General features: G+C 37.2%; 15 protein-coding genes across 26 annotated transcripts; 10 read left to right on the forward strand and 5 right to left on the reverse strand.

Moving 5' to 3' along the window:
• The first annotated feature begins 5,385 nt into the window (after positions 1–5,385).
• Positions 5,386–9,969, forward strand: noxo1b (NADPH oxidase organizer 1b). Its single transcript, XM_053511948.1, has 8 exons — positions 5,386–5,509; positions 5,591–5,671; positions 6,440–6,494; positions 6,578–6,761; positions 7,050–7,255; positions 7,352–7,468; positions 7,580–7,697; positions 8,757–9,969. Exons 1-8 carry the CDS (start codon positions 5,444–5,446, stop codon positions 9,307–9,309), a joined length of 1,380 nt encoding a protein of 459 aa, XP_053367923.1. The 5' UTR covers positions 5,386–5,443; the 3' UTR covers positions 9,310–9,969.
• A 2,092-nt stretch (positions 9,970–12,061) lies between these two features.
• Positions 12,062–13,601, forward strand: rnf151 (ring finger protein 151). The gene is made up of 4 exons (XM_053511653.1): positions 12,062–12,102; positions 12,417–12,590; positions 12,674–12,770; positions 13,107–13,601. The coding sequence occupies exons 1-4, from the start codon at positions 12,062–12,064 to the stop codon at positions 13,599–13,601; spliced, it is 807 nt and encodes a 268-aa protein (XP_053367628.1).
• A 7,289-nt stretch (positions 13,602–20,890) lies between these two features.
• Positions 20,891–22,464, forward strand: neurl2 (neuralized E3 ubiquitin protein ligase 2). The gene is made up of 2 exons (XM_053512107.1): positions 20,891–21,806; positions 21,927–22,464. Exons 1-2 carry the CDS (start codon positions 21,086–21,088, stop codon positions 22,040–22,042), a joined length of 837 nt encoding a protein of 278 aa, XP_053368082.1. The 5' UTR covers positions 20,891–21,085; the 3' UTR covers positions 22,043–22,464.
• Positions 22,465–22,744: 280 nt separating this feature from the next.
• On the forward strand, positions 22,745–24,896 carry msrb1b (methionine sulfoxide reductase B1b). The gene is made up of 4 exons (XM_053511851.1): positions 22,745–22,898; positions 23,137–23,279; positions 23,380–23,494; positions 23,611–24,896. The coding sequence occupies exons 1-4, from the start codon at positions 22,844–22,846 to the stop codon at positions 23,628–23,630; spliced, it is 333 nt and encodes a 110-aa protein (XP_053367826.1). The 5' UTR covers positions 22,745–22,843; the 3' UTR covers positions 23,631–24,896.
• A 1,955-nt stretch (positions 24,897–26,851) lies between these two features.
• meiob (meiosis specific with OB-fold) lies at positions 26,852–31,833 on the forward strand. 2 transcript variants are annotated; one of them, XM_053512164.1, is made up of 14 exons: positions 26,852–27,029; positions 27,144–27,205; positions 27,411–27,468; positions 28,313–28,444; positions 28,600–28,672; positions 28,773–28,968; positions 29,062–29,162; positions 29,237–29,289; positions 29,399–29,494; positions 29,609–29,707; positions 29,806–29,950; positions 30,038–30,224; positions 31,078–31,164; positions 31,600–31,833. In XM_053512164.1, exons 2-14 carry the CDS (start codon positions 27,158–27,160, stop codon positions 31,705–31,707), a joined length of 1,383 nt encoding a protein of 460 aa, XP_053368139.1. In that variant the 5' UTR covers positions 26,852–27,029; positions 27,144–27,157; the 3' UTR covers positions 31,708–31,833. The 2 variants fall into 2 exon arrangements, with proteins under 2 accessions (XP_053368139.1, XP_053368140.1); XM_053512165.1 differs by having other exon boundaries at positions 26,852–27,004.
• Positions 31,834–31,993: 160 nt separating this feature from the next.
• mlst8 (MTOR associated protein, LST8 homolog (S. cerevisiae)) lies at positions 31,994–36,093 on the forward strand. Of its 2 annotated transcripts, none has more exons than XM_053512166.1 (9): positions 31,994–32,134; positions 32,365–32,538; positions 33,418–33,469; positions 33,549–33,711; positions 33,793–33,868; positions 33,967–34,119; positions 34,245–34,369; positions 34,485–34,648; positions 35,304–36,093. In XM_053512166.1, the coding sequence occupies exons 2-9, from the start codon at positions 32,410–32,412 to the stop codon at positions 35,420–35,422; spliced, it is 981 nt and encodes a 326-aa protein (XP_053368141.1). In that variant the 5' UTR covers positions 31,994–32,134; positions 32,365–32,409; the 3' UTR covers positions 35,423–36,093. The 2 variants fall into 2 exon arrangements, with proteins under 2 accessions (XP_053368141.1, XP_053368143.1); XM_053512168.1 differs by having other exon boundaries at positions 32,010–32,134; positions 32,402–32,538.
• Positions 36,094–36,162: 69 nt separating this feature from the next.
• Positions 36,163–39,161, reverse strand: bricd5 (BRICHOS domain containing 5). The gene is made up of 6 exons (XM_053512169.1): positions 39,060–39,161; positions 38,663–38,800; positions 38,404–38,556; positions 38,212–38,319; positions 37,105–37,258; positions 36,163–36,767 (listed from the first exon to the last, which is right to left on the reverse strand). Exons 1-6 carry the CDS (start codon positions 39,108–39,110, stop codon positions 36,676–36,678), a joined length of 696 nt encoding a protein of 231 aa, XP_053368144.1. The 5' UTR covers positions 39,111–39,161; the 3' UTR covers positions 36,163–36,675.
• A 1,108-nt stretch (positions 39,162–40,269) lies between these two features.
• On the reverse strand, positions 40,270–43,109 carry pgp (phosphoglycolate phosphatase). The gene is made up of 2 exons (XM_053510882.1): positions 41,904–43,109; positions 40,270–40,930 (listed from the first exon to the last, which is right to left on the reverse strand). The coding sequence occupies exons 1-2, from the start codon at positions 42,496–42,498 to the stop codon at positions 40,605–40,607; spliced, it is 921 nt and encodes a 306-aa protein (XP_053366857.1). The 5' UTR covers positions 42,499–43,109; the 3' UTR covers positions 40,270–40,604.
• Positions 43,110–43,860: 751 nt separating this feature from the next.
• On the reverse strand, positions 43,861–48,314 carry zdhhc4 (zinc finger DHHC-type palmitoyltransferase 4). 2 transcript variants are annotated; one of them, XM_053511794.1, is made up of 7 exons: positions 48,238–48,314; positions 47,833–47,962; positions 46,310–46,383; positions 45,691–45,869; positions 45,485–45,610; positions 45,110–45,354; positions 43,862–44,789 (listed from the first exon to the last, which is right to left on the reverse strand). In XM_053511794.1, exons 2-7 carry the CDS (start codon positions 47,953–47,955, stop codon positions 44,499–44,501), a joined length of 1,038 nt encoding a protein of 345 aa, XP_053367769.1. In that variant the 5' UTR covers positions 47,956–47,962; positions 48,238–48,314; the 3' UTR covers positions 43,862–44,498. The 2 variants fall into 2 exon arrangements, with proteins under 2 accessions (XP_053367770.1, XP_053367769.1); XM_053511795.1 differs by lacking the exon at positions 48,238–48,314 and having other exon boundaries at positions 43,861–44,789; positions 46,310–46,379; positions 47,833–47,914.
• A 144-nt stretch (positions 48,315–48,458) lies between these two features.
• Positions 48,459–76,897, forward strand: grid2ipb (glutamate receptor, ionotropic, delta 2 (Grid2) interacting protein, b). Of its 5 annotated transcripts, XM_053511708.1 has the most exons (24): positions 48,459–48,556; positions 50,333–50,511; positions 52,636–52,889; positions 53,267–53,596; positions 53,728–53,882; positions 61,547–61,810; positions 63,728–63,813; positions 65,404–65,473; positions 66,769–67,062; positions 67,689–67,840; positions 68,000–68,125; positions 68,475–68,557; positions 68,652–68,796; positions 69,614–69,930; positions 70,015–71,097; positions 71,181–71,268; positions 71,600–71,689; positions 72,809–73,005; positions 73,096–73,251; positions 73,341–73,427; positions 73,543–73,672; positions 74,338–74,456; positions 75,423–75,587; positions 75,709–76,897. In XM_053511708.1, the coding sequence occupies exons 2-24, from the start codon at positions 50,430–50,432 to the stop codon at positions 75,778–75,780; spliced, it is 4,545 nt and encodes a 1,514-aa protein (XP_053367683.1). In that variant the 5' UTR covers positions 48,459–48,556; positions 50,333–50,429; the 3' UTR covers positions 75,781–76,897. The 5 variants fall into 5 exon arrangements, 4 of the variants coding, with proteins under 4 accessions (XP_053367683.1, XP_053367681.1, XP_053367682.1 ...); XM_053511706.1 differs by lacking the exons at positions 48,459–48,556; positions 50,333–50,511 and adding an exon at positions 51,762–51,997; XM_053511707.1 differs by lacking the exons at positions 48,459–48,556; positions 50,333–50,511 and adding an exon at positions 51,762–51,997 and having other exon boundaries at positions 71,612–71,689.
• Positions 76,898–81,548: 4,651 nt separating this feature from the next.
• On the reverse strand, positions 81,549–103,872 carry arhgap17a (Rho GTPase activating protein 17a). Of its 2 annotated transcripts, XM_053511469.1 has the most exons (20): positions 103,406–103,872; positions 95,646–95,685; positions 93,393–93,470; positions 93,210–93,286; positions 92,865–92,976; positions 92,658–92,734; positions 92,415–92,532; positions 91,828–91,896; positions 91,638–91,719; positions 89,904–90,031; positions 88,755–88,866; positions 88,583–88,664; positions 88,375–88,455; positions 88,177–88,290; positions 88,004–88,095; positions 87,702–87,858; positions 87,156–87,419; positions 86,286–86,404; positions 85,616–86,200; positions 81,549–84,138 (listed from the first exon to the last, which is right to left on the reverse strand). In XM_053511469.1, exons 1-20 carry the CDS (start codon positions 103,456–103,458, stop codon positions 84,020–84,022), a joined length of 2,559 nt encoding a protein of 852 aa, XP_053367444.1. In that variant the 5' UTR covers positions 103,459–103,872; the 3' UTR covers positions 81,549–84,019. The 2 variants fall into 2 exon arrangements, with proteins under 2 accessions (XP_053367444.1, XP_053367445.1); XM_053511470.1 differs by lacking the exon at positions 87,156–87,419 and having other exon boundaries at positions 103,406–103,871.
• Positions 103,873–105,082: 1,210 nt separating this feature from the next.
• On the forward strand, positions 105,083–113,541 carry lcmt1 (leucine carboxyl methyltransferase 1). 3 transcript variants are annotated; one of them, XM_053510907.1, is made up of 12 exons: positions 105,083–105,151; positions 105,433–105,527; positions 107,305–107,396; positions 108,221–108,342; positions 108,544–108,620; positions 110,128–110,189; positions 110,279–110,381; positions 111,739–111,859; positions 112,018–112,119; positions 112,871–112,962; positions 113,154–113,251; positions 113,382–113,541. In XM_053510907.1, the coding sequence occupies exons 2-12, from the start codon at positions 105,442–105,444 to the stop codon at positions 113,402–113,404; spliced, it is 978 nt and encodes a 325-aa protein (XP_053366882.1). In that variant the 5' UTR covers positions 105,083–105,151; positions 105,433–105,441; the 3' UTR covers positions 113,405–113,541. The 3 variants fall into 3 exon arrangements, with proteins under 3 accessions (XP_053366882.1, XP_053366883.1, XP_053366881.1); XM_053510908.1 differs by having other exon boundaries at positions 105,127–105,344; XM_053510906.1 differs by having other exon boundaries at positions 105,127–105,267.
• Positions 113,542–114,995: 1,454 nt separating this feature from the next.
• Positions 114,996–117,514, forward strand: aqp8a.1 (aquaporin 8a, tandem duplicate 1). Its single transcript, XM_053511711.1, has 5 exons — positions 114,996–115,287; positions 115,937–116,063; positions 116,302–116,516; positions 116,847–116,981; positions 117,105–117,514. Exons 1-5 carry the CDS (start codon positions 115,031–115,033, stop codon positions 117,145–117,147), a joined length of 777 nt encoding a protein of 258 aa, XP_053367686.1. The 5' UTR covers positions 114,996–115,030; the 3' UTR covers positions 117,148–117,514.
• A 2,424-nt stretch (positions 117,515–119,938) lies between these two features.
• On the forward strand, positions 119,939–122,459 carry aqp8a.2 (aquaporin 8a, tandem duplicate 2). Its single transcript, XM_053511648.1, has 5 exons — positions 119,939–120,254; positions 120,361–120,487; positions 120,776–120,990; positions 121,084–121,218; positions 121,337–122,459. The coding sequence occupies exons 1-5, from the start codon at positions 120,007–120,009 to the stop codon at positions 121,377–121,379; spliced, it is 768 nt and encodes a 255-aa protein (XP_053367623.1). The 5' UTR covers positions 119,939–120,006; the 3' UTR covers positions 121,380–122,459.
• A 1,479-nt stretch (positions 122,460–123,938) lies between these two features.
• Positions 123,939–126,543, reverse strand: zgc:163057 (Hemoglobin subunit alpha-D-like). Of its 2 annotated transcripts, XR_008365629.1 has the most exons (4): positions 126,408–126,543; positions 126,091–126,301; positions 125,747–125,936; positions 123,946–124,484 (listed from the first exon to the last, which is right to left on the reverse strand). XR_008365629.1 is itself a non-coding variant. In XM_053511788.1 (3 exons), the coding sequence occupies exons 1-3, from the start codon at positions 126,497–126,499 to the stop codon at positions 125,808–125,810; spliced, it is 432 nt and encodes a 143-aa protein (XP_053367763.1). In that variant the 5' UTR covers positions 126,500–126,543; the 3' UTR covers positions 123,939–125,807. The 2 variants fall into 2 exon arrangements, 1 of the variants encoding a protein (XP_053367763.1); XM_053511788.1 differs by having other exon boundaries at positions 123,939–125,936.
• Positions 126,544–139,668: the final 13,125 nt, after the last annotated feature.

Raw genomic sequence — 139,668 nt, forward strand, 5'->3', positions numbered from 1 at the left:
TTATGTTAGCAGCATAACCCAGTTAAACTTTTAAAAACCCATTTCCAAATTGTAAGTAACAAAAGGCTTAATCTCATTATATTGTAAATGTTGCCTTTAATTAATCTATAGTAATTCCCAGTAATACTACATTTATACACTGGTGACCACCTTCAGTGATGAAATTAAAAACATCTGTATAATGTAGTAGGTCGTTATAATGTAATAAAGCTGTAATTTGTTTATTTTTTAATATTTTAACCATTATTTTTAGGGCCATTTTTTTTTACCGCTGCAAACATTCCAATGTCTTATACAGAACAGAAAATTCCATCTTTTGGCATTTTAACCTTTTTTTATTAATTGTCTTTATACCTGCTAGATATTAAAAGAAAGTCATGATGGGATATTGGATGAGGAAACGTTTCCACTCTGTTTAATATACTTAAGCTGAATAAATCTCAGTGTAGGACTGTACTAGGATTCAGGTAATCTAGTGACTAGATTTATGATAGATTTAATGAACAAAGACCTTCCTTTGATTACAAAACTTGTGCTAGAACATGCATTGCCATTGTAACAGGAAATTGTCGGTCAATTATTATTTTTTTATCGCAAGTGCATATACTGTTATTTGATTAGTTACACTTAATCACAAGTCCAAAGTTCAGTCAAACAATATTTGTTTATGCAAATATCGTTCTCCACTGTTTGGGGTTACAGCTGGCCGTAGTTAGGGTAAAAGGGTTTATTGTAGCATTAAGAACTACTAATAGTCTTTTAAGATGTTAACAAGCACAGTAAATGTGTTGATGTCTTATTTTACCTGTCACCTGGGGCTAAAATTTGTTTTAGCACAAACCCAGACATGGACTCTCCCATACGCGTGAGAAAGGGCTGCTGTTGATACCGTATGTATGCCTTGGCTGGTCCTAAGGTAACCACTGCATTAGCAAACAGAAATGTATCAAATCAATTCCCCTAAATGATAATCCTATCTTGGGATTTACTGTAAATTTACTGAGAGTTTTGTTTCCTTGTTTGACCAGGCTTTTCAATCTGAACCAACCAACTCCTCCCTTTGCCTTTCACTTATGCAAAGCTGCATATAGTATTTTACATATACAATATAGTGATTAAACAGCTAAAATTAGGACTCTAAATGACTCTTAACAGATCTGCTTATGGAAATCCATGTATATATTAATCCTTATTTGATGTGGAATTCTACATACACGTCGTCATCTCTTAAAGTTCTGCAAACAAAAAATGGTGATTTATGTGAGAAGGTCCATACTAAAAATCACTGGGAAAAAGAACAAACTAGAGTATTATGGACAGGTTATATGCTGGATGCCCTTTCAGTGTTGGTTGTGTTGTATGGAGCGCATATGGTGACCTGGTGGGGGCTTGAACCCTGACCCTCCAATATGCAATCTAATGTCTCAACTTTCTAAACATTCTCTCATGATAGTAATATGAACATTCATTTTTAAATCAAAAGTGTGCCTAAAATAATTCCCTGGGTTACTGAGATATACACAATTTACAAAAACCATAGATTAGATAATTAAACAGTTCGTATGCAAAATAGAACTAAAGCCATTTTTTACAAGCAAAATGCCTTGGAACTACAGTGGCAAAAACAAATTATGTAAATCTTTTGTTATTTCATGGTTTTCTGCATAAATTTGTCATAAAATGTGATTTGATCTTCATCTAAGTAAAGTGTGTTTCCAAATATAACGTACCTAAAATAACAACACAAAATATCCTGATCTTTTAAATCTTTTTTGAGAGAGCTATAAAAACCTCAGTGCATTTAGTTAAAAAAGCTTACTAAAGTAAGTTGTTAGCATGCCTGGAGTCTTGTTAAGAAAAGGAGTTTGGAGGTGTGGACTAGAGCTACTTTGATTAATAAAAACCACTTAAACTTTTTGAGTTTGCTTTACACAAGAAGAATACGCTTATGTGAGTTAAGCCGCTACTAAAATGAGCTTTCAGAGGATCTATGATCAACAATTGTTGATTTACATAAAGCTGTAAAGGGTTACAAAGTGATTCCAAAGAAATGTATCAGTCTACAGCAAATGGAGACCCTTTGGGACCGTGGCTACTCTACCAAAAACTGGGTACCCAGTAAATTGACCCAAAGAGCACAACAAAGACTCATAAAGCAGGTAAAGTACCAATCCACAGTCAAAGATTTAAGGGGCGTCATATGACCGGCTTTAAAACAATATCCGCTTTTTGGAGTGTCCAAGTCAGAGTCCAGACCTCAACCCAATAGAAATGCTATGGAATAACTTGAAAAGATACATACTTAAGAGACGTCCAAAGAATATGACAAAGCTGAAGCAGTTTTGCCAGTAAAAATGGGTTAAAATTCATCTGGAGTGATGTGCAGGTCTGATCCACAGCTACAGAAAGCACCTGGTTGAGGTTATTGCTGAGGTTCACTTACTTTTTCAACTACCAATTTTGAATGTTGAATGAGTGTCTTCAATAAAGACATGAAAGATGAGACTTTTGTGGTATTATTTTAGGCACATTATAGTTGTCAATACTCTAGACTTAGAAAATCATTTCATTACAACCTAAAGCAGAAAAACAGGAAAGTAGCTTCTCATTTCTCAAAACAACCTTGTCATACCTAAGACATATATCAAATTATTTATTGGCCTCCATCAAGAAAACAACTTAGATTGCTAAAACAACAAACATTTGTGAAGAACTGTCAAACACATTGGTAGAGCCTGAAAGGATGGTAGTAAGCCATCATCCTCAAGGAAGGAAATTTTTTAATGATTGTGAAAATAAGAGCATTTTTAAATGCACAATGTGAAGAGAAAGGGGTTGGGACCAAACTTTTTTTTTAATCATTTGAAATCCACACATCAGTGGGAATAATGAGAAAAATGACCTGACTGTACTTGACACAGAGCATATTGTAATGAAGAAATCACTGTTATAAATCACACTTGCCAGTGGTTTTAATGTTATGGCTGATGGGTGTATATTTGTACAAAATAACATAATATAATCATTTCATGCATCTTGCAGCATTGCACTTACTGATCAATCAGATTCTAGAATGTATTTGTGGCATTGTTTATTCCCTACGAGCATTATGTATCAGGTCCACATTGAATTTTACATTGCAGAAGACAACAACATGCAGATGGAGTTTCTTTCCCAGGTGATGATGTCGTTACTGACAGATTGGACTGGAGATCTGATCTTGAGCAGCCCTCTATGGAATGAGTCTTGGCAGTCCTTCACAGGCCTTAATGATGCTAGTGACCTCAGATCAGCTGCCTTCTTATCTGAATAGCCAGCTTCCTCTCACCACCCCAGGTTTGAAGAGACACCTGCACCATCTTTCCTCTGAACTGCTTCCATAAGACACTATGGTATTGTGGAGAAATTACAAATAGATGATAGCTCGGATTGGTTGTTGTGCTGGCTTATTTTGATTAAATGTCATGATAGTGCCAGTGAGGTCTCTGATTTAAATGTCAACTGTCTCAGTAGCAGATTACCTCTTGCTGGGAATTTGGGCTTTTAATATTATAAAACTTATGGAATTATTATGGAAAACAAATAGATAGCATGCATTATCCATGTGAACTTAGATATAATGGGCATATTACTGAGACTACAGTATTACTGTCTCACAGTATTAATTTGATGAGAGTGATAGACAAACAGACAAAAACAGGGGTTATTACACTGTGAGGGTTTTTTCTTTGTGTTTGTTTGGAGTGACCTCTATACAGAGACAGTTTTGGCTTAAAGAGACACACCTTTCAGCCCTCCTATTCTTGGGCTCTGTGTAATTAGAAAAACAAGCTGAAAAAAGAACAGGGTGTGCTTTCAATTTAAAACAACAGTCAGGGTTACCATGGCACATTTCTGATAACAGCACAAAATGTACTATTTTTCATCTATATAGCAATTTGACAATGCTAACAAATATTTTATTTGTTAATATTGTTCCTGCATGCTGGCCAGGAAGGCAAAGCAAAACCCCCATATGAACTTAAAGGATGTTCAGCTAACACAGAAGCGGTGATGCACTATTCTGCTGTGCATGTTTGCTTACACAATCTGAATAGAAGAGGCAGCAGAAGGAAACCTTACGAGTGATTTTATGACAGAAGTGAATGTCTGGTATGTGCTGCAAATAGGGTTGTGTGGCAGCATGGTGCAGGAAATATAACTTTATTTCAGTAAATATCTATTAATATTTATGTTAGTATGCGGTATTTAGTTCACCACAGAGATTTCTTTTCAGTAAAAAAAAATCTGCAAAATATGTAATTTGGCTAAGTGTGTCAATACTTTGCATACAACTGACATAAACAGCTTAGATTCAGATATTCAGGGTTATAAGAAAACTTTTATTTTATTATTATTAAATATTTAAAATATATTTTAGTTAACCTAAATGTTAGTATTATTAGTAAACAACTTGAGTTTTTTTTGTTTGTTTGGTCGTTTAGGCATATATATATATATATATATATATATATATGCCTAGGGTAAAATAAACAAAAACAAATAAATATTAAAGTGATACCAAACTTTTGAGTGGTATATATATATATATATATACCACTCAAAAGTTTGGTATCACTTTAATATTTATTTGTTTTTGTTTATTTTGTTTATATAAAACATAATGTTGCTCTTTTTATTTATGCAGGTGCATTTAATATACAGTCAGTAACTGTTGTAGTTAATACCTAATAAAGTGTAATAGATATAGCCAAACATGCACAAAATAAACAGACACCAATTCCTGTTCTTTATAGTAGTAATACTGATTATGAGAAATTATTTCTTCTGGCTGCACCCTTATCATTATCATTATTATTGCCGCTCTGCCACTTCTGAAACTTTTCAGCTTTTAAATTAATTGCTTTCATCAGATCACAACACAAACACAAAGATGTCACAACCAAATTGTGACTCTATTGATGCTTGTTTTAAATTGAAGTATAATTCTGTTCATGGTAGAAAGGACTATTTTAAAATTTTACCTATTTGTCTTTGGGACAGTCTAGTCCTCAAACTGACTATCAATCTAGGCTCAGAAATATGAGTATTTTTACAGTTGTTGTTGTTGTTTTTTTTACTTTTAAATGCCTTAAAACATTTGTAAATTACAGTTTAAAAAGAAAGAAAGAAATAGTAGTCATAATTATGCAACACATTTTATTACAAAGTTATGGGTGTGTACTTTTTGCATGAGCATATGTACTGCTGATATTTTTTAATGAAGCGTAGAGGAATTATGTAATTCAAAGAGCCCCGCCCACTGTGAGGTGATTGGCTGGCGCGTAGGTGTATTAATATGAAAATCACTGGAGCAGGTGAAGATAATTTAGAGCTGCACGCGCACCTCGCGTCTGTGGAAAATCAGCATTAAGCCTTAAACCAGCACTCTGCTCACATCACGATGGATGATCAACGCTATCCCCTGCGCGTCCGTATTCTGGGCATCATGTACAAAAACAACAGTAAAGTAAGAATGCATTGTGATAAGTATATCAGAATAACTAGAACCCGTCGAATGGGAATTGTAACAGTCTGTTTTGTGTTTCAGCTGTACACGGCATCTGTACTGTGGTCGGATCAGACCGATGTGATTGTATACAGGACGCTCCGAGAATTCAAGCACCTTCACGTAAGAACCAGAATATGTTTACTTGGAAAATGTATTAATGTTGCAAGATGTTCCAAAACAATGAATGATCAAGACAATAATGATTCCTCTGAGTTGCTTATTAGGGAGACATCTTCCACTGGTCTATATTCTATACAAAAGTCTACTGAATTAGTTTGCATTCATGTGGTAATGTTAATCAACAAAATGCATTTTTTCCAGAGCTTTTCATTTTCCTATAATCTGTTTATAACATTGAAAAACTCTCTTCTTTATATTTGCATTATAATATAATTCTGGTAATTTTTTGACAAATAGAGTGTGAGTGTGTCAGCTGTGGTTCAGCTGTTTCTATACAAAACGATCCTGTATATGGAAAGTAAAATTATTTTTCAAGGGCATTTATGTACTTTGGACAGCATCTAATTTGCCTGTTAGCAGAGATTTGTTATATCTTGATCTTGTCATAAAGGAAGAACATATTAAACACTTCACTTATAACTTAACCATGCACAAAATAACAATACCAATCAGGGTATTTTAAACCCCTGTGTCACTATCCGTGGTATTATCTTTACTCGTTACTGTCTATTACTGTGCTGTTGATTACTTGATAAAGGTTATGTTTCATTTTGCTGTTGCTGGAACTACTAAAACTGGCTCGAATAAAAATCTCTCTCTCTTTCTGTCTCCCTAAAAAATTGTTTCTCCCCATGTTTTAGAAATATCTGCTAGTTTAGTAAGGCAAGCTCACATTTTCCCTTTTTATTTTTATTTATTTTTTAACAGAAGCAGCTAAAGAAGAAATTTTGCCATCAGGATAAAGTTCTGCCCAGATTTGGAGGTACAATAATGATCAAAGCATTTTATTTATACAAATCCAAAGTAGTATTGATAATTAAAAGATGCTGATTCTTTTTTAATCAGGTTTAATGTTGAAGCTGAACCTCCAGAGGAAAACTCCAGCTCAGTGTTTGCAGCAAGTAAAATCTCTGGAGCGCTACTGGACTGAGCTGCTGCGCTGTGAACCGAACATCTCTCAGTCCTCTGACCTCATTAATTTCTTTATTCCAAAGGAAGAAGAGCTGCAGCCTGAGTTTGCACAAAACAGGTACCCTACTGTCTACCCTGACTTTAACAAGTGTCTTGAGTTAGGATGAAAGCAAGAGGAAATATTGTGTGAACAGGACTATACTCTTAGGAAAAGCATGCTTAGGGCTTGATTGTGTGGCCAGACCTGAAGTTTCCTTGTTTATTAATCAGTTTTTCTATTTTGAAATGAACAAATCTAATTAAAATAGTATAATATGATAACAAAATGTTATTTTCTTATTTAACAATAAAATAAAGCAATTAACAAATGCTTAGTTTGAAGGAATACTTTGGATTTATTTTTCAGCATAATGATTTTTCAACCAGAAGATGCCAATGGGCAACCAAAAGTTGACCTGAGTAGTAAGCGCTACAGTGTTGGGAACATATCTCAGCCATATGTCTGCAAAGTGTATCGGTGTTTAGCTCCATATGAGACCAAGGACACCAAGAACAGAGCATTTAGGGTGACTGTGGATGAAACTCTAGAAGTACTCATTAAAGAGCCATCTGGTATGTTCTGCCCAGTTTCTATGCATTAAGGGAGGGAATAGTTATGTTGTTGATTGTTGATTTACTTGTGCTTATGTTTCTGTTTAAAATCATTAGGATGGTGGCTGGTAGAGAATGAAGAGAAGCGCTTAGCGTGGTTCCCTGCTCCCTACTTGGAGTTGTGCGTGGATGAAGAAAAGGAGAAAGATGGACTTGACAGTACAAGAAGTCAAAGTAAGTTGTTGGTATAGTGAGGTGACAATTATAAATTTGGACTTTTGAAAGACCATTTGAAAGTGTTTTTGTTTTTTCAAAGACTTTAAATCTTAATTTTTGTTCCCCTAGTGCCTTTGTACTGTGCTATAAGAAACTACACCTCTACCATGAAGGACGAGCTTTCCGTGAATATCGGAGCCATCGTGGAGGTTATTCAGAAGTCTGATGATGGCTGGTGGCTAGCTAGGTAACACATTCTAGCTGTTTTTGGTACCATTATACCACTGGAATAAGGAATCTGTTATAGCACAGTGTTAAGGATTTTACTAGTACACAGTTTGTGAGGAAAACCTAGGGTTCTTAGCGTTTTGTTTACTGAAGAAATTTTACTTGGAACCCTCTTTTACAGGACCCTCTCTTTAATTGGCCATTAAATCTCCTCAGTTCCAGTCTTGTATTCCTCGCATATCTACAATACCAGTCAAAAGTTTGGACACACCATCTAATTCCATGGTCTTTCCTGATTTTAATTTTTTTAACATTGTAAAACAATACTGAATGCATACTACAGTAAATACGCAGTAATCTCCTTTTAACACTTGATATCGAGATGTGTCTGCTACTAATGTTTTGTAAAGACATCATAATGGTTCTAATCTAAGGGTGCATTTAATTGGTGATTTTTAAGGGTTTAAACACTGCTTCTGCAGCAGAGGTAGGTTTTAGTCTTGCTTTCTTTAGATGATCTTCATTAGAGCCAGTTTCATCATGGTGCTTGATGGGTTTTGCAAATGCACTTGACAATACTTTTCTTGCAAAAACAGTAGCTGTTATTACTTAATTACCTAATGCCATATGTGTCATTTAACAGTGTCGAAAAATATAGTATTGTTGTAGAATGTAGAAAATAAATCCAAATTTCTGTCCAAACTTTTGACTGGTCTGACCAACAAATTAACTTCCCCAAACAACAAAACTTTTCAAATAATTTCTTTGAGTTATTAAATAATTCTCAATATTTTACTCATATGTTTTTTTTGTAACTCTGTGCAGCAACTGTTGTTTATTATTTAATACAGACATGACACTCCAGGTTTCTTTGGAGGAATATTAGTCCATAGCTCTCTTAGAATGTATGCAATTGTAATCTATATATTACAAATGTGTTGTTATTCATTTTGTACAGTACATGACACTTTTCTTGATGACACTTTTTATTTAAATGCCCTTTAATTTTATGTGGTGTTTTTTATTTACTTAAGAGACATGATATTTAAATATAAATGACGTTACTTTCTTTTTACAGATATAATGGAAAAGAAGGGTATTTGCCCTCTATATACATGCAGCCATACTCCAACCCTATGTTTAGCATGCAGAGAAAGTTGCATAGCTCCAACCTAAATCTGACCACTCTGTCATCTGTGTTCTCTCATTCAACCCACAAATCTCACTTCCACAAGTCCCACTCTCTCGAAGTGCTCTCTGAGCCTCTGGATGACAGTGCTTCGGGTCAACACAGTGATTTCGGCAGCCGCAAGAGCAGCTTCAGTGATGACACTGACTTCTGCTCCAGTTCCTCTGATTCTCTGGGACAGAGCCTGTGTGGCTCTGAGTGGGAAGAAATCCGGAGACCATCAGAAATTGATGCAAAACCAGACAGTCCTAACAGTGCTTTTTGTATGGAGTTTCAAAGCTCTACAAATAAGGAAACCAGAAGCCCTTCCAAACTGTACCCAGAAGTGCCCCCTCGACCAAAAACCCAAGAGATCCTCAACCGCTGTACCACCTATACTCGCAAAGCAGCCCTCGAAACCCAGGCACGCCTGTTTAATAGGACTGAGATTCAGGCCTTGTAAAAGTAAAAGTAATTTACTGAGATGTTTTGTATTTCTAGACTGCTCCCATGCTGATATATGGTTCTAATGTTGTAAATACTATTATTTCTGTCTGGTACAGTCACAGTGGGCGTATTCCTGATTGAAGTAATGAAACTAAGTGCTTAACCAATTATTTTTAAGCATATAATTTACTTCCGCAATGTTGTTTAACAGAGCTTTTTCCATTAAATGACTGCATGATTACTAATATAGCTAGTGAACAACAGTAGAACCATTCAGTTACTTCTACTGGATGAACTGGTTCTATTCTAAAGTTAGGTCCAATTATAATATGTTCATGTTTCCTTGTTACATTCGTATGGTGTGTATAATAGGCCCTGTCAATAGGCGTTAGTATCAGACAGGAAACAGGCTGGGAAATAGTCTAAATATATTTCATAGATTGTCTTTGCCCTTTACCAGTTTGTCTTACACATGTTAAATTCCTATACTCTGGCTCTCAGTAAAATTATAAACTGTAAAGCTACTACTTGACTCAATCACTTAGAACTGTTGATGGTAGAGTATCAGGATACTAATTTTTTCAAAGTAGCCTTATATTTTTGTTATACTGTATATACTGTAATTGTTTACAATTTCACTATCCCACTATTATATATAAATTATTCATAAAATAAACCTTCCTTTTGGTTCCTCTTAAAGTTTCTTTCTCATTTTTTTCTTGCCATCTTTAACTCTGTCTTGATCGTTAGGGATCTAATTGGATTCCTACTGCTACTGTATTCCTACAGTATATAATGTACAGTATGTGAATTAAATATCATTACCATCTTAAAGCTTGTAATTGTTTCTCAGGCTTTCTGGCTAATCAAAGTTAGAATGCAAAGGAATCAGTAAAACTTTCTCCATTAGTACATGACTGCACCTTCGAAGTTCAGTAATTTTAAACAGGAATGAAACAAACAAAAATGCATGAATTCCTGAAATCCTAGATTATTAGAGTTATGTAAGTATTTCATACAGAATATATGATTGCAGCTTTTATGTGGCACTCGTTACACAACATTATGGGAATATAATAAAAGGATGTAATTTGACCGAAACTAAATAAGGGCGTTGTCAGCTTGAGCCAGCTTAAGCCAGTCTATGACTGGAAAACTGGATTTACTGTACAGTTATAGACAGTTATATGGTACAGCTCACAGATTAAAATCTGTCCACTAGTATATGAACGTTATCCTGTTTTTCTGTGAATGTAAACTATTTCCTCCAACCTCTTTTACATACAATCCCTTCTTAACATGTACATACTGTACATATACTATCTAAAATTAGGTTTTTAAAAAGGATTTTCAATGTTATGGTCTCATCTCTCAGCAAAACACAGCTAAACTCAACTGCTGTTTATATCAGGAGATGCAGTGCCTACATTTTCCCACGTGCTCTTCTACCTACAGTAGGTGGTGGAATGAACTTCCCCTAGATGCCTGTACAGTTGAGTCACTGGGTGTCTTCAAATGAAGACTAAAGATCTAACTCATGAATTATGCTTTTGTTACTGTATAAGCTACTTCCCCTACAGGGTTTTTATATTGAGTGTATGCTTAATCCCTGACCTAATGAACCAGTATGAGGCTATATAAAGAGAGTCTGTCAAATGCGGCATGGTGGTGTAGTGGTTAGCACTATCACCTTGCACCTCTATGAGCCGGGTTTGATTCCCAACCAGGCTTGATTTCCGTCTCTGTGTGCATGGTTTGCATGTTCTCCCCGTGTTTGGTCGATTTCCTCCCACAGTCCAAAGACATGTTGGTTATAAGCTAATTGGCATTCTCAAATTTCCCGTAGTATGTGAGTGTGTGTACAGGATGTATGTGTGCCCTGCAACTGATTGGTACCAGGGTGTACCCCACCTTGTGCCGTAAGTCTCCTGGGATGGTCTCCAGGATCCTGCGACCCTGAATACAGGATAAAGCAGTATAGACGATGATGATGATGATTTACAGGTTCTTTGATTTGATTTAAATTATTTGTTCAAATATAATTTTAAACATTTAAATAAACAAACTGTTTATGAAAATCAGAATGGTCATCCAGGCAAATCCTATCACTAAAACTATAGGTCAAATAAGGAAATTTTCAACAATGTTATCTGTTAACCACAGTATGTTATTCAGTAGTGTAAAAAAAATACTAACTTAAACCACTATTTGTTCTATTAAGAAATACCATTGTAATTGTACTTTTTTCTGATGTAAAATATCCCCCAAATTACAAAATGACTCTAGGACCTGAACCCTGCTGTGATCACTCCTGCCTGCCACAACCTTATTTTTGGTTGAAACATAGTGGTCAGATATTATGTTGATGTTATGGAACTTTTTATATAATAGCCAGGTGAAAGAGTATTACTATTAAATATCCAGATAAGTCAACCTGCAGAAAACACTACTGTGTTCCACTGCCCAATCAGAGGCACAGTGTCAAGACAATAGTTTGTAGTCTGTAGAGAACACAAGCCATTGAAAGCTCATTGGTTTTCACAGCGTTGCCTTTGTCCAGTAAGTAAAACCTGGATGGTACTAAAATAGGCCTTTGCTGGTTGGGTGTCTGACACCTTCTAGACATGTGTGGTTAGCACATAACAATATTTACAACACCCTGTGCTAGAATGTAAGAGAAAAGAAAAAATGGAAACAGGTTATACATTTCTGAATCAGTCTCATGTTTCAGCTGTGTTTCGTTGGATGGCAGCATCTGTTTGGACTTCATGGAGCAAACACCTGGGTCTTTCTACCAAAGTGAAATATGGTGAGTTCTGATGTATTCGTTCACTAAATTTACTAATTGTAATCAGCCTAGAAAAAAATGACTTTGTTGCAATTATTTTGTTTTTTCGTGTAAATATCAACCGAGGCTTTCATAGAATCCAAATCAGGGTTAGTAATATTTATATTATTATTAGAAATGTTAATTTATGACATCTGCTGTTAAAATAAAACTGAACTGAAATAATATTTCAGTCAGATTTAGTTTTTATGCAACAGACATAATTTTTCTAACGTGAATAACACTGGGATTAAATCTTTCCATGATTGCGAATTACATTCCTTAAACTAATGGAGTGTGATTGCTTACTATGTTTCATGTCAGAATGGTGGTTATGAAGTGGAACTTTTTGTGGACCCACCAGATCATGACCTTATCTGCATCATATGCAAAGGGGTTCTACGTTGCCCTGTGCGTGTGGCATGTAAACATGTCTTTTGCAAGAAGTGCATTTTGCAGTGGATGAGGAGGTATGAAAACTACAATTTACATTTATTTTAAATGTATTTTATTGTTTTAAATTTGAATATGCAAAACAATTCATCTCATCCAGACAGGAAACGTGTCCGTGCTGCAGGAAGCCAGTCAGCCAGCGGCTTATATTTGTTATGTTCAAGCTTAGTAAATCCATTGGCCGATTACAAATTAAGGTAAGAAGAACTTTAGTAAAAGTAGGGGGAAAGTTATACAATGGTTAATAATAAAAGTAATAAGAAGAATTTTTCCATATGGCCATTGGTAGCTCATGGATAAGACATTGGATACTGAGTTTAAATGCCTTTGAACAGGTCCCTTATCTGTCAACTACTCAGATGTATTAATGAAATAAACCTATGTATAAAATAGGTTTATATTTTTATGTTAGGATAAAAAGTACCTCTGTATAAAAACATCTGCTAAATGCCATAAATGTAAATGTACATATAAATCCAGAATATCAACCAAAATTATTAATCATATCATGCTATTATCATTATTATTCTCAGTGCCGAAATGAGCAACAGGGCTGTACGGCCACCTTTCCTCTCTCAGAGGAGTACCTCCACAGCTCCACATGCCCCTTTGAGTGGCTGCTGTGCCCACAACAGGGCTGCGGGTCTAGAATTCTGAGGAAGGACGCCCAGACACATGCTCAGGTCTGCAGCCACTGGAGGCAGCTGTGCCCGATGGGTTGTGGTACACTGCTGAGCCGCACTACCCAATTCAAGCACAACTGCTACAGAGAGCTGCAGGAGCGCTATGAGGCCCAGCGACAGGTCCAGCGAACCATCGCTTCTGCATTGCGCAGGAAGATGCAGCGCATGCAAAGCCGCATGTCCAACATGACTCGGCAGATCAGCCTTATATGCGAAAGCCTAGAGCTTAGTGAAGACCAGGAGGAAGAGGAGGAGAGTCCTGGTGAGGGAACCAGCACAAGGAGAAGCTCCAGGGTCGACCACAGCTCCAGCACACACACCAGCTCCAGCAGCAGCAGCTCCTAAAACATGTCCTTTATGTTTTTATAAGATGTGTGTGAATTTATACATAAAAACAATGCTTACTTGCACGTCAATTGCTTGTTTGTTTTTTTTTGTTTTTTTTTTAGCTGTGTGTGTTTAGTTAATGAAACCCTAAGTTGCATATACTAACCAAAACTACTATGTGACCGAAGGTAAAGAAATATTTGCTGATAATTAAAAGTTTTTTCATACTTGAAATTTGCAAAAAATATACAGCATACCAAACCGCAAGGGTTTGATTCGGGGCCTGTCCTCCCACAGCCCAGAAACATGCAGATTAGGTAAATTGGCATTCCCAAATTGCCTGTTGTGTGTCTCATGGCCCCTGCAACCCTGTACAGGATAAGCAGTATAGAAGATGAATGAATGAATGTGAATTTTGTGAATACTTTTATCAATTTATTTTATGGTATACAATCCAGTATTGGTGCAGAAAGATATAAAAAATCATAGTACAGTATGTAGTTTATATAGGAATTACATTACAAAGTAAATGCATTTTCTGCTTGCAGTGAGTTTGTAACAGTTTAAAATGAAATGTAACAATTTATTTTTGTAAGTGAAAAAAACAACCAAATGAATTTTTTTCATAGATGGCCACAGGGGGGCGATACTCTAAAGGCAAAGAATGGGTCAGGACCGATGGATAAAGTGTCTGAGAAGTGTCTGAGAATCTGTAAAATAAAACAATTTACAATAAAATGTTACAATAAATTTTTCAAAAGATATTAAGAACTCTTGTAAAAGAATATTTATGGACATGAGTACACTGGTCAAAGATAATCATATTTATGCTGATGAAGAAAAAGTGAGGTAGGAAAGAAGAAAAGTAGAGGAATATAATTAATATTTTACTTGAAAATCCATTCAGTGACATGACAGATGGTTACTTCCCGTCCCCAAGTTTGGGTTGAACACGCAGGTCAAGTTTTGGCTGCACACTGAAACTGCACCTGAAACCAAAAAATGTAAAACTAAAATTTGAGGGTAGAAGAGCCGTAGTACAGAAATATTTTAAGTCATAGATTCTCTACAGAATATTTACAATTCTGTAACTTTTACAAATCTACATTATTGCACAAACTTTTGGTGCTTCTTTCTTGCCCAGTTTTGACAGGTTAATCTTTGTCTCTCCTGTTTACTCAATACACCGAGCTGGCTCCACAGGTGCACACTAAGCTTAGAATCTGACTTGGATTGGGACAATTTAGGACTACTGCAAGGAAGCTCAGTGAAGATTGATTTTACTAAGTTGATGAGAGGCCTAGGCTTCAGTGATGAGGTATCTCGCAGTTCCAGCTCTGTGGACAGAGACTTCACCAGGTTTGACAGAGGCTGGTGGGAGGGGGACAAAAAGGCCAAACTGGAAGATGAGCAGTCCCCAAGGGAGCCTGGTGAAGATAGGGACAGGGGAACGTGAAAGACTGAAGAGTGAAAATCCTACTCTGTGTGTTTATCTGTCTGGATGTCATTAGTGGATGGCTTGGGATTTTAGAATTTCCGGTTAATTCTTTCAGTTGTGACTGTAAGGTCACTGTCATCAAACCTGTCCTTTATGTCTGTAAGCTGAATGACTGTCACTCCTGATAGATTCGTTATGCTCAGGCTACTCTACATAGTTAGGTGTTCAAGCTCTCTGGATGTCTTGAGGCCTGGTGAAGTCTCTGTCCACAGAGCTGGAGCTGCCAGATACCTCATCACTGAAGCCTAGGCATCTCATCAACTTAGTGAAATCAATATCCACTGAGCTTTCTCGCAGTAGTCCTGAGGGTTCAGAACAGGCTTTTTTAAAGTGGAACTTGAAGACACCCTTTGGAAGCTTACTGAGACCATGCACAAACCTCTCAGTGTGTGTTTAATTCCCTGCCAAGCTTCTTACAGTATCTCTGTGTCCCACACCTTTAAGTCAGAAGGAAAGACAAAAAAAAAATGACTCAGCTTATTTGTCTTAAAAATATAGTAGTATGATTTGCTTCCATTTATTATACACCAGGATTTTTAAAGATAAGATAAAGCACTAAAAAAGACCGTCTGGCACTAGTTTATTACTTTACTTTAATATTAAGCAATTAAAGTACTGTATTACTTTACAGTACTTTAATATTAAGCACTGAATAGATAAACTTGTGATATAATGCAGCTGTCTGCTACTAAATACATTATGATGACATTGCCAGTAGTAGGTTAGTGGTTAAGACGTTGGATTTTGGACATTGGAGCAGAAAGTTTAAATCAAGGCCCTTAACAATTGCTCAGTTGACTGTATATCACTCTGGATAAGAGTTTTGCTAAATGACAAAAATTCTGGGTGCGCACAAACATAAAATACAGAGTTTTTAAGTGGAGTTAAAAAGGAGTGCAGAACCCTTTGGTGCATGATTATATAAAAATATAACCTATTATATGATTTTTTTTTATTTATAATATTTTATATTTAATTTAATGTCTAATCAAAGGTCTAATAAACAGGTATTAAGCTGCTAAATAAATGTAATAGGATTTAATACATCCTGAGTAGTCAAATTTACTTAAAATTTTCTGCCTTATGCTTGATAGGGATGTGTTTCTCATAAAGTAGTCTATTAAATAAATAGGTTATTTGATGCATGACAGTGCCATTGTGTTATCTAGTGCAGAAGGGGGAAAAGGGTATGTAATACTTTAGATGTATGTACCATTCATGAGTCATGCTAATTGAATGATGTATTATTACTAATAACTACATGGTTCTTAGCTATATTATAGCTTTGGGACATTTCTTAACACAGATTTAAGGAGCAAAAAAAAAAAAAAAAATCACACAAACAGTACTATTAGGAAAAGGTGAACATGTAATAAAATAAGTGAACGTCCACATTCTATACAGTAGGTGTCAATTAACATTTTAAAAGAATGCAAGTAAAGAAACAATATTTTGACCTTAAACAAGATGGAATAACTTACAAACAGATGCACAGACCCACACACCTGCCACATACATTTCTCTGCTGCATTAAACAATCCATTGCATTCCTTAAAACATATGCCCATCCATCCATCTAGAAACCTCTGTAGTCCAATAGGGACCATGGATGCCAATGGTGAGCATTGTATTTATTACCATTTTATGACTGTGGTAAGACCTCCATTCAACATTCACACATTACGGGAAATTTGTAAACGCAGTTTAGCCCAATCTGCATATTTTTGAACTGTGGGAGGAAAACATGGAGAAAGCATGCAAACTCCATGCGCACAGACCCAAGGCAGGAATCAAACCACTATGCCACGGTGCCACCCTAACACATATGTAAGCCTTGCTTATTTGCATATGTGCGAACCCTTGCCGGGAGCAGTCAAAAGACCAACATCATATCATACACTATATGGACATTTGACCAAATCTGTTAATTATTGAATTCGATTGTTTTAATCAGACCCCTTATCCTCAGTAAAGGGGGATAATCTTAATGCTTCACCATATCAACACGTCTTAGACAATGCTATGCTACCAAATTTGTGGCAACAGTTTGGTGAAGGCCCTTTTCTATTCCAACATGACTGTGCCCCGGTGCACAAAGCAAGGACTATAAAGAAATGCTTTGATGAAGTTGGTGTTGAAGAACGTGACTGGCCCGCACTGAGCCCTGACATCACCCCCATCGAGCACCTTTGGGATGAACTGGAATGGAAATTGCGAATCAGGCCTTCTCGTCTAACATCAGTGCCTGACCTTATAAATGCTCTACAGAATGAATGGGCAAGAATTCCCACAGAAACAATCCAAAGTCTTGTGGACAGCCTTCCCAGAAAAGTGGAGGCTGTTATAGCTGCAAAAGGGAAGCCAACTACACATTGGATGTCATTGCAGGTTTGTTCAAAAATCTTTGTCCATAAATTATATATTATATTATATTATATTATATTATATTATATTATATTATATTATATTATATTATATTATATTATATTATATTATTAAGGTTGTAATGTAAAGTTTATTTTGAAGAGAGGTAATGTTGAGTGATTACTTTTTACACAAACCACTGACCTCATCATTATATTTTTATAAAACAGTGCTTAGTGCATCCATAAATGCAGGAGGAAACCCCATGTGTCTTTCTGAATATTTCAGTATCACAGCGTGCCCTCCCTATAATCATAACTATTCATGTAATTCCAAATAATTGGAAAATAGTGCGGGTGGGCTTGTCTTTATTATAACCATAAAAGGAAAGCAATTAGGCATGATGTTTTAAATTATAATTATCTTTGAAGAAAAATACCAGTCAAATATATCAGTATTTAGTAAGAGTTAATCATATGTATGATTTCGCCTTATTTACTTACTGTACCCAGTTGTAGCTGTTCTGTAACTTCAGCACTGAGCTTGGTGTCTTCTGAACTCTCCTCATCTTCCTCTCAACACCATCAGAAACAACAGAAAGAAGCAGTACCTCCTTGTTGCTTCCACAGGATTTAATAGGGTAAGTTGCAGCCAGGTGCTACTAGTCATCAGCCCTTAAATAACCATTCATCAGCAGGTGTACAGACCTCCATAAAAGCTAAAGTTTTGGCTGGTCTGGAGCATTTAGATGTCTTTCCAAGAAGGTGATGATTTGGGCTTGTCTGGCAGCCACAGGACCTGGACACATTGCAGTGAATAAATTGACCAGAGTCTCTATACCAATGTATTCTAGAGGCAATTGTGAGGCCATCTGTCTGACAGCTAAAGTTTGGGTAAATCATGGGAGCACTTAGTATTCCCTCCATTTTTTGGCTCTATTTTTGTTAACTTGACTGTATATACTGTGGCGTGGGCGGGGCGGCGGCTGACGACCAGCATGCCTTGCGGGGATTTCGGTGTGTTCACCATGATGGGGAAAGGTGTTTGGGTTAGTGGCTTCGGCCCTGTTGTGTGTGTTTTGTGTGTGTGTTGGGTGTGTGACGTGTGAAATGTGCTCCAGTTCAGGCTGACACTGAATTGGATGTAGGCTCCTTAGTGAAGGGGCTGCTCATGCCATACCTGCTGTGTGCCTAATAAAGTACTCCCAGCCATTGCATTGGGCAGCAAATAAGCTCACTCGTCTCTCCAGCATTCTTTACGGCGTAAAAATGCTACAATACTGTATAGGCCTGGAAATCCAAAACTAATGAGAATTCATTTACAAAATGAAATGTCTCATTGCGAAAGATGCAGAAAAAGCTGATTTTAACTACTACTCAAGAAAGTACATGTTCTGTAGCCTGCTTATGTTTTACTTCGCAGAATAAAATTTGTTCTTACAAAAACATTGTTGCTTGCTTTTTTCAGTCACTTACTGTACAATTACTGTCTTTACAATAAATTGCATGTTATTTTCCATATGTTAGATGATGACAAAGTCATAAGGTCCTGATATACCTTTTACATTTTCTTTATTTAAATATTGCAGTACATTCTTATTGCCATGTAATAGTGTTAAGTTGCCTCAACGCTGCTTGAAGAACTTCAAATATGTCTTGGTGTCCTGCTCTTTGTATAACATTTAAGGCAATTACTGCAGTGTTCCTTCGGGATATGAAATTCATATAATGTGGTACTAGAGATAAGTCCCAACAAATTTGTGTCTATTCATAGAGCTTATCAGGACTTATTCAGAGTCACGCATTGCTGTAGCTCTTTGGTTTTAGTGCTGGTTTGCTGAACGCTTTTATTTTATTACAATTCTAAACAAACTAAACACACAGGATGCTGTGCTGCCTGTCAATGTGTGAATTGTTTAGAGCACCGCATGTAGGATCGCAGAGAAACTGTACAATTTTACATCATTAGATGCAAACGCATATAAGTTTAAAATGCATTTTAAAAATATTTTGTATTTTTGATTTTTATGTGATGTAAGCCTCATAGAAATTAAAACAACGACTGATTTAATAATTCCCTTTACATATAATAAATCTACCAGTATAGGAGAGGTGAACAGTTTAAACTGTTACTTTTTTCACTGTATTCAAAAGTTTCGAGATTCACTGTACATATTAATTCCAACAATCATTAGTCCATTTTTTTTAATATAAAAAGGATGAAAATAAACAGCGCCATCTAGCGCCTAAACAGCTAAACAGCGCCATCTAGCGCCTAAATATGGCCTGGAACATGAGGGTGACAGAGCCGTTCCAGATATTCTTCTTCTTCGTTATTGCTCGCTCTTCCTCTTCTATTTCGGCCGATAACGCAAAGATGTATTTATTGTGCGTTACCGCCACCTAGTAGTAGAGTTGTGTCGGTAACATTTCTTCTTGTAAATTACAAAAATTAAAGAGCAAATTTGAATTTCTGCAAATAAGCAAGTACAGTAATGAGACTTTAATAATAGGGTTCCCCGTAAAAAAAAAAAAAAGTACAAATATTCCTTAGCTACAAAGACTTTATTTTAAAGCAAATGATTAAAATTGTTGAGTTTGTTAAGCACAGAATCATTTATGTTGCAAGACAGCGTATAATGCAAGATTTAGAAAGCAATGTGCGATTTTACAATGAATGTTAGTACATCAGAAATGTAATAGTTCACATGCTAAGAAAGACTTTCATCTCATCTCATCTTCCGCTTTATCCTGTATTCAGGGTCGCAGGGACCTGGGGACTATCCTAGGAGGCTTAGGGCACGAGGCAGGGTACACTCTGGTAAGGGTGCCAATTCATCACAGGGCACACATACATACACTCTCACACACACAATTTGAAAATGCCAATTAGCCTAACCTGCATATCTTTGGACTGTGGGAGGAACCCGGAGTACCCGGAGGAAACCCACCAAGCGCGGGAAGAACATGCAAACTCCATGCACACAGAGACGGGAATCGAGGAATCGAACCTGGACCCTTGAGGTACAAGGTGATGGTGCTAATCACTACACCACTGTGCCGCAGAAAGACTTTTCCAGTGCTCAATTTCTGGGACAGTTTTAGGTGTTTGGTGCAGGATTTAAGAAATTGTGTTGATACCTGTAACCTCTGGTTAAATAACAGTGAAATAACACTGAGAACAGATCAGCCCAAACTGGGAATTTTAGAGTACAGTATTTCTATTATGTAAAATGTGTTGGAGTTACTTAATCATGGCATACTCTATACTGCAAAAATGATTAAATATACAATATGCCTGCAGATGGCACTAAAGGGGGATCCTTGTTTAGGAATTTTCAGGACTCCTCCCAGTCACCCATATCTCCCCTGCATACCTTTGACATCTATTTAAATTGCCAGTGACACATGCAGTGGGTCAAAAATAGCGAGCACTCAGAAGCTAGAACCTTCTACTGTGTCATTTATTGGAGTGTGTGTGTTGTAGAGGTTTGTCAACCACAAAACCGTGCATTCAGCAAGGATTTAAAATATGTAGAAGTAAGTAAAGAAGTTTAGAAGGCACATATTCTTAATTACTCTTTGATGTCGTTTGTGTAAAATTTTCATTTTTATACGATAAAAGTAGAGGTCTTTTTAAAATGGCTACAGTTTTGGGGCAGTTCATGGAGTTTCACCCAGTTCATGGTACTAATGTGCAGCTGGATTGCTGTGGGACTAAGGCCACCCGAGTTGAAAGTTTTGCTAATGGAATATGCTTCAGTAAACATCCTTTAAACCCTGGAGAGATTTTTCTGGTTGAAATTGAGGACAAGGAGATAGGCTGGTGTGGACACCTTAGAGTTGGACTAACCGCACATGATCCTAAAACGATGGAAAAGGTTCCAGAATATTCTCTGCCTGACCTGGTGGAACAAGGACAAAGCTGGGTGTTTGCCATAACCAGAAACCACAACAAGGTTGTTGAGAATGAAGTTGAGGAGCCCCAAGGAGCAAGTGGGAGTCATGCAGATGGGAATGAAGGCAGCAATCTTAAAAGTTTTTTAACTGAAAGTCACTTGTTTATAGAGAATGTACGCATACCAAAGGAAAAGTTGGTGGGACGGAGTCGACCTGGTTGGTTTAGTCACATCTTGGATGATTTGTACAAAATGAATACTTTGCCTCCTACTGCCAGGCGCAGTCGCATAGGAGTTTTGTATATTCCAAAAAGACAAGGTTTTGCTGATATGCATATTGTCATCAATGGTGAAGACATGGGTGCCTGTGCTAAAGGAATTCCCACGAGCCTCCCTCTGTATGCGGTCGTGGATGTATTTGCTGCTACTAAAAGTGTCAGAATTGTACAAGTGGAATATGGCCGTGAGTTCCCAATATTTTTTCCTTCTCTCTCTTTCATGCACACACACACAAACACACTTAAAAACCATACTAAACACTATAATTACTATTCTTTTTTTCTCTCTTCTCTTTTTGTTCTAGTTCCGTCACTGCAGACACTTTGTCGCCAGACGATTCAGAAGCACATCATTCACAGAATGGCTTTAAACTGGTTGGAACTTCCAGAGATTTTAAAACATTACTGTAAATTTGAGTAAAAGAATAATTGGAGAACTGCAAAGGCTCTTAAAACAAAATAGTTTACATACTCTAAAGATTAGACCAGCATTTCAACATGATAAATACAGGTACTGTATATACCAAATAGCAAACAATAAATCTACATAGCATTATTTTAATTAGCACTCTAATTCTTCTGTGTTCATCTTAAATAAACTGAACCTACTGTGACTATCCCTTTTATTATTTATTCATTTTAAATGGCATTAACGGATGTCAGAAAAATATGCCAATACATGCTCATCATTTCACGGGGAGCCTGGGGGCTATCCCAGGGCACTTGGCGAACAAGGTGGGATACACCCTGTTAAGTTTGCAGGGCACACACATACACACACTCGTTCTCAGACAACAAGCAATTTGGGAACGCACTGGGAAAACATACCATGCACACAGACCTGAGGTGCGAATCGAACCCTTAACCCTGAAGGTGCAAGGTGCCTGCAAAGAAGTTTACCACTATGCCACCGTGCCATCATGCCAATACATTTTTTAATAGTTTTTTTGTTTTCAAATTAAAAAACAAAAACAAATGTCTCTATTTAATCCCACTCGATGGACAATTGCTAAAGAAAATATATGATAGTTATGTCTTTAATTTATCTAGGAAAGCAAGAAAGAAGGGTTTATCACTGAGCATAGATAATCCATATACACACTGCCATCTGCTGGACATATAGGGTTGAGGTTTGTAACTATCACGTGGCCGGAATTTTTCAATGGCGCATGCGTACTGGAGTCGCACTGTGGCGTTTATGTTGTGCTATTAGATCTTCAGAATGTCGTTTTGTTCTTTTTTCGGGAAGGAAGTGTACAAAGACCACTTTAAACCAGGTAATTATCTAGAGGTTTCTTATCTACTGAACCATAGGTTGATACAGTTTACTATTCAGGTTACTGATACAGAAAACTACTTTTGTTACTTTGTTGTCTTGTGTTTGTATTTGCGAAAGATTCGATTTAGAAATAAAATGCCAAATAATTTTTATACAATTTACTTGACATTTTATAAATGATTTACTAATTGATTAGATAATTATTTATTTAACAATTTATTGATTCCCTTCTGCAGGAATATATGTTTGCTCTCAATGTGCAAACCCATTATTTTCAAGTAGATCCAAGTATGTCCACTCCTCACCTTGGCCAGCCTTCACAGAAACCCTGCATGAGGACAGTGTAACTAAAGTGATGGAGACACTCACAGCTTATAAGGTTAACCAAACTGTCATCTGTGAATATCGTTATTACACGAGCTTTAGTGTTAAAACAGCAGGCTTCATCTTTACTGGTTTATGTTTGGCTTCCTGTGCAGGTTCTGTGTGGCAAGTGTGGTAATGGACTAGGCCATGAGTTTCTAAATGATGGTCCAGAAAAAGGAATTTCAAGATTTTGAATTTTTAGTCACTCGTTGAAGTTTGTCCCAAAAGGTAAATAGACTAGTAAAGTAGTCATTACATTTTTATGTATTTTTTTAAACTATGGTACATATCTGATGGTCTATGATATACATTACTTTAACTTATGACTTGTTTTGTTTTTACAGACAAAGTTGATCAGCACTAAAATATGGATGTAAACAAAGAGCCATGAACAAGCTCTCAAGCTGTTCTTGCATGTACTTTAAGAGGACGCTCAGTTCATGAAGTTGACAGGGAAAAGTCCAACTGGAGACCCTGTTTACAGATGTATGTGGTTGTCCTCCTTATACCTCATTGTTAAAAAATATAAATATATTATAGAATGTAAAACGTGCTTCCATATGGGTCATAGTAATTAATATTCTTATATAATGGTTAGCACTGTTGCCTTGCACCTCCAGGGTCCAGGATCGATTTCTGTCACACATCGATTTCTGTCTCAGGTCTGTGTGCATGGTGTTTGCATGTTCTCCCTGTGCTTGGTGGGTTTCCTTTGGGTAATCTGTTTTCCTCTCACAGTCTAAAGACATGCATTATAGGCTAATTGGCATTTCTAAATTGGCCATAGTGTGTAAATGAGTGTGCCCTGCGATGGATTGGCACCTTGTCCAGGGTAAACACTGCCCCTTGCTCTAAGCCTTCTAGGATAGGCTCCAGGCCCTCCATGACCCTGTATACATGAAAAGGCGTTATAGTAAATGAGTTAGTGAGTAGTACTCTCCAGGTCTGTGCTTCTCAAACTGGATATTGTAATGTATAGATGTTTATTACTTTTTGTAAAAATATTATAATTTTGTTAAAACTAGAAGAAATATGGTGGATCCTTTAATGATGACATTTTATTTGGTTTAGATGAAATGTTCAGGTAAATTAAGGCTTTTGTCAATATGCATATTTGTACATATTTGCATACTGTACTGAAACAGTTAAACGTCTGGTAAAAATAAATCTGTTAAACTACGCAGTTAATTCAAAGAAGAACTTGTGATGAAATTTCTCATGAATGAACACATAAAACCAATCAGCATTTACAGAACACTTGTATTGTAGCACAGCATAGTGATGAGACACTCAGCTGCAGTAAAACATCCAAATAGAGCAAACGATTTTAAAAAGGCTGTATGTCCATAAATGCCAATCCTAGCAAAGTAGCTTGGAGCCCACTGCAGTCATATGCAAGCGGAGCCCTCGTGCCCTAGTTCTTCTGGGATAGGCTCCAGGTCCCCGCGACCCTGAATACAGGATAAATCGGTAAAGAACATGAGTAGTTGAGATGAGTTATTACCACATCCCCTGTGCAGACCTACCTCTCTCCCAACGATTTCCACTAGTAATTAAAGGTGTTCCTGGGAGGTAAGTGTTTCAGCAGTGATGATGGCATGAAACAGGCAGTCTGATTATGGCTTTCCTTTTTTTTTTCCAAGGTTTTTTTTTTATTGGTATTTTTTGATATACAACGTATTTCACTGCTACTTCTTCTTTGTTAACCTGGGCCCCGACCGATCTGGTATGGAAATGTAATTTCTGATTCGCATCATTGATTTGGCAAATGTTTTATGTCGGATGCCCTTCCTGACACAACCCTCTGTATTTATCCAGACTTGGGACTGGCACAAGAAGACACTGGATTGCCCCCCGCCCCCGGGTTGCATTTTCAGTAAAAAATTATACTTTGTGATTAAACCTACAATTAAATTACAGTCTTTCAATGAAAATCATTAAGACAATAAATGAAAATAAAATTGTACACAATGAGTTCTGTCAAGCCATGTAGTCAAATATATTTGACACATTTGAATAAGAGGCTTAATACTTGCACAGATTTGTTTTCATAAAACATACCCGACTGAATACATTTAGGATGAACTGTAATGCAGACTGCTCCCCAGGCCTTTTGATGATTGAATCTGGAATGGGACGTTCAAAAAGCACAGGTGGGAGTGATGGTCAGATGTACACAAACTTTGGTAAATGGTTGTTGTAGTATGAGTAATGGATCACCTAATGCATTCCTATGGGTCTAGTACTGGAACTAGTAATGACAATAATATTCTTGTACACATTTAAGCATTATCCATTTCTATTAAACTATCTGTGTATATCAAACAGATACAGCAATTATAAGTGTGTGTGTGTGTATATGTATATATATATATATATATATATATATATATATATATAATAAGACAACAAACTCATAAAACAAATCTGTTTGCATAAACCTATGTAGTTGAATGACTAGGACATGTGGTTGCCTCTGTTTAAATATAACTGGACTATAAATAAACAACTCGGTGCTGATGACAAACGTTTCCAACTTGTAATTGTATTTGAATAAATATCTATGCCCACACTTTTGTGGCCAGGGATGAGGTGTGTAATAATGTTTCTAAAAGACTTTCATCCATCTCACATGTCCTGATATGTAAAGTATGGTTCCCATAATAAACATAAAGCAGGTCAAAGGCATAAAATGTATTATAACAGCATTTGTACTGTACATTTAATATTGTATCTGAATAGATTTATTAATTAAAAAATGTTCCTAACACTGAGTAAAAGCTGTTACCCCTGCTAAAATTTTTAACACATTCTTTCTAAAAAATTCTATAATGTATTACCAGTGCTACAAGTATACAGTAATGTCTCTAAATGCTTTTCATTCAGCTCTGATACCTCTACAGTTATTTGGAGATTTTTCCAGTGCCTGGAAAAATTAATTTCCCTGCTTTAATTTGATTCTGCCAAATGCCTAAATGTAAATGTCTTTGAGTGCCTTTCTTGAGTGATATTTTTGAATGCTGTGCAATTAACGTTTTCAGTAAAGATATATATAAAAAAATGTAGGCTGCAAATTTGCAATATTTACAAACGTTAGACAAATAAAATAGATGTAAAATAGAAGGGTTTACAGACTGCACAAAAATTATTTGTAAACTCTCAGGTAAAAACGTTTAAGAATATTAAAGTATGAATATATGTTGTGTGAATATGACAACAGCAGTATGATTGAGTTCACATCATTGATGTACAGCAATTTGCTGAAGCTATGCCACGAAGTATAAAAGCAGTTCTGAAGCAAAAATAGGGTCCAGCCCAGTACTGGTAAGGTAAGATGTACCTATAAAGTGGCCACATATATTTTATTTCACAGGTTTGGTGTCTCATAATTGCTGTATCTGTGTGATTGATACACACAGTTTAATAGACCTGGATTTTGTGTAAATGAGTATAATGAGAAAAATGTCAGTAGTACTGTAGTCTACAAGTGCATTAGTTATTATAAACAATTATAAAGTATAAATATATATATATATATATATATTTTTTTTTTAATTGACCAATATACGTGAAGTCATACAAAGGTATAAACATTTTCTGTATTTGCTTTACAACGCTCCACATTTTCAACGTTTCTGAGTTGCTGAGGCGCCGTCAGCGTTGCGCGCGTGCTCAGCGCCACCGAACTGTCTTTCCCCTCAGCTCGAGACACCTGCAGATAGCACTTAGCTAACACTGGTTTGTTTGTCCTAACGGGTTTGTGGTAAGAAAAATATGATTAATAGTGTACAAGAGCACGTAAAGTATAAAAGTCTGCTAATTTGCCAGCGTCTGCAACATGGAGGTTAACTAAGTGTTTTACACCTGTTGATTTTAGTTTTAGGTCGAAAGATGGAATGTGTTTCAATATCTGACTTGAGCCCGAATATCACCCGGCCGGTGAGAATTTTATTTATAATGATTTATTTGTTTGTTTATGTAATTATTTGACTTAATGCAGACTAACACAGAATTGGTTTAGAAGATTTTATTTCATTTTATGACACTAATCTCGTAAATAACTGTTTTACACAAAGTGTCATTTTATGTTGACCTAATTTATATGCTGGTTTAATGTATAAATAAAACTGTATGTATATTTCAGAATGTGGTTGGGATTATCATTGGAAAAACTGATGCAAGAGGATTCCCTGACAGGAAAAGTTGGCCATCACATAAATTACTAACTCATTAATTCACGGCTTTATAACATATTGTATCCTGCCTGGACAAAAAAAAAGCCACATATTCTAAGATTTCCTTCCGTCATCTTTAGCTTTGAATACAGCACACAATGTGATAACCTGCTCATTCAGTAGATTCAGGTTATCAGCTGACATTTTATTGGCATTTTTACAGGCTTGTGGGCATCGCTTCATAAGCTTCTCTTCTTACCCTGATGCACCCTTGCTCTGGAATATGGTCAATCTGAGCTCATCAGACCATATGACCTATTTCCATGTCTCCAAAGTCCAATCTTTATTATCCCTATTTAATCCAAGATTTTTTATTATTATTATTATTCTAACTTATAGGTGGTTTTCTTATGGCCACACAGCTATTTAGTCCTATTCTTGTGTGTTCTGATCACATTGTGTATGTATGGAAATGCTTTTACCATACATACACAAGAATTAAACATAGCTATTGCTATACTATTAAACATAGCTATTGTTTTTACTGATTTTTTTTATTATGCAACTTTAACAAACGTTTAAGTGATCTTCATTCATAATTTTTTCTGACCACATTTCTTACACAAAGTTAATGGTTCAGCACTATTCTTCTAGGTTTTGATAATGTGTTACAAGGTTCTTAACCCAGTTCCAATCATTTCAAATGTCTTTAGTTGTTTTCTTTGCTTGATGCAGAGCAATAATTTGACCATTCTGAAATCACAACTTTTTTTGGGGGGCCAGGCAGTGTATATTCTATATTCAACACTACTAGTATTACTACTACTACTGCTAATAATAATAATGATAATTTTATTTTACTGAATTCTAGATATTGGTTCAGAGCGATTTACTTTCAGCTTTACAATTAAAGACTCACCAGAACATTTAATTAATGTGTCTTCATGGGGCACTGAAGGATACATTCAAGGGCTTTCCAGTCATATCAAAATAGGAGACTGTGGTAAGAGTTTTTGGGGTATCCCAAAATTTCCATACATAAAGGAAATTAAGAAATAAAATAAAATACAAGGGAAAAAAGAAAACTTTCCGGTTATTTAGTCTTGCATATTTCAAGCACTGTGTAATGTAACCTTAACTGCTTAACCTCTTTTTTAGTTGTCATTGAAAATCCTCTTGTTGCTACTAAAGATCCAGAAAAAGAGGACCGATTCTGTCCTTTAACCCCAAGGTTAATTTAAATATTTTTTGTAAGCCTTTTAAAAGGGATATGGCTGAAATTATTTATCCTTACTTCCTTTTTGATGTATAAAACAGTTTATTGTCCTCAGTTTATACAGATTGTTGGTGACCGAAGCGCACTCAGCCATAAGAATTTGTACAGATTTAGACACAGAGAGCAGATTACTTTCTCTGTTCCACATACCAGTGAAGGACTCAGGGGACTTCTACTCACTGGGAGACATTACTGCAAATGGACAAAGCCTAGATGGAAATTTCATTAATATTCTAGCTGCTGTCCGATTGGTATGAAACTATGAGATGTCCTTGCATTGAAACATTGGCAAAACAGTTTTAAAGATTTTTTTTGTATGACATGTTTTAATTTGTGCCGCAAAGATTGGAGAGCCAAAGTACTTCACTACTTCAGATGGACGAAAAGGGCAGAAGCTAGAGATTAAACTGTTTGATGAAACTTTGATGTCCTTCCCTTTTATATGGTACCTTTTTTTTTTGCCAGATTCACATTCTCATTTGTTATAATATTTGTTGTTTAAAATATTGTAATTCATAGCTGGGATCGAGAAACAATTCAGTTTGTGCAGACCTTGCCACCACGAGAGACAGGTATTCTAATTAACAAAAGAGCAACATATAAATGACTGTAAACTACATTTTATTACACTAAAAGTACAAAATTTATGTGGATTCATTTGTATATATTATTTAATCATAGTGCTTTTCATAGTTGATGCTCGAATCAGCTTTGATACTTTCCGTAACTGTATGGTGGCAACAGCTACCTCAAAAACAATCATTACTATTAACCCTGGTAAGTTATATACTGATACCCCTCATTAAAATATAATTCTTATTTTGTGTACATTTTTACAAAAACAAGGTTAACCTTTGACTAAAAATTCCATGTTATTTATTTTATATTTAGATACATTAGAAGCCAACCAGCTCTTTTCTTATGCCAAGGAATTATCAGAAAGTGAACAGCTAGAAGAGCCAGAGATAGAAGTGAATATTAATGTTCCCTGTAAGCATAAATGTTGTGTTTGTTAGTTGTTTATGCTTATGTAAAGGTTCAAATGATGAACTAGATACTGAATCTGTTTTTTCCCATGTATTTCTCAGTGGACTCCATTAATGATATATTGACAGTAAGTCAAGTTAAAGACAGAGCGAAGAAAAGCTCTGATGCCTTTTACGGTGTGATATATGGGTTCATCACCACTTTAGGATTAGATTCCTGCATTACTAAAGTAATTCGCAGCAGGTGGTAAGTCAGAAATACTTGGAAGCTGATGAACCCAGTATAATTGCATGTGTTTTCTCCACATAATTCATTTAATTTTTTATTTTATAGTGACAGATGCAAATATCTTGTCCGTGAGGAGATGGAGGTCTGCACTTATGTAGCCTGTCCAAAACAAGGACAAGCAGGTGAAGTTAGTGCTGCCTTTGATCTGCTGGTGGATGTTGCTGATCACACAGGAACTCTGCAGGGCTGCAACCTGTCAGGCATGGTTGCTGAACAAACTCTGGGATGTACTGTAAGTACAAACAGCTAAATCTCCTACCGCATTTGCATGACAACACTTATAGTCCAATACCCAGGATTAGTTGTTTTACTCCTAATAAGTCAACTAAAATAAACAAAACAAAACAACAGGTAATTGACAAACCTAGCATGACTTAGATAAATTTATTATATTAGTATTTTCAAAATAGCTATACATTTTTGGTAGAGTTCAGTATACAAGTTTACTGGTACAAACCTATCCACTTCTAAACATTTTGTATTTGTACACAATCATAATTCGGTCATTTGCAGCTTCAGTATTTTAGCTTTTTTAACCACAACCTATATAAGTTTGTGTGAAAAAACAAAAAAATTAGAGTTAAATCCAACAAATACTAACATTCGTATATACAAAAGGGGAAAGAACATCTTTAATAATATAGTATTAACACACATAAATTGACATACGAGCTGTTAAGTACCCGTCATTAAGAGTTTGTAGAATTAGTTAAAATGTTAAAGCTAAAAATAAGCTGATTACCAGTAATGTAATCAGTGATATTAGTGTATAGACACTGTATAGCCATGCCACCAGAAGGGAAAAGGTAAAAAAAAAAAAAAATGCTGATGCAGGTTTATGTACTGTTAAAGTTTCGTTAAATTTTGTATAGCTACCTTTGCGAGATTCTGTGACAAAATCTGGCTGGACAGACATGCATACAGACAGAATTTTCTGAGATTGGTTTTGGGTAAAATATAAAACATAAATGTATCATTGAAAAAACAAGTTCTGACTAATGTACACTCAAATTTTTTGGGGGGGAAAAATTTATTAATACTGGAAAAAGCTCTCTTTACAAATGAAAACTTTGCTTCTATTTTAGTCCAAGGAATTTGTATGTCTCTCTGAGTCTAACCGGACAGCCATGAAGTGGAGGTTTCTTCTGGAAAGATGCAAAATTTATGTTAAGGTAAAAAGACCTATCTATCTATTTATCTATCTGCTGATCCACCATATCAATAAAATCACTTAGAGGTGACATAAATAACATTAAATACCTCATTACAGTAGCACCTAGCAAAGAGGTGGGGTATATTAGGCAGCAAGTGAACACTTAGATTTCGGAGTTGCTGTGTCGGAAGCAAGAAAAAGGGGCAAGTGTAAAGATCTGAGCAAGTCTGACAAGCTCCGGACTGTGATGGGAAGGTGTCACAACACACTGCACATCAATGCTTTCTATGTGGAGTGCTTAGTACCTGTGCTGACTCCGCTTCTTAACCAAAAGCTCCTGCAATGGGCATATGAACATTAAAACTGGACTGTTTTGACAAACTGCTTGAGGAAACAATGGCACCAAGATGTTTGTGTCTGTCTGTCTGTGATGCTCTCCCTCTCTCTCTTTCAGGTGTTACCATCAGCAAAAAGCAAAAGTGGCATGAGAACAAGCATCCTTTCTTGCACCCTTGCCGATCCGGTGGAAGTCAAGCAAAACATGTCTACCCTGACTAGCTAAATGCTAGCTGGCTCAGCAGCTGTTACAATCAGTTCACACAGGATATTAGATATAATAGTGTTACCCTTAGATGAAGCAGTCATGCAAGCTTAATATATCAAACGTGTATTCTTGACGTTGGAAATTGCTTTTTTGTATTCTGTTTTGGCTTTATATATAACACCCGTCTGTTTGTTACATTTTCTAAAATAAACATGAAGTTATTTTTGTCCCTATTTGCTCGCCGCGTTGCCCTAAAGGTCCTTTCTCTAAGCCCGGAACTATTAAATTGCGTTTCGTGTTTCAGTGGGAATGTTTTCAGGTGGCCATTGGGCTTTGTTTTTGCCCTTCGTTTAAATAAATGTTTTAAATTTTACCGTGTATTTTTATTGTCACATCACTATTATTATTTTTATTTAGGACATCTTAACCGTCCATCTGCTAACAGGTAAAACCTTTATGTTTCCATTTGATGTTAGCCGATAACTTAGTCGACGAGGAAAAGCATCGTGTTGCTAAGTAGTTAGTTGTAAGTTACTAGTTTTTATTCTGCAGTCTATGTTAACAGCTTGTGATAAAACTTTTCAAAACAAGAAGCATTACTACAGATAGGATGCAGTGTTTTGACTGTCGCACACAGGCGCGCTGTTTGTTGTTTATGCATTGTTTATGTTTTAGCTTTCTGCAGTTTAGCACCGGTGTGTTACTACTACAGAGTTAATCATGAATGTAAACCAAGGCACAGTCGGGAGTGACCCAGTGATCCTGGCCACCGCTGGGTATGACCACACAGTGCGGTTCTGGCAGGCACACAGTGGGATCTGCACCAGAACAGTGCAGCACCAGGACTCTGTATCCTCTCTACATGCAAGCACGCTATATTACTTTTAAAATGCGACTTTTCGTTACTGAACGAAAATATGCAGACACTATATGGACAAAAGTATTTGGCCAAATTAGTTAATCATTGGATTTATGTGTTTCAGTCAGGCTCATTTTCCCCAGAGAAGAGTTCAAAGAATTAATGTGAGACATTATATTATTAGGTTATGATGCAGCTGTTTTGCATAAACTTTACCCTGAGATTATCTTATATTATATGACCTTACATTAAATTATATGGACAGATTATATTGGTATTTGGACAAATGTTCATTATTGAACTCGGTTCAATAACCTAAAAAAGGGATAATTTTAATGCTTCAGCATACCAAGACATCTTGGACAATGCTATGCTAATGCTCTCTAACTTTATGGCAACAGTTTGGGGAATGCCCTTTCTATTCCAACATGATTGTGCCCCGGTGCACGAAGCAAGGACTATAAAGAAATGGTTTGATAAGTTTGGTATGGAAGAGCTTGACTGGCCTGCACAGAGCCCTAATCTTACCCCCATCGAGCACCTTTGGGATGAACTGGAACAGAGATTGTGAGTCAGTCCTTCTCGCCTAACATCAGTGCCTGACCTCATAAATGAGTATGAATGAATGGGCACAAATTCTCAAAGAAACACTCCAAAATCTTGTGAACCGCCTTCCCAGAAGAGTGGAGGCTGTTATAGCTGCAAAAGGGAAACCAACTACTGTACATATTGAAGTACAGTATATTTATTTAGGTACAATGTCATTACAAAAAAACTTATGTCCATATAGTGTAGATGAGTACATAGGAAGATAGATAGATGAATGGACTTATCACATCATCCCAAAGATTGCTTAACTCCAACACCAGCAGGTGAATTCACTAGAAGTAACACCTGACAGGAGCATGATTGCAGCAGCTGGTAAGTTACAATTCACAGATTAGCAATAAAAAGCGAGTTTGGTGCAATGGGTATAATTAATATCAGCTTCTGTTTACAGGTTATCAGCACATACGTATGTATGACCTCAACTCAAACAATCCAAATCCTGTAATCAATTATGATGGCGTCAGCAAAAACATCACATCAGTCGGCTTCCATGAGGATGGCAGATGGATGTACACCGGAGGAGAAGACTGCATGGCTCGTATTTGGGATCTGAGGTGATTACCAATGGTAGCTTTTTTAGATAAGACATCAGTTTAAAATGTTAATGTTTATTTTACTGTTTTGTTTTCATTCAGATCAAGAAATTTACAGTGTCAAAGAATCTTCCAGGTCAACGCACCTATCAATTGTGTGTGCCTTCATCCCAACCAAGTAAGACATGTGCTTTATTTTCGTGTTAATAAAAGGATATTATTTAATATAGGCTCTTGCATAATTGCATTAATATTTTTATGTGTGTTAATGTTTAGGGCGAATTGTTTGTTGGAGATCAGAGTGGTGTGATCCATGTCTGGGATCTTAAAACAGACCATAACGAACAGCTTATCCCAGAGCCAGAGGTGTCCGTCAACTCTGTGCACATCGACCCTGATGCTAGCTACATGGCTGCCGTCAATAGCTCTGTCAGTATCTACATCCCACTTTCTATGTATCATGAGTGTTCTGTCCTTTTATACATGCATAAATATTCTGTACTAAATACTACAAAAATTCATTTTTTAAAATATTTGCTGGTGTTGACCCTTAGGGCAACTGTTACGTGTGGAATTTGGCTGGAGGAATAGGTGACGAGGTGACTCAGCTTATTCCCAAAACCAAAATTCCTGCTCACAAACGTTACTCTTTGCGCTGTAAATTTAGTCCTGACTCCACGTAAGTACATCCTGAATTATTGTTTATTTATTCATTTAAAACATTTAATGAATTTTGTAGCTTATTTTGCTAATCGTTCTTATACCTTTTAATGTATTTTTTTCATTTTATATAGATTACTCGCTACCTGCTCTGCAGACCAGACATGTAAGATCTGGAGGACCTCCAACTTCTCCCTGATGACTGAGCTAAGCATTAAAAGCAACAACCCTGGAGAGACGTCTCGTGGCTGGATGTGGGACTGTGCCTTCTCTGGAGACTCGCAGTATATTGTCACAGGTGAGCATGTAGTGGAGACACTGGAGGTCTAATGTGGAAAACTTTCCCCCTCTGTAAAACTGTTCAGTCCTTGTTTTATTTATTTTCTTCCCTTTCCTTATAATTGAGGAAAATTACAGTGTAACTGTAGTTTGGTATTTATGTCTGTCATCAAAGGATAACGAGAAAATTGTGATAAAGAATCTCTGTTAAACCACAGGCATTTCTTTGCTTATGTATAGCGATTAAAGCAGTTATCATTCTGTTTTAAGCATTTTAGCTTATTTTTGGCAGTCTATTTAAAAAGATGCAGTGGTTAGGTCATAAGGTGTCATGCAAACATGAGGATTTGAATAGGATGCATTGGGAGAAAACAAGGAAAGAAATTATAATTGAAATATTTTAATAAATGTATTTTTGTGGTAGGGTGATTATTAAAATATGCAGTCATATTCTGTAAAATCAACAGAATATAACTGTTTAATGTGCAGTCAAATTACAAAAATACAACTATTTCTTCTTTAAAGTTTTCTTTACACATTAATGAAACACTTTAGCATTTTAAGATGTTCTGCATTCACTCTACTTATGTCTGTGTCTTGTTACCTTTAACACACACACAATAATTTTTATTGGCCTGCACTTGATTTTGTACTTTTTCCACCTTGACTTTCAGCCTCTTCAGATAACCTGGCACGTCTGTGGTGTGTAGAGACAGGGGAAATCAAACGTGAGTACAGTGGGCATCAGAAGGCTGTGGTGTGTCTGGCCTTCAATGACAGTGTGCTTGGTTAAATCCGAAACTGTCATTATCTCCCATTCTGAGGAAGAAGGCAGCAGGACTCTTTACTGTCTCAAGGATTACAGCCTTGAGAACTACATCAAGACAAATAAGGTTCAAACTATGTTACGTTAGTGACAGAAATAGTGACTGTTATTTTGATTATTGTGAAATTGTAATGTATTATTGTTTGTGTATAACTACACAGTTTATGAAAAAAGAACATTAATCAGTTCACTCAAGGGAATCAAACCAGTCAAGGGAGCATCAAAGAACTTGCAAGACTGTATCTCGGATATGCGATTTTTGTTTCAGCAGGAATCCTGCTAAATAATGTATATTAATTAAGACCTTTAGAAATACAAAGCAGTATCAGGAAACATAGGGAAATATTTAATTGTAAAACCTTAATTTCACCTCAGAGTGTAGAAATTTAATAATAATAATGTTAAATAGGAATTGCATATGATTGTTCTTTTTTCTAAAAGGTACATGATTTTTAAATATTCAGGCAGTAGATAAAATTTAAAATCCCAGGTAAAATGTGTAAAAATAGCAATACATGGAAAACATATAACTATTGTAATATATATATTTGTGATATGCAAACGTGTGCTGCTGAAATAATGTCCTCTTCCGATATTTTGGCCTTTAATTTGACAAGTTAATAAAAACCATTCCACAACATGACCTAGAGGTATCCAGCCATTTAAATACTGGGTCACCATGGGGTGGCATGGGGTTAAATATTTTTTCCTTACAAGTATTTCTAGGTCCTGCATATGTACATACTGTATCAACATGTTTGTAAATACAATCTGTGTTAGTAAAACTCTGAATTAATAGACTGGTCACTGTAATCTCTGCCAGTGATATCATATTAAACACTGGTTAGCAGTATTGACCTGTCCCTTTTAGTGTACCACCAAGTTAAATCTGTGATTAAAATGTCCTATTGCAGTCATACAACATGTATGTGCTCCGGAATAAAAGACTCACTCAAAATCATGACACTTTATTAGCGCAACAGTGCTTTCAGTTACTCATCTGTATCAGGTTACACAAATATAAGCAGCAGCAAGTCTCTGAATTAAAAACTATTTTTTTTTAAAAAGGATAGGGACATAGTGGATAACATGACTGATGTCTGTTTGCCTTGTCAGAGGTGTGTGTGTGTGTCTTTCCCTCAGTTTTGCCTCATTGATAGTAACATGAATGTGCCTCCATAACTTATGTGCTTGTGTGCTTACATACTCTGGATTCAAGCTCATTCTGGCAGGTAGTAGAAACACACAGACACACAAATGTTGTTTGGGAAGCAGATGTCAATGCAGAAGTAAATTAGTCGTTCTTTGGGACCTGAAAGGAGAGCAGTGAGCCTTTGATCAGTAAGGGAGGTAGTATTCTTACATCAATCGCAAAATTACTTTCCTGGTTCTGCCACAGTTAGTCACTACAACTTTGAAAAGGTCACAGCTAAAGTGCTGGATAATGTTTCTCGGTCACACTTTGCTCTTAAAAGTGCTTCACGCTATGTGCCCCTGTACTTGGCTTGTTCGCCAACATTAGTCTTCAAAATGTTCCTTTGTTTGCCATCAGAATAACAAAGCAGTGTATTAAAAATGACAAAGGAGTTAACAGTTTTTAGATTTCTTTTATTCTTTTTTTAAAGTGGTGTTTGTATGGGAACTCTTACCACCAGTTCTTCTGGTCCAGTACACAGGTCTGTGCTGACAAAGGGCCTGCAGCGGTTGCTCTAGAATTGATGTATTCACACGATGGCCTGACAATACACCTAAAAACTCTGTGTGCCTCTGAGTCTCGTTTCCCACAAGCCAGATCTGATTCACCTGAAATAATGACTGCATTAAAGTTTATGATTGTTAGTAGATGTTAAATTACAAATGTGTTGGGTCCTATAAATACATATAGGACACTGTCATGTTGGAAAAATTGTATTAATGCATCTAAGTTTAATAAGCAATATTATACCATACTTAATTGCTACTATAGTGAAATGAAAGACATGTACATGGGATTTGATGTGTCTGTAAACTAGATATGAAGCAGTTAATATCTGTAATAAAATATGTCTATTTGCTAAAAATGCCTATTCAGTGGAATAAGTGTTCTCTTCTGGTGAGCGGATTGAATTACTCGTAGTTGTCTAATGGCCTTGATTAGGTGCAACACTAGGAAAAAAAAAATCTAATCTTACTCCAGACTTTTTACCTGGACATGGATACACACCAAGTCAAGTGGAACAACCCTTCTATTCTGTGCAGATCATAACCCACCACAGGAACAGCTTGTTAAGTGCTGAGAGAAGTGTGGCCAGCACAAGTCTCATGCCTGTTAACGGAAGAGTGCTCTTTCCTTGCAGTACAGACTTATAAGAGGGAAAAAGCAACAGAGCGGCCATTGTGCACTTAGTGGTCCTATCCTGTAATGGGATCTGTACGAGGCAGATCAAATGTGCTAAGGAATTCAGAGCCAGCTAGGCCTGAGTTCGTCTGGACCTGTGCGGTCTGGTGCTCCTTTTCTGGAGCTGGAAAGGAGATAGCAGCCAAAAGTACCCTTTAATCAGCTCAGGAGCACTGAGGGTGGCGCTGTGTTCAAGTGTCAGTCAAAGCAATGTCCATCACTATGCTAGCCAAGTAGCATAGTGACACAAGAATAAGTTTATGATGTGTTACCTATAAAAAGCCTAATGTATTTCAATGATGTCAGGGTACATTTTTACATTGTGACTCTTAGTTTACTAATTAGGAAATTTGAGCTGCTGTTGATTAGTCAGTATTACCTGTTTTTTGGACTCATTCAACAGAACATGCATGTTGTCATAATCAGTCATCTCCATTTGGCGAAGGAAGCAGCTGTCCTGGTTGTCAGGCTTGTAGCATACTAACCCCTAAACAGGAGAGATTATTTAAAAAAAAAATCCCTATTACATTTGGATATTTTGTTAAAGCCAATAAGGAAATAGAGCTCTTACATGTTTAATGTCAAAGAGCACTGTAGATGTGTGATTTGTGTGCGAGGTCACCGAGTACGTCACTACACTGTTGTGCTTGTCTACTAATGCAGACTGATTGATCAGAGCAGCAGGGTGGTCAGGAGCTATGATACGGACAACCTGCAATGAAGACTGTTTGGGAGAGCTTTAGGTTTTTATTCTTATTAAAAACAAAATGCCGGTCTATTGTTGATTTGTAAACACAAAAAAATGCCTTGAAGTAGACACCCTTTCTTACCTGCATGTCTGGATGGAGTGTAAACTTCCCAGTGATGATGAGAGCAATTAGGGCAATGATAACGATGAGCAAAGTGACAGTGAGGCTGCCCCATAACATACGCTGTGGAAACCTGGATGAGCCTAGGGAGCCACAGTGCTGAGACCAAAAGAAATTTGTCACCCTTTCATGACACTGCTTCCCCTTTGAATTTTTTTTATGAATTAGGGGGAACATTTTGCCCTAAATATTTTACCCACTTTATTTAAAATTCCTAAAGATTAATGCCAAACTGTAATATAAAATCACGTTTTCTCATGAAACTACTATAAATTTAAATACACTTCAATATGTTCTTCCACTTAATACACACTTGGACAACACTGTGGATGTAAATGAATGAGAGCGTCAAACTCACCACACACTGTGATTCATCCGCACTGGTTTCTGAGAATTTGCACCACCTCATCTTTCTGCATCTAGTTGCTTCTCCCCAGTCCCTGACTTTTGCTTGTCCTAATCAAGCTGTGTTCATGACTGCCTGAGACTGAGCAAGAGAGGTTCCTATATACCTGCTCAGGTTCTCACTGCTAGTCTTTAACTTTCCCAACACACACACTCCACACAAAACATAGTCCAACCCACTGGCTACTACCCCACACTGGACAATAGACAAAGGGGAGAGGTAGATTTTTTTTTTCTGTGGACAGGGCTTGTCATCGCTAAGAAGTAGTTATTTTAGAAATGCATTGCTTTTGCCCTGAATTAGCTACTGAGGCTGCTGACTGGCCAAGGTGACTTTTACTTCAAATACTGTAATTGATTATAAAACATAATTACACATAAAAGCTTGCAAACAGGACATTAGTCATATCTTTTAGACTGAAATGATGCTTATTTATTTGATCTTTGTGGTGAGTACTTTGTTCAAGGCAAGACAACAAAAGAAACCATTACAAGTGACCATAAATCTAAAGTTAATTACAATAGTTGTTGTTCTGAACTTTACAAGCAGGTCAATCTATAATAATAATAATAATTATTATTATTATTATTATAAAGAAAAACAAGCACCTCAAAAAAGAACATAGTGTATAAGTTATATGTAATAGTGCTCATCAGTGCAAATCATCACCTTGGTTGCGTTATCAACCAATAAACCATCTTGTATGTTGCAGGCCATTTTTTCAGTACCTGAGGTTTGAAATATACAGAACAGAAGCATCACATATGATCCTATATGAGAGTATATTTACTTAAAAGTGTGTACCTTTATGTGTCATTATCAGAACCTTTATAAAGGAAAACTACTCTAACATTATACTTGACAAAAAGCACAATGATATTCATAGACACTATTGTGGAATAACAGAGGTCGACCCTGTTGATGGAGCACATTATTAATATAAAATAATGTCTTTATAATAGGCAGTCTTTATAATAGGCAGTTTTAAAAAATTGTCAGTACAAAATGCTAGATATTACATATGAAATCCACTCATGGGAATCCACTTCTAGTTTTTCCTATCCTTAAAAATAAACAAGCTGCATATTAGGTGTGTTGGAGTCAGGGAAACTTGAAACTATTGGAGTCTGGGTCCTTAGTGCTAGAGATCAGAAACAAAAGATTAAAATCCTTCTTGAAAATATATAATTATTTTATAATCCTCTGTTGCAGTTGGTCTTTATCTAGTCCTCAAAACCTTCAAGACAGTTCATGTTTTATTCGTCTTAAGTTTCAAAGACATCTTAACCAAAGGTTTATGTAATGATTACCTGGGGAATGTGCTGACTGGAGGTCCCGAAGACCAAATTAAGAAACAGCACTTATGTTAACATTGACTACTGATCATGTTGGCTTAAATGAGTTCTGTTTTGTAAATAATAATAATAATAAAAATAATATTTTATATTTCTGCTAAACCTATGTGAAACACGCAATATCCTCATCAATACTGATGCACTATGCTTGCAGGGCTGGTAAAATCTCTGCAATGCTATCGACATAATAATCAGGCACCATGCCCAGACGCTTGGGGCATCCGCTTCTTTGGTGCTCCTCTGCTTCTGCCACTGTTGAGACACCAGTGAGGGTCAGCATAGTCTTCAGACCACAGGTCGAACCTAACATGATGTCTGTGTCCAGTCTGTCCCCAACCATAAGACATTTGCTTGGGTCAAGCCCAAACTGACTAGCCATGCATTTGAACATGAAGCTGCTGGGCTTCCCGACCACTTGGGCATTTCGGTGCGCCACTGTCTCCACGGCTCTCAACAGGCAGCCAGTACCTAAAGTAAAACAACAACAGTCCAGACCAATTAATACATCAGTCAACACTGATCAGCCATATTATGACCACCTGCCTAATTTTGAGTAGTAGCAGTATTTCCCAGATACAGTAGATACATTTCCAATATCTTTTTACAATGGTGACTGGAAGGGGGTGGGATATAGGATATATTAGGCAGCAAGTGAACCTTTTTTTTCCTGAAATTAATGTGTTGGAAGCAGAAAAAAAAAGGGCAAACTTTGACAAGCCAAAGTGTAATGGCTAGAGGACTGGGTCAAAGCAACCTCGAAACTGCAGCTCTTGTGGGAGGTTCCTTGTCTGCAGTGGTCAGGACCTACCAAAAGTAATCCAACTTTACCACAGTAAAGTGGTCGACAGGGTCCTACCAAGGTTATTTATTGTTATGACGGTTACCTGTGTGAGCGAATACTAACCGACAAGGGTGTGTTTAAAAGTGTTGCTGCAACACGAGACAGCTGGTGTTAAGTAATGCATTCACTTTCTAGGAGATGGCCAAGTGGCATGGGTGGCTAAGGCGTACTGATGCACATGGGTAGTGAAGACTGGCCCGCATAGTCTGATCCAATGCGTGTGCAAATCAAGATGATTGATTAGTCACATTTAAATCTAGACTTAAAACGCATCTGTTTAGCTGTGCATATATCAAATGAGCACTGTGCAACATCCAAACTGACTGCACTGTATTTTATGTTTCTTTTATTTTAAACTGTTTTATTTTGATTTTAAATCAAATTTTAAGTAGTTTTTAAAAGTGCCACTACAAATTTAAATAATTGTAAAATTCTTAGAGATTTCTTCTTATGATTTTTTTTTCTCTTTTATGTAAAGCACTTTGAATTACCATTGTGTTTTGGTGGCAAAAGGAGGGTGGGGACTACTCAATATTGGGCAGGTTATAGCTGATCAGTGTATTTGTTTAATTATTTTACCAGTGGAAAACTAAGTCTTACCTGGAACTGATTTGCCTCCTTCGAGAGGAAGCCTGGTGTCTGTGTTGGTGCCAACAAACTGACACTCGGCATTTTCCAGATACTTTAATGCTCTGTTCAGCTTCATGTAACTGAAATGCTCGTCAAAACCAACCAACACGGCCTTGACCTCTGGGTCCAGAGGAACACTGGCCCAGTCTTGCTGCCCTCCTGAGACAGGATCGGGTCCAACACCGACCGCTTCGAGGCCTATCGCCTCCAGCTCTTGCCTCATCGCATTGCTTCCGATCAAGTACACTTTGCCCTGGAGGTGGCACACGGTTTTGAGGTACACGGCTGAACAGTAAGCTGTTCCAAACACCTCGTCCTCACTGGCCTCGAAGCCCAGCTTACTCAACTTCTCCGCGTACATTCTGCGCGTCTTCGTGCTGTTATTGGTGACGAAGTACACGCGCTTCCCGGCTTTTTTCAGCGAGTTGATGACTTCAGGGGCGCCCGGTATGGCCTGATCTCCTCGCCAGATCACTCCGTCGCAGTCAAACAGCACACTGTCCACGGAGTCTAGGACCTGCTTAGTCAACTGGCCGGTCAGCCGGGTACATTTAGACACCGCCATTGAGAAATAAGCTGGTGTCACACACTGTTAGCTCGCCGGTTAAACACGCTGCTGCTGAGTCCTTCTCCGCTTCGCTATTTATTGTTACGACGGTTACCTGTGTGAGCGAATACTAACGAACAAGGGTGTGTTTAAAAAAAGTTGCTGCAACACGAGATAGCTTGGTGTTAAGTAATACATTCGCTTTCTAAGAGACTCTGACCTTATTGCATTAACTGCACATACAGCACTTCCGCACCGGCTTAAAGGGACAGTGACTGAAATGATCTAAACGGACTGAGAGTAACAGGATCGGAAATATAGTGTACACCAGACTGAAACTAACATGTACCAGACTCCAGTAACTGTAAACTGGTGTGTGCCCAAATCCAGTAACTATTAACTGGTGTGTTACAGACTCCGTAACTGTAAACTGGTGTGTGGCAGACTCTAGTGGCTGAAACCTGGTGTATACTCCAGTAACAGTAAAGTGGTTTGTGCCAGATTCCAGAAACTGAACTGTAAATTGGTGTTTGACTGACTCCAGTAATGGTAAACTGATGTGTGACAGAATCCAGTAACTGTAAACTGGTGTGTGGCAAAATCCAGTAACTGTAATCTGGTGTGTGGCAAAATCCAGTAACAATAAAGTATGTGCTAGTATCCAGTAAGTGTAAATTGCTGTGCAAAAGACACCAGTAACTGTAAAGTAGTGTGTGCCAGGTTCCAGTAAGTGTAAACTAGTGTGTGGCAGACTCCAGTAACTGTAAAGTAGTGTGTGCCAAGTTCCAGTAAGTGTAAACTGGTGTGTGGCAGACTCCAGTAACTGTAAAGTGGTGTGTGCCAAGTTCCAGTAGCCAAAAACAGTGGTGTGTGGGAGACTCCAGTAATTGAAAGGTACTGTGGCAGATTCCAGTAATTGAAATGTGTGTGCCAGGTTCCAGTAACAGTAAAGTATTGTGTACCAAAATCCAGTAACTGACAAGTAGTGTGTGCCAGCCTCTAGTAACTGTAAAGTGTTGTGTTGCAGACTCCAGTAAATGTAGGTTGCCAGGTTCCAGTAAATAAAGGAGACCATAACAAAAAACAAATACTAAATGTTAAAGTGAAAAACTAGTATAATGTATACCAGACACCTATTAGCACAACAGCCTGGAATCTTGGCCTTGGCCGAGTATATTTTTTTCTATATACCTCGTGTCCGTAACTTTGCATTAGTAGCAGTAATTCATAAAACATTAGCAAAGACTAAGTATCTGACTAGCTTAGCTGAAGGCTGAGCAGATTTTTAACAGGGAATATTGGAGACATACAGCCACTTTTTAACAAACATAAGATTATTATTATTAATAATAATAATAATAATAATAATAATAATAAATACATTTATTCTAAAAATTTCACCTGCCAAAAACAATGTATTTAGCAACAACAAAAAACTAGTAATAAAGCATTAAATTAAAATGAAAACACAAAGTGAAAATCACAGATAAAATAAGTCATATTTTGGGATAAAAATTTGCTTTTTCTTTTCTTTATACTGGGGCTATAGATGTAAAGTTGACAAAAGGTAAACAGAAAGCATTATGCAAACTGCATGTCATTTCTCACACATTGCAGTATGAAACATTTTAAATACCACATGTACAGTTTGTCAGCTTTTTCATGTGAAATAACAGGTCTGAAAACAATTATGTATAAACTCTTTAAAATGTTATCTAAATTACTTGTAACATGACATACTTCTACACAACTCTGATATTCCGCAGAATCATATAAAACTCTATATGCAAGGTGTGTCTGGTTTCAGGAGGCTTGCTGCTAGTGTTTTCACTTGTCAGCAATCACATAAGGAGGTGTGTTTGAGGAAGTACAACATAATGCAAATGTGCAGTAATGTAGTTTGCACAATGTTAAACTGATGGATTTAAAGCAACATGAGCCAACACTGTAGTTCATTATTACATATCGCTTCATTTGAGGTTAGAGAAGAAGGTTGTGTAATTTTTTTTCACCAGAAACTAATTGTCTTTCTTCTGAGTAGGACATGAAGGCCAAATTATTTCTCCAATATTTTTGAGGACTCCTCTGTGATAAAAACCACGCAAAGGGTTGTGGGAAGTATGACACTGACGTCCAGAGACAGGACTGCAGTACTGGCAGCCGTGGCCTTTCCGCTTGAACCATTCATTAGATGTCTGATTCACCAGAGCCAGGTAACAGTGGAACATAGTGTATCCCGCCACGAGGAAAAACACAAATACCACGAATCCAAGCATGAAGACTATCCTGGGGAAGGTTATGAAGAGATGCTGTGGAGACAGGTTTGAATCATTTAGCTTTGGAAATGTCAGCTTTATCTAAGCAAGTGTAATGTCAGGCAATACTTCCTGGACTGTGAAATTAGACCTTATTCCCCCCAGGTGTTACTGAATTAACAATAAGGCTATTATAAAAACAAGCATAAACAAAGACTCAATTTAGCATTACTGCAAAGTGATTACAAACATGAGTATGTGGGGTTGCCCTGTTCAAAGACTGTGAATACATTCTTGTACTTATTATCCATCTTTCTTTCCATAATTTAATTTATATTATTATTTAGGAAAGGATCCATTTTTTAGAGAGCTACCTGAACGACAAACAGTGGTCCAACAGGCTGACGCAGACCCTCTGCATCAATGTAATTTGCGTGCATGATTCCAGATCGTACAACAGTATGAAACAACATGTCTACTGTGAGAAGTGCAATATCACATGCCATGGCACATACACTCAGCAGGTAGAGCATGAAGAATCTAGTGTTCTGAGCACCAATACAGTTATTCACCCATATACAGTGGTGGTCAAATCTCTGGACACATCGGTCACATACACCTAAATATGACAAAAACAAAAAATCTATCAACAATTTTTACAGTTTAGAAATGTCAGTGAAACAGCAAGACTTCAAATCTGCAGGATAGTGCTTAGCTTTGTGTACTTCACTGGATGAATTAATACTCACTACAGTGTTTAGATCTGGCAGGTTTCAGAAACTGACACGTTTGGCAATTGATTCCTTTCTGATACAACTTCTCATCATACTGGTACACCTTCAATTGGACTGCATGGTTTTCCTTTGTCAGTGTACCTAAAAACAAATCAAATTTAGCAGGACTGTCTGAGGTTCCTCATCAACAAGCAATCATTTGACTAGCATATGCTACTTACCTGGATCTTTACTACAGCACAGGTAAAAGATGTATGACTTGATTGCCAGGAAGACATATGGAAGACATGCGTTAAACAATGTGGTGTCCATTTCTAAACAGAACCCGAAGATCTCGTAGGAAAATTCTCCATACACAACAGTCTCAAGAACAATGTGTAAGTAAATGAAGAACCTGTTTCTGTTGCATAAGTGTGGGGGGGGAAAAAGCACACATATTAAATATTATGCAATTAATCAACCAGTGCATTTTAGCGGAACAGACCAACACATGAAGCAAGTTGTATGCAATTTCCCTCAAAGTTGTCAGTGACCTTGCAAAAGACACAATTACACTTAAACAATACTTGTTGTTTATAAAACTAATATAACTTGTGAATAAAATATGGATTTTAAAGTAAAGCCCTATGTATATTAAATATTTTCAGCGTATAAAGACATTATATACAGTACGACGAAAATGAAGTATTAATATGTTTACCGTTAAATGAGGCTAACTACCCACAAAGGGACACTAAACAACAAATTTAGGTGCTCATACACAGTGAGCAAATGAAAAATATTCATTAATATTCTGTTCATACAGATTTAGGTAAAATTGGATTTGGTTAAATTTCTCACCTCTGGTGGAAGAGTCTGTGCATGCTCCTGTAACAAATATTTTGAAAGCATTGTGGAATCCAAGGAGAAACTACCTGGGTAGAAAAAAACGGGTAGTTCAGTCAATGCTCGGTTTCACCACATACACTTTAAAGTGATACACAAACTGCATTATACTAAAACTAAGCTCAATATAATTTAGCCTAACATCTCGTTTATTTGAAACAGATTGCTCATACTTCCTGATTTTGTCTTAAGGAAATTGGCTTCTGACAAGATTTAAATGTTTATGAAAAAAAATCACTCATGACTGTAAGCTAGCTTTGCTTGGTTACTCTGATACAACAAATGAATTACCTATGATACCTATCATTTTAACAGAGTGGAAGTCACCACTTCTCAGAGATCGCTGAACAAGATGCTTTCAAAATTTTTGTTAAAACTCTATATCAGACCCCAGCTCTTGTTCTGATTATGACAGCAATTTTTTTTATGTTTTGTAGTAGGTATTAGTTTTATTTTTATGCATTCTTTGTAAATTTATCATGGTTTTCAGTTTGTCTGGCTGAAATTTTTTGTTATTTTTTCCCCCCTTAAGGGTTCTTGCTATTGTTCTTTTACGTGGTGGTTGGGGGTGTTCTGGGTTGTGGTGTTTGTTTTCATCTTGTATTGTAAAATATATATATTAAAAAAAGAAAGGAAAAGCAGGTATACTTAAAAACACCCAGTAACGTAACGGTCACAATATGAAACTTTACTCTTTGCTTTTTTCATGTTCTTTTTCTTTTCTAATCATCATATATTGTTACAATGCATTTTCGACATATAGTAAGCAGACAATATATTTAGAGATTTGTATAAAGACATGAAGTAACTCTGGATCTAAATTAGCTTACAGAAATAAACTTTGCAACATGCTTTATTTATTTATTTATTTTTAAATTAACAATTTAATATAAGTTTATTATACAGACACGTCTATCTAAGCATATATCAGCTTTTTGTTTTTTCAAATTTTTAATCTTGTGTGTAGTGTATGTGTAATTAACCCAGATAAAGACTTTGACATGTTTTTGTTTCCCTGTAAGCAAAAGTTGGATAAACTTTTTTTTATTATTATTAAAATGCACTTGATGCATAATGGATTGTCTGGGGCAGTTGTCAAAATAAATGAATGAACATAAATCCTTCAGTCACAGATATTTGTAAATTATGTTCTAAATTTGTCTAATTGAAAAATATAATCTAAAAATCTTAAATTTTTCTAAAAAAGAAAAAAATGTCCTACTTCAGTCCTGAGCTTGGGTTGCAGACTGTCTATGCTAAATTGTACATAAATGTGATTGTGTGTGTTAATGATGTCCAGCAATGGCCTGGCCTCACCCCCCATGGTACAGGGATAGACTTTGGATACACTTTGATCCTGACAACCCTGAATATTCAGCAATGGAAGATGTTTGTGTTATTTGAGAGATTTAAGTTAACACAAATTAGAGTTTGAAACTTTTTCTCAGCTCCCTGTCTGTCTGTTGCAGGAGGTTTACCTCAGAGAGCTTGTTGTAGACTCGGCTTAAAGGAGTGTGCTGCTGGCCTGAGTATTTACACACCAGGGCGATGCAGGTGAGCACCACCACCACATAGATCCCGAAAAGAGTCAGGAAGTCCATTTACCTGCTGTACAAACAAAGCACACTGATTTATTCTCAATTGTAAGTCATTTCTAGTAAGTGTAAATTCTACGGTTTATATATATATATATATATATATATATAGTATGTATTTGTGTCCGTTCTAGGTTCATTGTACATTATTTCAGTTCACGTAACCAGCAAGCTACACAACTACACAAGTTACAGCTTGATACATAGCAACTGTGTAACGATTTCATTTTATCTCGCCATACGCAAACGCACTTTTACTAAAGGGAAAAAAAATACTGAAACCTTTACCTTTGTTCATTTACAAAACATTCTTCCACACTTCCAGTTTATTTCCTCATCTCTTTTCATTCGCCACAGGTAACAGCAGCGTGAAGCGAGTAAAAACAACAGCGTGATTTCAGTTAACGTCAATGTAAAAGTCCCCAGTAAGGCCGAACCTCATTTAGTAGTAACGCATTTATTTACTCATTTGATCGCCTAATTAATAAAGTAATTAAAAGTACTTTCATTTGTACTGTTTAACTTCTCTCCAACTTTTTGATTTGTTTGGTTATAAAAGAGATTAAAAAGTGTCCCTATAGATTGCCGATTTAGAGTTTTCGAACAGGTATGTTTGTTCTCTTCAGTACATTTTATTGTCCTCTGTGGCATGCACATGTTTAATTTATTTCATTTTGGCCATTAGGACTATAGGTTGAAGTGGGTGCTGTGAACTAATGCATGGACACTGCTGCTTTTGTTTCACTGCTGCTTTTGTGGTACATATGCTTTTGCTTCACCAGTGTTTTGTATTGCATATGTCTTGCTTTACTGACACTGGAGTTGTTTTCTCCCTTCCCTCTCTCTCTCTCCTATTTTTCTGGTTGTGTGTTTTTATCTAAATTATTATATCTTCTAATCTTGTAGAGCTGTGAGCTAAAGGTGGTGGCAGTGTGACATGCTGGGGGTGGTTTTCCTTCTTCGTGTTATTTTTCGCATTGTAAGCAAGCATCACTGTTATAAAACCTGATGCAGGCACCTAATGAAAGCAAATGGTGGGAGTGTATAATGGGAATCGTTGGTATAATGTGGGATATTATCTTGCGTGCAAACTAAAGCTGTCAATCGCTTAAAAATTTAATTTGATTAATCACAATTTTAAAATACTTTAAGACTTTTAAGTACTAGATTTACTTGTATTATAAAACGTGCAGTGTTGGAATAAAGAAATACATGACATGATTGTGCACTTTTATAATATCTCAAACATTAACATTTAACAAATGTTAAATAAAAACCTCCCCACCGACAGCAGAGTCCAAACCTGGATCCTCAGATTTGAAAATCAAAAACCTAGAGCCTTAACCACCTGAACCACCATTCCCATATCCTATAATCACTTTATTCTGGTAAAAATATTTCCCCCTGAAGAAGCTCGAGAACACAACTTTGGTTTTATCCAAACTTTCACCCAAAGGTTTTTTATAATCAAACTTGACATTCGGCACAACCGATGATGTTTCCTCAGTCCTCTTATTATATGCATTAACTGTATAATAAAAAATAGTAACACATTAAAATTTCTAGATTAATCACATGGATTAATAATGACAGACTTTGTGCAAACCCCTTCCATTTGTCTGGTGGTAATTGAAAAAATGTCCATGTTAGGATGAAGTGTTGTGAAGGTTATTTGGTCTGGAAACTTGAGATACTTGTCCAGAGCTATACTTATCTGTCAATCAGCAGCTGATACATAGAGACCTGTTGTTATTCTTGGCTGTGAGAAAGGCTTCTTAGACAAAAGCAATTTTTTTATAATTATGAAACTTAAAAAAACAATTTAAATATTCAATACAGTCTCTATTTTTTATATATAATGTTTCCCCCATAGTTACCATCATTAGGTCTTCAAATTAATGACTGAAAAACTGACATTTAAATAAATTAATGAATGAATGAATTATTGATTGATTAATTGATTACTTAATTGCCTCTGAGGATACCTTAATATATAACATTTTGGTATAAATACAAAAACATAGTATACATAAAATTCCTTAAGAATTGTACATTAAAAATGTCTGTCTTTACTTGCTCAATGGGGCAGGGGTAGCTTGGTGGTTAAAGTGTTGGCATGCTGATCAGGATGTCCCCAGTTTGAGCCCCAGCTGTGTGGTCACTGTTGGACCCTTAAGCATGGTCCATCACCCATAACTGCCAAACAACGGATATATTTCTAAAGTGGGAAGAATCCGTCGCCTGATGTGCCAGGTGAAACATAGACGGTCCCCCCCACCCGCCCACTCAATGTTTACTAAAGTACATATTGCAGATTTTTCTCTAATATTGTCTAATCTAAATGCTGCAGTGTTTATAATTGCCCTATTTTTTACTGTATTAGAACAGTTCTAGATGGATGTCTATAAGTCTCGGGTTGCTGTGGTTGAAACCTGGCTGGAGCTGCAAACAACTTCTCAGGTTACAGCGCAACACAGGTGATGGCTTCAGGACCTGGTAGTGAAGGAAAAAAAACTCTCAAGGTCTCAATGTCCAGCAACGAATACAACAATTATAAAAAAGGTATGTAAGCATCTCTATGATGTATTTTAGGCTATAAACTAGGGGTGTTTTGGGGTTTGTGGTTCTCTCAGAGTTGTTGCTGTACTGTTTATTTGTTGAAATTGGACAGAGTTTATTTTCTGTGTGCACATGTTTTGGAAGTAAAGCAGATTTTCACTTATAGTACTTAATTTACTCTCTTAAGGGGAAAAGGGGTTTATATTTTATTATAATTTCTTTTAAATTGAATGCATTCTTTAAAAGATGAATTAGAGGGGTGATTTTTCACCACTAAAGCATCTACTTAACCAGGTATTAAGTGGTAAGTTAAATCATTGTTTTTGTTCAGGGTAATCACCAAACTGTACTGCATCCTGTCTCTTAAGGAACACAGCTAATGACTATTTTAAGTTAGTACAACCAAAAGTGTTTTAATTGAGTGCACAGTCAAAGAACTGCACTTTCTTTGAAATCCCAAACCGTTTCTCTGCCTCATGGTCCAAAGCCTTTGAGCTGGTAAGATGAGACATTGATTGAGGAAGAGTGTGTATTTGGCACTGGTGCTAAATAATTCACAAACCCAGAGTCACTTGTCTTTGTACCTGGCAGTTACTTGTTTAATTAGATTAAATCAAAATGTGATTGTTACATCTGTTATGCTAGAGCTATTATTTTTGCATTTTGAGGATTGACTGAGTATTGCCTTAATGTTCTACTTGGGGAATAAGTACAGTATATGGTCACTGAATCCATATTTGTCATTGAGCCCATAGTTGAGCTTTCTGGGCAAATCAATCTCCCTTTCACAAGTCTTTTCCCAGGATGCACTGTCCAAGTGTGAGTTTCTATCATATGGTCAGGGGATCTTAACATGTATCGTTTAATCTGTGTAATCCAGAGCAAGGGATTTAATTGCACTGGCGTGACTGCGATCCTCTCACAGACGTTCTAATTAGCCTCAACCGTTCTGCTACATCCCCATGCTGATACTGGGCCACTTTCCATCCCTTGGAGAGGGAGCTAGCTGTCAGAGTATGGGAGGAAGATATTTATAGCAAAATGGGGCCTCACTTTACCCTTTTTGGAGAGAGAATTATTAAGGATCTGTGCTACACTGTCCCAGTTTCACAGTGTTAGCTCTGCAGGCAAGACTAGACAGACTTGCCAGAGATGCAGAGTCAATGTGACGAAGAAAAGGATTTCGGCACTGTGTGCCCCTCACCTTTTTATGTGTCAGTACTCGGCATTGTTGACTTTGATGATGGAGGGCATTGGGAAGGTTCTGCTCCTTGCCTGGTAATGCTCGATTACAGGATCTGAGGAATGCGTGTAGGAGTCACTTAGGTGGGAGAAGTGTACCGGATGTTTTTTTTTTTCTTTTTCTTTTCTAATTGTTATAACTACACTTGTTTGGGCAAAATGAGGAGATTCCTGCAAAATAAGAAAGGGAGGTCATCCTTACGCCAAAACCAGAAGTCTGGAACACGTTACCCACCTAAAGATTTCTGTAAGTTTATATTAGATTTTAAACTGCTTCTAAGGATACAGAAGAATGTGATTTTCTCATAAACTGAGCATAGATGCTAACAGGAGTGAAACATGTTGCTTTACAAATCTGAACATATATTATCATAGATTTATGTTTAAGCCTATATTGGTTTGTTAAACCAGTAAATTGCTAGATTTTGTTCAACATATGTGGATGTCACATATTTTTATACTGATTTTCTTTTATCCTCTGTTACATCCATCTTAAAGTAAACATTATGCTGTGAAGGGATTGGGAAATTTTATGGCATGCAGCTGAGCGAAAAATGGCTGTGTAATGGTCTGTCTTTTAGGCATGGGTGTTCTCAATGAGGTCAATGACAGCAGAAGGTTTGAGGAGTCAGCTGAGACTTCTCAGCTGTGAGCCTGCAACATAATCTCATACTTTGAAAGTTCTTCTACTTTGCATTAATACTGGGTATTATCATTTACTAAGCAATCTGAGCTGCTTGCATGGCTACTTGTCCAATTGCCAATTATCCTAAACGATTGCTTAGTAATTTGAGACCAGGATTGTGGTTTGGTAAAATGTTTGGCACAGATCCAGTCATGGCATCATTACTCAAGTGAACATGTGCTTTTCCTTCTCTCTTACAGTTCTTAGTATGCCAACATCTAACCAGGGCTGGCCAGAGGAGTTTGGCTTCCAGCTGGGGGGCACTGGGCCCAGCTATATCCTTACAGTAGAGGAGGGTAGCAGTGCTCACCTCTCTGGCCTCCAGGCTGGAGACCAGGTGCTGGAGATTGAAGGCCAAGATGTTTCCAATCTGGGAGCTCATGCTGTCATTGCCCTGGCACAGGCACAAAAAAACATCCCCCCCAGCATTGGCGTGGTCTCCAGAATACACCAGGTTTGCGAAATATCTTTCTTTAATATCTTCCTCATTAACTTCGTATTAATTCCCTTTTTTCGAATGTGCCTCATCATTACTGAGTTTTCCTGCCAAGTTCTTAAAGTCTTTACTAGACTGGTGTGCATTGGATGACCTCTATTTTGTTCTATTTTCTTTCTTTAAATAATCATGCACAGCAAGTCCTGATTATTGCATATTCTTCACCTTGCCTTTAGAGACCTAAAATATACATTACAATGTTTTTACATAAATAGCCACAATGCCTGACATTTAATTATTTATTTCGTATATTTACTTCTTACTTCTTTTCTTAGAAAAAAAATACTTATGTCAGTGACAGTTGTCAATTTTGCAGTTTCTCTTGGGCTCTGCAGATGGATATTATCCCAGGCCCTGATGGCCGTTTTGGCTTTACTATCGTGGGAGACTGCCCGCTGCTGGTGGAGGACTGCTCTCCCTGCTCCCCTGCTGGGCGCAGTGGTCTAAGGGCTGGAGATTACGTCATGGAAGTTAATGGAATCCCTGTGAAGCATCACGAGATGGCTGCTACCTTAATAAAGGCATCACAGGGTCGCACGCTGCGCCTTGGAGTGCTTTGCATGGGCAGCCGGCAGAAGCGTAGCAGCTCCATAGACGAGTGGCAGAGAAGCAACGAAAGCACAAGACTGGACCGCAAACATAAAGCCTTAGAATTCAATAAAAGGGTGAGTAGTTTTGTCTCTTTAACAGTAAACACAAACGTCACACATGAGTAAGGTGTTGTTTTTCTGTACATGTTTATCACGATTCAAGGTCATGACATTCATTGGCATGTTTTTGTGGAATTCTGTATCAGGTTGAGGAGGTGCTGGGGAAATCACCTGAGGTAAAAGAGAAGCTGTTTGCTGTACTAAAGCAGTTTGCTGCTGAGAGGAAGGTGGAGTGGCTGGCATCTGTTCTTCCTGACATCCTGACCACTGAGGAGCAGCAACAACTCATTTCTAATGTCAGGTATGCTTAAGACCTCTCGACAGTTTTCACTGTGTTCTAGTTTTTAACCTCTATTTTAGTGCTCCTCTGACCTACACCACTTTAAGTGTGTCCGCACTGTAAGGTGGCCACTAGAGGGCATCAGTGTTTCTTTTTTTTTCACCTACAGACTGTAAGATTCAAACTAATAATCACTTAAACAGGATGTAAGAAGAATTTTCTAATTTTGTTAGTATTAAAGTATAGAATTTGGTAGTAACTTGCAAGGGGACCTGAAGTGTCTGTGTTAAGTCTTGGAGTAAGATTAGTGAGTCTTAGTCAGTCTGGGTGAATAAAGCTCTTGATCAGCTGGATTTCATCTGTTGCTGTTGTTGCTCCACTTATTTTAATCCACTTATTTTGCTGTATTTAACGTGAGCATGTCCATATCTAAAATTCCTTTTATAGCAGTTCACTAGTTTTAAGGCATGATATTGCATGTGCAGCAGATCTGTTGCAGACACAGCTCCGTATCCCAACACAATCTGTCTGCTTGGCAAGCACAGAAAAATTAACTGGTTTTTAGAACCATGTTTGATTTTAGCTGTAAACAGTAAAGCAAAACCTTTTAAGGAAGTTGATCACCTGGTACAAAAATCTCACAAAACATCTGTTACTAGATACGTACTACAGTGTTTTTATCATTTCTTGGTTTAATAATGGGGTGTTACTGAGACAGAAAGATGCTAAAGCTATTACTCTATTTTTCTATGTAATAACAGCTTAAGACTGGAGTAACATTTAACATTTTATGCAAGTTAGTTTAACTTTAGAGGGAAGGGCAGTTCATTTGGACATCATCATCTGCGCAGCAGGTCTGGGGGTCCTAGTGCTGTAGTGATGTACAAGGGCTGTATTCAAAAAATGTCTAATGAGAATTGTGACGGATTGCAAATGTTTTACATGACTATTGGCTGATACATAATATAATGAATGTAAATGTGAATGTACTACTGTATTTGTACATCAGTCAGAAAACCAGTGTTTGCATTTGTGCTGAACAATAATCTGCCGGACATCTGAGCCGCAGCTGCATGGAGTGTATGTATAAGTAATGTTTCTCATAGGTCAATTCAAGTAGTCATAGAGTTATACTTGCAACTGATTTTTTGTGACATTAAGAGTGTTTTTGATTTCCATTTCTAACCTACTGAACACTATCTGGGTCAGTGTTTTAACACCATGAGTATAACACAGTTTGTGATGGCCTACTGGGATGCTACCCAGCATTTATTGCTAATAATACTAATGTTCACTGTTTGACTTGGTTGTCATGGTGGCAAGGCATAGAGACAGTGTTTCCATACAAGGGGAATATTAAAATATGTTAATCTGCGAGCCTGCAGACATTTTACATTTCTCTCTTTTCTTCTCTTTATTCAGCATTATGCTTTTGCAGCTCACTGCCAAGTGGGTGTATTCTTTTGACATGTCCTTGCTAATTTCTGAAAGTACAAAGACTATTCAAGTGCCTTTGCTCTGTTCCAACTGTGCCTTGCCTTGTTTTATTAATATAGGGTGAGTCAACTCCGGTTATATTAATACTTCTCTTAGCTGCACTGTCCTATCAGCGCTTTCTGTTCAAGGCTACTGTCTCCCCAGTCAGTGCTGTGCAGGTGTGAACTTGTTGCATCAGTTCATTTGTAACTGCAGACTGAGAAAGAATTGTTGCCCCACTTGCAATTTGCATGAAAGAAGAGCAGCATGCAGTGATTTGAATATCTGCAAACAAAATTTGGACCAATACTCTAAGGAAGGTGAAAGTTTCTTACAGAGAATCATTACTGATGAAGAGACACAGATACATTACTACAAGCCTGAGAATAAATAGCAAAGTGTGGAACAGAAGCATCTTCAAACACTGTCCAAGTAAAAGTTCAAAAGTCAACTATGGAAAATTGATGCTTACAGTTTTCTGGGATTCCTAAGGGCCAGTATTGAAACATTATCAGGAAAAAACATTCAACTATCAACAGTGCTTGTTACAGTGAGATGCTTATTAAAGAGCTGAAGCCTAAACTTCAATTTAAATGCAGAGAACTACTGCCAAGGGCGTTGTGATCTTGCATGACGATGCACTGCCACACACTTCTGCCAACACTGTCAACACTCAGCAAAACTTCATTTTGAGGTGGTAAAGCATCCTCCCTATAGTCCTGATCCTGCTTCATCTGACTTTCACCTGTTTGGTTCCCTGAAAGTAGCCCTATGACGATGAAGATTCACTTTTGATGAAAAAGTGAAGACAGTGGTGTATCCGTGGCTCGCAGCTCAGCCTAAAAACATTTAAATCCAAAAGCTTGTTGACAGATGGACCAAGTGTTTAGAAGAGGAGGACAAAGAGATTATGTCAAAAATTGTAAAATAAAATTATAGTAACATTTTTAATTATTATATTTAATATGAATGGAATTCTGACTAATGCATTTTAGTAATCAGCATGGAATTAGGTAATAGGCATTATGTAATTAAGTAAAGGGCAAGGGAAGTTTATTTGTATAGCACATTTTATACACAATGGTAATTTAAAGGGCTTTAAGTAATATGTAATAAGTAATAGGTATTTTTGGTACAGTTTGAACTGACAGATTTTTTTTCCATTTTTATATATAGCAGCATAAAAACTTTATTGTTTTCTTTTTAACATGTAAATCTTATTTTTAAAGTGGAATGAGCAACATGCTTGCATTATTTACTGCTGGAGTTGTGTACTGAAGTAATCCGATTATTATTATTCTTAGTAAAGCTATACATTATTTATATATACTGTACATACATATACAGTGGGACAAAAAAGTATTTAGTCAGCCACCAATTGTGCAAGTTCTCCCACTAAAAAAGATGAGAGAGGCCTGTAATTTTCATCATAGGTATACCTCAACCATACAAAATAAGAAAAAAAACAGAAAATCACATTGAAGGATTTTTAAAGAATTTATTTGCAAATTATGGTGTAAAATAAGTATTTGTTTACCTACAAACAAGCAAGATTTCTGGCTCCCACAAACCTGTAACCTCTTTAAATTAGCATGTCTGCAAGTATGCAGACATGCTTGACCAAATACTTATTTTCCACCATAATTTGCAAATAAACTCTTTAAAAATCCTACAATGTAATTTTCTGGATTTTTTTTTCTTATTTTGTCTCTCACAGTTGAGGTATACATATGATAAAAATTACAGGCCTCTCTCATCTTTTAAAGTGGGAGAACTTGAACAATAAGTGGCTGACTAAATACTTTTTTGTCCCACTGTATATCCTGAAAAAACAATTGCTTTCTTCTGCTCTGACTATGTTCACCAACCCTGCCGATTGCTTTTTCAACAAGACAATGCCCAATGCCAAACAGCCAGGTCAATTAAGACTGTGGATGTAGGACTGCCAGATCAAGACCCTGTCATGGCCAGCGCAATCTCCAGAGCTGAACCCCATTGGAAACTTCTGGAATTTAATGAGAATGAAGATGGATAGCCAAAAAAACCTGAGCTGCTTGGATTGTTGTACCAAGAATGGCATAAAATTACCCTAAAGCAATGTGAATGACTGGTGGAGAGCATGCCAGGACACCAAACTGTGACTGCAAATTCCACCAATACTGATTTCTGAAACGTTAGTGCCATAACTATGTTTCATTTTCTAACAAAAGCATTATTTTTACTTAAAATTTGGAATAAATGTTGTCAGAAGTTTATAAAATAAAACAAAACTGTTCAGTTTAAGAAAACAAGTCAAGTGGTCATTTATTGTCATTTTAACCATATACAGTTTAATACACAGTGAAACGAAACAGCATCCCTACTGGACCAAGGTGCTACACACAAACAACATAAATATAAATGTATGGCATAAATTAACAAAACTAACTAGTTAACCAAGACACCTGATCAGATGACTAGCAGATTCAAAACAGGTTAACACTATACATTTACAAAAAAACTAAGTATTATATAAAAAGACATAAAAGTGCATATGACACAAGAGCGGCAACATGACACAATTCAATACTTTGGTAATGAGGTTATGTGTTGAGGTAGTGAGATGAGAACAGTAAATATTTCTTGTACTAAGCAGCAAAGACATAAAAACATGTGGTACAGTGGAACCATTGGATCGCTAGTAACCCGGTTTATGAGTGTTCTGCAAGATGAGCTAAAATTTTTAAATACATTTTAAATTAATAAAAGTTTGAGTGTTGATATACGAGTACCAAGTATCCTCATGTATCGTGTGGCACGCATGCATATGCATGCACGTAAAGCATCTTTTATTTTGTGTCACACACATACACACACACACGCACACACACACACAGTGAGGGTAAGTCTCTATTCGGTAAACTGTGTGTGTGACACAAAATAAAAGATGCTTTACGTGCACACACATAGTCACAGTATTATAGCCGCCATCCCCCCTTCCTCAACTTCTCTTTCTGGTCTTAATCACTACTACCACGATTTTTTAGGTAAAGTGCAATTTAATTTGATTTATTTTTACTTTATATTTTTTAACTATTTTTATATGAATATTTTTGGGTTGTGGAACAAATCATCAAAGTTTCCATTTTTTCTTATGTGGAAATTCTTTGATATACGAGTGTTTTGATATACAAGCACACTTCCACGACAAATTATGCTCACAATCCAAGGTTCCACTGTAACAGGTAATAAATATTGTGCAAAAAGCTATTTTAGGTTGGTATGTGAGATTGCTGGATGGTTGTTGATCAGTTTGTTTGCAGATATCTGTAAAGCCCCATTGTTTTAAGGTGATTGAGTTTATCTGAGTGAATGTGTATGTGTGTCAGTTTCTTTTTGTTGAAGAGACAGATGGCTTGTGGAAGGAAGTTACACAGTCTGGATGTGAGGGCCCGAATACTTTGGTACCTTTTTCCAGATGGCAGGAGGGTGAAGAATAAGTGTTATGGGTGTGTCTGATCTGCCATAATGCTGTTGGCTTTGCGGATACAGTGTGTGTTGTAGAATTTTCCCACAGAGGGAAGAAAGACCCCAATGGTCTTCTTGGCTGTCCTAATTATCTACTCCGCTGTAGAGTCTTGCAGTGCGATAAGGTACAATTCCCAAACTAGACAGTAATGCAGCTGCTTAGGATGTTCTTGATAGTCCCTCCATACAAGATGGTAAAAATCTGTGATGAAAGAAAGCTAGGCCTTCCTCAACCTTTTCAGGAAGAAGAGACGTTGCTGGGCTTTCTTGTGCAAAGAGCTGGTGCTGAGGGACCAGGTAGGATTCTCATCCAGATGGACACCCAGAAATTTGGTGCTGTTGACGATCTCCACAGAGAAGCACTTGATGGTCTGCGGAGAGAGGTCGCTCCGTGTCCTCCTGAAGTCAACAACCGTTTTGTTTTTTTGTTTTTTTAAATCAATGTTCAGAGACAGTTTATTGTCTTCACTAACCTATCTGTATGCTAACTCGTCGTTCTTGGTAATGCTGTCCCTTATTTGCACTGATTGCTGACTGAGGCCTTCTGGTTAGGGAGTCTAGGATCCAGTTGCAGAGGGAGGTGTTCAGGCCCAACAGGCTCAGCTTTCCGATCAGGTATTTTTGGGGTAAGGGTATTGAATGCTAAGCTGAAATCTATAAACAGGTGTCCTTGTTGTAAACACAAATGTATTAAAAGTAAAAGCAGAAACACTGATCATTTTGTAATGGGCTTTTGTTTTTTATTCGGAGCTGTATATATAAAATACACTTATGCAGTCTCCACCATTTGATTATGAAAAAAAAAAAGTGGATTTGAGCACTCGCTCTCTTTTTTTTTTGGCTTTTTAAATAAAAAATATAAGGTATCTATGGTGAAATGTAAGACTCAAATCTGCTTCTGTTGACAATAATGACATTTGCAAAAATGTTCTTCATACATATTACATTTACAAAAGCAAATATATGATAAATGTAACAAATGTAATTTTTCCCCCCAATTTAATATTATTTTTTTCAGCTTCTATGTTTCCAGAAATATAACATTACATTATCATATGTACTGATTGTGCTGGTATCCTTATCTATTTAATAATCTCCATTTAGGTAGACTTCCCTCTCCTCAATAGACATCTCTTATCTAAGCTACTTCACTCAGCTCTGCATAGATAATGTGCACCTGGAGGCATCTGTGGATTGTCAGTGCAGCCTTCATCACATAATAGCATATTTAAATTTTCCCCCTGAAGTCTTTTAAGCATAGGTGATTGTAATTTTTAACTTAAAATGCATCGTTTTAAATGGAGCTGTTGTTGTTTTGTGATAAATGTATTTGCTTATTGTCCCTGGATGTGGACACCAAAAGGGACACCAGTCATGTATTCGGTGTTCAAGTCGAACTAGGACTTTTGATTGTGCAGAATAACTGAACACATTTCTCTATAGAATTTCCTACACTAATGAAGCAGGCAGTCCATCAATGGCCCTTGGATACCATAAGTACCAAGTATCCAAGGGCCATTGATGGACTGCCTGCTTCATGTTTAATACCATGGCCTCCCAGGAACTCCTTCAATGGCCCAAACATGTGGACATGGCATGGGTGAGGTCAGGACTGTACAGGGCATGTGGCAATAACTCACAGCCGAGTTCCTGTAATATGCAAGTGGTGTTGGTGAATGATGTTGTACAGTTCCCACAGACAGATCTGTCTCTTCTGCAAGTTATCCATCAGTTTTAAAGGGTCAGGCGTTCCACATGCTCAATATTTACGGGAACAAATGCAGTGGGCCCCAAGCTACCTCAGCTGGGATTGTCATTCTTAGACACCAAGAGTCTTATCACTGTACTCTGCTTAAAGTCTACTGTTAATATGCCTTCATTCACGAGAAATTTAATCAAGTCCTGGTTATACCTGCCAACGTAAACTTATATTTTGCGGTTAATTTATATATATTTTTCTATTGTCATTAGAGCAAACAAAGGGACATACCAAATAGGAAGAAACACTGCAATTCATGTAACTGTTTCAAAGACTGAATTTTTTTACAAAAGTTGTTGTCAGTAATACGCTTTGTAATGAATGACAGACTATTAAAGTAGACAAAAAAAAATAATAAAACAGAAGCAGTGGTCTCAGACTTTTGGACCCTACATTATGATACAATATGTCTGTATAGAGTACAGATACAGTACATCAGAATACTAAAATATTTGTGCATTATAAAAATAATTTTATAAAAGTGTGAGAGAAATAGAGTGCATGTGTATGTGCATGTGCATCTGTGTTTGTCTGTGAGAGAGAGAGAGAGAGAGAGAAGGAGAGAGAAAGAGAGGGAGAGAGCTGGGGAGTGAGAGGGTGTGAAATATACTCCCACACTTTTCAATTTGCTGTATGCCGCCTGCTATAGCGGTAGCTTGTCAGTAGGAAACCAGACATCTATTCTCATTTGAGAGGCTCAGTCATAATCTGCAGCACAAAAGGACACTCTGTACTGCTGTAGTGGATTTTTGAAAAGGACCATTTTTACAGCTACTTATTTTCATCAAAGAGAAAGGAATCTGTTGTAAGCTGTTGCTTGAACACGACTGACGTCTTCGGGTGGAGAGCACTGCAATCTGAACTGGTCTCAAATCTAAAACTTAATGGCTCTTTACAGCTGATTTTCATCTTTCTTCTGCCTCGCTGTTACCATGTTTGCTAGGATCTTCATCCCCAAGAAGCACCGGCAGAGGTTCGACGACGCCGTCTCCCAAAGTCTCCTCAACCGTGTGTGCCGCAGTAAAAGTGTGAGTGAGCCGGGCCAGAACCGACTGCGTCGCAGCCGCAGCCAGGAGCACCATGACAGACCCCATGCATCCAAAAGGGCCAGCTCAGTGCCCAGAGACACCGGAGAGAACCACGAACGTGGCCACAAGAAGAGCTCGGCTGGTGTCCCCAGCGCCCCCCCATCTGGGGCAAATCAGAGGTATATTTAAATATAAACACACATCACACCCGATAGACTATTTTCTGAGCATTTTAATTCTAATTCCATTGATGAATTACTGTGTGTTCTGGATATTCCTGGAGTTTACCTTAAATACAGGTATATACGTGTACATGGACTCCCTATGTGCATAACAGAGTCACAGTAGATTTTATTGATAAGAAAATGGTTGTGTATTGTGTATATTACAGTAGACGTTGCACTAGAACAGGTACTGCGTGTGACACAGAGATGGACAGGATGTACCTTGCTTTCGCATTGCTCTTTCCAAAGGGAAGAGTGTTCTCTGTTAATATGAATGTACGGTAAAATAAAGGACAAATCTGTATGAGGATGTCTTTTAATTAAAAGAAAAAAACATCAATGTTGACACTTCACAGCCTGTGGAATGTTGGACCTGCGTCATGTGTAGGAGTGTGTGTGTGGGTGGATGGGAACAGCATCATTGGCATATGCTTGTTTCAGGACTTCATATCAACTGCTTGATGAAACTGAATGAAGTAAAAGTGTAATATATTTAAGTAAAACTAACAGGTAGATATCTTTGTGCATACACACACACACACACACACACACACAGTGTTTACATCTCTGTTGAACCATTCTATTGCCCTGTAATGCTAAATACATACTTATCTCATAAAACAGCAAGTGCCTATTCATTAAGCATACATTATGTATCTCATCAGACGATGGCCATGAAGCCCACTTATAATGCCTCTGTGGTACTGCAGAAACCTTTATACTGTGACATTTATTATAAGACATTTATTATAAGAGCTATTACATAAATAAGTGGCCTTCAAATTGTCAAGATTTATTCTAGCATCACTGCTGCTGCCTTTTATAATCTTTGTAATTCTGTTTTTACCATATTTTAATTTTACATAGATTATAATCAGACTGCCTTTCTCTATCAGTATAAAAATATTATTAATTTAATTAATTAAAAATGCTTTGAAGGTTACTTCATTAAGACTGTAAAAACAAAAATGTCTTTCTTTCCACCATTAAAATGGTGTTATTTCAGTCAAAAGCACATTATGGCCACAAGGTTACATTTTTTAACTGTTGAATCTATAGATCAGACATAATTTACTCTCATGATAAAGATGTCTAATCTGCTCATCTCTTTCTTCTTGTGTTCAGCTCATCATTTATCAAGCATCACCGATTCCTGTCTTTTTATCTGTCTTATTCAATACATCCTCATTTACAGTAGCTGTATGAGTTTGCCTTGTATAAATGGTATGGCATTTTCCTGCTTATTCACCTCCGTCTTCGCCCAACATCTTCAGTATCTTTTCGAGGAGTTGCCACAGCAACCAGCAGCATGCTCTTCGATGTTCAAATGTCAAATGTTCTCAGTGAGAAGCAGAAAAATCAGGGCACCCTTCTGTATTGAAACATCAAAAGCTTGTGCTCCATGTTCTTTATGCAGTCATAGTGCAGAGCTCTCGACATTTCTATTCATTTTATTGCTTACTGTGTAAGCAGAAGCCAAAAATAGAATCTGAATTAGATCTGTAGGTGTGAGAATTTAATATTCGTTGCTAAACTTTTTAGAGATTTTAGTGTAAACATATCAGCGTGTACAGTATTTACAAATCTTTTAGGCATGTTTATTAAATTAGGTTTTAAATGATAGTATTGATCAAAGGACTATATACTGTATATGCCACAGGTAATGTTTAATCATTTATAATGTAATAAGGACCTGACCATTATAGTCTCTTTTTTTTTTTGGATTATTCTTAAAGGTTAATATTTCCTAACACACAAAAAAATCTAATCTAATCCACAAGAATCATGTTTATCCACATATATTTGTGTATCTAAAACAATATCTAAGAATTGACATGGACATCATCTCCAGCTTCGTTTTTTCCCCTATAGGACCATTCGTGTCTACAGAGGAAAGAAGAGCTTTGGGTTCACACTCAGAGGCCATGCACCTGTTTGGATTGACTCAGTTATCCCAGGTAGACTATTTACAGTTTTGTACCTATTTCTGAGTCAGACGACTATTAAAAATGATTAGATGTCACGGAAAGAATGAAAGTAGAATGACCTCATAGTGGTGTACCCAAGAAGTTATTTAATAATTTATTGTGATTGTGATTAGAATTGGGTAGGTCTACATTGTGTTTGAAAATCTGGATTTTTTGAGGGGCTGGAGAGTGGGAGGTGAATGTGTGAGTGTGTGCATGACGATATTCGCCCACTACAGGCCTGGTTAAAACCTAGTTAGCACTGACTCAGCTGAAGCACGTGGGGCAGCTTATGAAAATATTGTAGGCGTCCAGTATCGTGATGATCTGCAATCTTTCCCAGACTCAAAACAGAATGTTTTGTGTCAGTATCCATGTTGTTGAGTACGTATATAGAATAAGAAATGATATGTTACAATTTTAGATTTTCCTAACATCTAGATGTCTAGATGTAAAAATATGCAACTTTGCTTTGAGCCCAATCAATTTTAAAATGATCACATAGGAACTTTGCCTGACAGATGTTTTATGTTAAATTAATTATCTAAACGTTTACTTTCTCAGCATGACTACTCTCAGTTTGAGCCCTGGGTGTTCCCTGTGAAAACTAAATTTGTTCATAAAAAAGATAAACCAACACCAAGACAAGAAAGCTGTTCATATAGTACAGTATGAGAAAAGCAACTAATTTGGAGCTTAGGATAGAGGAAGAGGCGACCAAGCCCCAAGATAATAATTTGAAATGGGTAAGGGTAGGGGTCAAGGTATCACAATCTAAAAGACTTATGAACAGAAATATAGGGGTGATACCATAAGATACAAACCACACATCAGCAACAAGAGAAAGAAGACCAGATTAAAATTCACAAAGAAATAAAAAGATAAGCCCCAAAATTGTGAAAACAAGATTAACCACTACCAAAGTGATGCTATACCAAAAGTATGGATAGAAAAGAAATCTACTAATGATCCTGAAGATACAAGCTCTTCAGTGGAGGTAGCATCATGGCTTGGGCTTGTGTGGTTGCTTTTGGATCAGTCTCACTATTTTTTACTAATGATGTAATTCATGATGGTAGCAGCAGGATAAATTTAGAAGACTACAGAAACATTCTGTCTGCCTGTGTACAGAGAAATGCTTCCTAATTAATTCGGAACAAAGTCATCTTGCAACAATAACCCAAAACACTCTACCAACATAACAAAAGACTTTATCGGGGGGGAAGTGGAACGTTTTAGACTGGCCAAGTCAATCCCTAGACAATATTAGGAATTAAATTGTGAAATTCTGATGTATTTTCTCATATACATTTTTTGACCATAAAGCATTGTTGTGTTTTGACCAAGAATCAAACTGTTGTGAAATTTTAGAGGGCACTGTAGCAGCAACAGGCATGCTAAATACTTTATGACATACTGAAGAATACTGATTATACTAAAGCATGCTGCCCTTTAACAAAATCCACAGACATAAAACAAAAACTTAGTGGTACCAACACACAAATACATGGGGGTAAAGGATACAACTAGAACACAAGGAATTTATATATTACTAATCATTTGTCTCCACACCAACTACAGATAGCCCTGCCGAGGAGTGCGGCCTTAAACCAGGAGATCGCATTTTGTTTCTCAATGGGCTGGATATGAGGTAACCTCCATATGAGTTGTCATATTTTTACAAAACCCTGAATGCAACTTTTTTGTGCTCAAAATGTCTGATGGCAAAATACACTGCTTGGCCAAAAAGTTGCAGACTCTAAGATTTTATTCAATCACCTTTAGTTTTTGATTACAGCACACAGTGTGGTGACATTCATGTGTGAAAATAATGAATCCCAGAACCACTCTTTTACAATTCGAGTCCTGGAATATGGCTGTGACATATGTCATATGTCAGGGGGAAAAACTGATACCCTGGTCATTCAGTACATTCAGGTCATCAGTTGACTTTATTTTATTTCCATATAACGTTGCTGACCAACTGAAGCAATCCCTAATCAGAACACTACCAGAGGATTGTCCAGTGGCCACTCTGCATGATCACTCTGGAATAGGGTCAGTCTGAACCCATGAGATCACGTGACCTTTTTCCATTGTTCCAATTTAAGGATTTTTTTTTTATTAGCCTCACTAATCAGAAATCAGTGGTTTTCTTATGGTAAGCTGTTTAGTTCCAATCCTGAGTTCTCATTACATTGTGTGCATATAGAAATGCTCTCACTTTCCATATTAAACATAGCTGAGGTGTTTAATGTTGACCTTTTTTACCATGCAACTTTATCAAGTGTTTAAGTGATCTCACATCATGATTTTTTCTCCACAATGTTGACAGTTCAGCACTATCCTTCCAGGTTTTAATGATTTGTTGAAGGATTCTAGTAATTTCAAATCTCCTCAGTTGTTTTCTTTGCTTGATAAATCACAATAATTTGACCCTTCTGGAATGGTGACTTTTTTGGCCAAGCAGTGTATGTTTGTGCCCTGTGGGTAAAGACATTTACCCACAATGTAAAAACCTTTATTCAACTGATAATGAACTACTCCCATTTACAGTAAATATATTTTATACACATTTCTTTAATTTTTTCTGATAAATTTCCATATTTTTTAAATTCAGTAAACTGCTTTGCGCCAATATTGAATTGTTTGTGATACAGGAATGTGGAAATGCTGTTGATTAAGTAAGATAATTATGTTGAAATAGTGATATTAATAATTAACTAATAATTAATTATTAATAAGTTACACATTTTCTGTTGTGTAACTTGATACAAGTTTTATATAAAGTTTAACACGAAAGTAAGATGTTAATGCTTGCTTAATATTTATTATGATAATATTCACTATGGTAATAAATAACTCCCCACATCCTCCCAAATAATTGTAGTTTCATAAAGCAAACAAAGCCAAGTGTTCCTGAACATAGTTTTGGTTTTTGTTTAGGAATTGCTCCCACGAAAAGGTGGTATCAATGCTACAGGGCAGCGGTGCCAATCCCACTCTGGTGGTGGAGGAGGGACCAGTGCTATACTCTCCATCAGACTCTGAAACGGAAGAGACGCCCTCCCTTGGTTGCTCTCACTCACCTGCGCTCAGCTCCCTGCAGTGGGTAGCAGAGATCCTTCCTCCTAGCATTCGTGTGCACGGCCGCACCTTCAGTCAGCAGCTCGAGCACCTGCTCACCACACAAGAGAGATACACCATCTGCAAGGCTCTCGAGACCTTCTTTCAGCACAGGTTATTGTCTCCTGTCTCCTGCTAGCTGCTGTCATACATCAAATGCTATACAGCACAGATTTAGACAGTTATTCTGTTATTAATAAACTTTTCTATTCTTATCAATATGGTTAAAGCAGTATGTTTTCTCAAAATGTTGATTTGGAAATAGTTTTATATGGATTGGTACTTGTTAGTAGATAGAGTCTTTACCATTTGAGATCATTTCATCTTGCCTTTGAGATAATTTATAGGCTCAGACATGTCAAAATGTGGTTGCCTAGCTTCGCATGCTGGCTTCAGACAAATGTATTTATTAATTATAAATCCCCAGCAAAATTTGACAGCAACTTTTAAAGTCTGAAAACAACAAATTAACACTACCGGAGAATAACACGCTTTTCCTCTCAGATGTCAAAGCACAGTGTTCCCATAGCCTGGAACATTTCTTTCAGCTTCACGGTGGTAAAATCAGTGTGCAAAGCATTTAAAAATAGCTCCAGCTCCTGGCACAAATAGATGCATACAGAACATTCTGCGTGGGTTCTCTTGGATTTTCTATAGGACTTGCCATTACACTGGGACAGCATACAAGGAGTGGTACTTTACTGTCACTAAAATACCTCCCATGTCTGTCTGGGATCCAGGAATGTGGACACACTCATTGTGGATGTTTTTCCTGTGCTGGACACTCCTGCCAAGCAGCTGATCTGGCAGTTCATCTATCAGCTTTTGACCTGTGAGGAGCAGGAGCGCTGCAAGAGCAAGATCTCCCGCTTCCTGGGCTTCAAAGGAACAGGTGTGCAGTAAAGACCCTTGTGTAGCCTGTTTAGACTTGGCTGAGTAATGGGCATGAGTATTATTGCTTGTTTAAATGATAGAGAGTTATTTCATAGTTATTGTCTTGTTTAAACTGTAATTGTGTATTTTGTGTGTGTGTCTGTGTGCATGCTGGCAGAGCCTGAACTGGGCACTGAAAATCACAGACGGAGCAGCTCCATGAGGGTTACTGGAACATCCCACCGAAACAGTGTCAGAGAAAGAAGCTCAGATGACTGCATTATTGGCACTCATCTAGGAATGGGTATGTTTTACATGCATCAGTATGAAGGCTTCTGTAAATGTACATGTACGGTTTTACAGACACTGGCCTGTAATAGTTATGACTCCTCCACCTCCATTTTTACATCATGCTCTAGAATCATTCCTTCACACTTATGAGCCCTAAACAACTAGCCATGGCAGGTCTAATGTTTACGGTTCAATAAGACTGCTGCTGTGTGTCGAGTTTTGCAAGCAGATTTTTTTCTCAGTCTAACAACCTCACTGCTAAGGTGAATAAAAAAAAACTGCTCTTTGTGTCTGTGTTTTCACTGGGGGGCTGTCAGCTTGCTTTGGGGTACTGTGTACTGGAAAGTGATCTTTCTCCTCAGGGACTTTCACTGAGCCTGCAACCCCAGGAGAAAGACAATGTGGCGATGGGACCTCCTTTCCAGAGTCCCCAGATTTGAACAACGTGGGTAACATTCAGCCCTTTCCATGTACCTCTTGCATTTTAAATTGCTTTTACTCAGTCATGCCATTGTCATCTAACCACATACAACCTGTAGCTGTCAGGAGTGTACACAGAGCTGGAGAGTGCATTCACGGTGAAGAACAGCAAGCCTCTGCAGAGTAACTCTTCACCTGCGAATGAGGGCATGAGCCAGACTGATAGCCATTCACGTACTCTCTCCTTCACACATGCTAAAAAAGGTACACTCATAATACCACCCAGTGTTTCTGAAATCAAATGATTAACCGGTGCTTGATCAGGTGAAGTATGAAGCAAACATGACTGTAATAAATAATTTTTACTGGAGGAAAGGTAAATATTATTATATAAATGAATGAATTGGTAAAGAGGGTGCAGGAGGTGGAGAGGAAAGGCACCAGGAAAGGGTGGAAAGGAGGTAAAGAGGCGGGTACAGGCAGGTTGGAATGGGTGGAGAAAAGTGTCAGGGGTGTTATGTGACAAAAGAGTATCAGCGAGAATGAAAGGAAAGGTGTACAGGACAGTGGTGAGACCAGCGATGCTCTACGGCTTAGAGACAGTGGCGCTAAAGAAAAGACAGGAGGCAAAGTTGGAGGTAGCAGAGATGAAGATGTTGAGGTTCTCGTTGGAAGTGACAAGGATAGATAGGATCAAGAATGAGTTCATCAGAGGGACAACCCACGTTATATGTTTCGGAGATAAAGTCAGAGAGGCCAGATTGAGGTGGTTTGGACATGTTCAGAGAAGAGATTGTGACCATATTGGTAGAAGAATGCTAAGGGTTGAACTGCCGGACAGGTGGTCTAGAGGAAAACCAAAGAGGACATTTATGGATGTAGTGAGAGAGGACATGAAGTTAGTGGGTGTAAGAGAAGAGAATGCAGAGGATAGCGTTAGGTGGAGGCAGATAATTCGCTGAGAGGGAACAGCCAAAAGACAAAGAAGAAGATGAATGAATGAACTGATTGACACCGTCAATATATATAAACATTATTTTTTATCCATCATTGTCCTTTAAAAAGATTTTATCCCTTACAGGAAACCGTAAGTCAGGCCTGTCTCTGACATGGAAGGAGCCCTGCACCAGTCCTCAGTATGACCTCTACCAGCAGACCATCCCTTCTCCTGGAAGCATGGACTCCAACCCCTATGTCAGCCTGGACAGCTCTCCTACTTCTCCACAGCAATCAGATGAGGCTCCAAGCCCTCAGCCTCGTCGGAGAAAACTCTTCACTTTCTCCAGACCCCCACGCAGCCGAGACACAGACAAATTTCTGGACGCCTTAAGTGAACAGCTTGGCCACCGAGTTACCATTGTGGATAACTTTCTGGGAGGCGAGAATGACTACGAAGAGGTAGGTGGGGGCTGTGTGTTGTGCTTGACTAACATAAATAGTTTACATATAAAGAGATTTGACTTGTGAGTCTGTCTTTAACAGATGAGTTTCCAGGAGGAACAGGACAACATATTGTCTCGTCAAGCAAGCAGTGCAAGCAGTGAAGACCACAGCAGTGAGGATTCAAGTTCATTAACCTACTCTTCTGAATCAGAGCAAATCCCGCCCCCTCCCCGGAGCCCACCACCTCCGCCCCCTCCTATCCAGTTCACTGACACGCCCTCCCCCATCTGCCTCACCCCACAACACATGCCTCAACCTCCTCCTGCCTTCCAGAACCACCCAATCATACCCCCTCCACCGCCCCCTCCTCGGTTTATCCTCACCAAGCAGTCATCTCTTCACCAAGTGCTGCCTACATCTCAGGAGACAAGGTTCCATCCCACGCAGCCCCGAAAGCCCTTTTCTCAGCCTTCTGTTCATGCTAGCCAGCAGCTTCACCAACCCAAAGCCCACCCTATTCTGCATTCTTCCTCTCATACCTCTCCACAACCTCCTCACACATCCCAAAATCCTCCTCACACATCCCAAAATCCTCCTCACACATCCCAAAATGCTCCTCATACATCCCAAAAGCCTTCTCACACATCCCAAAAGCCTTCTCACACATCCCAAAAGCCTTCTCACACATCCCAAAAGCCTTCTCACACATCCCAAAATCTGCCTCACACATCCCAAAAGCCATCTCATGCATCGCAAAATCCTCCACACGCATCCCAAAAGCCTTCTCACGCATCCCAAAAGCCTTCCCTCGCATCCCAGAAGTCTTCTCATGCATCCACACAACCTCTCCAGTCTTCCCCACAACCCCCCTTTACATCCTCTCACCCTGCTCACACATCCTCACACCCTCCACTGAGACACCGCACCCAGTCCCTCTTTCAAATCCAGCAGAGCTCTGCCATGCTGCCGAAAACAAAGAGGGAATCCCCACAGTCTACCCATAAGACCTATGAGAGTAACATTTCAAAGGTGACACCACCACCTCCACCTCCATTACCCCCACCCTGTGAACCCCCACCGCTACCAAAACCAAGCCCTCAGGCTTCAGATACTAACCACATGAGTGTGAAGAGGCTCCGCTGGGAGCAGGTGGAGAATTCTGAGGGCACTATCTGGGGACAGGTTAGTTGATTATACAATAAGCAGAATTATATATATAATAATGCAAGTATGATGGTCTGATAATGTCTCTGCTTGTTTGCCAGCTTGGTGAAGACCCTGATTATGGAAAATTGAGTGACATGGTGAAATACCTCAATCTGGAGATGCACTTTGGAACCCAATCAGGTTCCAGTAAGTTCGTAATGTCATATGCATTCATTGTCAAAGTACCACCATCAAGAGAAAAATTACCAGAGCATCTTTTTTTTATTAGCATGTTGTGATACATTAAAACATCTGCATCAATATTTAATGTACAAATCTCATGCGTGTCTATGTTTGTGCTTTTTCAGCTCATCCCATTTATCATGTTTCATGGATCACTTACAGTCTGTCCATTCACAGTGTCCTCCCTTCTCTTACTGGCATCTCAGCATCTCTCTTTATTCTCACAACGTTTAATTTATTGTTCCACTGCTGGCTCCAGGAGAACCGATCCTTACAATGTAATTAAATATGTCAGTTTCTCTTCCAGAGCCCACCATTTTACCTGAGAGCTTTAAAAAGAAAGATGTGGTGGAGATTCTCTCTCATAAAAAAGCCTACAATGCTTGTGAGTATAACTGGGATTTCTCACAGAGGAATTATGCAGGTTGCACTGAAGACTGAGATACTCTAGCTTAATTTCTCAAAACAATATACTTACGGGTGTTTTGGAATAAATGTTTTATGTAAAAATTTATAAATTCTGCCTGGTCTCAATTTGTAGCCATACCTTTGCTTATATAATTATGATGTTTAGAATATCAACTGAAAAATGTTGAACTGTTAATTATCAGTATGTAATGGAAAAAGGCAAAAATAATTAGATTTGCTAGCTATATACATTCATGTAGTTATGCAGGCAGCTAATTTTATAACAACAGTGCAGTGTCAAGCCTTTCAGTTAATTTTCACATTTAATGACATAACGGGGAAAAACGTCAGGTTCGTTACTTAAACCATGGTATAGTTGTTGGTGCCAGAGAGACAAGTATGAATATTTTTGAAAATGATGGCCTCTTGGGATTGTCACACATGCAGCAATCTCTATTAAGAATGTAGCCTTGTGGTAAGCAAAAAACCTTGCAGATGACACAACACGTTAAAATTTGAGGTGGGTGGTCTACAACAACGGCCACATTAAGTTAGAACACAAATCTAAAGCTACAGTGAGAACAGGCACACATAAACTAGACAGCAAAAAACTGGAAAAACTTAACTTGGTTTGATAAGTTCATGATTAATTTCTGCTGCAACATAGAACATGCTACAAACAAAGTTAAGCAATGGACCAAACCATAGTGATGGATGTGGTGCAATAATGGTGTAGGGAATGATTCTTGGCCATCTATTTAAGTATTGATGATGACTTTGTGCATCTCTTTATGGCAACAGTTTACCTATCTTTTAAATTACAATAGTTTCTTCTAGCATGTTAAAAAAAAGGTGTCTCAAACTGGAATCCTATATTTAAAAACAAGTTCAATGGTGTTCCCCAGTAACCAGATCTAAATCCAGTAGAAACCTTCGGAATGTGATAGAAGGTTTAATAAACCCTCAACCTCAAAGTAATACTTCCAACACCTAGTGGAATCCAAGCCACAGAGATTTGAAGCTGTTCTAAGAAAGTTTTACTATGGTGAATGGTGGTGTGTGCTCACTCTTCCCTTGATTGTTCTTTCTACTGTAGCTATCCTCATAGCCCATCTGAAGCTGTCTCCGGCTGAGTTAAGACAGGTCCTCATGACTATGAGCACCGAGCGCCTGGAGCCCTCTCACATTAAGCAGCTATTGCTTTATGCCCCCGATGATGATGAGGTTAAACAGTTCCAGCAGTATAACCAGGACCCTGACAAGCTTAGTGAACCTGACAAGTTTGTCCTTCAGGTACACATTTTTTTTTTTACTCTGCAAAACAATTCCAGGAAGGTCTTTTAAAATACAGTATAAGGCATTTGATTTGTCTTTGTCTTGCAGATGTTACTTGTGCCCGAGTATAAAACCAGATTGCGGAGTCTCCTGTTTAAAACCACCCTGCAGGAGAAAACTGAAGAAATGAGAATTGGATATGAGTGCATCTACAAAGCCTCTCTAGAGCTCAAAAACAGCAAGAAACTGGCAAAGATCCTAGAGGTAAAATATGTTTGTAGCTGAAACTACATTTTGTACAGCTATTCTCTGTTTTTATATGCTTTAATAATCATTATAATGTTTTGTTTTAGTTTGTCTTAGCAATGGGAAACTATCTTAATAATGGCCAACCAAGGACAAATAAACCCACAGGCTTTAAAATTAACTTCCTTACTGAGGTACAGTGGTTATTAATCCAAAAAGATGATTTCAAAAATGTGTTGTTATATATATTTTTAAATTCTTTTGCTGTTTAAATATTACCATGCAATCTTGGTGCCTGTCTTTCCACAGCTGAGCACAACCAAAACCGTTGACGGGAAGTCCACCTTCCTCCATATTCTAGCCAAATCACTATGCCAACACTTTCCCGAACTTCTCAACTTTGCCGGAGAGCTTATAACAGTGCCACTTGCTGCCAAAGGTACAGTAAAATTAGCCAAGTGCAAATAATGAAACATATTTATATGATATACAGTACTGTGCAAAAGTCTTAGGTGTTGTATTATATGCTGTACCAATTTTGTTATATATGTTCATGTTTGCATAATTATGACCAAATTAATTCACTATTTTCATATATAGCTTAAAAATTTATAAATAAATAACATTACAGGAGAATATATGCATGGCTGTAAAGAAAAAAAAATAGTACAAGACAAACCAGTTTTCAGATGGAAATAAAGAACCTAATGTACGCTCCTGGGATTTGCATAAAAAAGAAAGATGCAAGTGTGACGAAGTTACCAGAAGAACTCATAATCTCCAGCAAGCTCAGTAAAACCTAACAGCTGTTTTACTTATAGTACTGTGCAAAAGTCTTGGGCACATACAAAAATATGGCATAAGCAAAATATGCTTTTGAAAACATTTTTGCATAAAAGAAACTTCTATGGAGCAATAAAAAGTAATAAAATAAACAGTTAATATTTGAAGTGAAAACTCATTTCTTAAAATCAGGAGTTTTAGACAGATTTGTGCAGTTTTTTAAGAAAACAGCTGTTAGGTTTGTTGACCATAAATGATCTTCTGTACATATTTTAAAAAATCATGATTGACAGAATGCTTTTCCCTCCTCTGTGTTCCCAGTAAATCAGAGAACCATTACATCAGACCTCAGTGATCTCCACTCCACCATCCAGGAAATCAGAACTGCCTGTCTAAAGATCGGAGCCACAGCAGAAGATCGATTTGCAGCAGTCATGAGTGTATCCTCTGCTAATGCACAGCTCTTAGCAACAAAAAGATTAAACTAGAGTTGTATGGCATTGAGAGTGGGGTTTGAAATACCTAGTACTGGTGCTTGGCTGCACCTACAATATGTAATTTTACCTCAGCAGAACATTTCTTTCTTCATCCTGTCTTTCACAGAAATACTCCTTGATAAGTGTGTTTATACCACTGGCGAAATCTTAGATGCAATTGCACAGAAGGTACTGAAGAATTTTCGTAACAAAACAGCTTCGAAAACATTATAAGGACATATTGTTATTTGAAAAATAATCATCTAAATATGCAAGGAGACATTTATTTAACATTATGGAAAGAGTCTCAGATGTTAGCACTTTGTAACAGTCCCCAATTATTTCACTAATTATACCTAAAGAGAGTCTCTGGGACACTAAAGTTGATGCTTTCTAGCTTTTCTGTAACCGAAAAGCTGCATTTTTATATAACTAACATTACGAGTGAGAAAAATAAAAACTGCTATACTGTTACATAAACATTTATGTGTAACTATAATGGGATAAAAAGCATGACAATGCCATTTATTAATAAATGAAAATTAATTGTTGACAGATTGCTGTAGTATAAGAGGCATAAAACATTGTGCCTCACAACAGAATACATGTTTTATAGCAAAAATATATATACCTTGTCAGTGGTAACAACTTCATGCTAGGGTGCAATGCTTCACCCCATTGTCTTTTTTCCTACAATATCAGCATGCCTTGTCATGTTTTATTCTTTGTGTGTATATATATGTACAGTATATATGTATTATATATACAGTATATGTATATATAATAAACATCAAGAATTTTACAGAACTCATAAGATCATTATTAATAAAAAAACAATTGATTTCATGTAATATCAGCATTAAGTGTAAACTATATGCCAAGACTGATGTAGAAGAATACGTGTTGATCTCTTAACGTACCTGGATTTAGAACTTCCTGGAAAACTCACATCCCGCTGTGCAGTCTCTGGACTCTCACCAGCAGAAAGCAATGGACGAGTTTGCCAAGGTGGCTTCTTACTTTGGAGAAGACAGCAAGACCACGACTACAGAAGCATTCTTTGGCATCTTTGCAGAATTTATCTCTAAGTTTGGGGTGAGCTGGGCATGAAAGTTAAGAAACAGTGCTCTAAGATTCAGAATATCATGCTGTAATGGGATGTGATGAAAATGAAGTTTTTTTTAATTTTGCTATATCATTTTTCTTTTTGTTGCAGAGAGCACTAAATGACACACGGGTCACAGAAAACCCCAGAAGCCCTCGCATTGCTTCACCTTTAGCCTGGTGAGAATATGCTTTAAAAGTGCCGCCCTCATAAACTAAGGTCATCCGTGTGCCAAGAACTCGACAAAACAACAGGGGAAAAATCATTTAATCTATGTTAAAGTTTATAACCTTAATGTTACAAGTATATCTTCATCATAAAGAATTTATATTTTATACAACTTTAAAGTAATCAAGGATATGGATATAGTTTCATTATTTTTAAAAGGATTCCAGTGGCAAGAGAATGTAACAAGAATGTGCGCACTTTATTATTCTTTCACCCACATTTGACGATACCGTAGTCAACTGTGTATTTATTTCTTCCCTGATAAATATTGACCAAAAAAAACCTAATGATAATGATGAATGAGTGTTAATCATATTCATCAGCCAACGTTGTAAACAAGCTATTCATTTCTGCCCAGCATTAGTGTTGCCCAGCACTTGCTGAGAATTGACCCTGCCACGCTCATAATGGCCACTTATTTTGTATGATCTGTCTGAACAGTGGCAAAGCTGTGCATGAAAAACTGTGCAGTGTAACAGTACTCATTATGAAACTGTCATCTATGAACTCTCTTGCTGTGACAATTGAAAATCTAAGTAAAAATTCATAGGTCTGATTTTAGTCACAATGAAATGGCCCTGTTTACACTGTTTGTTTCATGTTTACATGGTAGATTATTATGCAGCGTGGCAGATTTTCATTGAAATACTGTTTAAAATGTTCTTTCTGCCTGATTTTTTGTGTTCCCAACAATCTATTAGTAGCTTCCTTATTAAATCCAAATGCATGGACAACTAATTGCTTGTCTTTGTGTCAAAAACAAACACCAATTTTCCTTTTTTTCTTCTTCTTCTTTTTCAAACCTGTGACAGTATTTTGAGAGATTAATCTGCAATTTGCATGTAGCATTGTGTTTATTTTTGTTGGCAAAAAAATTATTATTCTTATTATTACTATTATTATTCTTTCCTTTAGGACTTGGTTGTATTAGTGTGTAGATTGTTTGTGAATAGGATAGTATTTATCCTGTGCAGTTCTCTTTCAGCTTCACTTTCTTTGGGCCACATTGGGCTGCGTTTTATTCTGCTGTCTAATTTATATCTTGTGAATAAAGAAAAACTTCTGACAAGCACTGATGAATATCTGACTCATGTGTGTATTGACCTGCTCTTCAGCACATTGTACTAAAGCGCATACTGTGTGTTCAGTAGGTTTGTCAGAACCTGATAGAAGCAGCTTAATGACCACTTCCACTTCAACTAAATGGTTATAAACTGTATGTCTTTGCCATTAAGGGTAGTACATCATTTTATACATCTTTAAACAAGTAAAACAGATTTATTAATAAACAATGAAAAACATAATTGGTTAACATTCTCTAACAAATTCGGTGCACACCGCCTCAATGTTGCTAGCGGTCTGTTTTGTATATGGGCAGAAAAAAATTGGGGAAAAAAAACAAATGGTGCGAATGTATGACACAGCACTATTCCAGCCAAACAGCAATAGTGCTTGATAATGTTCTATATTCATTTTGGTGAGGTAACTTCTGAAGAAGCACTGAAAGGAGGTGTACAATAGTCTGATGATGATGGGTAACTTCTGCCTATATGCACCTGAAGAGCCTGCCGGCCATATTGTTAGACTGAAAAACAAATCACTGATATCAGCTGTTATAATTTTTTTTTACTCTCCTTTACAAGTCATGAAATAATTACTTGATTATGTATGTTACTACAGTACTTTTATTGGATTAATTGTCGGCTATTTATAAGTCATATTTATAAACTTAGAAAAGGCATTTACAAACACAGAATTTGTAAATAAATTGTTTACTGTGGAAGCAGGGGACTACTGACTAAATCGAAAGGTCAAAGGTTCAAACCCCACCACCACCACCACAAAGTTGCCACTGTGGGTCCCTGAGAAAAACCCTTAACCATCAACCAACTGCTTAGATGTATAATAAGATAAACATTTAAAAAGTCAGTCTGGATAAGGGCTTTTGCCAAATGGCGTAAATGAAAAAAGCTAGCTCTAATATATACGTAGGGCGGCATGATGGTTAAGTGGTTAACACGGTCACCTTGCATCTCCAGGGTCCCCACCTCGGGACTGTGTGCATTGTGGGTTTACTCTGGGTACTCCGGTTTCCTCCCATGGTTCAAAGACATGCAAATGTGGCTAATTGGCGTTCCCAAATTGCCATATTGTGCGAAAGCACATGTAAATTTCAATCAGAGACCCCACAACGTGGAATGGGAATAAATACAAATGTAATCGCCACTGGCCTTCACGATCCCTAGATTTTTATTATGAAAAATCATTATGAATTTTTATATTACAGTTTTTTACAGACGCTAGGACACATTTCTCAATACTTTGCAAAACTCTTCACACAGTGAGCACAACAGAAGTCTATGTGGGCTAAACTAAGGATCAATTATCATTGTTTTGGCACAAAATGCATTTAATGACTACATCTCTCAAATTTTATGAATTCTTTTCTCACTCAGACACAACAACTGCCAAAAATCTTTGTACGTACAGGACACTTTGCATGTGCTTGCATACTGTTTTCAAAACTGTTAAACTATAGTTCAAAACAATAACATAATGCAAAACTGAATAAGGCAGCAAAATTCAATGGCAATATTTTATTGAAACATATTTAAATTTAAAAATGCAGTTTAACCAGCCACAGTGGATTCTTAGTGTAGATGAACATCTACACAGGTGTTACTCTTCCAATTTTATTACAAACGGAGACAACTGCTGAATAGGTTTGTATTGTGATGTGAACATGGACCCAGCCAGAAATAGAGAAGTGACTGAAAGAGGAAGAAGAGTGGCTGGGAGGGGGCGAGGAATATGTATGCATGGTGGAAGAAGAATAAGAGGAAGATCAAGAGCTGTAGTCTCAGCTGAGATCAGAGCTACTGTAATTGATCATGTAGTAAATCATGGCCTCTCAATGAGAGAGGCTGGTCAGAGAGTGCAGCCAAATCTGCAACGCTCTACAGTGGCATCTATTGTTAGAGTTTTCCCGGCAAACCAACAGATAACTTGTATTCTGCAAGGGCATTTGACTCAGTTGCACGTTTCAGAAGTAAAAAAAACGTTTGTGTAATTGTTTTTGCATTTCTGCTTAGGACTTAACGGTTACTTTACATAGGGGGAAGGGAAAGAATTTTAGTATTACTTAGTGCAAAAATAAATAAATAAATAAATAAATAAATAAACAAACAACATAAAATATTGACGAATTCTGCATAATGTCTGATTCATTCCAGTAACATATATTGCATTTCTAAACAATATTTATTGCAATTATAACAGAGATGTGTCATTGTTTTACACAAGAAAACACTGTGTGATGCTACATGTTGTTAGTGTTTATTAGGTCATTGTTTTGTGGGTGACAAAGTGTGTTTGTCGGCTGTCAACCTTTGCTAGTGTTCTGGAAGAATAAGTTTATTTGAGACCTGAATAAAGTGTTTTGGTAGTTGTAGTGCATTTTGAATGTGAAATTAACTGCTTTGCCAGTTAATTTCAGTTAGGAGAATTGTGTGAGAATTGTGTGAAGAGTTTTGCAAAAGTGACCTAAGTATTGAGAAATGTGTCCTAGCCTCTGTAAAAAACTGTAATATGAATTATTTCTTAGTACTCCTTGTCACAGGTTTGAGGTTTTCTGTCACCCTCTGCTGTTTTGTCGCTGTTATTAGCAGGGAGCTAAGAGCAGCAATGGTCGTCTTCAGGGCAGAAACATGGCAGGGCTTTTTACGCCTTAATGCATACAGAAATGTTCTATTTTTTAAAGCTGTAAGATCAAAACATTTTGTATAAACAACAAGTACTAAACATTTTAATAAGTTAAATGTTTAACAAGTCTTACTATTTTTACTTACTCACTTATTGAAAGTAGGTAGTTAGTTAAACTAATTGCGAAGTGGTCAAGTTTGCTGTTTAGCATTTTTATTTTTATTACATATTTTCTTTCTTTCTTTTGTTTTTCTTAAGGGGACTTTACTTTAACAGTACAGCAGTTACATTACTTTCCTCATGTTCTCCTCCTGGAGCTGCAGAAGGCTAAACCTGAGAGCCAGACAGAGGCAGCTGCGCATACACAGCCAATGCACCTGCTCATCCCACACAGCCTATATATATATATATATACATACACACACATACACACTACTACAAACTGTGATTCACATATCTGCTACAGGTACATAACCATCTGTTTATAGCCACAAATCTATCAGCTTTGCAATTTCTTTTGTATATTAAGAGAGATATTGCACCAAAAACAGACAAATTTACACACCTACATTTTGGTACATTGTAGTGTATAACGTGTTGCTCGCTGAGTTCTCCAGCACATGCCAAAGATTCTCAATGGGGTAACAGTGTGGACTCTGTGGTGGACAACCCATGTGTGAAAAGGATGTCTCATTCCCCTTGAACTACCCTTTCATAATTTAAGCTTGATGAATCCTTGTGTCGTTATCTCCGAATATGCCCATGCCATCAGGGAAGAAAAAAACAAATCCACCGATGGAAAAACCTGGTCATTCAGTAAACTCAGATCGTCAGCTGATGTCATCTTCTGGGTGCATAATGTTGCTGAACCTAGACCTAACCAACAGTGGCAACCCTAGATCAAAACACTGGCTTGTACGGTAGGCATGATGGGTATATCACTTTATCTGCCTCCCTTTTTACCCTGATGCACCCATTCTCTATGCTCCATAGCAAATTAAAATAATAATTATATATATTATATAAATAATTTTATATATAATTTTATGTATTTAAATATATATATATATATATATATATATATATATATATATATATATATTTCGTTTTAGGTTAAAATCTCCAATCAAGCTCATTTAGTATGCTTCCTTACACATAATGGTTCAACACATATCTGAACCTAATTCAAACAGTTTCAGCAATCTCTTTAGTTGTTTTCTTTGCATGATGCAAACTTTGGAAACAGTGTAACTACTTCAGGATGTGTGATGACATGGTTGTTTTAAAAAAATTTAAGCTACTTATAGCATCAGTTAGGGTTAGATAACCTGTTGCCAGCTGAACCATATTAATCACTGCAGTAATTATCTAATAGCAGGCTCCTTGCTTAGTTATTTCTAGGTCGTGATGACTGTTTCTCTTTACATTCACAGTGGTTTAAAAAATGTCTCATCACATGAATCACTGGCCTTTGACACTCCTTGTAAGATTTTTAAACCTAAAGCAAAGTAGATGACAGGATTCATGTTTTTGTATACACATACTGCTGTGCTTTATCAATTAGCAAATGTCTATAATGTTAATTTAAATGTATAATTTTAATAATTTTGCTATGGTAGTCGGGGGAACTGTAATAAAAATGCTGATAAGGCTTCCCCCAGCCAGACATGAGCAGCTCTGCTGACAGGTTTCTTAAAAAAAAAAAAAAAAGTTTGTCTAGTGTCCCAAAATTACTATTACTACCGGTAAAGATTACAAGCTCTCCCCTAAACATGTGTTGCAAAATACAAGAAAACCCTCAATCTGCCAGTCTCAGAGTGTATTACTTAGTATTACTTACATTATTTACTCCATTATTGAACTGAGGAGGAAGAAAAAAAAATTACAGACTGTGTAATATTTCTGCTGTCACTCTGCATGTTTTTTTTTTTGGTTTTGTAAAAGCCAACACACCCACTTGTCTTCTTGTGCTCAACAAAGAAATCGATATTCACCTTTGTAAAGACCAAGTGTTTTATTCTACTACTTTCACGTAGTTAAGAACTACATGAAACCTGTCATCAGCCTCATACACACAGGTACAGTACATCTGTTATCATTTACAGCGTTCTCTTTACAGTTCTCGTTCGTTAGATTTCTCTTGAAACCTGAGAAACGTTTTTGTGTTATTAGAAATTGTGCAGCTAACCAGTCATCAAATCTATTGGCAGAGAGATGGATAAAGAACAAACGACCCAGAAAATACAACAAGGAATATTTTATGAAGAAAGCAATCACTGAAGCATTATAAAAGCCTGCAGTCACAGAAACATAAAAGAAGTTGGTATTGTGCTTTATTAATGAATCTTAAAGCAGTAATAGCAAGCATGTTGTTTGTTCCCCCCCTAAAGTTGTCATTTCAATAGTGTCTTATTTGTACAGTACACCATCACATATACAGTGTATCTTGAAGTAAAAAAAAAAAAAAACACATCATGAAAAAGTAACTTTTTTAAATTTAAAGTATGATTTCATTAGATGAAATATTTTAAGCCTTTTTTGTTTAAATTTCGAAGATTATGGCTTACAGCTCAAGAAAATCAAAATGTTAGTTTATCAAAATATTGGAATAGTAGAGTTTAAGTAAATGAGCCATCTACGAGAAGATTTTAAAGCACTTGTCCACCATCAAGCTTAGCGGAGATGCTGATTTCCTTTTCCACCAGAACTTAGTACCTGCCCACAGTGCCAAAACTACAATGATCCATGGCTTGCTGACCATGATACTAATATGGTTAATTGGCCAACCAAATCATCTGTCCAAAACCATGCAGAGAAGCTCTGGGAAATTGTCAAGAAGATAGGTAATACTGGTAATAAGAAATATTCTAAACTGGATTTTTAAATTTCATGAGCTATAAGCCACAATTGTTAAAATTCAAATAAAAAGGTGTGATGTGCATGAAATATTTTATGTGACCTGTAATAAATCTATAATATACTAAAGTATCACTTTCTAAATTAAGAGGGGAATTTATTATTATTTTTTTTTACAATATTAAAAATTTTCAAGACACACTGTATCCCTTTGATTATTTTCCAAAGGTTATAATGGGTAAGGGGCGGCACGGTGGTGTAGTGGTTAGCACTGTCGCCTTGCATCTCCAGGGTTCGGGTTCGACTCCCGGCCAGGCTCGATTCCCGTCTCTGTGTGCATGGAGTTTGCATGTTCTCCCCGTGCTTGGTGGGTTTCCTCTGGATACTCCGGTTTCCTCCCACAGTCCAAAGATATGCAGGTTAGGCTATAATTGGCATTTCCAAATTGCCCGTAGTGTGTGAGTATGTGTGTGTGTGTGCCCTGCGATGGATTGGAACCCTGTCCAGGGTGTACCCTGCCTTGTGCCCCAAGCCTCCTGGGATAGGCTCCAGGTTCCCACTACCCTGAATACAGGATAAAGCGGTATAGAAGATGAGTGAGTGAGTATAATGGGTAAGGCATCATGTAAGGGCAAGGCCTGTGACCAAACACACTATAAAGATCCTCTCGTGTGTACAGTATATTAAATTTTGAGAGTGCAACAATTACGTATGTCACTTGCTATCACTCCATATTTAGTGTCATTTTTGTTTTTGAAACACATTCAGTAAACATTCATATAGCACACACAGTGTTCTCGTCCAACAAGCTACAGACAGGGGCTTGTCATTTGTCAGTTTGCTATCCATCTGTCAGTTTACCAAATAGTGAAACTAACACATTGCCAGTTAAATGTTTCATTCAATATTTTCTGACACAGAAAAAAAAGATTCTTAGACATAGACATAATGCTGTCAAATTAATAATGAGGGACTGATTCACATTAATGCCCTAGGTTTAGGAAAACATTAACAGTTGAAGACAGAATAATAACCCTGTGACATGTACATTTTTATACTGTAGGTAATAGAATATATTGAATTAAATTGCAAGAAATTCAGCTAAACATGAGACATATACTAAGACTTTCAAATAAAAACAGATTGATTGAGACTGACAAAAGCCTTAGGGAATGTGTTGATGGAAACTGATTTAAAACAGTTCCCATACATAAAATTAGAAGTGAAGTATATTAGCTGACTGGAAACCTGCAGTCACAAGGTCCACTCTAAAGCCACAGTATATGGTTTAATTTTATGCCAAGCTTAATATAGTTTATTCTCTTTCCTTTTTTTTTTTTTTTTTTTTTTTTTTAAACTAAGGCCACTTAAGAAACACCAACTAGTACCTCAACCTATTTCACATTCCTTACAATAAAATGAAATTTTAGAGTGGTAGATTTAAACCTGTTTGGTGCCATGCAATATCTCCATGCCGCTATTCCTCTACTGTAGGTGCTACTGATGGTCCAAATCTTTGGTGAAATGCAACCAAGCTGATGATCACTTGGTGAAAGAGAAGAAGCAGCAGCATTTCATAGAGTCCATGGGCTGTGAGAAACAGGTAGCAGGTTTATGGCATCCGTATCCTCAAAACTCACAGGACGGTACTCTCTGTGTCCAAGTCTGAGTCCTTTAGCTGAGTGACAGGCTGCTGGTCTGGGACAATGTCAGGAACAAGGACTCGACCCAGACCTTTGAACTGCATCCCTGGATCTAAACAAATACAAAACATTGTATTTTTTTAGGATATTTTACAAAGATTTCTTTGGTTGAAAAGCAGACTTGTTTATGCCGCCTGTTCAAACATTACAAATATATGATTGTGCATCTATGAAATCCCTGCGCTGACAGAACTCACCGATGACATCAGTGCCCTATGCATGCACAGAGGCAAAAATTCACATGAATTCTGATCTGCCTGTTCTTATTCAAGTTGCATGACCATGTATTGAAGATTATCTTTAATCTGGGGCCACAAACGAAAGTGACTAAGATCCAATCTGAAAAAGCATCTGATTTGAGTGTTCAGACATTACTTGAAAAAAAAGTAATGTGTCACATTAGAGTAAAAATACCATTGAAATTTAGTCACTTCATAATGGTTATATAAATGAAGATTAAAAGGCTACAAGCCAGTTTATAGAAGTTCCAGTCACGTTTAAGTGCCATTATTGTAAAACAGAAGTATCCAGGTGCTCAGCCACAAAGCGGTAGCCCACTCAAACTGACAGAGCGGGGCTGACAGCTGCTGAAACACATAGCACATAAACATCAACGACCCTCTGTTGCATTACTCACTGCAAACTTTCAGACTGCCTCACGAAACATCAGCACAAGAAGTTTGCTGTAGGAGCTTTACAAAATGGGTTTTAATGTCCATGTGGCTGCAGACAAGCGAACTTACGATCCACAGCAGATGCCAGGACAACATCTACTGCAATGCATATTGCATGAAATAAATTTTCAGTAAAAGAGGGAGGATAACAAGGGTTTAGGCCCCTTAGTTCCAGTTAAGAGCAATGCTACTATTAATGCTACACGATATGTTTTTCGATATTGTGGTAAGTAAGACCCTTTTCTTTAGCGGCCTGACTGTGCCCCTGTGCATAACACAACAGCTATAAAGAATTGATTTAGGTTTAGTGTGACCTGCACAGAGCTCTGACCACGACCTCACTGAACACTGACTGATTGCAATTGTGAAAAAGGGCTACTCTGATCTAACGTCAGTGCCTGTCATTTAACCGAGTATAAATCCTCACAGGCACGCTCCAAAATATTGTAAAAAGCCTTAAAGTCATAAAGGAAGGGCTCCATATTAATGCCCATGGTTTTGGAATGGATTTCCAAACAGATCATATAGAAGTGATGGTCAATTGTTTACATACATTTGACCACACATTCTGAACTTGCCAAAAGTATGTGAACAACTGACCATCATAGCTACATGAGGCCATTTTAAAGCTATTTGTGGCATAACATGGAGATGGCCCCTCTTTTCTTTTTGAAAAAAAAATTAGGAATATTCCTACATATTTTGTAGCTTTTGTATGAGGGCCTCTTAGTTTCATTAAAGGGAAACCTTAAAGCTACAAACAAAGTAAACATGCCTGCAGGTCAGCAATTGAGTCAAAAAAAAAAAAAAAACTAACAAAAGGAATTGACAATGTTGAAGAAGATTGTGACTAACCCATCATTTTGTAGGCTGCACTCCAGATGTCATTGGGGTCACTGGTGTCGCTGGCTACACTTTGAGGCTGTGGTGGCGGCGGAACTGTTGGTCTGTTGCGTGGTTTAGGGACTGGTCGAGGCCGAGGCAAAGAGCCAGACTGAAATGGGAAGGGAACGTTTGTGCCTGCATTTTCATATTGGACCACAGAAGGTGGAGGAGTTTTGGGGGGACTGGGACTACTGGGTGGAGATGGCTCCTCTCCCAGATCTCCGACGGCTGTGGGCTGGGAGGAGGGGGAGGAGGAGGAGTGACCTGGCTGGGGGGCTCCGGGGCTGGGAGGAGGAAGAGGAGTGACCTGGCTGGGGGGCTCCGGGGGTGGATGGTTGGGGGCCTGGAGAGGAGGCTGGTTGCTTGAATGTCGCCGAGGTAAGGTGCCAGACTGCATTACAAACTGATTGGGGGGAGAGTGAGTGGAGAGAGGTCTTGGAGATGGAGAGAGAGATTGAGGAGTCCCACATGAAGGCTGTGGAGACGACTGACTGCCCAGCTGACCTGAAGGTGGATTGGCTGGTTTAGGAGGAGCGGGAGCTGGCTTTTTTAAAGCTACGGTAAGCAGAATAAAAGTTTCAGATCGGAATTAGCCAGATGATTCTTTAGTGTGCATTAAATGATACTGAGGTATGTTTACCTCTGCGTGCCATGAGAGGGCTGTGTCCTGATGATCCTGTAGCTGGAGATGCTACAGCCAGCTGTGAACCTCCGCAGCCATTTCTTGGTGGTGTGAATGCTGCGTCACTCATCTTTAAACTGTTATATGCAAGTATATGTGTAAGTAAATATATGGTTCAATTAAATGAGAACAAAAAGAGTCTTTCATGCTATGAACTGTCTAGAAATGATTCAGACAATGAATAACGACTGGCAGATTTTGTCACATTACTGTACTGTCAGAACACTTGGCGTTTCCAAAAAAAAAAAAAAAGACAAATATTGTGATTCATAAAAATATCCAGAAGGTTCTTACATGAAACACCCACAGAAGTTATGTGTTCTCCAAAAGAACATGCAATGGAAATCATAAAACACTTTCCTTCCATGATGTGATGGATTTCAAAACAGGTTGTTGTTAGAAGGGAGGTGAAATACAGTATGGCATTATAGGTTAATGTTAATTTTTCCAGTGCCTGTTTATAACTCCAATTTTATTTTATTTTTCCCCTGTGCAGGTTTTCAAAATGACATGTATGGTGGGAAAGAACAGAGAAACAGGATTTTTTATGTAACAAAAACTGTTAACTGTAACCAATAAGGGTCACAAACTACCAAGGACCATATGGTCAGTTTTGACTTCAGGTAGTCTTTATCAAGTTGTAAGCCTGCACGAGTGTCCTGTGCATAACATTGTTCACTCGTAACAGACACCAGATGCCACATACAAATAATGAAAACAGCCCGGCTTATTCATTTAAAATGAACAAAAAACCATATAAGAACGCAAGCAGGGCTGTTTTCACACAAAAGTAAGCAAGGTCCTACAAAGCAATGCTACACATCTTACCTGATCTCCTCAGTTTGCTGTGCTAGAAGCTGCTGTGCTGCTGCTAGGGCTGCCATCCCCAGTGCTAAGCTAGGCTGGCAGGCCTCAATAACCAAGCCCTCTGGTGCAGGCTGCTGAAGCAGGAGCTCAGCTACAGGCTGGCTTCCTGCATTACTGACAGCCTCCACCGGGGGCAGAGGAGGCTGGAAAGCAGGGGAAGCATGCTGCTTTCTAGTTAGTGTGTTGCCTCTACGGGGATTGTGCTCCGTTAATTTGTTAGCAGAGCTAAAGGGAAGAAAGAAAATGAAGACTCGACAGGTGCTGAGATGAGCCCAAGTGAACAACACCATACGCAGAATAAAACAGGAAAAAAAAGCCATCTGCTATCCCTCTCACTACCCACAGTAAAGCAGAAAGCTATCAGTTATTCAGGAAATTAACTTCTGTATTAGCAGAGCATGGAGTCTGACCAGGGAATTGTTAAATCGGGATAAAAAGATTGGATTATTGGGACTGATGAGTCTGGTCACTGATATGTTTTGTGATATTTATTGTTAGTGAATGTACCCGTCTCGTCTGGTCATGTCACCATCAGGTCCCACCATACTGTTAGGTCTCTTCTTCTCTATTGTGCTCGAGTCATATTCCGGTATGGTCAGATGGTTCACATGGTTTGTCATGGGAGCAGGCATTGAAAACATGCCTGATACATTGAACTCCACATCTATAAATAAAGTTCATAGACAACATTAGAGAGAGAGAGAGAGAGAGAGAGAGAGAGAGAGAGGGGAATTAGCCTGAGGAGACTTTGCTTAATAATTTTAAATGCTTTTTTTAATTGGTGAAAAGTTCACTGTTATAGTCCTCACCTTCAGGGAAAAACCAGTCAGCATGCTGAATGATGGGCTCAATAATAGTAACAACATGAACTGAGGTAGCAGCTGCCATCTCTGCTAGGCTCCTGTGGTTAAAAGAATGAGGATTTAGGACCTTTACAGTTAATAACAAACATTATTTCTGAAATAAGAAAAACTATTCTCACCCCTCTGTTTTTGGCCATAATAAATTTGGTCCCAAAACAATTGCAATGTTGCTGGGGGTCATCTTGTTAATTTCACTATCTTGAGCAAGCTTAGCAAGGAACTTCACCAGATACCTTTTAAAATGGGATCTTAATCAGCAATCGTTCAAATTTTATGGTTGGATGACGGTTACATTTACGCATTCTTTATAAACTCACCTAAAGTTGGCTTTGTTGTTATTTGGTAACTGATCACAGGTCACCCACAAAGCTTGCAACCTTTTGTCTGGGTCGGAAATACTACAAAGATTTAAATGCAGTATGTCACAAATTCAAAGAAAAGAACCACATCAAAGTTATATGTCAAAATTACTAAATGAAACAATATTTGAATGATTTCTTCTTAAAGTGCAAAAAACTGACTTACTTGGATGCCTGAATCCACTCATCATAGAGTTCATAAGTCATAAGAGGCTCTGGAAGTTCCCTTAGGTAGGACTTGAGAGCCCCTAATCAGAAAATGAAAAAAGAGTAAATTCATAAATTAACTACTAGGACATTATTTCAGTTTTATAGGGGAAAAAAGCTTGTTTCCGTACCAGCAACTGCATGCGGGTCAGAGTAGAACTCCTCTAGCTGAGAGGTGGAGCAGTCCAGCGCTGCCTTAAGCTTTTTCAGTTTAGAGGCTCCTGCAGTTATTCGGAAAAGACCCTGTTCAAGAAAACAAAATAAGAGTCATATAGCCAACAAGCAAAAATAGTAAACCATAATTATATTATTTAGATACAAGCAATTTGAGATCATTAGGAATATAGACCAATCAACCATAACATTAAAACCACTGACAAATTAAGTGAATAACACGGATTTTCCCATTATAATGGCACCAGTCAGTTCTCCATGTTGATATGTTTAAAGCAAAAAAAAAAGTAATACAGAAGGGCTACTTTAGCATAAACAGCTAAAAAAAAGTCAATTTTGGTCATGATTGAAAGGCGTGAGAACACAGTACGTCTGCAGCTTGCTATGTATGGGGCGTCAGATCTGTCAGGGTGCCCATGCTGACTCACGTCCACTGCTTAGAATGCAGACAATGGGCATGTGACCATCAGAACTAAACACCAGCAAATGGAAAAATTCATGGCCTGATGAATGATGTTTTCTTTTATATCATGTGCTTGCCCAGTGTGTGCGTCATTTACCTAAGGGAGAAATGGCACCATGATGCGCTAAGGGATTAATAATATTCTATTAGGGCACCATTGGTCCTGGCATTCATATGGATGTTACTTTGACCTGTACCACCTGTCTAAACATTGTCGCAGACCAAATACACCCCTCTGTGGAAACAGTATTCTCTAATGGCAGTGGCCTCTTTTCAGCAGGACAATGTGGCCTGACACACTGAAAAAACTGTTAAGTAAGGTGTTGAGGAACATGACAATGTGTTCAAAGTGTTGTCTTGACCTCCAAATTTCCTGGATCTCAAACACCACAGCATACCTTGAGAGGTCTTGTAGTGTCTCAGACTCGATGATTCAGAGCTGTTTTAATGGCACAAGAGGGACCTACATAATATTAGGCAGGTGATTTTGATGTTACAGCTGATTGGCGTCCTCTCTATTTGCCACGTTTCAGTTAACTGCTGTTTTCCAAATTACAAGCAAGTTTAAAACATGCTGTTTTGTATATTGTTTTTCATTTGGTAATAGTTATGCCTTTGATTATTTTTTTTACGATTGTCATACCTCTTCCTTCATGCCCGTTTCCAACAGCATCATCACACAAGCTTCTATGGGCAGCGCTATCTCTCTGCTGCTTCGTTTCAGGTGCTCATCCAAGCCTGTTCCAAATGCTGGTTTCTCTGTCCACGAGTCTGATCAAACACACGGTAAGGCTGGGATTACACAGTTGAAAATTTACATTTTTTTAAGCCTTCTCTATTTTGTTGTAACCAATCAAGACCAAGGCATCCTAATTCCCCCCATTCTGTGCTGATGATTGATAAAGGAGGTGGCTGAGAAGCACTAGGTGTGACTCATAGTTCACATGCTGGGTTGTTGAGAAAACCACTCATCCTAGAGACGAAGCTCAAAATAACAGTTTAAAGCACACGAAGCTGAGATTTAAAAATAGGAAATAAAGAAAATAATGGCTGGAACAGAACATCTAATTATCGCAAATGGCTGCATATACTGATTGTTCAGATGAACTGGAGCGTGTGTAAAAATATTCAGCTGGGTAACAATTGCTCAAACTGTTCTTTTGTATTCTATTCTACAAGGTCTCCATATAAACAAAGAGATTAACACCTTTTAGCGTTCGTAGTTTTATATTATATATATTATAATATTTATAATAATAATAGAGACCAAAAGCAGAAAAACATAAAAGAAAATGGAAATCTACCATTCAAATGGATCAAAGAATAACAAAATTGGCAAAGACTCAGCCAATGATCAGTTCCAGCATGATAAAAGAACATTTAAAGTTACCTGTGAGTACTGTTACTATTAGAAGACGGCTATGTGAAGTCAAGCTATCAGCAAGAAGCCTCCGCAAAGTCCCATTGTTAAAAAAAAGACATGTGCTGAAGAGCTTATAGTTCGCCAAAGAACACGTTGATTGGCCAAAAAAGTAATGGCGGAATATTTTGTGGACTGATGAAAGCAAGATTTTCCTTTTTGGTTCTAGAGGCCGCAGACGGTTTGTCAGGTAACCCCCAAACACTGAATTCAAGCAACAGTACACTGACAAGACAGTGAAACATGGAGATCAATTTAAGTACATCAGAATACTTAAAGAGGTCATGTTGCCTTATGGGGAAGAGGAAATGCCCTTGAAATGGGTGTTTCAACAAGACAACGACCCCAAACACACCAGTAATCGAGCAGCATCGTGATTCCAGACCAACAAGATTAACGTTATGGAGTGGCCAGCCCAATGCCCAGACCCTAAACCTTGTGGCCTGACATTAAAAATGCTGTTTCTGAGGCAAAACCAAGAAATACAGAGGAATTGTGGAGTGGAGTACACTCATCACAGATGTGAAGCAGTTGTCAGAAAGCATGGTTATACAACTAAATTTTAGTTCAGAGATGCACAAGAAAGATTAAACTTTAAGCATTTTTGTTTAAACGGTAAATTCATCACTTTGTAAAGATGAGTGATGACACTGCTATTTTTTTGAACACACTAATATTTGTTTTTCTTCACTTCCTGTAAACTAATAATACATTTAGCACATTTTTCTTCTTTCTGAATGTTTTGATTCAGAATAGAATGTGCAGGGTGTCCGATGCATTTGTGTGATTTAAATTAAAAGTTATTATATGGATATGGAGCTTTTCCTCACTAACAGATTGATATTATTTTGAACACAACTGTATCTCTGACTCCAATAGCCTGGGTTTTTTTATGCATGTTGTTACTTAAGTAGTATTATAAACAAAATCTAACAGCAGTCAGTAAAGGTGTCGCACCTTGATGTGATTGCATGGTCGGCAGCACACTTTCCAGCACAGACAGAGATTTTCGGTGGTAATCCGCTTGAGCTTCTAATAACTAACAACAGGAAACAAATTTAGACTATTGCAAAGTGAAAGATGGAAAAAAGTCAGATTACACAAACAATGATTGATCCTCTGACTATAAAGCACTTAAGGCGCTTACCGTTACATAGTAGCATGCATAATCCCCCTCTTTTGAAAAAAAATTGTATAGGTCGGCAGATAGTTGATCCTAGAGAACAAAAAGACAAAAAAAAAAAACAGATCATAATAGTCCTAATTATTTACCAACATACACTGCGCGTATACACGAATATATATATATATATATATATATATATATATATATATATAGCGATATATGTGTATGTGTGAGTGTTTATGTACATACCTGTACACACACACACACACACACACACACACACACACACACACAATATTACAATGCAAAACAATGTGTCCAGTATTATGTACTGTAGGTTCTCCTACACAAGCTGGCGAGACACACACACTGCATTAATGCTTTACACACTTTACATTTGTAAGATTCTCACTGGGGTAGGATTCATTTGTATCATGGACATTGATAACCACCCTAATTAGACATTTCCTAGGAACAAAACTCTGTGCTTCACTCTTGGTTTTCCGTATATACTGCCTTGGGGACTGTATATAAACAATTTTAGAACTTAAAGCAGAAAACTACTTTTAACACAATGTATTGTGAAAACTGATGGATGTGTGGGTTACTTTGCAGAGCTCCATTTTGTTCATTGCTTCGTCCATCTCTTCTTTAAGCGAGTCTGCCTTGGCTGTCAGTGCTTGTGTGTTTGTTCCCGAGATTATGGATTTGGTCGCCTGCAACCACCTGAGTGTGAGACAACAACGGTTAACACAGGAATAATTACTGACTACCAGAATACCAGCAATTATCGGCACAGTGATGTGATCGGAAAGTCATCTTCTCTAATCTTTCAGTATAAAAATAATGACCTCGTTCGAGCAGAATCATAGTCTAGCACCAGCTTGGCAAGTTGTCTTCTCTGTTTGAGTATGTTTGGGATCTCCACCTGAGAGAGAAACAATTGATGTAACCAAAAATCACAATTGATCAGTGTATAAAAACACAAACATAGTGCAAAGCCCATAAAAACTGGAAACCATAAAAAAAAAAGTACAAAAAAGGAACAGAGTACTTACCTCAGCTAACTGATTTAGTGGGTCTAAAATATCCTTCTCAATCTGAAGCTCATGCTGCATCAGTTCTGACGCTAGTCTGTTCTCTGCCTCGCCACATACCTCCATCATTTTCCTACCAAGTAGTAGCCAAATATGCTGAAATGCACTTCGTAGTCATTAAGGTTTGCCAAACGCAGCATTAAACCATGCACTAGGAGCCATTTAAAAATAATAGTATTATCTTTATGTAACCACATGAATGTGATACGCTGAATGTGTAGCTAATTGCTCAGTGGAGGACTACTGACAGGGCGCAACACATGCAATGATTGAAAGCACATAAAATCTAAAACAATTCACATTTACCCAATGACAGACTCCTCTCCTAGTTGGTTCCCACCATCTTGCATGGCTTGTGACAGCGCGGTCAGTGCAAGCTTTTTCTGCAAGGAACAGTAGCAGAATTCATGCAGCTTTAACGGTCTGGTGACAACACAAGGAGGGCTCGGGAGTTTAAAGTGTAAGCGGCACTTTCATGTCTGTACATACCTGCCCCTGCAGACATGTAACCAGTCTCTTGTGTGTGTTGTGGGAAACAGCCCGCACCAGCTCCATGCGACGTTCGATCTGTACAAAGAACAATACAAAACATCAATAGCAAACCACAGCCAAGTGCTCAAAACTGGACCAGCAACAAGAACCACCTCTGCAAAATACCACAGGCAGATGGTGCAATACCATGATGAGGCTTTTGTGGCACACTGTAGTATAGTGCACTCACTACTCTGCTATGAAGTGTGGTATTAATTTACTAACAAAAAGGCCTACAGTCAAACAACCACTTAAAGCTGCTTTGAGAGAGAGAGAGAGAGAGAGAGAGAGAGAGAGGAGAGGGAGAGAAAGAGAGCGAGAGAGAATGCTTGTAAAATCTAAATGACTGTGACTGGGTTTTAGCGTGATTCACAGCCTTGCCTGTGGGACATCCTTAAAAAAAATAATAATAAAAGATGTGCATTTTACAACACTAGGACAGGTCGAACGGTCTTCTCCGAGCATTGCTGCTAGTTTTAACTTTTTTCCATGAGGTTTCAAATAATTAACAGCTACACATGCTTCATTACTTGAGTTAATCATTGCAGCTGAAACAGTCTGGATTTAAGCAGTAAAGTCTTGACATGTACTGTAGATCCACTTGCTTACAGAATAGATTTCCTTTACATGACATAAAAAATGCCACAATACTGTTTCTTATAACTTGCAGTGTTTTGCAGTATAAAGCATGAAGATTTACATGCAACGATTACTGCAATACCTCAAAGCTCAACAACGAATGAACAAATATATCATAAGGGACAGATGACTGCAAAACTGCAGCAGTTTTTTTTTTTTCCAAAACAGACAACGATTTCGGGAATTCCACAGTCTGGGAGCAGAGATAACTGTTGATTCATACCATTTAACACTCCTCCATGAAATTCCAGCTCGCATGGGCGTCTCCCGCACAAGGACAGAGAGGATGCCCTCCGCTTGGCATGGGAACAAGGGGAATCCACTGACTTGTGTGGATTCTTTTAACGCTAAAGGAGATCCTGTTTGAGGACTGTTTGGATTAGCTAGCGCAAAGGTCTTTTATAAATGTTTCCCTGTTTCCATCCTACGCAGACCAACAGTAGACTAAACAAGCTCAAACAACCGGTTCGCACCATCTGCAATGGAATTAATTTTATATCTTGTTTTGCTAGATTTCCAGAAAAAAAGGAAACGTCACACCGCTGAACAGCCACTCCCCTACATAAATGGAGGGGGGAAAAAAATGCATGGATGAGCACAAACAGCGATTATACTTGTAACATGTGGACTTGATTCATGGAGACATGATGTCATTAATCATCTACATTACCCAACCAAGCCTTCTACAATTAAGAAGGCATTAGAGAAACCTAGAGAGGAATCTCTGACATGGCGTGTGTGTGAAACTCCTGAGTAAGCTGAGCTACAGTACGCTTTAGTCTACAACAGCTGGGTGTGGGGTGATTAAGCGAAGGAATCAAAAGAATGACACAGCAACATGTGGCTAAACCAGTTGTTCCAAACACTGATCGGAAAACACATTCCTGATAATAAGATCCGTATTTCGATGATGTGATCAAATTCTTTGATTTGTCACATTCAAGACTAATGCACTTCCACAATCGTTTTTCTCCCAAACAGTGAGCTCATCTGTGCTTCTTTGTTTTTCCCAAAAGGTTTCACAATACTTAGAGACAGAACATCACAGGGTGTGGCAAAAGTTTTGTAGGGCATCTCAGGTAATTTACCTGACGTTCTGTTTACACACTGAACGCCATCCTCGTACATGTTATGGTAAAGTGTGTTTGTTACGTATTTACCTAGCAGCAGGGACCGCCTGAGTGACTCTAAGATTTTCCGTCATTGAACAAATGATGAATTGCGAGTCAGACTCGCTGATGTCATTCCATTACCAAAAAAAAAAAAAAAAAAACACACACAACTGAAGACAGATCTGTTTCACACGGTGAAAGGCAGACACTAGTGAATGTCATGTACTTATTTAAAGTTCAGTTAGGTGTATTTTACTTGACATTCTCACTTTTTTTTTTTCTGGGGGAAACAAAAAAAAAAACAGGTATCCTACATCCAGGCTGGCAGAGCTCATCTGGCGAACAGCTCTCTTTCGAAATGCTTCAATGAACAATTTATAAAGCACTTTCTAACTGTGGCAGTTTCCAAAGGCAGCAAATGCCGACAATGCAAGTACAGTATATGTAAGGAAGTAGTCACCTGTAAAAGGTCATCGCTTAGGACTTCGGTTTTTTCAGCTCTGTAAGAGAAAAGCAGAAGAAATGTAAAAAATAAAAAAAAAAACACTTAGTACAATATCAGGAACATTGATTTAATAAAAACAGTACTCCTACAGATCTATTTGTAAACACAAATAGCTAAGATAACAATCACACCCTGCCCTACACACACACACACACACACACACACACACAAATTTACATAAAGTTTTGGTAGTGTTGCAGTGCATACTGTATTTGAGATGTATTTACATGACAAAATCTTTGATGACTAGAAAAAAAAACCTTCATGTGTAAAGAATTTCCTACAACACAGTGAAAAATTGCAGTCATACACAGAAACACAAAAACTGGCAGCAGAGTTTTAAGTGAAAAAAAAGTCTACTGTGAGTGCACTGACTTCTTGGAGAGCAGTTTGTGAGTTTCAATTTCACAGGGAATTTCAGCATTTCCACCGCTGGCCTTGTAGTGCTGTTGTTTACATACTGTACGCTTAGTTACTATTATTAGTAAATTTAAAGAGGTCTTTTGCCATGGTACAGATTAGTGCCTCTCATATACACAGGGGATAAGCACCCGTTCATTTCACACACAACTTATCAACACTGTTCAAATATGAAGCACCATGACTACAAAACAAACAAACAAAAAAAAAACAGCAAATCACCTTCTTTTTTAAAGATTATTGCAAACTTTGCTTTCTATTTGATTCACCAGTCATTACATTAGAAACAGGTTAAGATACTAAAAAACGACCCGCAAAGCCCACTTACATGGAAACATCCTCAATGGCTGACCGAGAAAAAGTTCAAAAGTCAACCATCAGCTGGAAAATTCATCAATGCTTACAGTTTTCTGGGATTCTCAAGAGCCAGTTTTGGAACATTATCAGGAAAAAGGTTCAACACAATCAACAAAGCTCATTACAATGAGATGCTTATTGAGGTGTTGAAGCCTTAACTTGGTATTAAACGCAGAGGACTGCTATCCAAACGTGTGATCTTGCATGTACAGTAGATGCACGTCTGCACTGTCCACAATGTCAAGGTGTTAAAAGCATTCCTACAAGGATGAAGATTTATTTCTGATGAAGAACTGGACACAGCGGTGCATTCATGGTTCGCAGCTCAACCTAAAACATTTTTTAATGAGGCAATATGACAGCTTGTTGACAGATTTCAAGTGTATTGAAATGCAGGGAAATTATGTAAAAAAAAAAAAAATTTGGTGTATTTGTCTTTTATAAAATTTTACTCAAATAAATTGTATAATCACGAGTTTGAATCCCTGGTGATGCCGTAGCGCCCCGCAGCCGGTCGCCTAGAGAAAGCCGATTGGCCGAGCGCTATCAAAAGGAAAGGAATGGCAGGCACTCTAGGATTTTCACATAAATCGTGGCTTTAAGCCAATCATGGGCGTCTGTAAGCTCACGCAAGGGGGGGGTAAAGGATACTGTCCTTCAAATGTGTTACGCCGCTCCCAATAATGCATGGGCGAATAGTTTAAAAAGATGCGGTCGGTTGGCGTCACATGGCTCAGAGAAAATATGTGATAATCTTCGGCCCTCCCTGACTCGAAGGTGTAGCCTTGATGGGGTAATGCCCTAATAATTGGTGGGAATTGGATACGACCAAATTTGGGGCAAAATCCGCCCAAAATAATAAAAATAAACTAATAAATTCTACAGACAAAATGCGGATAATTTTTGAATTACTCTCTTATATAGAGTATAAAAAATTACATCCATCTGCCTGATATTTTTGCCTGTGATGCTAAAACAGCCGAAACCCATCGAGGCATGGACAACTCCACAAGACCTCTGAAGGTGTGCTGTAGGATCTGGCAGCACATTGGCAGCAGATCCTTCAAGTCCTATAAATTGCAGGGTGCAGCCTCCAGGGATTAGACTCAGCACATATACCAGACGCTTGATCAACACCATAAACTCTCATGTCATGTTCCACAAAATGTTCCTGAACACTGTTTTTCAGTGTTACAGAATGTATTATTCTGCTGAAAGAGGCCACTGGTTTTAGGGAATTCTGTTGCCATGAATCAGAGTAATTTAGTCTGCCAGGGTTTAGGTAGGTGGTCAACCAATGGTATCATCAATCCACATCATTGCCAGGACCCATGGTTTCTCAGCAGAACATTGCCCAGAGCATCACACCACCTTCTTTCCTTAGTGCATCCTGATGCCATCTCACTCACTTACTCATCGTCATTACTGCTTAATCCTGTATTCAGGGTCGTGGGGGGCCTGGAGCCTATCCCGGGAGACTTAGGGCACGAGGCGGGGTACACCCTGGACAGGGCGCCAATCCATCGCAGGGCACACAGACATACACACACTCTCACACCCATTCGCAGGCATTTTTTTGAGAACACCAATTAATCTAATGTACATGTCTTTGGACCCGGACCCTGGAGATGCAGGGCGACAGTGCTCCTGATACCATCTTTTCCCCCAAATAAGCATCGCAGACACCAAGCTGGCCACACAATGTAAAAGAAAATGTGATTCATTCGACTAGGCCACCTTCTTCCAATGGCATGCCCCCTGGACATTTCTATTTTTATTTAACTGCTTTCCTACACAAAAAATTCCACAAATTCTATATATACTTTATTGTACAGCTGGTTTTCTTATTTTTCATATATTTTCTTATATTGTATATTTTGTACTGTACAGTTAATTTTTTTCATCTTAGTTAAATTTACCTTCTATTTTCTTTTCATATTGACTTTAAGGCCATGGGCAGTCATTTAAGCATTTCACTGCATATCGTACTGTGTATGTGACAAATAAAATTTGAATTTGACCTAGTTCTGATACTCACATGCCCATTGTAGGTGTTTTCAGCAGTGGACAGGAGTCAGCATGGTGACTTTGCACTGTGTGCTTTAACCCCTTCCATCATAGCCTGAATTAACTGTCTCAGTACTACAGTAGCTCTAATGTAGGATCAGACCAGACAAGAGTGACTTCACTTCCAACATGCAATAATGAGCCCTGGGCAACCATGACACTTTTAGTTATCCTTACTTGGAGCACTTTTGGTAGGTACTGACTACCGCATACCAGCCACATCACACAAAAGACGCTCATTTTCCCCATTTTTCCTCTTTATTTAGTTATTTTGCCAACAATACTACAAAATGAAAGTTTGCACTTACATGTGTGGCAATGGTTTTGAGTAAACAAAGCACATACAAAATAAGGTGTGGTTTTATACGTGTTTTTGCTGGGTTTGTTTGTTTTTGTTTTATATAAATAGATTTTATATTGTTGCCTTATTGTAATACTGTCAAATTTGCAGTTTAAACTTTTGTAATTTTATGATTATCATCTGGTGAGTCATAAGCAATTTGCATTATTAATGTTGAGTGTATTTAACTTCCCAGCTCTAGACTTGACTCACTGTACACCATAATGCACATTAAGTTCTGCACATTAAGCCGAGTCTCTCACGCTGGTAAAAGTGCACTATAATAACCTCAAGACAGTGGTAGACAGCTGCTTTCGATTAACACAGAGGAGCAAAGAAATTGACTGAAAAAGCCTGAAACCAAATCCAGACAGAATTCAAAAGACATTTTGGAATCATGCCTGGGCCAAGCTGTTGTCCCATGTCCAGTGAGAACCTCAAATGACTAATGCATGACAAGCTGAAAAACACACGGTGCCATAGGATCTTTCAAACAGCACCACTAGAAAAGCAGACTCGAAGACACCACTGGACATGTCAGCTGATTAAATATATTTAAAGCGGTTCTGCAGCTTTATAGCAAAATACACTTACTCTATTGTACAACATACATCACCATAATACAGAAAAATCAATTTTATTCGCAAGTTGAAAAATAAAAAAGGAACCAATAAGGCATATAAAACAAATCACTGCTGCTACACAGAAATATATCTGGAGCATTGTGTAGATGTGTGAGGTCCAGTGTCACAGGAAATTAGATCAAGACTAAAAGCAAGTTGACTACAGAGAAAACTCAGACGATTAACCTGCACATGTCAGTTTGGAGGCTATACTTAGGTCTCAACTAGACTTTCTAGGAGAGCGACAATCCAAAGCACAAAGCTAGATGGAGCCTGGAGGGACTGCAAGAGAAGAAGATGAAGATTTCTGGTGTGCCTATGAACGTCTACTCACTTTAACATGAAAACAAGTCAAGACAGTGGAAGTGCCAGTGACAAACAAATAGCTTCATTTTACCACGAACAATAATAATCTAATATTTGAGATATCACTTATTTTAAGCAACGTTTTTATGTAAAACAGTGCTGGTTGCGTCGAGGACCTTCACCTCTTTCCCCTCTTGTCTCTAACGACCCTCCCTCCTATTCTCACCTTCTCCATTGTTCACGTAACAAGCAGTTTCAGATAGAGGAAGACCCTTTGACCTTGGAGGACTTAAATATAAGGAACTTTCCAACTTATGAGTTAGAATGAGTAGTGAAACGTTTCTACTAAACTAAGAAACAGTCCTGTTGACATGACTCAACTTCCAGAAAACAAAAGAATACCTGAAGACTTAATCACAAAGTCTACTGAGCTAATGAGTAGAGTGCTGCAGCAAACCGAGCCCTTATGCTATAAAAAACCCAGCAGACATCTAAACAGCTTTGCCTCTCAGCATATGGACTAAGCTAATGGCATAGGATGTATGCTTAATATTTAAATAATTTCAGTAGTGTATAGGACAGTGATGATTTTTGATTTCACTTAATCATGTGGCCAGAGAGCAGATGCTTGGAGTTATATCGCCAATTGCCGATCGACTGATGAAAGTGGATGGTTCTCAGTGAAGCAATAAATGACTTCAGCCTTAGAAACGGTATGGATTTTGTGTTTAGACAAAAGGAACGCCATCCTTATTGGAATAAAGACACTGATAGTCTCACTACAGGGAAATCATTAGCTGGCAATTAGTCATCCTTCAGTTGTACAAAAAAAAAAAGCAGCTGGAGTCCTTTGTCTATACTACTCAAAATTATAAGCACTCAATTACAGTAAAAATAAACAAAATGATAATTATGATGATTTTACTTAATACAATAGTAATACTCATGTAAAGTATTAAATAATACAATAAACAAGGCCCATCTATCAGCATAAAACATGCAGTAGATGATCATTTAAATAAAATCAGCATCTTAGTGCTTCCAGAAAAAGAGAAGAAAAAAAAAATCAAGATTCCTTGATGCAATTCATAGAAATAAAACTTCCTCAGGACGACTTCCTGTTTAAAAACAGAATAAAGACAGATTTCCTTTGAGGAGCTGCACAGTGAACAGTGTGTGCTACTTTCTCACAATCACAGGAACTGTGGGATCAGCTGAGGCGTGTGTCCTGCCCTCTCCCCCTCTGCTTAGCCCCGAACCTTTCAACGCGCTGGTCTGCTTTCTGCATCACAAACCCTTGATTTACTGTAAACCAAATACACAATTTGCTGAACGACTATTCCAGACATACATATCCATCGGTTGGAGCTATTAAAGATGAATCTAAAGTACTTGGGTTCTTTCGTTTAGGCCCTACTTTTAATACAGTTACAGGCCATGTCAGTTCAAAACAGAAACAAAAACACATTCAAGGCCTCAATCGGTTGTTTATTTCCATATGTTACAAGCAGGGCTGAGTCTTTGGGAAGTAAATACTTTATATGTGCCGGGAAAACCCCTCTCCTACCTTGCACAAGATGTGGGAGGGTCTGTGTACGGGATTTATCCAGACAAGTCGGGAAAAAGGGTGTGTTGGAAACCCGATTTCCCGAAGCCAGTTTGGGGTGAAAAGATGACTAGTCTAGGTTATCGTCTAAAGCACGAGACATCTGAGCTACAACTTCATTAGTGAGAAGCGGTGTGTGTCACAACAAGACACCACAGTGCCTCTGTAAACAGGCCTCAAGGGACTGATCAGATTGCAAACATTCAAACTGAATAAAATTGAGCACACAGATGCTAAAGGTCAGAACTCGCTGAAGAATCTACTTCAAGAACAGCGTTGCCCTTGTTACAGTGTTGTCCAAAATATCTCAGTTGCTAAAAACGAGCATAGTGCCAAGGATTGATGTGTTACACAGCTGCCTTGTTAAGTTTGATTAACTGCAGATAAACTGCATGGTTATGATTATGTGTTATAGGAGTACACACAATGCACAAGATCATAAACCATTCCTGGATCCCCAAAACCAAAAATCGTAAGACCAGGGATGCACAATTTGGTCAAAAATTCACACTGCGATTTAAATTGTGATGTCTAACTATTAAAGGTATCACTTAGCATTTAAATATGTTTATGTTTTTAACAGCAAATAATGCCACATTATTTGATCACAAAAAATAAATATATATATATATTTTTTTTTTTGACTTGATAATTGCTCCATATCACGATTTTAAATTTTTATGTGATTACTTGTGTAGCACTATTGTAGACATGTAAACAGAGCACGAAAAGTCTGCACCATTAGCATTTTTCCTTATATGTGATTTTACCCGAGACCCAAGATGGAACGAGATTGAAACCAACAATAGAGGATTGAACAGAACCAGACCTGACACCACTCGACTTCTGTCTTTAGTATCATCCGATGTCAACGGTCTCAGAATCGCCCCAGAACATCTGTTCGACTAAAGGCGGAAATCATCCGTGCATCCAACATCATCAGCTCTGATATGTTAAGAAATGTTCTTGTATTGAATGCGAGTGCACTCATGTGCCGTTAAATCAGAGGATGTCAGTTTGAGCATTCTAATTCGATTTTTCTCATATGAATGGACACGTCTTGACTTGAGGGTGTGCATATCTATAAATATCACAGTGGCCTATGGTAGGATGTGTAATAACCCCAAAACACGTACTGTACATGCCATGTTCTCTGACACACTTGTGAAGTTATGTACACAAGGAGGCACCATTGACAGATGAGCAACTGTTGTACCAAATTACCAACCCTGTTTATGACGAAGTCCAGGAATAGCACTGCCGATGGATTGCTGTCTGTCTGTCTGTCTGTCTGTCTGTCTACTGGGTTTTTGCCAAGTTATCAGATTAGAAAAGCGAAATTACTCTTGCTGTGAGAGATTGTCACCGTACTTCAGTAAGCCACCTCTGCAGACTGATAAGATCACAGCCATTCAGAGTGTCTGGGATTCTCAGTTTGGAAATGATGAACAAGCACATACCAAGTACATAAACTAGACTGGGCTGAAGAGGGAAGGCATAGGGGTGCTGGATGAAAACTGAAAACTGACTGAGCTTGTGGAGGAAAAGATTTGATTTATATCTGGCCTTTATCTGGCTTCTGTACTTCTATACTATAATAATGTTTCTACACACACACACACAGACACACACAGAGATGATGTGTTCATCACTATGACTGAGGTAAAACTATGCAGGAATATAAACTCTCTCTCTCTTTCTCTCTGTCTCAGCACACGACTGAACTGTGTTATTAATACAGACTCAGAGAGCCTTTATCCCGGGAAAGCCTGTCATAAACTGCAGATGTTGTGGCCTCTGGTCTCTAAACAGAGCTAAATGTTGCTATTTCCAGGGTATAACGTTGGAACTTCGCTCCCAATCTAAGAGAGTTATCCGAAACAGAGCGTTTAGTACGTGAAGTTAGCCTTGTTGAGGAAAGATAAGCAGCCATAGACTCGCTACTGTCCTGGCAACAACACAACAGAAAACTGCTGCACAATTTACAGCTACTTGCCTGCCAACTGTCTGGTTGGCGAGTTGTTTCATCCGATTAAACTGCTTCTTCATTTTCCTTTCGTAGCGTCCACAAAGTCCAGATGTCGCGAAATAGAATAGAACCTTCGAGATGCTTCATTAGCCGAAGGTCTTCTGAATCATCCCTGGAGTCGCTGGGAGTTTAACCGGCAGATGATAAGCTAGCCGAAGCGCTGTTAGCTAGCAGGACACGCTAGCAGCGCGCGCGCTCTCCCTCTCTCTCTCTTTCACACACACACACACACACACACCAAAAGAGAAAGCGAGCACGGTATAGAACTGTAGATTAGAAATAGGTTTTAAATAAAAGAAAACATCGCCAGCCTTTAACACAACCAGTACTAAGATGATGTTGCCGTCATGTTCAGCCAGTGTGTGTGTGAAAGAAAAGAGGAGAAAGTTGACACATCCAAGTGTCTCACTGCCCTGTGAGGTGGGGGGTGAGGAAGAGTTGTTGATGATGATGATGATGATGTTGATGATGAATTTATTCCTTCCCAAAAACGCCTTTAAAGCCATCTCTCTCTCTCTTTCTCTCTCTCTTCTATCTCTCTCACACACACACCTCTAAAAGGTTAAACAGATTTCCATATGAAACTGTTGTCATTTGAATTCTGTTTTTGCATTTCAGTTTTTTCCATGTATAGTGGCGTAGAGTTTAGCACTGTCGCCTTGCACCTCCAGGGATAAGGGTTCGATTCCCGCCTTAAATCTGTGTGCATGGAGTTTGTGGTGGGTTTCCTCCGGGTACTTTGGTTTCCTCCCACAGTCTAAAGATGTGCAGGTTAGGTTAATTGGCGTTTCAAAATGTCCCATAGTGTTTGTTAGTGTGTGTGTGTGTGTGTGCTCCCAGTGATAGATGGGCACCCTGTCCTGGATGTACCCCGCCTCATGCCGAAGTCCCCTGGAGTAGGCTCCATGCCCCCTACAAGCCTGCATACAGGATCAATCGATATAACATTTTTAATAAATAAATTAATAAATGAATGAATGATTTGTTTCTGTGTGTCAGAGAGAGGTGAATGTTTCATCTACATCAGTGCAAAATATGGTTAGATGTGATTAAAGCTTTACCTAAATGTACCAAATTCTTTTAAAATATTAATTGGATTGGTGCATTATTTTTAATAAATTGATTAGGAAATAGTTCACAGTTCAAAGACATGCAGATTAGGATAACTGGTATTTCCAAACTGTCCCTAAGGTGTGAATGACAATTGGGTGTTGAACTGGCAACTCGACAACAGAAGTAAGTACCCCAGAAACGACGGATATACTGTATCTCCATGGTGGGGAATATTCATTGCCGCATGTGGACGGAGCAAGATACCAAAAGAGGAGCCGTAGTAGTATTAGTAGTAGCAGCAGTAGCAGTAGTAGTCAGGGTTTCCATTAGAGGTTCTCTGCCTCTTGCGTGTCTAATACACAGGGCCCCCAAACTTGACCATGCCAAAACCTTACAACTGTCACATCATTATCCCTCACCTACAGCACCCCTGGTAGTAGTGTATTTTGCTGTGCACACTTTAGATAATCCTTCCTGCTTTTTTATTTTGTCCTGCACCAGGATCCTGAACCAAACATTTTGATTCAGTGTTATGGGGGGTAAAATACAAATAAAAACCTAACCTGACTGTGACACTAGATGGCGGTGTGCATCCTGCGCTCCGTACACACACACGCAATGATACAGAAGAAGCTGTCGCGGTGCATTGTGGGAAAAGTCGTGAGTGAATAAAGATGTAGATTTGTATCTAATAAATATTATAAAATATTGTGACTTTTAAAACCTTCTTATCAGTTCATAATCGGATATGCGTTGTTAAAGTAATGAAGAAAAAGGTCAAGTGAATTTCGACACGATTTAGTCTTAAAGCTCAGAGCGTTGATTTGGTGCATGAGCAGAAACTGTACTGTGTGTATGTATATGTAATGCCTTGTAGTTTTCACATGTAAAGAAAAAGGCAATCATTTTAATATATATTATAAAACATATTTGTGATTTAGTAAGTGGTGATGGCGTCCAAAGCGCCTTTCGGTGATTCTGACACGGCTGATGAAGCTGTCAGGGCGACATGCGACGATGCATCGATATGCAAAAGGTACAGAGCTGCTGCTGCTGTGAGCGGCTCACTGACTGCTTGCTAATGTATCATCTCACTGCTGGGCGATATGACCTGGACAGAGTTCTGTATGGCACCATATGTTTGTGTACATGGACTGCTAGCAATTAATTAGTTTTGCATTAAAATAAAAAAAACATTTTCGTGACACACAGAGCCACGAATGCCTGTAAAAAACACACACACACACACACACACACACACAATAGTCTTTTGTCTGCTCCAATCGAGCGGTTGCCACAGTGGACCATCTGATCGGCACACTACTTGGCACAGGTTTTACACCGAATGCCCTTCTTGATGCTTTCCTCCCATTTGTTCAAGCTTGGGACCGGCACTGTATCCAGTGGCTGGGGCTGTAACCCAGGCCTTCTACATGGCAGACGAGAAATCTACCACTGAGCCACTAATGCCATAGATTTAAACCACTCTCTCTCTCTCTCTCTCTCCATATATATATATATATATATATATATATATATATAAAATGTATAAACCCTTCAGTGTATCTATGCCCTTTTTTTCAAACTCGCTTTAAATTATGGCAGCAATGTGCATTTTTGCCTAAAGATGTGAAAGGTTTTGTTTTTTACATTACTTAACTGCTAGCACTTTGTAAACAGAACAAAATACTGTGCCAGACAGATCTCAGTTCAGGTATTGTGCCTGTTTGATCCGTATTGCGATTCTAGAAGTATCACAATATTGTGTGTATGTGTTTGTGTGTGCATATATATATATATATATATATATATATATATATATAGTGTGTGTGTGTATGTGTGTGTGTGTGTATGTGTGTGTGTGTGTGTTTATATATACTGTACATCAAAATACATACACACACAAACAGAGGGGTCCAAGAAATTTATACACAAACTTTAACTTAAATATATGCCTCTCTTCTGACGGTCACATGATAGAATCAACGATAGTGTAACATCTTTAGAGGAAACATACAGTTAATTAAAAAAAATTTTAACACAATTTTTTTAACACAATTTTGTTATAATTTTAAACAAGCTTTCCACACAGGATGCTGTGCTGCCTGCCAATGTCTGAACAGTTTAGAGCACACCTTCTGCAGGATTATAGAGGAACAGCAACTTTTTACCACTTCAAATACAAACATACAGTATAAATAAAAAAAAAAGAATTAAAACTTATTTTGGAGTCAGTTTGGCGATAAATGAATTGCAACACAAAATTATCTCTTACATTTATTATGTAAAAAATAATAAAAATAATGTAATATTTTTTAAGATCCAAAAAGTACAACATTGGCTGCTTCCTTTTAGTTTGTAACTCAGTTATGTAAATCTTATATAAATAAATAAATGATATCATGATTTTATGATGTACATCTTGTTACATAATTTATCACATTGTCAATATTACAGTCACATTGCCCAGTTAAATAGATACTCTGAGCAGGGTTGTACGGCTGTAAGGGCTTATAAAGATAAGAGAGAGCAAGGCCATGTAGTACTTTTTTAGGTGAGTAGTTAAAGTGTGTTGGTTCCCTTCGAGACGAGTACACCTTGTGTGGTAGGAAAAAAACGGAACTCCTACCAATTCCTGTGTTTTTGTTATCCTGCATTAGCATGATCGTACTTAAACTAGTAACTTACTTTGAAGATGTTTTAGCCTTGAAATATTATCTCATTAATTTGAAGAAAGTCATTATTTACACTGATCATCATTGTTATTAATCTGTTATTGACTTATACTCATATTGACTTGATTATGACTTTAGGTTTGCAACAAGCAAAGGATACTGGAATGACCCTTACATACAGTATTTTGTTCGTCAGACAGGCGAACGCAAGGCACCCGAGATTAACCGAGGTAAAATATATTTCTTGTATAACATGCATATACACTACCTGGCCAAAAAAAGTCACACACATTTCAATATTTTATTTAGTCACCCTTTGCAATATGGGTCATTCAGGACATTCAGGTCGTCAGCTGACTTCATTTTTCTTGCCACATAACGTTGCTGAGACTAGAACTGAGCAGCTGAAACAACCCCAGATTATAACTCCAGAGCCTTGTTCAGATGACACAATGCATGATGGGTATATCGCTTTATACATTTCCCTTTTCTACCCTGATGATCGTTCTAATATAAGGTGAGTCTGAACTCATCAGACCATATGATCTTTTCCACTGCTCCAAAGTCAAATCTTTAAATTGAAGCCTGTGGTTTTCTTATGGACACAGTTGTTTAGTCCCAATCCTGTTCTCATCACATTATTGTTTTTTGTAAATGCTTTTGTTTTCACTATTAAACATGGCTATGTTTTTTTACCTTTTTTTTTTTTTTTACCATGCAACCTCACCAATTGTTAAAGTGATCTCTATTTTTTTTTTCCCACCTCACAATTTCTCAACACAGGCCCACAAACTTCCAGGGTTTTATAACGTGTTGAAGGGTTCTTAACCCAGTTCCAGTAATTTTAAATCTCCTTAGTTGTTTTCTTCGTTTGATGCACCCTAATAATTTGACCCTTCTTAAACGGTGACACATTTTTGGCCAGGCAGTGTATTATACATATGGGCAGCTGGCAAAAATTACATAAATGCTACCGTCTATCTCCATCTCACTTCTCAGTCATGATATCATGCTTGAATAATTTCTAACAGATATACATTGTTTAATGTTGTAGGCTATTATGCCCGTGTCCATGGAGTGAACCACCTGCTTGATGCATTTCTTAAAAAGACTCAGTGTGACTGCCAGATTGTGAATCTTGGCGCTGGACTGGACACCACTTTCTGGAGACTAAAGGTACAACTAAAAGAACACCTGCTTTTGGAATGTATTTTCTTATTCCTTTTGTTTATTAGTGTTTTAAGCACCATTTACTGAAGAACATTGCTGTCTGTCATTGTTGTCTGACACTACTCAGACCATTCTTTTATATTTTATTTTATTTATTTTTGATCGGCTTGTAAAATGTTGCATAAAACCTCCTGTTTTAATTGGTAGGCTGAGAACACTTTGCCGAAAAAGTACTTTGAAGTTGACTTCCCTATGATTGTTGCCAGGAAGATACACCATATCAAGTAAGGTGTAGAATTTAGTTTTTTTTTATGCAGTTTGTCACCACCTGTTGGTAGTTAGTTGTACTCATGGTTATGACATGTCATAAAAGTGAACTGCCTGTAGAGGGAAACAAAGGCTATGAAAATATAAAGGGGGGAAATTCCAACATAATTATTTTAGTTTAAAATGTATGGGGGTTAATTTACCAATATTGTTTTAGTGTCTTCTCAAAATCTCTCAGGATTGGCAAAAGTTTAGTTTAGGCAACACTATTCATTTTTCATAAGAGACTTATCTTTACCTCTCTAGATGCCTCTGAATTAATATAGTAGTCTATTATATAATACACTTGGCACAACTATTTGCTTCAGTCAGTCACATTCTCTTGTATGTTTAGCTTGTCTTGTACAGAAAATTTAATACGTTAATAGTGAGTTTATATATGTTTCTAAAAGTGAAGTACTTTGTAATTCTACATGTGATATATATATATATATATATATAGAGAGAGAGAGAGAAAGAGAGAAAAACGAATTATGCTTGCAATCCAACATTTCATATAAAACACAGTTAAATGTTGGATTGCAAACATAATTTGTTCCGGAAATGTACTTGTAATCCAAAGCACTCGCATATCAAAGGGAGTTTCTTCATAGGAAATAATATAAACTCAGATGATTTATTCCACAACTCAAAAATATTCAAATAAAAATTATTAACACAAAATGTGAAGTAAAAATAAAACAGATTAACCTGCACTTCACCTTTAAAAATAATAGTAGATGGTGTGAATAAGATGAGAAAGAGGAGGGAGGGGTATTGTGTAGAATAATTTTCACATACAGTAAGTAAATCACTGCTCTCTGACATAGAGTCTCTGTTGGCTCACTAAAATCTTTTTTTTGTGCAACTTTAACAAGGAATCTCTCTAATAATACTGCCTCCTTTTAAGGATTTTGTGGAAATGCATTGTTGCACTATCAGATTAATCTCCCAGACTGCTACAGTCCTTTTACCTTTTTAAATGGGGAACTTTGTTGTAGTACTTTTACAAATTAACAGGTACTACACTTGGATACAACATAGAAAAAGCGTGCGCACATGCACACACAGTGTCACGGTGTTATAGTAAACAATAAACAGTTGCCCGGATGTTGACTATACGAGTGACGCACGAGTACTGAGACTGAACATGGGAGATGATTTCCCACAATGCAAGAGAGATAATTGGGTCAGTTGTGATCACGTGCCACTCGACAGACAAAGTGTATATGTACTACTCATATTTCAAGACCTCGCTTGTTTATCGAGTTAAAATTTATTTTAAAAATTTTGCTTGTCTTGCAAAACACTCGCAGATCAAATTACTTGCAATCCAAAGTTTTACTGTATGTGTATATACACTGTATGTATGTGTATATTAGCTAGATATGTACATACATAGATACATAGATCTAGCAAGAGAGATTGTTATTTATCTCTCTATCAATCCACAAGGATTTATTAATACTTTTTTCATTTTTGCAGGACAAAACCTCCCTTGTCAAAGCCCTTGATTGAAACCCACTCATCAGATTCTCTCTTATTAGGTAATAATAAAAAACTTACCAAACCTTACTCATATTGCTCTTGAAGTGGTTTGTTCTTATGCTTGTATTTGTATGGGTCTTTTTGACAGATGGTCACAACCTGGACTCAGACCGATACTGTATCATCAGTGCTGATCTCAGAGATCTTCCAGGTTTAGAGGAGAAACTCAGAAAATTTCACATAAACACAGAGTAAGTCATGTATTCTGGTCCAGTTTTGTGAGGTTTTAGTGGTTAATGGGAATTAAACAATAGACAGCATTATAAGACATAGGAAAATTTTCACTGATATATTTTTTTATTATTAAAAGAACATGCCTGTGAATTCTTCCATTATAGTTGCATGTATTATTGTCAAGATGATCTATCTGATTAAGTCATTTCTGTGTAAATATTGGTGTGTTAAACTGCTGTTTATATTTCATCTTGCCAATCACATGAATTCTGTTGGATGTTTTGACTAAAACCATGGTCCTTGCGCGTGACAGGAATACACTGGGCTTGGTTCGCTTTGATATGATTTCACATTTATTGTTTGGTTAAATACCCCAGTGGTAACGGCCTTCACAATAAGAGCACACTGGGGATTTATTAAAATGTCCATATGTGCGTCAAAAAAGCTCATCTTCTTGGATGTGCAAAAGGGAGTCTTGGAAAATTTACCGAACATAGAACGTCTATGACATCAATGACCTCGATTTCAAGGACTCTTTCTTCAGACGCCATTCTTTAACTTCCTCTGAGTAACTCACATTTACGGAATGTGGAACTTGGCTTTACTTCACTCCAAAATATTGGCTTGTATATTAAATGAGTGATAAATGAATTATGCCTCTGCAGACTGTTAACAGATTGATTTTGTATGCAATATTCTATTTAGTGGCTAATAATCTATTTAATAATTAACATTTTACGGCCAAAAGTTTGTGAACCCCTGACCATTATACCTATTTTTGTCCTGTTTTTAAACATTCTCAGATGTGTTTATATGCAACACCATTACAATTTACTTTTATTGGTCCCAAAAAAAATTTATTTGGTTCCAGCATGCCAGTGCTGCTGGGCGCAAAATGTGGCTCATAAAGACACGGTTTGCCAAGGTTAGTATGGAAGAACTTGAGTAACCTGCACACTGCCCTGACCTTAACCTCACTGAATACCTTTGAAATAAAGCGGAATGTGCCAGGCCTCATCCAAAGTCACGCTCAAAAATCTAGTAAAGCCTTCTTAGGTAAATCAAGGTAATTATAACAGTAAAGAGGCAACTAAATCAGGACTACATTTGGACCCTGTAGCACAGTTCAAATATGATGTATATCTCAAGGTGTATCTTTTCAACCTCTTATATAATTTACTTTTGGGATTAGTTAATTACTCGCTTTGACTAAACTGACATTGAAAAACTACTCTACACTAAACAATTCTCTGTGGTCAGAATACACTAATGTTGTATTGTCCTGCGTAGCCACACTATAGGAGAAACACTGCCGCTTACTCCACCCTGCTTTTCATTGTTGTATTTTATGTCTTCTGTGTTTTTTCCAATTAGATTGCCAACACTCTTTGTTTCTGAATGTGTGCTGGTGTACATGAACCCAGAGCAATCATCCAAACTTGTTCAATGGGCGGCACACATATTCCACACTGCTATGTTTATCAACTACGAACAGGTAAGAAACAGGTAACAATCTCTGACAATCACTAAAGAGGAAATGAGAACCTGTCCTATAGTTAAATACATAGAAGTGATGATTAGAATAACGTGGCAGTAATAAGGTTAATTAACAAATGCTTCCATTTCTGATTCTCCAATTGCCCCCTTTTTTAGGTAAACATGGCTGACCGCTTTGGGCAGGTCATGATTGAGAATTTGCAGAGACGGCAGTGTAATCTAGCCGGAGTGGATGTGTGCCAGTCCTTAAATTCACAGGTAAAAGAGAATTTATTTTGACTGAGCTGTAAAATTATCTCTTAAACTAATGATAAGAGTGTTTCCTAAAAAATCTATCATTAGTTATTATTAGTTATGCATCTGTTATGATAAGAGTGATGCAAATGGATAATTTTTGAGACAGCTACAGGCTGTTTTTATGAAGAGCTATACTTTGAGGCCTTTGAGAAGTTGCATTATAAATTGCATATTCACCTTTCCTCTGACTGCAGTTTTCAGGCACTTTGCATTTAATGTTGGCCTGTTTTGGGTAATAGGATTAATCTAGATTAGAGAAACTTCCACCCCTGCTATAATTTATAAAAAGCATGTCTATCCATGAACTTAAAGCTTATCCATGAATTTAAAGCTAAACATTTTTATATTTTCAATCGTGAGCATTGCAGTATATATTATTTGTGTGTAGTGTTGTTTGCATTGTTACTGACTGCTCAGTGCCTGCCAGGTGGTTGGGAATCAGACATAATTTTTCAGATATAGTGTTTTAGTGCAGCAGCTGTTAAGTCCCACGTAAGCAGTTTCAAAGTGCAGGAAGGTTAAATGCAACTTTATCCAAGACTGTATACTGTTATCATGGTTCAAATGTATATATACTATAGACATATTTTGATTTATTAAATTCTGTTTTCTGTTAAAAAGAAATTTTTCTTTCTTTAAAAAATCGACAAATGGATGTGATTTTTTTTTTATTATTATTATTTTTTATTTTTTTACATACAATCTCTTTCAGAAAGAACGCTTCCTCTCTACAGGATGGGAGAGTGTGAACGCAATTGATATGATGGCAGTCTATAGCCTGCTTCCTCAGGAAGACATAAGCAGGTACAGGATACAAGGGGATAAAAAGCAGCTTGCGTATTGTGCCTATGGGATCTCATGACTAATCTAGTACATTGTGTGTGACAAATTGTTACATTCACTGGAAACAATGCATTTAGGATATTTGGTACCATAAAGAATTTGGGATTGGTATGTGACTTTTCAATGTTTTATGAGACTGTTTGTATTCACAGAATTGAACAGCTAGAGTTTTTAGATGAAAAAGAACTTCTCCAACAGCTGCTTCAACACTATAGTATCTGCTGGGCAATGAAGGATGCACTCAGTCTAGGTGAGCTTAAGTGTTGCTGCTTTTAAATAGTACAGTATCAGGAAAAATATTGTTCCTTGTATTCTCCTCTTTACCGTCACTTCTCATAAATGACCACAAATAAATGCCATGACCCTTTTCCCTTTCTTAGGCATTTCACAAATTGGATTTTGAGTTTAACTGCCTGCCCTGGTTGGGAGGAGTGGACATGTTTGTGCCAAGGTCAACATGAATCGGAGGAAGTCATTTCAGCTTATTCTTCCTTTGTGACGTCAATAAAAAAAAGATGCGACCACTAAATTGTCTTATTCTGCCTTTGTTCTCCTATAATAGCTCCCATGTGAGGAGATATGTAATAATAACAATAGTAGTGGTAGTACTAATTACATAACATGAAAAAATAAGATAAATAATTGATAATAGAATAATTAAAGGCTTTGAAGTTAACAAGCAAGTATATGTGTATATGTATATGCATAAAGTTGACTTAGTGACCACTTTATTAGAAATTCCTGTGCATTCGTGCAGGTATTATGCATGAAATACTAAGAGTTACAATTAATATTTACATCAAGCATCAGAATGGAGGGAAAATTTTGATTGACTTTAACCATGACATGACTACTGGAACCTGAAGGGCAGCGAGGAAAATCTCAGGAACGTATCTTTCTCCTGACATAGAACAGTTTACACAAAAACACATAAACTGTCCTGTAAGCATGAGGTCTGCAGGCCAAGACATCTTGTTGATGAGGGAGATGAGAGTGCCAAAATTTACACAAAATACTTAACAATTCAGTGTGACAAATGAGATCTTGAATAAATTTAAATGTACAACATCAGTAACACATGACGTTAACTGTAGTGTGAAGAGCGCGATATGTAATTTTATTGCTAATTATATTACTCTTTATCACTCTTTACAGTGCAAAATGCCCATTTATTTATATAATTTTATACTGTATATAAAAACTGAATAGACTAGATAAATGAATACTGTATGAATACTATCTGATATTAATTATAGCATACATAAATTAATAATAGAGTACCTTTAATATTTTAACAAATTGGCATTATGCACTGGAAAGTAATAAATAGTAATATAATTAGCTATAAAATTATATGGCATGTTATTCACTTGCACTAGACGTCACCATTTTTTTCAAGCTACAGTAATTTAGGCTTCATGTGTTACAGGTGTTGTACATTTATATTGTTTAATTTATTTTTAAATATTCCATATCTCATGTGTTACACTGAATTGTAAAATGCTTTGTGTACAATTTAGCAGAGTTTTTGGACAAATAGGGTTTCAAGGTGGACACTGGACCCTGATATCACTCGAGTTTCCCTTGTGTTTGACAGGGTATTTTTAGGGAAACATTAACCGAGTGTGGCCTTGTACAGCACACAGATCAATTTTTAGTTCTGTATCTTTTTTTTTTTCTCAAGGATGTTCATTATTGTCTTTAAATAATCATCTGTGTGATTGACAGGTGCCAAATATTACATCTAAGTCTTGCTTTAGATAGGCCATGTGTCACGAACATGCTGTTATATGGTCACAGATAAGATGGTCATAGATAAGCAGTACCCATCCATAATCAGATACCCATCACCCCATACTCTTTACTGCCCTGCACACGTAGGTGGTTTTTGTAGTTATTGAATGGGAGAGGAAGGAGGGGGGACTTGCCTGGTGCTTCCTCCCTCACTCTCATTCCCTCCCTCCCATGCACCTTTATGAGTGTGGAATTGGAGGACACATGCACAGAGTGTTGGTGACCATAGAGGAACATGTCTGATTCCAAGTGTGAGCTATTTACTGTGGCCTGCGCAGAGACTGTCCAGAGTCAGAAAGAGCAGGCCGCCCCCATGAGTTTCTTCGAACGCTATGTACAGCCCTGCCTGGCCGAGCTCATCGGCTCCACTCTCTTCATATTTGTAGGCTGCATCTCAGTCATCGGCAACGTGGGAATCACAGGGAGCATTCAGCCTGCGCTGGCACATGGACTGGCCCTGGCTATCGCTATCGCACTGTTTGGAGAGATCAGGTCAGGACTTTAGAGTTGATTGCACTTGTAGTGAGTTTGCTTTTATTTTAATTATTATCTTGTTCTATTTTTTCAAATCAATCATTGTATCATGAATAGCAATGATACTTTGTAAAATGTTGTAAAACTAACAAAAATGTAAAAATTCCCACTTTCAAAATCTACTGTACTGCAATACTGACATGCGAGTATTAAATAGGGAGCCATAGTTTTATGATAAAATGCATGCACCAAATTTGTTAAATGTTTGAAAATTTGTGTTGAATTGAATATTTAGCTATTATTGCGTTATTAATACTTGACTTTCCTTTAACGGCTTTAAGAACATCACTTAGCCATAGAATGACAGACTTATTCTCATTAGCATGAAGATGTCTTTCGGGAGGCCCAGGTTGAACAGATCCTAACTTTATTGATGTTTTATGCTTTTCTTTACATTGATCTATCATTCTTTTAGCGGTAGCTATTTGTCTCTGAGAGCCTTTTTGAAAATTTGAATTTTTTTAAAATTGTCAATTCTATGCATCCCTAAATACAGTATGGGTCTATTCCAACCCAAAAGGAAGAAAACAGATACCAGTCATAATAGCAGCAAATTTAGTTCTCTCTAATGTAATGTGATATAATATAAGATTGTGATTTTCTTTAGTGGGGGACACTTTAATCCAGCCGTGACGGTGTGCGTGTACCTTGTGGGAGGAATGGAGCTCGTCCTTCTTGTTCCATACATACTTGCTCAAATGTTTGGTGGAATGATTGCAGCTGGTCTTGCCAAAGTAAGACTAATAAGTATTGTTCAGTACTAATAACAGTATAATTAAATTAAATTCAATCACATCAAATAGGTTATAATAATAATAATAATAATAATAATAATAATAATAATAATAATTCCTATAATATTTAAATTACAATAAAAATTTTCAAGACTTTTTCAAGTTAATTTTTTCACTTTTTTTCAGTAATGCTCATTGTAATGCATTATTTTTATGAGGGTTATCTTGTGTCCTCTAGGCCATCTCCCCAGCTGTTGAGTTCAGTAATGCATCTGGGGCAGCATTCACTGCTGTAAACAGTAGCTCTCAAGCAGGACCTGCTATTGTGGCTGAAATTGTGATGACTCTTTTTCTGACCACGTCGGTCAGCATGGGGGCTGTGAATGGGAGGACGCGCTGCCAGTTCGCTCCCTTCCTCATCGGCCTTACAGTGACAGCAAACATCCTGGCTGGGTAAATCTTTTTAGTTTTTTATTTATTTATTTTTAATCAAATATTGCATTTATATTGGGCATATATAACCTTTTATTTAGGAAATTTACCAGTAATATTTATAAACTATCTATCTAAAAGTTATCTACAGTTAAAACTGTTCTTCTAGGTCCATGACACATGCTTAAACCTAATTAGTAATGAGCTAAGGGGAACGAAATTTCAAAATCTACGAGACATTTACATAATGGTTTTATAGTAGATGAACTGCTTTATAGCTAGTAAATGCCATAACTTGCAGATAAGCATATGCAATGCATATCTAATGCCTGTTTGATATTAAATTTACAGGGGTATGGTCTCTGGAGCATGTATGAATCCAGCTCGAGCTTTTGGACCAGCAGTGGTGGCTGATTACTGGGGTTACCACTGGGTATATTGGATTGGACCTCTGACTGGTGCTTTGTTTACTGTCAGCATTGTCAGGTATTGTATATCACTTATCTTGTTTAGATTTGTAGCTATTCCTGTAAAAAAAAAATCTAATTTTACAATCTGTTGTTATTGTACATATATTAAAGGTAACTGTTTGTGCATTCTTTGTTCTAGGTTATTGATGGGTGACAAGAAGACCCGCATTCTATTTAAATAATAGAGCTGCAATATACAGTATGAGGATTATTCATGGACATACTCTTGCCTAAGCAGCCAATTCATGATGCTATGTACAAAGTCTCTCATTAACTTTACAGTACCTACTTTTTTTCTTTCATTATTTTACAAAAAAAAAAAAAAAACGAAAAACCATCTGACTGCCTGTAGCAGACAAACAATTGTGTATTAACTGTATAAAACTGTATTGTATTTCTTCCAATCTGCTGTAACAATTAATTTTCTACATATTTACTATTGTGTATTCTTATATAATTATGAAAAAATATGTATAAAATAAAACCTTTTGTTAAATAATAATTTAGATAAAATTGTTCCTTGAGCGTGGCTATGAACATAAAAAAAGTGCAAATGAAATGTTGACCTTGTGTTTTATACTTTAAAATCAGGTGAGTGCTTTAATTGTTGTGAGCTCAAAATTCAGCACCCCTCATATTTCAGATCAAAGATCAGCATTTTGTATGGAACATTGCAGCTCTGCAGAATCTTAACTGAGTGAAGTGATAAAGTTCACACAAAGCCTTACAGTGAGCCAAACTGATAAGCAAATATAATGTTTTATGGAGGAAGATGTAGCGCAGATAAACTATTTCTTATGCAATATATGACAGGACAAATTCAATTGTTTCAGTATGTCATACTTTGACCTCTGGATATTACAGAGCGTTAAGATAGAACTGTAGTTAGTTGTGCTCCTACTGAAATAATTGCTTTGGAAAATATTACTGCAGTATTATATAAAAAGGCAAACAATTGCATTTGCTTAGTTCATGTCTTCGGGCTCTGCAGTAATGAGTTATTCCAGATAAAAGATAAGATTAAAGGTAAGATAAATGTTATTACCACTTGGTGAAAATTCTCTCTGGACACACTTTGCTCCAGCATACAGTACAAAAAGATTCAAGACATAAAATAATTAAAAAGAAATACCTTTCATCACTCTCTGTTGCACATTTGCCTTGCAAATTAAACGGTATCTTTGGGTTTTTAAATTTCCCAGAAACAAATATACTAAATAGGCTTTGCTTGTTTTTGAATGAAGAGTTCATTGGAGATGTAATTACCTTCAGATAGCTTAGATAATAATAATATTATTATTATTATAATACATAGATTATATTATCTTTTTGATTGCAAGATTTAAGCCCACTTGATTTTTTCCCCCTGCGGGAACATGGAAAGACCAAAATATAACAGTAAAAGATACAGCACAAAGATCATTTAAAGGACTGCATCAAATATGTAGAACATAATATGTGTTAGAACGAGTTAATCATGAGAGAAAAAGAGGACTCCACATGTGTTTACAGAGGAAGTTTTGTAAATACAATTACATGTTACATTTAACTCTTACATGCTAAAAAGTGGGTATTTCCCATTTTTATTTAAATTTGATTTCATTTTTTTTACTATTCCATAGCTGTTTTTGCTGCTTGTAGAAAAAAAAAAAGTTCTATACTGTATATCAACTTTAAAAAAGGACTTCATATGCTATAACACATGAAAAAAGGCATTATGTAAGTTATGTAATTGTGTAAGGAATTTTTTTAAATAAAATGTAAAAACTTTAAGTAAAAATGTAAAAAAATAAAAATAAAATGCATTTATTGCAATTGTTGGCAACTCTAGATAGTCTAAAGTAGACTTCCATAATTCATTTTTTATGTTCAACTGGCAGAGAGGCCAAACTCCCTTAATCATTCATCAACATGAAGAAGATTACAGAATATCAAACTAAAATGATACAGGAATGTTATAACTTTCATAAATTATACAATGGCTATAAAACATCCACCCCAATCCACACAAAAATGGTCCAATGATCACAGAATCCAACTTTTCAGACATAAACTCCACTGAAAACCTAAGCGCTTATAATGATGGTCCACAATAGAGGACTGGAGAGCCTGATTGCTTCTTATTCTGTGTCCTCCAGTCTCTCTGTGTTATTATGTTGGCAAAGGATGTTGCACAAAGCAAAAATGCCCACCAAGAATTGTGAAATGATGTTTTACTCTATGCGGCACGGTGGTGTAGTGGTTAGCACTGTCGCCTTGCACCTCCAGGGTCCGAGTTCGATTCCCGTCTCTGTGTGCATGGAGTTTGTATGTTCTCCCTGTGCTTAGTGGGTTTCCTCCCACAGTCCTAAGACCTGCAGATTAGGCTAATTGTCGATCTCAAATTGCTAGTAGTGTGTGTATGAGTGTGTGTGCCCTGTGATGGATTGGACCTTGCCTCGTGCCCTAAGTGTCCTAAGGTTCCAGGCCCCCTGCGATCCTGAATACAGAATAAATATATCTAATCTTTCAGTATAAAAATAAACTGAATAATTTAAGAGGCATTTCCTCCTAAACCTCATACATACCTTTACCAATTGTGCTAACTATCTTATTTCAGTATCAGCTGGAAAAAAACGGGAGGAAGCCATGCAATTAGCGATCTTTTTTTTTTTTTCATTTGTTTAATAAATGGCACAGATTTAATGCCACAGGAGTTTAGACAAAGTCATATTTGCTCTTTGTGCTTAATATTCTCAGAGGTACACCATCTTATCTCAATATGTTGTGTTGGTTAAAACCTAATAAAACCAGTTCATTGCTATTCATCTCCTGCCAGGGTGTTTGAAACTGCCTGCAAATGTGATGTAAATGTGCGTATTACTATGTAAAGTTTGGACTCTTGTAATGAGGGTCAAAGTAATAATGCATCTATTGTGTCAGCCTGGTGATAGTAAAGTGGAGGTGTTTATAAACGCCAGTACAGAGGTTACTAGTCTGTTACTTGCTGGTCTTTAAATAAAGCAGCTAAACTGCAACATACAGTACATACATACACAAAGATGGATGAAGAGAAAGTGGAGCTTAAAGAGATATACAGATCCAAAGAAGACAGAAAGACAGCTAAACATGCCAACATGTTTGAGAGAATAATCCAGCCGTGCATTGCTGAGCTTGTGGGGACTATGTTTTTTGTCTTCATTGGTTGTGTGTCAGTGATTGAGAATGTTGAGGCAGCGGGTCGTCTGCAGCCAGCGCTGGTGCACGGGTTGGCAGTGGCTGTAATGGTAGCATGTATGGCAGAGATCAGGTAGAACATTTGCAGTATTATTACCATTTCTGTGTTAACATCTGTGTGTGAAACATGTGTATTGGATAGTACTGAGTTCTAAAATAAAAACTTGCTGGCTTTACAGTGGATCTCATTTCAACCCACCGTTTACTTTGGCCATTTATTTATGTGGAGGAATGCAGTTAACAATGGTTGTGCCATATCTTATTAGCCAGCTGGTGGGAGGTGTGCTTGGTGCTGCCATGTCAAAGGTAGATCCAGTTCTAAACTTAAATAAGTTTTCCAAAGTTTTGACACCTAGATGAAATGCTTCCAAAATTCAAATTTTTTGTAAAAAAAAAAACAAAAAAAACACACTATGGTTTTCACTTAAAAAAATTCATGTAAACTTAAAATAGTGATCTAAAAAAAAAATTGGAATTTTTTTTTAATTTGCATTATGCTTGTAGACTTTTGAAATGCTTTGTATATGAACTCACTTTGAACATGTTTCAAAATAAAAAGGGCTTATCAAAATGATACTGTAATGCTTTCTTCAGATCATGACATCAAAGGAGCACTACACAAATGCCACTGGTGCAGCATTTACCATTCTTCAATCAGATGAACAAATCCCAGCAGCTATCTTCGCTGAGATTGCGATGACCTGTTTAGTGACTATGGTGGTGCTGCTGGGGGCAGTAAATGGGAAAAGCAAGAGTCCCATGGTACCTTTCCTGGTGGGCTGCACTGTGATTGTTAACATCCTGGCAGGGTAGGACAAAAAACAACTTATGATCATTTATTAATGGTGTTATCCATCCAAATACTCTTCTGCTTGACCTTTAAATACTGTGTGATATCTTAGAGGTGATGTATCTGGCACCTGTCTGAACCCTGCAAGAGCTTTGGGACCTGCACTATTTGCTGGTTACTGGGATTATCACTGGGTATACTGGGTAGGTCCTTTTGGAGGAGGTTTAATAGCTGCAGCCCTTGTAAGGTGAGTCTACCACTTACAGTATAAATGCAGACTGATCTACATTTAGACTGTTGGACTAATCACGTCATTATATTTTATTACAAGTATGGTTGCTAATCTATGGCATTAATCTTTTAAGGCTCCTGCTTGGTGATGAGAAGATTCGAGTTGTACTGAAATGAACCTGCAATCACAAGACGCTTTAAAAATACAGGCCTGTTTATTCAACATTCACCTGTGTTGATGTACCTCTCAGAGTTCTGAATTGCTCATGCGGCCAGCTGGATGTTTTATATATACCCAAATAAAATAATGATAATACTTTTATAATAACACTTCAAAGCACAGGACAAAGGAACAAATGAAAATGTACACTGTTTAATTAATTCTTTCAGTGATAATTATAAGCATATTATTAATTTCCAACATTTTGAATTCTTTAATATTTTATACTAAAACATGAAATGAATACATTCTATAACAATACCTGATGATTTCAACAAATTAAAATGAAAATGTATTTATAAGGAGTTATAAGTGTTTACTCTGAAATGAACTGTTTTATACTAAACAATATATTTTCAAAAAACAATTATGCACATTTTGCATCAAATTGCATAAATAAAGGCAAAGATTTTTGGGGGAGACCTTGTGCACTTGATAAATGTATGAGAGAAGCACATTTTTAACCCTTTCATTCTTAGTGTTTTTACTGAACGATTAAAGTCAATTTAAGGTGATTTTAAAGGCAACAGAAAATTTAAATCACCTCAAAATCAATTAAAATACTTATCCTGATTTTTTTCCCTCTAGCTATTTGCCACTTTTAAGTGGAGAATGTTTCTGGTTTATCTTTGCAACCTTTGTGACAAAATCTCAAATTATATTAATATTTTTGTTTAATTTTAACTGAATGTATATTTATACATTTACATTGTTTTGAAATAGATGCTGTAACTAGAATTCTTGTAAAGGCTTTTAAAAGATAAATCTACTGTATATGGACGATCCTTCCTTTCATTTAACATCTTTAAAGGGTAAAAACTGCATTTAATAGTTAATAGGTATTTAAAATTTTATCTTTACATGAAAATCATCTTAATTTAAATTACTTGCTAAATAAGCGGCATTATACACCTGTCCCAAACTTTCAAACATGCCTGTTCTCCATATTCTGCTATAATGTTGGTCAATACCGTTATTATTATTAATATTTGTCATCTATCTTTCTATTCTTATCTAAAAGTTTATATTCTTATAAACATTGGGAGATTTTTTGTCATGGACAATTTGTTTAGTGATTTTTTTAGAGAGTGAAAAAATAGCATGCACTATTATGATTTTTTTTTATTTAGTTGCGCATTAAAAAGGTAAACATTAAATAGTGCATGTGTGCTGCAGCACATTAGAGAAGGCTTTTACTTATTTTTTCTTATAGGTGTCATGAGCCCATCTGATTGTAATGAACTCATCTGTCACATGATATTCAGACTCCACTTCATACTTTTTAACAGTCATAGTGCAATTTGAGGGGAAATCTCTATATATGTATGTTGTCTGTAAATTTAGGTCATATACAGAATGCTTGTATTTGTTAAATGGCTTAAGAAGTTAAATTACACTTAAAAATATCTAAAACTCAGTTGTTTTTATTTTATTCTGTTTTACGTCATGTAATAGGTCTTCGTATGTTGCCGATCTACTGAGTAATCCACATGTTGTTTAATAGGCTATACATTTCATATTTAATCATTCAGGATAAAGGTGAATGTGTAATCAAGAGTAAAACATTTGTTACTGTATTTATGTCTTGTATCTAGTTTGGCTTCTAAAGATCCAAGAAAAAGTTGTTGATTTGGTGCTCGGCTTTTACAAATTAGCCTATTTAAGCAATGTGACATAATACAAAGAGTTAAATACTGTCTGAGTTTGCCATTTGCCTGAATGCATTTCATTATAAAATAAATAAATAAATAGAATTCAAAACAGATTCTGGAAATACTATACAATAAGAGAAACATCCCAAAGCACAATCTCTAAACCAAAAACACAAAAAAATGAGTGGTCACAATAACTGTGCCCAATCTCTTCTATCCTTCTGCACATTGTGTGCAATATAACCAGGGGATATATTTGCCCATGAGCTCAATGTAAACTCAGTAAACCTGTCTTATAGCTTATAATCATATACTTATTAACTCACTCACAAGAATAATGCAAGTCATGTCAAGCAAGTTTTACTTCTTGTACATATTCCCTATAATCACTACAGCCTTATAAAAAAATTTGTTAGTGTGTTATATAAGCTTTGTGTCTTTATAGCCTGAATGTTTTGAAATAGATCCTGTAACTAGAATTCTTGTAAAGGCTTTTAAGACATAAGTCTACTGTATATGGACGATCCTCCATTTCATTTGACATTTTTAAAGGGGAAAAAATGCATTTAAGTTGTAATAGGCATTTAAAATGTTATCTTTACGCGAAAAATCATCTGAATTTAAATTAAAGCTGCACTTTTATTCACAATTTCTCTTACATTTCAATATTTTTTTCTAAATAAGCTAGTTTATTCAATTAAAACATATTGATAATAAACTCAACTATAGTAAATGTACAAGTAGGTATAATAACTAATCAATATACGACATATCTACTCTTCATCATTAATAATGTAGCAAGAGGTAGACAAAAAAATCGTGTAAATAACCTTAGATTAATTTAAAGCTTTAAACGTGCACTAAGTGTGTTTTTTTTAACCTTGAGATATTATAAACGCTGTAGCTCCCTGTAGAGATGAAGCTCTCTATATCACAAGGAAATGTATAGTTCCTTCCTTTTAAATGATACAGGATGTAATATAGACCTACCTTAAACCCCGCTTTAAAAAAAAGCTTTTTATGGCAAGTCTAAGGGAAACTGCAGCTGTAACTTCAAACCATCATGTGTAGACAGTAATTAGCTATACATTTATTACTCTTTAAAAAATGAACAAAAATACTGCGGAAATCCATACCACATAATCATGCATTTTTCCCAGATAAGCTTTATTGCTCCTCATAATTAGCTCATGAAGTAGCATCATGTATGAAAAATGAACTGATCAGCACTCAGGACAATCTTTGCACATAGGGTTTTCATTATGTTCTTATCCTGTCCAGAAAGAGTCATGTTGGGATGAATTATCCTGTTGATCGTAACTCTTTTGTCCAGTAGCTTGCTTTTTATACTTTTGAATTAGACCAGGATAGCATGGACTTCTGCATCGATATTGCTAAACTGTCAAATTTCTGGAAAAAATGTGGTAGAAATAATCCTAAATGGAGATTTATTGACAACAGGTGACAAAAGAATCAACAGTAACAACCATGCTTAATAGTGAAATAAGAGCATTTTCATCCACAAACAATGTAATAACTCACAGGATTTGGACTCAACAGTCGTGTGGCCATAAGAAAACCATTTGTTAGTGAGATGCATCAGAAGAAAAAAAGCCTCCAATTTGCTAGGGAGTGGGTCAGTTCTAGGCTCAGCAATATTATGTGACAATAAAATAAAATCAACTTATGTATGTACTGAATGTGAATGTACTTAATGACTAGGATATAAAATCTATGGAGTTTTTCTACCCTAATGTAACAGGCATATTCTAGGACTGAAATCGTGAAAGAGTGGTTCTGGAGGCATAAGGACTCATTTTCACAAATTAACTGGCCACCACATTATGTGCATTGTAGCATCCAAAGCTAAAAGTGACTTCATAAGTCATAAGTCACTATATATAGATATATATATAATGTATGTCTGTATAAATAATAACTATTAAAAATGCAGTGTTTTCTCATTGTTTAATAATCATAACTGCCACTCAATCTTCTTATTAACCATCATTATCATTTCTCCTCTCTTGCTCTTTCTCCCTGTAAACTCTGTACCACACTTACTTATGATCTTTTTGACTTTGATTTACTTTATGAAGTACTTCAAAAAGTTCCACAGAAGCTTCATCTGCTTGAAGTTGAAGAAAAAAAGTGGAAAGTATGGAAATCTTTTAGCCACTTAAAGATGTTAAACCAAAAGACTTGGGCGTTGATGTCCCTTGGAATAAGTCAGTGACAAAAATGGCAATTTTACACACACACAAACATATATATATATATATTTTTTTTTTTTTTTTTTTTTTTGCTTAAGAGCCTACTGTATACTAAAGTTTACATCGTAGTTTGTCTGATCTACCACTAGAGGGAGATGAAATAAAGCCTTCAAGGCCAACACAAAGTCGCGGGATTTAAACGTCCTTTTAAATTCATACAGGACTGACTGTCTGTCCAAGGTTAAACTTGTCTGTCCTAAGCTTAGATACGGCAAGGCACAAATCTCACCTGCCATCGCCGATAGTTTCTCTACTGTCTTATTAAATAACAAAAATGACAAATATGAAAGTGTATTTAGTTTAAGAACAGTTTACAGCATCTATTTACAGCAATAATTAAATAAGGAATAATATAATAATAAAAGAAATAATGAAAGAAAAACAATGCGGTGTATAGACCTCTTATTCGAAATGTGGAAAGAGACACGTGTGATGATGATGATGATGATGATGAACATTCCTATCTGAACTTCTCCGCCAGCACCGCTGCATAAGCTGAGAGATACTTATCAGTCGCTGCGTGTTCAACAGCTGAGAAGTTCTCCCCCAAATGACAAGCTAAAGTCACCAGCATACAGTGATTAAACAGCTGTGGAAACAAGTTTCATTGACTTTTTTTAGTGCTCTTGCTTGGTATACAGTATGGCATTTCTTAAATAAATCAAACAGCAGGAAAATGAAATAAAGGATTGCTATTGGACAAATGTAGTGTAATTTAGGAGTGATCCACGTGTGAGCAGAACCTTGAAGTTGGTCGGGTGGATTCTCAGCTGATAGGCATGAAATCTGCTGAGGTAGCCCAGACTGCTGGTGAAAAGCGGAGTGCTTATGTGCGTCGTTCCCTCCGCTATGGCCAGCACGATCTTCTTCCCCAGAGAGCGCAAATGCTCAGAACCGTAACTGAGGTCCAGGTGACCAAAGTAGGTCTTGGTTTTGGGGAACGTTGTAAACATTCTTTAAGAGAGAGAGAGAGAGAGACAGAGACAGAGAAAGAACTAACTTTATTTCTCATACAAGAGCACATTATTGATACTGATAGGCAAAACTATCATGATCATACCTGTACAGTGCTTCACCTCCAATATCTTCTGCCTCTGGTGTCAGTTTGTGCCACAGGTCTATGAGTATTTGTTTCTCGAGCTGTGAAAGCATTGCGATCAATATATTTTAAAGTACTACGTGAAAAGGGAAAAAAAATATATGTATTTTAAATTATTTAATATAGCAAACTTGAAAGAGCAGCTTGTTATTTAACCATCTTCACCGCTCGGATTCAAAGAAAGTGTTCCTCAGGCGGTAAGCTGCAGTTAATGACGTCACCTCGCGGCATCTGCGTCATACCCGGGGGGGGGGGGGGGGTAACCTGAAACCTTGCCAGTGTGACCTATAAATTCAAAGGAATCTCTTAATTGAGGATTTTTTTTTATTAAGATTTCTTTTTCTAGGAAAAATCCTGAACAAATCTTAAGACCGTCTGATAAGGCTATAAGGCTATAGGCTATTAGTTACAGTGTATTGTATATAAAAATGCCTCTTTTACATGTTCGCAGCAGTTGCACACTGATCTGCCCGAAAACACGTTAAAACAATTCAAATGACACAGAAGAAAAAAAAAAATCTCCCTGAATAAGGCAGTTTAAAAGAAATTGCATATTAAAAATATGTCATGTCCTGCACATTTTCTGCTGTAAAATGCACCAGATCCAAACAGTTCAGCTAAACCCCAGCCCTTCCTGAGGCTGTGTGTGTGTGTTAGAGAAGAGAAGCTGTGGACTATGGTAATAAACTGCAAGTACAAACAGTGAAATAAAAATTCATTAACGACCTTAATTTCCTGTACAATCATCATAATGCATAATATCTTCATATTTTTATACTTAATACGGGACATAATTTCAACACTAATAAAGGAGACACTGTAAAAAAAAAAAATGAAAGACAACTCAAACGTGTTCAAGCAGTCCAGGTAAACATCATTTAAAATAAAAATATATTACTAATTCTTATAAGTATTCAGGAAACATTTCAGCAAGTATAATTAAATCAAATATCAGTTCTTTACATTAAGAAAACCGTTGCAGAGTGTGTAATGAACATTATTAGGTTCTGTTAGTGCCCTAAACTAGGAAGAAAAACCTGAAAATAATGGTATGTGTGCCAAGATTTTGATCTATCACAGTTTACCAGAATGGGAGGGGATCAACTGGGTCACATACACTGTAGGCTGATAAAGACTGTACATTCCTATCAGAGGTTCAGGCAGGGACAGAGGGTGGAAACAGTGCAGTAATCACCCCTAGCTCTGCTCCTGTCCCCTTTACTGCCTCACATAACACAAATAACTCATGACTCAGCATCAACTTAATGTGTAAACTAGCTACATACATAATCATGGATATCTTAAAGAGTTTTTGTCAGCTGTGTTCCCGTTTATTGTGTGTTTGTGCATAAAAAATAATCTAATCACTTTTCCAAAACCTGTTGCTTGCATACAGTATGTCTAAAAAAGCTTACACTGACGTTTTCACCGCTAATTACAAGTTTATAATGAAATGAAAATTTATCAATTTAGTTATTTAGTATCGTTTTTTCCTTTTTTGTTCCCAAGGTCAGACCAACGTGTAGGATATATACAAAATATGTATTCTTAAACCTCATGTTAATACCCAATCCTAGCAGTGTGTCATAGTGAGGGGAAATGTAGGACTGACTAATCAGGGCAGAAATGGTGGGAGGGTCCTTGAAAGCCTGAAATAAACAGTGTGAGATATGGATCAAGTAAGGAAGGGGCCCAATGAGACTGCTTATGTGTAGGGATCGGAGTTCTGTGCTATACCCCTGGCCAGCCCACTGGGATCATAAGCTGCATCATTATCTCACCTTCGGTGTGTGGCAATCTCAGTCAGTCCATTCACAAGCCATAGTCAATGAGAACAAGAATTAGCTTCAGATTAGTTGTCTGTAGTTTTTGCCCAAAACTATATGCATTTACTATCCCCAGGAGCTTCATCTCCTGCAGAAGTCTTTCCAGCTAGGCTGGTTTGTGTTTTCTATTGTCAAGTGGTCTGTAAGTTTTATTGTCAGTCTTTGTAAAACATTCAGTATAGCTAGCATGTTAATTGTGCTACTATATTCACAGTCAAGAATCTGTTCATGGTGTAATGAGTATTTAAGTGACAATTTTACATACTCCTTGTCTAGTTTCTGTTGTGAGTAGTGTGGTTGATTTTTTTTATCCATGCCATGTTCATGTACATTACATGATAGATTTTTTTGTGCTTATATCATGTACTCCTAGTTTCTTCAACAAACCTGTGACACGTGAGGAAGCTTAAGACAAAAAATTTGAATTGTATTTTGGGGTTCATTGTTCAGTCAATGGTTATGAGACAACAGTTGACATTTTTGCCAACAAACACTCAAAAAGCGTGATACGAAAAGTAACCAAATTGCCCTACAGGATCTCCTGTATGGTTGAGGATCTGTGATGATATTGTTTAAGTGGTTATGAGAATGTTGGTAGGACACCTAGTATCATGCACTTTGTGAAGTACTGTAAGATTGTAAGTGGAAATCTGAATATTTTAACTGGATTGTTAAAATTACTTAAATTCCATTAAAAAACTGAGGGATGAACTGCGCAGGAGAGTCCACAAGAAAGGCCACAGGAGGGGATCTCTGTTGCTCTCTGCTGGCAAGAAAAAGATTGAGTGGGGTGGCAGTAACTGGGGCATACAGAATGTGTGGCAGATATGGTATCAAAATGTTTTTGTTTTGTTTTTCTATTTTTAAGAAATTTCCCAAACGTTTTAGTGTTTACCTGAGTAAATTTGTTTAAAAAATAATTTAAAAAATGTTTAAGCACATTACATATTAATAGTATTGGATAAAAAATATAGAGAGAGAGCTTTTTATTTATAAACTTGCTGCATACTTGTTTAATAATTTATTTATTTATTTATATACAGTAAATTTGTTACAGTTTATTTTATTCTAAGACTAACGGGGAGATACACACAATGATGTGCTAATTGTGATTTTGATCAATAGGTGGCAGTGGTGAGCTTTAAAGGTCCAAAAATAAAAAGACAGATCCTATAAGAAGCTTTTATTTTTGACTCTAAAAGAAAGAAAAAAAATCTCACCCAGTTATTTGTTATCTTTTTTGTTACTTTTGTCCTACCATGAAAATGGTAGCATTATTTATGTATCACCAATGTAATTTTATTTATTCACTACTAAATAATACATCCTACCCAAGTTCTACTGTATAATGAACTATTAACACGTTAGAGCTGGGGGATTTTTTTTTTTTTTGTCAATTATAACCTGAAATAAAGCCAGTGATTTAGCTCATTCTTACTGGAAGGCAGGTGAGCGAATAAAATGAGCAGGAATTATTGTGTTCTATTTCTTTTCACAGGAAGATTGCTCTTATGTTTTACCCATAAATTCCAAGTTTTCCTAAATTAATATATGGAATAATTTCCATTTTTCTGCTTTTATAATAATCTCTTCAGGGTGCCAATTCATCTCAGGGCACACACACTCATTCACACATTACGGGCAATTTGGGATGCCAATTAGCCTAACCTGCATGTCTTTGGACTGTGGGAGAAAACCGGAGTACCCGGAGGAAACCCACCAAGCACAGGGAGAACATACAAACTCCATGCACACAGAGATGGGAATCAAACCTAGTCGAGAATCGAACCCGAACCCTGGAGGTGCAAGGGGACAGTGCTAAACACTACACAACCGTGCCGCCTATTGTTATGCCCTATGTTCTCTAATTAGTTTTGGCACATATTTAATAAATAATAAATAATTAATTAAATAAATAAATAATAAATATATAATGAAAAATAATAATAATTGCCCCGCGGTTGAAGATGGATGGATGGATAAATAATTGTTGAAGGCTTATTAAATGAACCTTTAATATAGATTAGATTTCTCTCATATTTACCAACAATGCCAATAATTCTGGAGATGATTAACATTTATTAACAAAACGTAATTTTCTTGTTAGTGATATTATATTCAATGATGCCCAGCTTCTCATATCCAGTCCCCATTTTTTATGTAAAAAACTTTAAATGATTAATTGTCGCTGAAGGCTTGTGAGCAGTCTGTACAATGTCCTGGATTACACTTGTCACCTTATGCAGAGTCAGAAGAGCATCTGTCTGGCTGACAGCAACCAGAAGGAAGGAAGTGGGTTAGCAAGCATAAGGGTATCCAACAAATGATACGCAGATGAAGCTGTACCTGCAGCACAATCAATACTCAGATGTAGCATGCAGAAAAGATCTCTCTCTTTTACTCAGCAAAAAATGTGTCTGAATGATGTCTCTTTATAAACTTGTGATGCCTGAAACACACACACACACACACACCTACACACACACACACACACACACACATTTATGTAAAAAAAAAAGGCAGTATCATTCCATAATAATGCTTACTACAAATATGTGAAGAGTTGAGCATGATTAGTGGCAACATGCAAGAAAAAACAATAATGCTTTAATAATTAACAAATTACCCATCTTCAGAAAAAATCACAAGGGTGCTGCTACTGCAGAGGAAGTGTTGCACAAGCAAACTCTGCAAGCAGTTATTTCCACGTATTGGTTATATAACACAGTAGAGTGACATTTTCATTATTAATTACATTATCATGATTAATGTGACACCATATTTGCTTGTTATTAAACATTTGTAATAACCTTTTAAACTGTCTCCATTAAGTCAAATCATACTTGTAATTGCTCCACATGATTCTTCTGCAGTTTTCACATCATAGGTGTAAGGGAACTAAATAAGAAATGAGTCTTTTGATGGAGTAAATAATAAGTAAATCCTTGTATTCACAATCCTACCTCATTATTCTAATATACAGTACCTCATCATGGTAATATTTTAACATCATTTCCAACGCAAAGACTAAATGTCTCCTGCATGTCTTTCTTTCATTGAATATACTGTTATGTTCAAACATTTAATAATAAAAGTGTTCAGCAATGATCCTCTACAGGTTTATTGGGTAATTGAGGGTTGTTGGCCTCCACTAAAGTTTTACTTGGATCCTTTTCTGATATGCTCTGTTTTATTCTTGATGGACAACCAGAGAACCATCAAGGTTTCTAAAGATCGTAGTGTGTTCCAGTATAGTTGGACTAGAAGTAAGGTTCCTCTCTGTGGTGTGGACTGGTGCTTCATACGGTACCTGCCAAAAAAACGTAATCTCAATGTGCCTTGGCTGTGCATTGTAATCAGGCCACACAAAGAGAAAGGGCCCTTTGGATTTCCTGCACGTACCGTAAAAAGTAAAGAACAGGAACTAGCATAGTAGTCTTCACATAAAGAGCTTAGTTTGCGTTTTTGGAGCAGAAGGGGTTTTAAACCACTAAGCTGAGAGGATGTTGTGTCAAGGCCAGTTTAGAAGAAGTCCAGTCAGTCCATTATCAGCTGCTGTATTATTCCCATTATTAGCATCTACTTAATCCATTCAATTTGGTCTCCACTTAACTGTACATACTGGTACTGTATAACACCCTACAACACTCTAAGCAACTAAATAATGAATATTACAAGGTAGAAGGTTCTTCTTACAGTATGTATGTCATTTACATAGGTTTGGCAGTTCGCAGATCCTAGCTCCTCTGTTTATATAATGACATGAGCAGCACTCCTCACCTGCTGTGAGTCTTTAAGTCCCACAGGAATACAGACAGCTTCTGTTTTGTCTAGTTTTCCTCCTTTACTGCTCTTCACTGATGAGTGAGCTGTGCTCTTAATTCACAAGGGCTTTCATGCTCTTTGTACCTTATACTCAGAGCCTCATAGGTTAGTGCTTAAAAACAATTTCATTTGCTTTCTGAAGCCATGAACTGATCTAGGGAAACATTCCTCCAAGTTGCATGGTCAAGTCATCAGGAGAAGCAGGCCACGTGCTGCTGGCCTCCATAAAGCTGAGGAGAGCAGAACCAGTTACTGTGCTCTTCTGAAGCCCTGCCAGCTGCACTTCCTGTTCTCTGGTCCTTAGTGATGGCTGTAAGGCTGTAAAGAGGGTGCAGGCCAACAGGCTGCTGTAGGTAATCTGCAGATTGTATGCTGTGGTTCGACTGTGAAGTTCTGTAAATGTTACATTTTTCTTTCTTTGATCTTTTTAAAAAAAGGTTAAAGAGAGGTTCTTCTTTATTTATAGTGTCTGGGAAAAGTTTTCAAGTGTTAAGGAAAGGGTAAAGTACTGTAGTGTTATTCTAAAAAAGATGAAAAGTCAAAATGTCATTATTTAATAAAACTCTGACTATTATTTTCAATTATCATTGTAATTTTTTTGTAAAATAAATTCACATTGCATATTCGTCTAATTAAACCAAGATATAATAGGTTTGCTAGTCATTTTTCTGGCAGTACTAAAACATTTTAAACACAAAAACAAACTTATTACTTGGTCTATTGCCTATATGACTGCACTCAATTGAACAAGTGTGAATAATTCCTGGCGCAAAGCTGCACTGGAAAGTGCCAGGTTCTCTCTCCATGGCCTGACTCTTGAAAATGTCCAGCCTAAGGCTGGAAGAAACTTTGTACTTTCCAGTAAAACGCACACCATGAAGTTTAAGGAAGAATCTATGGATGTGTAAATAGCTGGGATCTCTCCAATAGATCCACTGGAGAGAACTAAGAGTACTAACTTTGGCTGTCTACACTTTTGGATTGTACTTGCCACTTCTTCATAGGCACAGACGCTGTGACTCACATGGACCACTCACACCTCCTATCATGCCAATACTTGTGTCAAAAACTATAAGCCAACAAAACTATTGCTCAGAAAAGCTCTACCCTCATGCTTGCAGGAGCTGCAAGCAAATGTTTTTATCCAACTCACATGGTAGCTTGATCAGTTATCAACTTTTAATAAATATATTTACTGCATATAGAGTTCAGATTTGATTATCCTTGCCAGACCTGTGAAAATCAAATGATCTGGATCTTGTTCTTGTAATGAGGCATGGTTCAGCATACACCCTGCCTCCATTATTCATTCTGTCTAGAGGTCATGAGGACAGACAGGAAGTTCAAGTAGCGGGGTCACAGGTTATATCGTCTTTATTTATGTGTACCCCATTAAACATCATGTCTTATATAACGAAAGTTATTGCTGTGAAATGCATACAATGGGCTGTGTGATGAATGCTTTACTGCTGCCAGATAGATTCCATGCCTTGTACAGATGGATGGCCATGGATGTTTGTTTGGTTTGGTTTAAAAAAAAATATATATATTCAAATTAAGTCTGACTTTGGATTTAAGCATAATGTTGGATAATCACGTTAAAAAATATCTTTGTCAACATCAATCCCTTTATTTTAAGACTCATTGTAGACATATAAGATGCTTTAGAATTTTACTTCACAGGTTAATAAGAACTCCAAGGTCCTTAAGTACTGTAATGCTGTTTAAAAGCAGCATACCATCAGTGCAGATGGAGCTCTCGATGGGAATCCAAGGCCCCTCACTCTCTTGAGTTTATGCACTATTGCTGACCTTTGATAAACACTTCCTCTACTTGTGGCTTTTTATCTTTGCACCGCTCTGTGGGGAGTAAGAACTCTTCCATGCCGTACCTCCATCTTTTTCTATACCTCTGTGGTCTGTGATTCAGTTCGCATTAAAGTTATCTGATAGAGATGTGAACACACTGTACTGACATCCCCCCAAAAAAATAAAAAATAAAAAACAACTTTTATATGTGTGTTTATAACATTTAAACCACTACAGTATTTGTATAAATGTATTGTTTTAATGCTACTACAGTATGTAAATAACGTTTATTTCTAATTACAGAAAAGAAACTTAGACATGACATGAGTTAATACTACGACAGAACAACAATCCTTATGGCAAAATCTACTAAAACTGCTCTAAAATCTTGATTGACATCTCAGTCACATGTTGTGTATTAGTAGTGCATGATATGATGGTATGAGCTAAACAGGTACAGTAACATTCCTTTTTTTTTTTTTTTTTTGCATTTTAGCATAGATTTGTTAGTCCATCTTCTCAGTGTCAAGTTAAAAAAATAGGTCAGTTTTTTTGCCCAATTTTTGCATGCCTGTATTAATATCAGTGTTTATCCACAGAACTGCTATAAGCTTCATATTTTTGGTTGGTAAACAGTGATACTGAGGTGTTAAAAAAATTGTTCATGTGCCCACACATTACCATCGCACTACCACTGCTAGTGTCATTGCTGTGCTGAAGAAATACTATCTGGTCAGTGATGGAACCTTTCTACTTTTGTATGGGGTCTAGAAAGAGTGTATGGAGTATAAAAGACTGTTGGTTGGTTCACGTTGGTTCCCATGTGAAGGTTGCATAAATGTTAGATTTCCCTAGAACACTGCAAACTTTTTTTCACTTTGGGATCTCTAAAGTACTTTACATCAGCTTGTGCGAGTAATTTCTTTTTTTTCTCTCAAACATCGTGTGACAGTCTGGACTGTAAGAACAGTGTGTTTCAATGGACTGTCTAAAGCAGACTTTGGACTTGTCTTGTGATAACTCCAGAATGGTGTTAGGAGTGTAGCATGGGGTGACACGCGCTTTGCTTGGAGCTACAAGATCGTAGAGCCTTTAAATCTCACCAGGATTCTCATTTGCTGACCCTTGTGGCATTAAAGAAGTATTTTGAAGAACACCCTTGACTACACTGCACTGCTTCTATGTTGATTAAGATGTTAATTAGGGAGAATGCAGACTTTATGAGATTCCATCTGGGCTTCCTTAAGCTTTTTCACTGTTACTGATTAACAGATTTTAAGGGGCGCTTTAGGTGCACTCACTTCACTGGCATTTAATCGTTTCCGTTCCCTCTTTAGCTTAAGCTGTCCCAAGGGAATAGGCCAGCATTAAAGAAAAAGTTCCACAGCAGGAACATAAATTGAGTTACCATCCAGTATTTTATACTTGTATATTTTAATTCGTTAGTTTGTGTCAGACATGCATATTTTAAAAAGTACAGTCTTCATAATGATCTTATAGTTAAATAAAATGTTTTATGCAACTAAAGAGACTAAAGAACCCTTTGCGTTATCAGAGGTGAATTATTTATTAATCTGCCATCCTCTCTCCCTTCCTGTACTCCACATATTGTTCCAGAGTTCCCCTTAGGTATAAGTACATTGTTGGAAGCAGAAAAACAACTTCCTGTCATAATCACGTTTAGTGTACTAGTAGAGACCGGTGTCATTAATTACTTGTAACGTGTATAAGCAGTGAGATTGGAAATTTTTCAAGCAGTAATAATAATAATAATAATAATGATAATAATAATAATACATTTTATTTATAATGCACTTTATATTTGAAGCAAATCTCAAAGTGCTACAAATTAATTCGACCCGAAAGATCTGATAAAAAGATAAGTTCAAGCAGTGTCTGTAATCAGATCCCTGAAAGAAGCATGGAGATTTGAAAAACCTCTGGGCTGTTAAGGAAGGACAAGGTTAAAGCTCAGGTCAGAGCATAATGCTTTCCATACCCCGAAACACACTGTCATCTGTGTTCTCATCTCTGCCTTTCACTGTCAGTGCACTGTTTCCCCCATGCATGATTCATTATAGGGTTCCACCTTAGGTCCACCTTTGCCTCTATTTCCTTTTTTTAGCAAGCGTACCCAAGGTATAACTGTAAAATACAGAGACATTATTGATTTGTTCTGCTTTGCTGCCGGAAAAATGACACCACTATTTTAAACTGAAGTTGTCCACACTTTGCTCCTGAGAGAAGAAATGATTGAGTGGCAAAGAGCAACTGCAGTCTTTCAGAGGGGAAAGAAACAGTTAATTGAACTGAAGTCCTGTGCTTAAATTCTCTCTTTGGCCACAAAGAAGCAAACCAACACCACATGAGAAGAATTGTTCCTATGAAAGAAAAAAAAAGTTAATGATTGATGTAATCTTGCTCCTTGTTTTGTGTTATTTTAACATTCCCTATTGTTCTGTTCCAGATCACTCCATTTCTTTTATCCTTTCACTAGTTTCATGTAGCTGCTCATATCAGATTTAAAACCCTGCTGCTTGCACACAGAGCCAAAATCAGAACAGCCTTCTCCCAGCTCAGGGATCTACTCAAACCCCATCCCATAAGACAAACATGGATTAACTGAACTCAACAATCCTCACCCCTAAGACGCAAGGAAGACATGCATCAAGACTCTTCTCTATCCTGGCATCCAGGTCGTGGTTGTGTATATTTAAAGAGTGAAGATTCGTCTCTTTACCAAGCAAATAAACACACACTAAACCTGGATCACACCTTTTTCATCTTTGCAAAATATTTGTACTATTTGTACATCTGGCTGAGATGAGAGGTGTGCATCGGGACTGGGATCATGTAGGGCAAACCAAAAAGCTGCACAAGCCAGAGGTTTTCAGAAGCTTACATTAACCTAATGACCACATTGTATGATGCATCCACATCTTCCTTAGAAACTGACTTAAAATTAAAATACTAAGTTGTTCCTATTTTGCAGGAAAAAAGACCCAACTGAATTTTAAAATTATGCAGGCAGGCACAAACAAATTATTAATAAAACATGGTTAAAAAATGTGGCGCAGTGCGCATGGAGTTTGCATGTTCTTCCTGTGCTTGGTTTGTTCACTCCGGGTACTCAGGTTTCTTCCACAGCACAAAGACATGCAGATAAGGCTAATTGGTGTTCTCAAATTGGCCATAGTTTATAAATGTTGACCAGTGGTCTTTCCACGGTCGTAAAAATGGGAATAAATACAATGGTCACCTTTGGCCTCCACGGTCCCTAGTTGAACAACAGCGGTTTCTCAATGGATGGATGGCTAAAAAAACAGAGCATGCTGACCGCTCTGGGTTTTTCTGCTGTTCCGGAGTGCATGGTTGTATGGTTTTTATTTATCTTAAATGAAAAACACTAAAAAAAATAAGTTCAAATCTAAGTACAGATACTGCTAGAGATAGTGGGATTGAATTACACATTCACATTGTTCACTTAAACAAATTTTAACTGTAAGTAATTATATCTGACAAAGGTATTTGCCAAATGTTGTCAATGGAAATTAAAATTATTTTACAACATTTTCAAGCATATTTTCTTGCTAATGTAGAATTAAGGAGACTGCATACTTTAAACTCACATCAACACTTGCTTGCTACCAAGGCTTTTACCCTAAACACCAATTCCAGTGAAAAATATAACTGGAGTGAAGAGCACACACTGGAGCGAAGACTGATCACAGCACTGGAAATTCCCTGGCGGAAGCAAGTCCATCCTGTAAGAGGAATGTGGCTGATTCTCAGAGAGGAGGAGGAGAGGTGTCCGCATGCAGATGCCGTATATTTATGTGTATGTGTCCCAAAGATTGCCTTCTTACTGCTGAACTAAAGTATGTAGCCTTTCATTCTGCTAAATGCTATCTCGAGGAAACAGATGTTGCATTTCCAGCTACACTAGATTTAACAAAGAATTCTATCACTGATCTGCTCCGTGGTGTGTGTGTTTGTGTGTGTCCTCAGGCTAAAAGTGATCCTTTCTTTATATAAATACTCTGCTTCACCATGTCTATAGCACAAATCTGTTATTTGAACATAATTTCTCAGTGTGACCTAAAATATATAGGCATCTGAAATGTAGCTAAAAGTACAATCCTGAATAAAATGGATGGCATTTCTCTCTCTCTCTGTCTCTGTCTCTCTCTCTCTCTCTCTCTCTCTCTCTCTTTGTCCTATGAAATCTAATCCAAAGCAAAGCCATAATTAACCAGCGATTCGGGCCTGCCTGGTTAAATTTTTCTTTTCATCCATCATGTGATCCAAAGGTCATTCATGTATTTCATTATCTGTCTGAAATTCAAGCCAGAATGTGACCACAGGACAACTGAATAATGTCAGCTAATTCATTCTGTGTGAAAAAAGATAAGTGACTGGCCAAAATAGAATAGCCCTGGTTGGGATGAGTGGGTAACCCTCTTAAATTCTTGAGTAATTTATCAAACTAAATCAAGAGAAGGTGGTGCTCCACTGGACAGATATTTATATCAAAGGCCAAGTCTACGGTTCAATGCAGGGCTGAAATGTGAACTCATATAGGAAAGCTGATACAGTAAATAGGATGGCTGATTTTGTTTGAAGACAGAACCCACATGGCCACATTCTCATCACAGACTTTATTCTTAATCCAGAACAAACATATGTCATTGGGTAAATGCATAGAGATGTGTTACGTATTACAACAGGTATTTCATGTTCAGTAATCTGATTGGATGAGCAGTGTTTCAAGAGTGCATATATTTAGTATAACCACACTGAGATGTTTCCTTATTGATATCATTCCACTTGGTCATGCCAGATAAAATTCCAACTTCAGCAACAGTCATCTGGAACAATTACTAACAGAGTTTCTGACACGACAAATGATACATTTTTCATGAATATAACTTATTACTTAAAAATAATTAAAAAAACAAAAGCACAAAACAAAAACTAAACAAAACATTTGTGTTTTAAATGTCGATTAATTTATTGTTAATTGGAATGTTGCATAAAAAAAGTATTGCACAAGTAATAGCATGGTAACAGAGCTGTGATTAGTTATGGAGTAAATCAAAGCCATTCTAATATTCGGTATAACCACACTTTAGCTTGTGCGATAATGCATACATAACCCAATATCACCCTCAGTTTATACTTCAGTTAAAGTTCAGTTTAAAATTCTAAAATTCTAAAGAAGACATTTGATTTGAGATTTATCTGATAATGTTATTAAATGTTTCTCTTTTCTTTTATTACAGTATGTTGCTAGCTCTTCTTTATTTCTTGTTTTTATAATTAAGCATTCAACTAATGCTCTATCAATTGTTTAAAGAGTATAGATAATAGATAGTTATGAATGGGTTGGCAGCTTAATGCAGGACACCATGGACACACACTTTCACACCTGGGGACAATTTAGCTCAGACAATTCATGAAAATATATATTATGATATATTTAAAGTTGTGTAGCTACTGTACACTAGTATACCCTGGAAAGTTTTCTCCCCTTTACTTGTGTTGGTCCTCTTCCTTCTTGTTAGATGTGTTGCCTTATTAATAAACATGGAAACATTGCTTGACTATATGAAACATGGACATTAAAACATAACTTGAAACTAACCGACTGACAGTTTTTTCCCCCTTTATGATGAGTCATTTTCATATATGGATGTCTTGTAGTTATCTTTCCCGGAAGTGACTTGAAGTGTTTCTTGAAGAGGTTGTTAGCTGATAAACTA

Source organism: Clarias gariepinus, chromosome 14 (assembly GCF_024256425.1).
Source record: "Clarias gariepinus isolate MV-2021 ecotype Netherlands chromosome 14, CGAR_prim_01v2, whole genome shotgun sequence".
Classification (NCBI taxonomy): Eukaryota; Metazoa; Chordata; class Actinopteri; order Siluriformes; family Clariidae; genus Clarias; species Clarias gariepinus.

Bases quoted from the DNA above. Each gene is read 5' to 3' on its own strand.
- noxo1b (XM_053511948.1), top strand. From the start codon at position 5,444: ATGGATGATCAACGCTATCCCCTGCGCGTCCGTATTCTGGGCATCATG. The intron at 5,672-6,439 runs GTAAGAACCAGA...ATTTTTTAACAG, and splicing joins GAGAATTCAAGCACCTTCAC to AAGCAGCTAAAGAAGAAATT. The intron at 7,256-7,351 runs GTATGTTCTGCC...TAAAATCATTAG, and splicing joins ACTCATTAAAGAGCCATCTG to GATGGTGGCTGGTAGAGAAT.
- rnf151 (XM_053511653.1), top strand. From the start codon at position 12,062: ATGGAGCAAACACCTGGGTCTTTCTACCAAAGTGAAATATG. The intron at 12,103-12,416 runs GTGAGTTCTGAT...AAACTAATGGAG, and splicing joins TTCTACCAAAGTGAAATATG to TGTGATTGCTTACTATGTTT. The intron at 12,591-12,673 runs GTATGAAAACTA...CATCTCATCCAG, and splicing joins ATTTTGCAGTGGATGAGGAG to ACAGGAAACGTGTCCGTGCT.
- neurl2 (XM_053512107.1), top strand. From the start codon at position 21,086: ATGGCTACAGTTTTGGGGCAGTTCATGGAGTTTCACCCAGTTCATGGT. The intron at 21,807-21,926 runs GTGAGTTCCCAA...TTTTTGTTCTAG, and splicing joins TGTACAAGTGGAATATGGCC to TTCCGTCACTGCAGACACTT.
- meiob (XM_053512164.1), top strand. From the start codon at position 27,158: ATGGAATGTGTTTCAATATCTGACTTGAGCCCGAATATCACCCGGCCG. The intron at 28,673-28,772 runs GTTAATTTAAAT...TATTGTCCTCAG, and splicing joins TTCTGTCCTTTAACCCCAAG to TTTATACAGATTGTTGGTGA. The intron at 28,969-29,061 runs GTATGAAACTAT...TGTGCCGCAAAG, and splicing joins TTCTAGCTGCTGTCCGATTG to ATTGGAGAGCCAAAGTACTT.
- mlst8 (XM_053512166.1), top strand. From the start codon at position 32,410: ATGAATGTAAACCAAGGCACAGTCGGGAGTGACCCAGTGATCCTGGCC. The intron at 33,869-33,966 runs GTAAGACATGTG...GTTAATGTTTAG, and splicing joins TGTGCCTTCATCCCAACCAA to GGCGAATTGTTTGTTGGAGA. The intron at 34,120-34,244 runs GTCAGTATCTAC...GTTGACCCTTAG, and splicing joins TGGCTGCCGTCAATAGCTCT to GGCAACTGTTACGTGTGGAA.
- bricd5 (XM_053512169.1), bottom strand. From the start codon at position 39,110: ATGAGGTGGTGCAAATTCTCAGAAACCAGTGCGGATGAATCACAGTGT. The intron at 38,801-39,059 runs GTGAGTTTGACG...TTTTGGTCTCAG, and splicing joins CGGATGAATCACAGTGTGTG to CACTGTGGCTCCCTAGGCTC. The intron at 38,320-38,403 runs GTAAGAGCTCTA...TCTCCTGTTTAG, and splicing joins TGCTCTTTGACATTAAACAT to GGGTTAGTATGCTACAAGCC.
- pgp (XM_053510882.1), bottom strand. From the start codon at position 42,498: ATGGCGGTGTCTAAATGTACCCGGCTGACCGGCCAGTTGACTAAGCAG. The intron at 40,931-41,903 runs GTAAGACTTAGT...GTTTTACTTTAG, and splicing joins AGGAGGCAAATCAGTTCCAG to GTACTGGCTGCCTGTTGAGA.
- zdhhc4 (XM_053511794.1), bottom strand. From the start codon at position 47,955: ATGGACTTCCTGACTCTTTTCGGGATCTATGTGGTGGTGGTGCTCACC. The intron at 46,384-47,832 runs GTAAACCTCCTG...TTTTCTACCCAG, and splicing joins TCTACAACAAGCTCTCTGAG to GTAGTTTCTCCTTGGATTCC. The intron at 45,611-45,690 runs GTAAGTAGCATA...ATTTGTTTTTAG, and splicing joins GTGCTGTAGTAAAGATCCAG to GTACACTGACAAAGGAAAAC.
- grid2ipb (XM_053511706.1), top strand. From the start codon at position 51,853: ATGTTTTTTTTTTTCTTTTTCTTTTCTAATTGTTATAACTACACTTGT. The intron at 53,883-61,546 runs GTATGCTTAAGA...CATGTTTGCTAG, and splicing joins CAACTCATTTCTAATGTCAG to GATCTTCATCCCCAAGAAGC. The intron at 73,428-73,542 runs GTACAGTGGTTA...GTCTTTCCACAG, and splicing joins AAATTAACTTCCTTACTGAG to CTGAGCACAACCAAAACCGT.
- arhgap17a (XM_053511469.1), bottom strand. From the start codon at position 103,458: ATGAAGAAGCAGTTTAATCGGATGAAACAACTCGCCAACCAGACAGTT. The intron at 88,456-88,582 runs GTAAGTCAGTTT...AAATCTTTGTAG, and splicing joins GAGTGGATTCAGGCATCCAA to TATTTCCGACCCAGACAAAA. The intron at 84,139-85,615 runs GTTAGTCACAAT...GTATTTGTTTAG, and splicing joins TGCAGCCTACAAAATGATGG to ATCCAGGGATGCAGTTCAAA.
- lcmt1 (XM_053510907.1), top strand. From the start codon at position 105,442: ATGGCGTCCAAAGCGCCTTTCGGTGATTCTGACACGGCTGATGAAGCT. The intron at 107,397-108,220 runs GTAAAATATATT...TTAATGTTGTAG, and splicing joins GGCACCCGAGATTAACCGAG to GCTATTATGCCCGTGTCCAT. The intron at 110,382-111,738 runs GTAAGTCATGTA...TTTTCCAATTAG, and splicing joins AAATTTCACATAAACACAGA to ATTGCCAACACTCTTTGTTT.
- aqp8a.1 (XM_053511711.1), top strand. From the start codon at position 115,031: ATGTCTGATTCCAAGTGTGAGCTATTTACTGTGGCCTGCGCAGAGACT. The intron at 115,288-115,936 runs GTCAGGACTTTA...GATTTTCTTTAG, and splicing joins GCACTGTTTGGAGAGATCAG to TGGGGGACACTTTAATCCAG. The intron at 116,982-117,104 runs GTATTGTATATC...TCTTTGTTCTAG, and splicing joins TTTACTGTCAGCATTGTCAG to GTTATTGATGGGTGACAAGA.
- aqp8a.2 (XM_053511648.1), top strand. From the start codon at position 120,007: ATGGATGAAGAGAAAGTGGAGCTTAAAGAGATATACAGATCCAAAGAA. The intron at 120,255-120,360 runs GTAGAACATTTG...CTGGCTTTACAG, and splicing joins GCATGTATGGCAGAGATCAG to TGGATCTCATTTCAACCCAC. The intron at 120,488-120,775 runs GTAGATCCAGTT...TGCTTTCTTCAG, and splicing joins TTGGTGCTGCCATGTCAAAG to ATCATGACATCAAAGGAGCA.
- zgc:163057 (XM_053511788.1), bottom strand. From the start codon at position 126,499: ATGCTTTCACAGCTCGAGAAACAAATACTCATAGACCTGTGGCACAAA. The intron at 126,302-126,407 runs GTATGATCATGA...TCTCTCTTAAAG, and splicing joins GGAGGTGAAGCACTGTACAG to AATGTTTACAACGTTCCCCA. The intron at 125,937-126,090 runs GTTCTGCTCACA...TTGTTTCCACAG, and splicing joins TCCACCCGACCAACTTCAAG to CTGTTTAATCACTGTATGCT.